This window comes from Prunus avium, chromosome 3 (assembly GCF_965620075.1).
Source record: "Prunus avium chromosome 3, drPruAviu1.hap1.1, whole genome shotgun sequence".
NCBI classification, from domain to species: Eukaryota; Viridiplantae; Streptophyta; class Magnoliopsida; order Rosales; family Rosaceae; genus Prunus; species Prunus avium.
Window position 1 is genome coordinate 32,079,210 of NC_142286.1, and position 142,632 is coordinate 32,221,841.

Here is a 142,632-nt window from a genome sequence, read left to right on the forward strand (position 1 = left end):
TTAAAATGCAAGGACAAGACAAACAACCTTAATTAAAGATTAAAGTGCACAAGAAGAAGATCCGGGGATCCTATCTTACGAACTACCACCACAAAAAGTCAGCTTTTGGGTTTCCTCCAGGCTGGCTTCTCTTTGTAATCTTTTCTTTTCTAATAAATAAAATAAAATAAACTAAAATAGCGGTGATTGGAAACAATGCATGGCATTAATTTGAGATAAGCTCAACAGCTACAGATATGAATCAGACTCAATCATCCTTGCACGCAAGTTCTACCCAATAAAAATTTCCCATAACCTCGAGCAGCCTGAAGAACGTGTACCCAGCGACCAAGATTCACATTGAGTGCGTACCCACCATAATTATGATCACCTCAGACTTACTATTTATATATAGACAAGGCAAATCGACCGACGTCTTTCATCATGTAGGGCCCAAAAAGGAAAAAGAAGATGGGCAAAAACCACCCACTCGTTGAAAGTTAGCTAGCCCACCAGTCCTATAAATAAATAATCTCTCCATTTGTACGAGTGAGCACAAAAAAGATCTAAAACATGACTTCCACGATAGTAGCTCATAATAAGCCTCATGCTGTCTGTGTTCCAATCCCAGTTCAGAGCCATATAAAAGCCATGCTCAAGTTGGCAAAGCTCCTTCACAACAGAGGCTTCCACATAACCTTTGTCAACACAGAGTTCAACCACAGGCGCTTTCTTAAGTCTCAAGGCCCCAACTCTCTTGATGGCTTGCCTGATTTTCGGTTCGAAACCATCCCCGATGGCCTTCCGGACTCAGATGAAGGTGCAACGCAAGATGTCACTTTGCTTGCTGAGGCCATTGTACAAGATGGTTTCTTGGCTCCGTTTCGTAACCTCCTCATAAAACTCAAGGACGCAGAAACTTCCAATAATAATCCTCCGGTGACTTGCATTGTTTCCGATGGTTTCATGTCGCCGTCCGCCATCAAAGCTGCCGAAGAATTTGGACTCCCTATTGCACTCTTCTTCACTATTGCTGCATGCAGCTTCATGGGATTTAAACAATTTCGCGCTTTGGTCGAAAAAGGACTTGCACCACTCAAGGGTGAGATTAATTCATATTTACATTTTCAGTTTGTCATTCTGTTCTCATAATTTATTTATTTTACGATTTCAAAAAACTCACAAAAAGAAGTGCAGAATGACAAAATGAAAATGAGAATAGCATCGTACCTTATATATGATCGATTATGTAACCGCTTTTTTTAAACATACCTCAAATGGATAGTTTCCCCATTTAGCTAATTATTAATTGGTTGTTAATGTAGATGAGAGCTGGTTAACGAATGGATTTTTGGACGAGGTCATAGATTGGATTCCAGGAATGGAAGGTATACGTTTAAGGAATCTCCCATCCTTCTTTCGAACCACAAATCCGGACGATGTCTTTCTTAACTTTAGCATGGTGGCAACAGATGAAGTTAATAAAGCTGCAGCACTTGTTCTTCTTACATTTGATACTTTGGAAAAAGAAGTTCTGAGTGCACTCTCATCTATGCCTAATATTCCACCTGTTTATACCGTTGGCCCTATCGAATTACTTCTCAATCAGATACCAAAAGACCCTTTGAAGAACTCTGTTGGGTACAGTCTATGGAAAGAAGAAACTGAATGCCTCCAATGGCTGAACTCCAAGGCACCAAACTCAGTTGTTTATGTGAACTTTGGGAGCATAACGGTCATGACACCAAATCAACTTGTTGAGTTTGGTTGGGGACTCGCAAATAGCAAGCTTCCTTTCTTCTGGGTAATTAGGCCAGATTTGGTTGTTGGTGAATTAGCAATTTTGCCACCAGAGTTCGTAGCTGAAACAAAAGAAAGAGGTCTAGTAGCAAGTTGGTGCCCACAAGAGCAAGTCCTTAACCACGCATCAGTCGGAGGGTTTTTGACGCACAGCGGCTGGAATTCAACCCTTGAGAGTCTAACTGCGGGTGTGCCTCTGCTTTGCTGGCCCTTTTTTGCTGACCAACAAACTGACTGTTACTATACTTGCAATGAATGGGGCATTGGCATGGAGATTGATAATGATGTCAAGAGAGATGAAGTAGAGAAGCTTATTAAAGAGTTAATGGAGGGAGAGAAGGGTAAGAAAATGAAAAATAAGGCCATGGAGTGGAAGAAACTGGCAGAAGAGGCAACTGGTCCTCATGGTTCTTCATCCACAGGCTTTGACAATCTAGTCAATCAAGTTCTGTCAAGGAAAAGTTAGATGTCATCCATATAAGAGCACCTAATTGGTGAGGCAATAGCTTACCAAGGTGATGGAAAAACATGTACTCTCTTAGACATTATCAAGGCAATAGCACATGTTTATTTTAACTCTCAATAAAAATCACAATAGATGACGTTTAGTGTCTGAACAAATGATAGTTACAAATTAATCGTTTACGTGAGCAGTTGCATCACATCTTTTATAATGAGATGTGCAGTTGTCTGTTCACCCTTTAACTATTTGGTTGTATGGTTGGTAGTGCGGTTGAACATTATGGCCAAAAAATAATGATATGGGTGCCATTGCCAATTAATTCTCTTTTGTCCACTTATATTTCTTTGTATTTTTTTTAATATTTTTCATGAGAACATACAATTAATGATATGGGTGCTATCTGGATTAACCTTTGGTGGGTTACTCTGCTTTCACATTTTTATTAACCTTGTATGGGTATTTGTTTTTGTACTACCCTTTACAACTAATAATCTTTGTGCTTGATTTATAAATGCAATGTATTGCTTCCTCTCAAAAAGAAAAACCTAGATTTTGTTATTATGTGTACACCTTTCCCTTGTTGGTTCTTTAGCAAGATCAAATCTCGTATATATCGCGGTTGGAAGATTTAATACATCTCAGTTTAAATAATACTTGGATCTAATAGACCTGTGCGAAAGTTAGTCAATCAATACAATTATTTCATCAATACGCAAAAACAAAAACAAAAAATCATATAAAAATGCAGGGCACATGTTCATACTTACTTGTTATGTTATCTCCATCAATGCGATTCCACATACTCAAAACAAAAACCATAGAAAAAGAAAAGGCATGCCACCTCAAGCTGTATTATAATTCCAGAAAATGAGGATGAAGATTTCACTTGGACATTTGTTCCAAAAACCAACAATATATAGGCACCAAGTAACATCCGCATATTAACTCACAAGATCAGAGATAGGCATGGTTTCGATAGAGGTAGCTAATCAAAAGCCTCATGCTTTATGTATCCAATTCCCATATTAAGGCCACTGTTTGAGCCTAAATTCCACGCGCCAGTCCATCTGACTATTGGCCCATGTCAACAACAGTGGCTTGGACTTTGTTTTACCAAAATCAGAAGTCAGCCTTGAATGTTTTGGAAGCCCAAACCATTGTGAACCAATTGCAATAAATAATTTTACAGGTTAAAGATTAATTGCCATTAATGGTGATTTAATCTGGAAAAACAAAATCTAATTGGTTTTAATTGAAACCCAGCTTCTAGTTTCTCCAAAGGCTCAAGGAATGATCATAACCGTTGATTTACTAATTCAAGGATCAAATCAACAGACAAAGGGGATGTCATCCTTAAGAACATTGTCATTAGTAACAACTAGATGTTATTGGTGCAATATATAGTAAATTTTTGTTGGTCTAGAAAAAATGTACCCCGTGTTATATATAAACTAGTTTATACTTTTTTATGGAAATCATATATATATATATGTAAAGAGAGCTTATATTGAGGTATCCCTCAAATAAGTTATTTGAGGGGTACTCTTGTAAGGCCCACTTCTGCATTGTATTTCACTAATCCAAACCGTCTATTTTATAGATATTCATTTAAAGATCATCTCTACAAAAATCACTTGAATTCCATATCATTGACTACTCAATTAAATTATTGAAATTTAAGTACTTTTTTTAAGTACCGTGTCCATTGATTTTGTTGGTCTCAATTAGATGCTTTAATGATTTTCAATTTGCATGATTTTTTGAAAGGATGATCTCTGAATGAAGATGTGAAAAATAGATGGTTTGCATTGTTGAATTTTTTTTTCGTATGGGACTCTGAAGGGTGTCCCTCAAATAATTTGAGGAATCCCTCAATGGAAGGGGACTGTATATATATCCTCAAATAATTTTATTTGAGGGACACCCTTTAGGGTCCTTTACAAATATTTTTTCAACGATCGAAACCATGTATTTTTTAAGTCTACATTCATATATCATCCTTGCAAAAAATTAGACAAATCGAAACCGTTTCAATATCCAATTATGTCTACAAAATCAATGAACACCGTGCTTTAAGAAAGTACTAAAATTTCAATAATTCAATTGAGTGATCAAATGATATTGGATTCAATTGATTTTTTTGTAGAGATGATCTTTGAATAAGTTTCTACAAAATAGACGGTTTGGATTAGTGAAATACAATACTGAGTGGGCTCTTATTTGAGGAATCCCTCAACTAAAGCTCTATATATATACATAACACATACATTATTGGATATGCAATCCAAATAAGGCTTAATATTAGAACTAGTTTATACTTTTTATGAAAAAGAAATGTAAACCAATTATGTAGCACATTTAGGGTGCCACTAGCACTCCGTAACATATTTTGTCTTTATTTGCTTGGCGCTTTTTTTTATATATTTTTTTTAAATAAAGAAATTCCGGAATTGTATTCATAATTCAATAAATAAAAGTCATTAGTCACAAAGGGCCATTACAATAACGGAACAATCTAACATAAAAAATAAAACAATCTTATATGCCTCCATTAACGATCACTCAAGATTTAAGAAACTCTGACATAGGCATCTCAACTAAGATTGCAAACTCAGAATAATCAAAAAGAGATAAAGCTTAAAAAAACCAAGCCATAGTAATACAAATAAAACTCTTACAAAGGATAGATGAAAAGTTCTTACAAATGAGAGGTAAAAATCTCTTACAAAAGGAGAGGTGAAAACTACATAGAAAACTCAAAGAGTCTCTGCGACTTATGTGAAACATAAAGAAACTGCAAAAAGGATGGTGGTAGATCCGACACTAAAATGCAGGTGGAGATTCAACACCAAGACGCAGCCACAAAATTAAAATACAAGGACAAGACAAACAACTTTAATTAAAGTGCACAAGAAGAAGATCCTGAGATCCTATCTTACGAATTACCCCCACAATTTTTTTTTTTTTATCGGGTCTCCATCTAGCTATACCTAGCTCTCAAATATTTTAAGTACAATTCACAAGGTGACTGATCACTATGATCCATCCAATAACACCTAGCTTTTGGCTGCCGTCCAGGCTTCTCTGTCATCTTTTCTTTTCTAAAAAAACATAAATAAAAAAAACTGAAATAGGGGTGATTGGAATCAATGCATTAGCATTAATTTGAGATAAGCTCAACAGCTACAGATATGAATCAGACTCTATCAACCTTGCACGCAAGTTCTACTCAATAATAAATTTCCCATAACCTCGAGCACCCTGAAGAACCTGTCCCTACCAAGTTTCACATTGAGTGAGTACCCTCCAACCCCCATCACCATAATTATGATCACCTCAGACTTATCTATTTATATATAGACAAGGTAAATCGACCGACGTCTTTCATCATGTAGGGCCAAAAAAGGAAAAAGAAGATGGGGAACACCAGCCATTCGTTGAAAGTTAGGTAGCCCACCAGTCCTATAAATAAATAATCTCTCCACTTGTACGAGTGAGCACAAAAAATATCTGAAACATGACTTCCACGATAGTAGCTCATAATAAGTCTCATGCTGTTTGTGTTCCAGTCCCAGTTCAGAGCCATATAAAAGCCATGCTCAAGTTGGCAAAGCTCCTTCACAACAGAGGCTTCCACATAACCTTTGTCAACACAGAGTTCAACCACAGGCGCTTTCTTAAGTCTCAAGGCCCCAACTCTCTTGATGGCTTGCCTGATTTTCGGTTCGAAACCATCCCCGATGGCCTTCCGGACTCAGATGAAGGTGCAACGCAAGATGTCACTTTGCTTGCTGAGGCCGTTGTAAAAGATGGTTTCTTGGCTCCGTTTCGTAACCTCCTCATAAAACTTCAAGGACGCAGCAACTTCCAATAATAATCCTCCGGTGACTTGCATTGTTTCCGATGGTTTCATGTCGCCGTTCGCAATCAAAGCTGCCGAAGAATTTGGACTCCCTATTGCACTCTTCTTCACTATTGCTGCATGCAGCTTCATGGGATTTAAACAATTTCGTGCTTTGGTCGAAAAAGGACTTGCACCACTCAAGGGTGAGATTAATTCAAATTTACAGTTTCAGTTTGTCATTCTGTTCTCATAATTTATTTATTTTACGATTTCAAAACACTCACAAAAAGAAGTGCAGAATGAAGAAATGAAAATGAGAATAGCATCGTACCTTATATATGATCGATAGTGTAACTGCTTTTTTTTAAACATACCTCAAATGGATATTTTCCCCATTTAGCTCATTATTAATTGGTTGTATATGTAGATGAGAGCTGGTTAACGAATGGATTTTTGGACGAGGTCATAGATTGGATTCCAGGAATGGAAGGTATACGTTTAAGGAATCTCCCATCCTTCTTTCGAACCACAAATCCGGACGATGTCTTGCTTAACTTGAGCATGGTGGTAACAGATGAAGTTCATAAAGCTGCAGCACTTGTTCTTCTTACATTTGATACTTTGGAAAAAGAAGTTCTGAGTGCACTCTCATCCATGCCTAATATTTGTCAAATTTTCCAGGTTAACGGGCCGAGGGCCCACTCCAACAACACCGATACTGTCCCCACTTTACCACCTGCACAATCCTCAGGTGTGGGGTTTTATCACAAAAGGCCTCGGTATTAGTTGGAGTGGGGTAATTCTATTTAAAGTACTCTTTCTCCTTCCCTCTCTCCGATGTGGGACACAATTGGTTTCAACACTCCCCCGCACGTGAGACCCCATTTTGTGGGTCACATGTGGAGATCCACACATCGGCAACCACGTGGAGCCATGTAGGGACTCACCCATCGCGCGGAGCCAAACGGGGACCCACCCATCACGTGGCACCTTTGGCCTACGTGGAGCCAAATGAGGACTCACCCATCGCGCGGGGCCAAAAGGGGACCCACCCATCACGAGGCACCTTTGGCCTACGTGGAGCCAAATGGGGACTCACCCATCGCACGGGGCCAAACGGGGACCCACCCATCACGTGGCAAGTACGGGCCCGCAACCTGGCTCTGATACCATGTCAAATTTTCCAGGTTAACGGGCCGAGGGCCCACTCCAACAACACCGATACTGTCCCCACTTTACCACCTGCACAATCCTCAAGTGTGGGGTTTTATCACAAAAGGCCTCGGTATTAGTTGGAGTGGGGTAATTCTATTTAAAGTACTCTTTCTCCTTCCCTCTCTCCGATGTGGGACACAATTGATTTCAACAATATTCCACCTGTTTATACCATTGGCCCTATCGAATTACTTCTCAATCAGATACCAAAAGACCCTTTGAAGAACTCTGTTGGGTACAGTCTATGGAAAGAAGAAACTGAATGCCTCCAATGGCTGAACTCCAAGGCACCAAACTCAGTTGTTTATGTGAACTTTGGGAGCATAACGGTCATGACACCAAATCAACTTGTTGAGTTTGGTTGGGGACTCGCAAATAGCAAGCTTCCTTTCTTCTGGGTAATTAGGCCAGATTTGGTTGTTGGTGATCAGCGATTTTTCCACCAGAGTTTGTAGCTGAAACAAAAGAAAGAGGTCTAGTAGCAAGTTGTTGCCCACAAGAGCAAGTCCTTAACCACACATCAGTCGGAGGGTTTTTGACGCACAGCGGCTGGAATTCAACCCTTGAGAGTCTAACTGCAGGTGTGCCTATGCTTTGCTGGCCATTTTTTGCTGACCAACAAACTGACTGTTACTATACTTGCAATGAATGGGGCATTGGCATGGAGATTGATAATGATGTCAAGAGAGATGAAGTAGAGAAGCTTATTAAAGAGTTAATGGAGGGAGAGAAGGGTAAGAAAATGAAAAATAAGGCCATGGAGTGGAAGAAACTGGCAGAAGAGGCAACTGGTCCTCATGGTTCTTCATCCACAGGCTTTGACAATCTAGTGAATCAAGTTCTGTTAAGGAAAAGTTAGATGTCATCCATATAAGAGCACCTAATTGGTGAGGCAATAGCTTACCAAGGTGATAGAAAAACATGTACTCTCTTAGACATTACCAAGGCCCCCCTTTTGAGTTGGGAGGAACCACACTAAGGGCTACAGTGGGCTTTATTTTTATTTTACTTTCATTTATTTTTATTTTACTCAATTTACTTAAGTTTACAATGTAAATAAGGAAGTATCCCCCATTTGAATTCAAATAAAAATACTAGAAAATCAAATTCCCACCAAATAAAAAAATAAAAAATCGGTGATAGAAACATGTACTCTCTTATGACATTACCAAGCCAATAGCACATGTTTATTTTAACTCTCTAATAAAAATCACAATAGATGACGTTTAGTGTCGGAACAAATGATAGTCACAAATTAAATTAAAAGTGATGTTAAAGACAATCGCTTACGTGAGCAGTTGCATCACATCTTTTAAACTAATATATAACTTTTTAACATGTAGTAATTGATACGTACTGATACTAACAAAATCCTCATCAAATCTACCCTTTATTTTTCTACCTTTAGTTGTTTGACTGGTAAGATTTTTCTTTTTAAATTTTAACATTTATGCGTAATCCGCAAGTCTAAAGGGAAAAGTGAAGCAAATAATAAAAATAATTTTAACATGTATTCAATTTGATCTTGGCCACTCCACCACTTTAAGAGAGACTACATAAGCAACAAACACATACACACACATAATCTACATAAGCAGCAAACACAAACACAAATTTGGACCAAAATGCTCAAACAATGGCCACCTAATGCCAAGACATGCTGTCATATTCAAAAAAGATGGTTTTGTTTGGATTTGTTTAGGTTGCAGAAGGGATTCGAAGAGAGATGAAGTTGGGGTTTGGATTTGGGTAGAGAAGAAAACAGAGAGGAAGAGGAAGAATTGGGTTTTGAGGGCAAAGCTGTGGGTTTTGTAGGTTGTTCTTGATCTTCTTCTTTGTGAGAAGAGGCGTAGTTAGCTAGATGGAGAGAGAGAGAGAGAGAGAAAGAGAGAGCTGAAAGAGAAACCAAAAACTGACCAGGTGTTATCTGGGCAATAAATGGGCAATAAGTATGTATTTATAGGTGATATTTGCAAAAAATTTGGGCAGAGGTGGTATTTTCAGTTAAAATTATAAAAAAAAGTGGCATTTAGAGCTATTTCCCTAAAAAGATCACAAAGGAAGAGAAGTGCAAGAGTAAATGCTCTAAATCATCTGAGTTAGAACAACTCCTATTTTTTACTAATTCATTGAAAACACTGAGCATGATATTTGTAAGAGATTTTCTATTTACACCCCACACTTCTCTTAGTTCACCCCAATACTTAAATCATTAAGCTGTAAGTTTTATTATTGTGTAAAAAGATAAAAAAGGTCATCCAACTTAATACTTAACCCTAGTACATCTATACACACACCCCACCACTCTTCATATTAAGAACGATAAGGGCATAAATCTGTTTTATGTGCATATATATGCATGGTTGCAATGCTTTATTAGAAGTCGAGGGCTCTAAATATGGGTCTCTAATATTGGAGATGTTCTTGATACACAGTTCCTATGTATTTCTTAAATAATATTAACTGTTGCAGATTTTATTGTTCAAGAATCACATAGTTTGGCGATTTACTTGTCTATGCGTTTGAATAGTTTTCGTCCGAAATCTTTATTTTGTTTCCTGAATTATTTTTTCTTCGGATCATATACCATAAACATATCTTGTGAATTTCTTTGCAAAATTGATTATATATAATAAGGCCATATGCCAATTCCTCCAAAACTGCTAATAAATTCACGTTTCATCGAAAAAGAAAGTATCCTATTCACAAATGTTGTAATGGGGTTCTATATATATATATATATATATATGTATATCATAAGACCTAGGACTTGAGTTCCAAAAGTTCAACTTGGCAAGTCTTTGAACCCCTTGGGAACTTTGAAAGTTCCTGCCGTAACCTCATCTCTTCTGCTACACCCAAATCATTGGTATAACAAATTGTCACCTTAGTCAAAACCTCGCCATGCTTCAACAAATACTTTGCCACCTCCATCTCGTATAGCCTCCCGTGGAATCCCCGTATGCAAATAGTTTTGAGGCTGGACAACAAGCAAACAGGCACAGATTCTGGTGGACGCCATTCATGTGCTACTAGAGAACCCTCAGCATGTTTCCAACACCACTGTATGTTCTAGAGATTATTCAAAATTAATGAATTATCATTAGAGCTTGCAGAACGTACTTCCTCCTCTAAGGGTAGCCTGTGGGGTTTAAATAGATTTTTTGTTTTCCTTATTTTTTCAGCTTGGTGTGTATTTAAGGATAGTTTGGGAAGATAGTGGAGTTTATTTAGAAATTGTGAAAATTTAAATTAAAAGTTGGGGTGAACTTAGAACATGGGGTAAACTGTGAACTAAGAGAAGTGTGGGGTTTAAATAGAAAATCTCTATTTGTAATTCAACTTAGCCCACTAAATAACGCAAATATAAATTATTATTTTTTTAAGAAAAAAAAAAAAAAGCATTCATCAATTTAGCCCAAAGCCCAATTATTTCTAATCCACTCAACTTTTTTTAAAATATAATCGATAGTCCATAGTACAAGAGAGAAGGAAGTTTCTCACACACATTATCAAGTGACATGGGGTTCGAACTTAAGATCACTGGTGCTGGTCTGCAAATCAAGTGACTTTTTCACTGAGAATGTATTTGTATATGCTCTCATATTAACAAAATCCTCATCCGCCACCACAAATCTACCCTCTATTTTTATACCTCTGATGCATCATTCGCCGATGGACCATCGGTCTACGCACTTCATTTAGTTGTTTGACTGGTAAGATTTTTCTTCTTCCTTTTTTTCGCTTTTTTAATTTTAATATTCGATCGGTCTACGCACTCTATTTAGTTGTCTGGGGGGCAAGACAAGTAATCGATACTTGTTGTCAATACTTTATAATTTGACCACCCATACCCGAATATGCGTACTCCGCAAGTCTAAAGGGAAAAGTGAAGCAAATAATAAAAATAATAATGCAACATGTATTCAATTTGATATTGGCCACTCCACCACTTTAAGAGAGACTACATAAGCAACAAACACATACACACACATAATCTACATAAGCAGCAAACACAAACACAAAATATAATCTAAGCCAGATGGGTTCCAAGGCGGCAGCTAATAAACCTCATGTTGTTTGTGTTCCAGCTCCAGCTCAAAGTCATATAAAGGCAAACCTCAAATTTGCAAAGCTCCTCCACCATAGAGGTGTTCATGTAACCTTTGTCAACACAGAGTTCAACCACAACCGCTTTCTTAAATCTCTTGGACCCAACTCCCTTGACGGGTTGCCCGATTTTCGATTCGAAACTATTCCTGATGGCCTTCCAGCTGGTTCAGATCAAGATGCAACCCAAGATGTCTCTTTGGTCTCTGATTCCATCAACAACAAACTCTTGGCCCCGTTTCGAGACCTCCTTATGAAACTCAATGACAGATCAACTTCCAACAGTGATATCAATCCTCCAGTGACTTGCATTGTTTCAGATGGTTTCATGCCATTCACAACCACAGCTGCAGAAGAAATTGGAGTTCCTATAGTGCTTTTGTTTACTATTGCTGCATGCAGCTTCATGGGCTATAAGCAATACCCTGCTTTGGTGGAAAAAGGTCTTGCGCCCCTCAAAGGTGAAATAAAGGTTTTTTAAGGAATTATTTGTATGATATTATTTATTAACAAATGAAGCTTTTCTCTAATTAAATCTTACTTTGGGTGTTAATTATGTAGATGAGAGCTGTTTGACAAATGGCTTCTTGGACAAGGTAATAGATTGGATTCCAGGAATGAAAGGTATTCGTTTGAGGGATCTACCGGCGAATTTTCGAACTACAGATCCCAATGACTTCGTGTTTAACTTGTCCTTGGAATCAATTGAAAGAGTTCATAAAGCTTCAGCAGTTGTGCTTCATACTTTTGACGCATTGGAGCCAGATGTTTTGAATGCTTTGGCATCTATGCTTCCACTTGTTTATGCCATTGGCCCTGACCAATTACTTCTCAATCAATTACCAGAAGACCCTTTGAAGCATATTGGATACAGTTTATGGAAAGAAGAAACTGAATGCCTCGAATGGCTAAAATCCAAGGCACCAAATTCAGTTGTGTATGTGAATTTTGGCAGCATGGCAGTCCTGACACCACAACAACTTGTTGAGTTTGGATGGGGACTTGCGAATAGTAAGCTTCCTTTCTTTTGGGTAATTAGGCCTGATTTGGTTGTTGGTGAATCAGCAATTTTGCCACCTGAGTTTGTAGCTGAAACAAAGGAAAGAGGTCTAATAGCAAGTTGGTGCCCACAAGAGCAAGTCCTTAACGACCCATCAGTCGGAGGGTTTTTGACACACGGCGGTTGGAATTCAACCATTGAGAGTTTGTGTGCAGGAGTGCCTATGCTTTGTTGGCCATTTTTTGCAGACCAACAAACAAACTGTTACTATGTTTGCAATGAATGGGGAATTGGCTTGGAGATCAACAATGATGTCAAGAGAGACCAAGTAGAGAAGCTTGTTAAAGAGTTAATGGAAGGAGAGAAGGGTAAGAAAATGAAAAATAAGGTCATGGAGTGGAAGAAAATAGCAGAAGAAGCCACCAGTCCACATGGTTCTTCATCCACAAACTTAGACAATTTAGTGAATCAAGTGATCTTAAGAAAAAACTAGATTATTTTCATTAAAGTTTTAACCCTGCGTACCATTAGGCCTCTCTTCTCTCTCTAGTCTGAAGAGAGAAAAAACCTTAGGAACCTACAGCAGCCGCCGCCCCCTTTGGGGGTCGGTGGCTGGTTCCCCCTCCTCCCTCGATCCCTTCTCCTCTCCTATCGTCCCCTCATCCCCTCCCCTACTCCTTTCCCAGCTCTTCCCCTTTCCTCTCCTCTTTTCTTCTCCCCATCTTTCTCCCCTCTCCTCCCTCTCTTATACCCGTCCCCTCTGCATCTCACCCGCCCTTCCTCCTTGTCCCTCCTTTCCTTTTGCTGCTTCCCTTCCTCGCAGTTCTAGGCTGGGATTGTGTGACTGGCTCTTTTGGTTTTTCGGTTTTCTTTTTTGCAGATCCGGAGTTGTCAATTTTCAAGTTGCTTTGGGACTTCTTTGCTGCCTCTGTTGGTTGCTTTGCAGATCTTTTGTCAACTTGGGTTGCTGCTTTTGATTTCGTGTATTTTGTTTGCAGTTTCGGTGTTGATTTTAGTGCTTGTTGCAGTGTCTATTTGTATTTTATTTTACTCGTGAGAGTTAAAAGTTGTAATTGCACTTGTATGTGTGATAACCCAATCCTAAATTAATATTTCATTATTAAAATATTCAAGTAAAAGATAATTTTATAACAGTTGAATTTTTGTTCGGGAAAGAATTTGGGGATTTTAGTAGTACCGTTGCGTAGAGTGCATCGATACGAGTTCGTAGACACCTAGTGGACTCAAATCAGAGTTTTATCGAGAAAGTTGTGATCTATAGAAGTGCAATGGCACAATCGTAATTTGGGAGAAGTCAAAATTTAATATACACCAAGTCAGATCTTCCCACTCCTGTATTTGATGAGTTCCAAGTCTGGTCAGTTCAAGTCCCACAAATATTCTCTTCATTCCCCCACATAGAGTCCCACAAACTCATCATAATTCCCAAACCCGTCAGAACCTCATCAAAACCCTACAGACCTGTTTACAGGTCCAAAACATCCACTTCCTAAGCTCAAACCGAAATCGTCCCTTCTTCAGACTTGTTCATCTGCGAGTCGACTAGAACATATCCAAAAGTGAGCCAAGTCAAATAAATCTAGACACCTACAACTCAGTTTGAGGGGAGGCTGTTCAGTAGAGACTGGTGCTCTGGGTAAGGCACGGGTCTGGCTTTGCATGGCCGTTGCTGTTCCTCGTTTGGTGTTTCTGTCTTCATAAACTTTGTTCCTAAGGTTGAGATCTCTAATATATCCAAATTTGAGAGCCATTCAAGTTTGTTAACCATCTGAAAGTCTGTCCAAGGTTAGACTAGTTACCCTCTTTCTTTCTATCTGCTGGTTACACTCTATTGTCGACTTAATCACTATTGAAAGTAGCTTTCTCATACTCTAATGACATCTCGCCCTTCATGAAAGTTGTTTTTATATATCTCAACTATAAACTATCAAAATTTGAGTTTCATCCCAGAAATATAGTAAGCTAAAACCGTGTTGTAATGTCACTTGCTCATTCTTATCTACTTTGTTGATGAAGGCTCTGATTACCCCATGCATGTCAATGTCTATTGCTTCTTCGACAAATCTTCCTTCATAAGAGTTGTAATTCTGTTAGAGAACTATAGCATTCCCAAAATTCCCAGCTATTGGAGATCTATAACCATCCGAAACCCTGTTCAAGCTTAGCTAGTGATATACTATCCTGATTGTACAACACCTTACTCACTCTTGCATATTGATATTTCTTGCTCCGATTGCAAAGGCTCCTTCATGATTGTTGCTCCGTTTTCTGTTGTCTACCAAATATCCGAACCTTAGCCCAAACGAAGAAGTTTAGATACCTAAAACGCAGTTTGAGTACAAGCTGTTCGTCACAGCCTGATTCTCTGCGTAAGGCTCGGGTTTGGCCTTCAATGTCTATTTTCCACTATTCTTTTGGTGAAATAGTATTCATCAAACTTGTTCCTCTGTTCAACAGCTATGACATATCACAATTGCAAGGCCATTGGAGATGTCTATCTACCTCAAATCGTGTTCAAGGTTAGACTAGTCTTCACTTTCGTTCTGTTTGCTGATTTCACTCTAGTGTGCCCTTATTCACTCTTGCATGTGGCCTTCCTTTGATCTAATGGCTCCATTCCTTTCATTAAAGTTGTTTATCTATGTCTTGGCTATAGTCTGTCAAAATTGGAGTTTAATCTAAGAAGTGTAGTCATCTCAAAGCGTGTTGAAGTGTTGCCTGCTCATTCCTGTCTGCTGTATTGATGTAGGCTCGAATTCTTTCTTGCATGTCAATTTCTATTGATCATTCAAAACAGTTTCTTCATATGAGCTGTTCCTTCATTAGAGAACTATTACGTATCCGAAATTCACAGCAATTGTAGTTCTCTAACCATTTGAAACCTTGTTCAAGGTCAGTAAGTCCTTTGTTCTGCTGTTTTAACTCTACAGCACCTTACTCACTCCTGCGAGTCGATTTCCCTTGCTCAGATGTCCAAGGTTGTTTCTTGAATGTTGCTCAATTTTCTGTTCACTACAACATATCCAAAGTTGGTGGCCATAAAACAAGTTTAGGACCCTCGGACGTAGAATAACTGAAACAAGTTCCTCTCTTGTTGTCAAGTGTTGTAGAAGCAAAATATCTCAGATTATAGGTCAAATAATTAAGCCAATCAATTTGGGAATTATTTGACATAATTGGGAGTTACTCAATTTATTGGGAGTTACCTTATTTAATTGAGATTTATTTGATTCTTGCCTTAATTAAGGATTTGATTTAAATAAAATCCCTAATTACACCAATCTCACCAAATCAGGGAAGAATAATTTCTTTCCATATGTGGAATTATTCTTCTGAAACCCTAGCCTTCGAGGCCCCTATAAATAGATGGCTACGCACAAGGGTTAAGGTACGTCTAAAATCCTATATGAAACTCTGCAGAAATTCCCTCTCACAAACCCTAGCCACCATAATTCTTTCTCTCTCACACACGGCTCCGGCCACCTGGTTCACACTCTACATACATCTCCGTACCCTTTTTAGCTATTGTTTCTCTACGAATCAATTAAACTAACTTGGGCATCGGAGGGCCTTTGCCCAACACCCCCTCGGGTGTGGTCCTCTTATTCCGATTTATTTTGCAGGGAGAAAAAGATGACAAAGAGGAAGGAGGAATCTCGATTGAATATGCTTGTGGGACAAAAATCGCTCCCACAAATTGGTGCTTTCATTGAGAGCGAGAAATAATACTCAAAGCGTGCTCCAAATCCATTTTCCAATCCTCCGAAGCCTTCCACACAAAAATGGTTGGAAGCAAACGCCCTAGGAGCAAAATCACTGCCACGGCGCACTCCGGAACTACCAAAACCTCGCTGCCACAGCGAGGTACAGCTGCTGCCAGCATTTTGCAGCAGATTCCCACGGCTGCCAACGCTTCCCAGCAGGCCCCTAGCGAGTTCCAGCAGCCCCTGGTGGCTGCCCCTGTCATCCAACCACCTTCAGAGGCCTCACAACCTCTCAAAACAACTATTGTAGCAACCGGACAGCCACCAAACCGTGGGGACAGCTTCTTGCAGCTGCAAATCACCCCCGTGAACCACCAAATAGAGGCTGGAATTGCCGCACCACTCTCGGCTGCACCAAACCATGGCCCCGTGGCCTCCTCCACCTTGCCACCGCAAGGGCCAAGCGACATCGCCATCTTGGAGCAAATCCATTCGTTCCCTCCTTTGCAACCACACTTGATGTATGCACCCGTGTATGCATCTAATGGAGCCCTAGCCCATATGTCATTGGGCCCGATCCACACCTCTCTTCTCGACCTACGCAGTCAAGCGGGCCTTAATTCACAGGTTAATCAACTTGTGCAGACGGTCAACGACCAAAACAATCTAATTGGCTAACTACTCAGGCAGATCAACTTGAATCAAGGCCCTGACCTTGGAGACTGTGGCAAGGAGAAAAGGATCAGCGAGCATACTGGCGAGCATCTTGAGAGATCACAGACTAGTCGGACAGGGACAAATGGGCAAGGGAGAGAATGAGGTCGTGCTGAAGAGACACAGACATCTGCAAGTCGTACTTTGAGTCGGTCGACAATCCGTTCAAGGTTAGATCTAAGGACCAATGTGCACGAGAGGTTGGGCCCACAGTCCAATATCCACGTTCGCTTGGGCCCGCAAAGAAGTGTCCATTCAAGGGTGGGCTCACGGGGGGCACGAGTCCATGAACAATTGCATGACGAATGCAATGACCGATGCTCACCAACTGGCTCGAGAACCAACTCGCGATGACAACTCGTGGAGGAATCTTCGCAAGCTCAATCCACCAATCTACCTCACGAGCAGGGCAACCAAGAAAGTCAACCTCTGCAAGTCAACCATCCCCGCCTGAATCACGAAGGTCACCAACGTGATCAGAAAGCCATGCGCGCGAAAGATGTCGAGAAGCTCATAAACGACCGACTTTGAAATTTAAAGATTGGCAGAAATTTCGAAGATGCTCTACACAGGGAGGTGGACCAAGCAAACTCTATGACTCTCACCGCCGAAATCGAGCAGGCTGCTACCCCGAAGCGGTTCTCAACGCCTTCGTTCACGCATTTCAAAGGGGATTTCGATCCCGAGAGCCATCTAAAGCACTTCAAAAGCGTCATGATCCTCTACATGGCCAACGACACGCTGATGTGTAAGGTGTTTGCAATGACCTTGCGAGGAGCAACCCAAGACTAGTCCCACACCCTGCCATTCGTGTTGACCAGCAGCTTGAAAGAGCTAGCTTACGTCTTCACCAAACAATACACTTCTTATCGGATGATAAAGAAGAACCCTGACCACCTGTACAACCTGCGCAAGAAGCCCGATGAATCCCTTCGAGACTACATCAAGAGATTCAAAGCAGAAAAGGCCAGCATTGTAGGATGTGATGATCGAATCGCATCCTTTGCTTTCAAGAAAAGTCTTCCAGCTAAACACGACTGATATCGCGAGCTGACTATCACTCATAGCCAGACTCTGGCAGAGGTCTTCGCGACTACGGAACGCTACGTGCTCTATGATGACGATCGAATCGCTACGAAGAAGTCTACTAAGCAGGAAGATCAGCCAACCAAACGGGCAAGCCAAAGAAGCGACAAGTTTAACAACAGGAACAAAGATAAACGTAGGTCGCACCCACAAGGAAACGCTACGGCAGAAGAGAACTACACCAAGTTCTCCACCCTCATACATCAAATCTTAGCCCAAGTGAAGGACAAACTTTGGGTAAGAAGACCGTCGCCCTTGAAAGGAGATCCAGACAAGAGGGATACCAGGAAATACTGTGCCTTCCATGGGACGCACGGGCACACTATGAATAACTGGTTTGTTTGGAAAGCACACCTCGAAGAACTCGTGAGAGAAGGTCACTGCACAGAATTAATTGCGAAGTAGGCCATTCAGCGAATTGAGGACCGCGATACCGCCAAGGAGCCACCTCCGAAGGTCATAAGGATTAACACAATCCTAGCTGACTCCGAGGAGTCTGGGTTGACCAGCAAAGAAAAGAAGAGGAAGATCAAACAGGCCACTATGATCTCCCAAATCTCGACCCGCCTTCCACCAACAGAAAACGATCCCATGATTGGCTTTCAAAAGAAAGATCTAGTTGGCTTCGATATGCCACACAACAGTGTCCTTGTCATCGGCATTCTAGCCGCTCAGGCTATGGTCGACCGAATTCATGCAGACAAGGGCAGCGCAGCCAATATTCTGCAATTGGCAGTCATCCAGCAAATGAGCTTGGAGACAAAGATCAACAAATCAGTTAGGTCGCTGACTGGCTTAAATGGCACAATGAAGGTTACTGTGGGTACAATAGATCTCGATGTCTACTCCCCACCTGTAATCAGCTCGTAAACATTCATGGTCATTGATGAAGTCTTACCTTACAACGTCATTTGGGGCAGACCATGAATAGGCAAGATCAATGCCATCACCTCCACCACACATCAGAAAATCCGCTACCCAATCCCTAGGGGCGGTGTCGGCCAGATCAACAGCGAGCAGGCAATGGCGAGGAAATGCTCGGCTCAAGGGCTGAAGAAAAGCAAGCAAACACAGTTCCTGCATGTGAATCAGGCATATCTGAAGGGAGTAGAACAACCAGATCTCTGGCTAGAAAGGAAAGGGAATAGGTAACCCCTTCTAGCAATCAAAGCATCAGGACCAAGCCGAGGGAATCCGTCAGGAGGTCTCTCCTGAAGAAGGATGGAAACCCGAAGAGGACGTCGAGCTAATACCCTTAGATCCTGACCAGCCAGACAAAAAAGCACGGATCGGCTCGCGCCTAAGCCCAGACGAAAAAGTGAAGCTGACCACCTTCCTATAGAACAACAAAGACATGTTCGCATGGTCGCCATCTGACATGCTCGACATCGACCCGAGCAACATCTGCTACCGGTTCCATGTCAACCATGCCAACAAGCCGGTCGCGCAGAAGAGACACAACTTCTCTCCTGATGAAGTCACCTTGACAAATCAAAGCCATTCTCAAGATGAAGTCACCTTCCACAATGAAGGAAATACAAAGTCTGACGGGTAGAGCAGCGACCCTCAACCAATTCCTCTCGAGATCTTCAAAGCTTTGAAGAAAGGACAAAAAGACAAGTGGGACGAGGAGTGCGAAGTAGCTTTCCAAAATCTAAAAACTTACCTCACTTTACCTCCCCTGCTCTCAAAGTAAATTCTCGGTGAAGACTTGTTCATGTACCTGGCAGTGTCTAATTCGGCCGTTAGCTCAGCTCTCATATGAGAATAACTGGGCCCTAACATCTGGTATTCTACATGTCAAAAGCTCTCCTCGATGCAGAGACTCATTACTTGAAATTAAAGAAGCTCATTTTGGCCCTTGTAGTTTTCGCGAGAAAGCTGCGACCCTACTACCAGGCTCACCGAGTCATCATCATGACCGACTTCCCTTTGAGATCAATCTTTCACAGCCCTGACGCTTCCCAGCGACTCATGAAGTGGGCTATAGAGCTAAGCCAATACGACCTCCTCTACCTGTCAAAGACTGCAATAAAAGCCCAGGTTTTAGCAAACTTTGTCGTAGAATTCACCTTATCAGCCGAAGAAGAAAAGCTGGTCAACAAAAAGAAGGAAAGTTCGAGAGCAGACAGGACCTCCACTGAACCTGGCCAACCCAAAGACATGAAGCAGTTGGGCGTAGACAGAGCATCAAACCAAAAAGGAGCTGGAGCTGGCGTCGTCATCATCACCCCGAATGGAACCCTGTTAGAGCAAGCTATCACGCATGGCTTCACGGCCTCAAATAACGAGGCAGAATACGAGGCATTACTCGCTGGCTTGCGCTTGGCAAATAAGCTATCAATCAAGAAGCTGGCCATCTACTCAGATTTATAGCTGATCACAAATCAAGCCTCAGGTGAATACATGGCGAATCACCCAAGGAAGATCTTGTACCTTGACAAAGTCCAACAAGTGCCCCGAGCAGAGAACACACATATTGACGCACTGGCAAGCCTAGGATTAGCACTGGAAACCCAATTCAGATGCTCACTACTACAAAAAGTGAAAAAGACGACCAGAAAAAGACGATGGTAGAACAAAAAACCGTCGTTGTTTTAAAAAAGACAACGGTAACAAAAAACTGTCGTGGATAAGTGACTTAAACAACTAAAAAACGGAGGTACTATTGAATTTTTTTTTTATAACGACGCACACAAATAAAAAAGCGTTGTCTTATTAAAAAGGTTTTCTTTAGAGTTAAAATCTGACCAAAAAACAACGACAGCAGGTATGACAAGCGTCATCTTTTAAAAATCAAGTGTCTTTTTTTTGGTAAAGACATGGTTGTTTTGAAAGAACTGTCGTCTATTATATGTAAAGATGACGGTTTTTTTTTATATAAAAAGAGTCGTCTATTATATGTAAAGATGAAGGTTTTTTTATGAAAAGGGTGGTCTATTATGAAGTAAAGACGACAGTTTTTTTATATAAAAATGGTCGTCTATTATGAAGTAAAGACGACGGTTTTTTTTTATAAAAAGGGTCGTCTATTATGAAGTAAAGATGACGGTTTTTTTTTAAAAAGGGTCGTCTATTATATGTAAAGATGACGGTTTTTTTATAAAAAGCATCGTCTTTTAAAACACGCTAAAAAAAGGCCGCTTAAGTGAATTCGCGCTCGACAAATTTTCAAATTTTCCCCCGTCTTTGAAAACCTTATCTCTCATTAACAAGCGTCGTCTTTTAAAACACGCTAAAAAAGGCCACTTAAGTGAATTCGCGCTCGACAAATTTTCAGATTTTCCCCCGTCTCTGAAAACTTTATCTCTCCCTCCTTGAAACCTCCTGAGCTCCTCTCTTCTTGAAACCCTCCTGAGCTATCTGAAACACTCCATCTCTCACCTTTCTACTCCTCATACGTACCTACCAGCCATCGGCGCCATCGACACAGCGACGCCGTCAACGCCATCGACGCAGCGACGCCGTCAACGCCATCGTTCTTCGCATCAGTCATCACCAGCCTCCATCGACGCCATATTCACAGTCAACGACGACGATGTCCTTGAAAACAGATCTAGAGACCTTACGAGATGGGAAAATCCTAGAACATCAGATCTGGTCTTCGATGTCGCCTGGGGTTCGATGACAGATTTCCATCGCGCCTTCTTGGTGAGCTCTCGCCATCCACGTCACAAAAGCAACTCTAAGTTAGTCAAAATGTTCTTCTGTATTGTGTTACAAATGAACTTTTCCTGCATAAGCGTATGCTTGTATAGATGATGCATATTTTTTGTTAGTTAAGATGACCTTGAAAACAGATCTAGAGACCTTGCGAGATGGGAATATCCTAGAACATCTTATTTGGTCTTCGATGTCGCCTAAGGTTCGATGACAGATCTCCATCCCACCTTCTTGGTGAGCTCGCCATCCACGTCACAAAAGCAACTCTAAGTTAGTCAAAATGTTCTTCTGTATTGTGTTACAAATGAACTTTTCCTGCATAAGCTTATGCTTGTATAGATGATGCATATTTTTTGTTAGTTAAGATGACAGCAAGATAATGTAATCTTATTGTGGTTTTTGATTGCTCAGGTAAGATGACATGGCAAATAGGTACTACAGCTTATATCGAGTGCAGCTCAAAGGCCCAGTTGGTAGGCAACTTAGAAGAATATAAGATCCATTTGACCAAGATGACTTAGAACACTACTCCAAGATGATAGCTGAATGTGGAGAACAAGTACAAATTGTGGAAGATACAACAACCATAGGTTAATGCTTTGGATATGGTATTCTGTAATTATAGGTTATAATGTTATAAATATGGTATTTTGTATGGATATAGTAGGAATCAAGATTGGTAAACAATGTAATTACAATTGAATCTTCAAGTTTTATGAAAGAAATAATTTTTTAGGATATCTAAAATGAAATTAGTACATCATTTTTACAGATAATAAACGGCGATTTTTTGGAACAAAACCGTCTTTTTTAGATTTAATAGACGTCTTTGGATATAATAAACGACGGTTTTTTCAGAAAAAGTGTCGTCTTTACATTAAATAGACGGTTTTTTCAAAAAAAGTGTCGTCTTTACATTCAATAGATGACCGTTTTTTCAGAAAAAGTGTCGTCTTTATATGTAATAGACAACGGTTCTTTTAAAAACCTTCGTTTTTACATATAATAGACGACGGTTAATTACCGTCGTAGTTTGACTTTCAAAAAGATGACGATCGATTTAACGACGGTTTGAAAGAAAAAAAAGACGACGGTGTTTCCCCGTCGTCTATTTCAATTTTTGTAGTAGTGGCTCCATCCCAGTCAAACACCTTGACCGACCAAGCATCGAAGAAATATAGTCTATCAAGACAATGCAGATTGATGAGGACCTCAGCTAGCAAGACCCCATCATCGACTACTTGATGAACGAAAATCTGCCAACGGACAAGTCTAAAGCTAGGAAGGTCCGGCAGAAGGCCACAAGATACTACATGCAAGGCGACAAGCTCATCTGCAAATCATACTCCGGCCTTCATCTCACCTGCATAAAATACCCTCAAACACTTGAGCTTCTCTGCAAAATTTAAGATGGTGAGTGTGGCAACCACTTTGGGGGCAGATCACTTGCCCAGAAAGCTCTAAACATAGGCTATTTCTAGCCTACTATGCGCCATGACTCCACCGAATATCTAAAGAAATGTGATCGCTGGCAGCGGTACAAACCGGTTCCTAACCTGCCTACCGAAGTCTACCATCCGCAGAACAGTCCATGGCCATTCATGCAATGGGTCATTGACCTAAGAGGTCCCTTGCCATCGGCGCTCGCCAAGAAAGACTTGATGATCGTTGCCACCGACTACTTTACTAAATGGATTGAGGCCGAAGCTCTAGCCTCTACCAAAGAAGCTGATGTGGAACGATTCATCTGGAGAAATATCATCTACCGGTTTAGCTGCTCGCAATCGGTGGTCACCAATAATAGCTCACAATTCATTGGCAAGCAGATCATCGCCTTCTTTGCAAAATACAAGATCAAGCAACACCTGTCCACCCAAAGGTATCCACAGGCCGAGGCATCTAACAAAATCATATTGGATTGCCTAAAGAAGAGGTTAGAAGGCGCCGAGGGGAAATGGGTGGATGAGCTCCCTGGAGTACTATGGGCTTATCGCACCACCAAACGAAGATCGACTGGAGAAACCCCATTCTCCCTCACCTATGAGTCGGAAGCAATTATCCCTCCTCACATCATTGTCCCCTCCATAAGTCTTGAGGTGGGCAGTGTTGATCAGAACTCCGAGCAAATGAGGCTCAACCTTGACTTACTTGAGAGTGAGCGCAAGAAGACCATTATCTGAGTCACCTCCTATCAGAAACAATTGAAATCCTACTACGACAAAAGAGCTAAGGTCAGACAATTTCAACCAGGCGATCTTGTGCTAAGAAAGACTTTCATCACTGCACCAAGATAAGGGTCAAAGAAGATCAACCCTAACTGGGAGGGTTCTTATTTGATCAGCCAGTTCGGGGGCAGAGGAAGGTACACACTCGACACCATGAATGGAAAGGAAATTCCACGACAATGGACTGTTAACCATCTTCGAAGATATTATCCATGACGTTTCCTCCTATCTGCTCAGTTCCAAGCAAATGACTGAGCACCGCACAATTGTAAAAAAGAAAAACAACTGCTGGAAGTTCTAGAGTGTCTCAAATGCCCACCCAAAAAAAAAATAGTTGCCCATAAGGAGCGTCCTAAGGGAGACGCAGGGCGATGACTAGAAGTGTCATACGGGAGAGGCAACCCGCAAAGAAGTATCCTCAGGGAGATGCAGGGTGCGCTTGGAATTTCCTTAGGGAGGTCTCCATGCTTCTAGGGAAGTATCTAGGTTCCTATCCATTTCCTAAGGGGGGCTGGATAGTCATACAGTTGCCCATAAGGAGCGTCCTAAGAGAGACACATGGCGACGACCAGAAGCATCCTACCACTACTACAATTTTCCCTTGTCCTGGCAACTCTCTATGGTCAGTACAAACCCCTTTACTGGCGGAAATTCGTCAGTAATAGCTTCCTGACGAGTGCAGCGACGAAAATGAGGGTCGTCAGTAAAAGTCCCGTCAGTACTACTAATACTGACGAACTTTTGCAACTTATTCGTCAGTAAAGGTCCATCTTTGACACAAAGTCATAAAGTGACTCTAGATTATTACTGACAAAACAAATGGCCAGTATTAAATTTTTTTTTTCTGTCAGGATTATTGTTTTAGGATTGGATAGTAGTGGCCAAACATTTGTCAGGATTGTTCTTAACCAAAACAAAATAAAAATAAAAATTGATTGTTTGTCAATTTCTTTGTGCGCTGATGCACCATTAAATATCTTTCTTTCAAATGCCTTTTGTTTTGTAATCTGCACATTTTTCATTCTTAAAAAAATTAATTGATACTGACAATGTAATAACAATTATAAAGTACACTAATATAAATACTCAAAGATTTATCGATATACAGCCACCATCCTTAAAAAATATAAAGTACCAATGTTGAATAGAATAGCCAAATATACAAAGGTTTGCCTACATCAGTAGAGTTCAAAAACTTTTGTTGCCCAACCTATTCAAAACTATGCCATGCCAAATGTCCAACCAGTACACTACAAAAGTATGCATACTGTGACTCAAGGTGCCGTAGTTGTGTCCTCGCAATCTCTTGGATGACCCTGCCTTCGTCTGAATCCAAGGCACCTGGTGTGGTTTAACCCCAAGTCCTTCACCAAATGACTCAACAAATGCAATGCCAAAGGGTATGGACTATTCCAAGAAAAGAAGGATCATCCTTGCCTACCTTTTAAGTGCTTTTATTCTCGAACTCAACCAATAACGTTCCTACATGTCACATTGATATGTGGATCACATACCAGAACATAAGAATATGGTCTTATCAAATATTAGCAAAAAAAGAAAAATTGCATCAGCTTGCCTTTTAGAAAATAACATAAGCTTTTGTCTATCTACATTATCATAACACAAATAAAGTGGATTGAAGGAGCAGGGTAGATTCAAATTTTACAAAAACCAAAGCCTGAGTCATGTTTCACATAATTGGAGGTTCTAAAAATTAAATATATTGACAAAAACCATAATTGAAAGAAACAATGACTAACATATAGAAAGTAGATACAGAACATGTGGCTGACCTGCTATTTCTAGAAATTGCCAATGATGCAACCACCTCTGCAGACAGAACATATATAGGACCATAAGCATGCCGAAAGTATTCATTCCCAATTAGATGTCCTGATTTCTCATACCTGAATAATAAATTAATGGATGGATTCATAAATATAAAAAAATAAAAAAAAGAATAAATCAATCACAAAGGTAAAAGCTCTGATAACAATTTTAATACCATTTCATTTTAGGGTCAGTGATTACTAGTCCTTTCTTCATGCATCCAATGTAGGTTTGTGAATGTGTTCTCTCCTTGGCTAGAAGTGTTGCTAGTTGATCTGAGAATGGTAGGAAAAAAGGCAACAAAAAGATCAACAGGGCATTTTCATCAAAGCCAAATATTGTTGATCTTAATCTAGATGAGCTGTAAACATCATAGCTAAGCTAATAAAGATCAACCTCAGCAACTGATCATGGTAAGCAAACCCAGAAGTGATATCAAACAATGCATCGTATAACAATATAAAAATACAATCTGATCAAAACCAACATCAGAAAGAGGACAAAAAGCCCCCAGCAAACCACCAAAACCCCAACAAAAAACGAAAACAGAACCACAACCCAAACAAAATAAAACAAAATAGAAGACAAAACCCCCAAAAATAAACAAACAAGCCCCAAACTACAAGAAAATCTTATTCAAATTAAGATACAGAAAGAACCTCTTAATAATTGTCAGTAAAAGATTTAGAAAGTAAAACTCTTATTCTAGTAACCAAACAGAGCATCATCATTGGCATAGATGAATCTTATTCTAGTGTTGTGCATGACATATAATCAACTTAGAGTGAACTACCACCTGAACTTAAAGTCTGAAATGTGTAGAAACCAGAACACAGAGCACAGGTTCTTATTACTTTAGGAAACCAAAACTAAAGTAGAGAAATGAATTAAAACTAAAGGCTTTATGCATTAGGCACTGATTTCAATAAAAATCACTAATTACAATGGAGCAAGAGATAGGAGCACATATCATCAATAATTGTTCAAGAACCAAAGATTTTAGAGCAAGAGAAACAACAGAAAAGACAATAGCAACAAAATACAAACATAGCCAACACCAATAGTGCAGGCGAAGCAGAACCAAAGGCTAAACCAAGTGTCACAAAGATTATATGAAGAAAGATGACAAGGCTGGACTATTACCTCTGTCACACTCTGTCTTGCCAACAAATATTCAAACAATAAAACCTTAAATTAGACCAGGGCATCACTTCGAACAAAAACCATGGGATTAAATTCTAAAAAAAGATTGCTTCAATTTCATCACATCCAAAATAAAATAATCAAATACTCAAACGTAACCCTAAAATCAAATAGAAGAAGCCAAATTTCTTTACAAGGAAATAAAATCAGCGACAATAATCAAATACCCAAACAAAATCCTAAAATAAAATTGAAAAAATGGGAGTTCTTTATGAAGAAAAATAACCAACAACAGTTACCATAACTCTAATTGTCTTCGCCCATCACAGATTTAGGAATAGATTTAAAGAGGAAGAGGAAGAGGAATAAAAGAGTTTACCTGTCAGACTGTCACAGTGGCGGCGAAGAGATTCCAGAGAAGATCGAGCTTGGCTAGTGACGAGGAAGAGCGACTGTGCCAACGGTGAGAGGAGTCATCGTGCGAGCGCGCTAGAGACAAGAATGGAAGAGTAGGAGAGAAGAGGAAGAAAACAATTTCTTCTTCAATTCCTCTAACTCCAATAGCTCTAAGGAAGAAAACAATTTCTTCTTCAATGAAAAAAAAAAGAGAGAGGAAGGGAGAGTGAGTGACAGAGCAAAACCCAAAAACGAAAGAAAAAGACGAGAGAGAAGATGTGGTCTTTTTTGGTCAATGAGAGAGATAGTCGATTTGAAGGAAGTAAAGAGAAAGTTTAAGTAAAAAAATTATACTTGAGTCTAGTACTGGCAAACCAACTCGTCAGTGACAAAAATATTGGGCGCTTAATATTTTGGCTTCCCGCCCTTGAAGGGGCTGACACTGTGGCTCGTCAGTAAAACTAGTACTGACGAAAAACTTTGCCAGTATTATTTAGTAGTGGCAAACCACTTTACCTGGCCAGTAATGGGTCCTAATACTGGCTAAACTGCTCCTTCGCCACTATTAGGTTGTCGGTATAAGCTAAAATTGTAGTAGTGTACGAAAGACGTAGCCTGGAAAGAAGCGTCCTCAGGGAGACGTAGGGTGGGCCAGGAATTTCCTAAGGGAGGTCTCCATTCTTCTTAAGGGAAGCTTCTAGGTTCCTATCCATTTCCTAAGGAGGGCATGATAGTCATGCAATTGCCCATAATTTAGACAGACCCAATGAATCTGGGCCTCCTCTTTGGCTAAATCCAAAACAAAATTTAAGTACTATGTATTAAAACCCAAAAAAAAAAAAAAAAAAAACTATATGTCTCAAATCCTAATTAGTAAGAATTGTTATGTCTAATACCTAATTTTTCTTTTATTTTATAGATATTCATTCAAAGATCATCTCTACAAAAAATCACTTGAATCCGATATCATTTGATCACTCAATTAAATTATTGAAATTTAAGTACTTTCTTGAATCACCATGTTCATTGATTTTGTTGGTCTCCATTAGATGTCTTGATGATTTTCAATTTGCATGATTTTTTGAAAGGATGATCTCTGAATGAAGATGTGAAAAATAGATGGTTTGGATTGTTGAAATTTTTTTTGTAGGGGATCCTAAATAAAATTATTTGAGGAATCCTAAATAAATAAATATATACATTATTTGATATGCAATCCAAATTAAGGTTTAATATTATAACTTGTTTATACTTTTTATGAAAATGAAATGTAAACCAATTATGTAGCACATTTAGGGTGTCGCCGGCACTCTGTTACATATTTTTTGCCTTTATTTACTTGGTTCTTATTTTTTTTATTTTTTTTAAAAAGAAATTTTAGAATTGCATTCATAATTTAGTCAAAAAAATCACTAGCCACAAAAGGCCATTATAACAACGGAACATTCTAACATCAAAATTAAAATAATCTTGTGCACCTCCACTAATTATCACGCAAGATCGAAGAAACTCTAGTATAGGCATCCCAACTAAGATTGCAAACTCAGAATAACCAAAACGAGAGATAAAGCTTGAAAAAAATCAAGCCATAATACAAATAAAACTTTCACAACAACGGAGAGATGAAAAGTTCTTACAAAGGAGAGGTAAAAAGCTATTACAAAAGGAGATGTGAAAACTACATAGAGAACCCAAAGAGTCTTTACTATTTATTCCAAACATAAAGAAACCACGAAAAAAATGGTGGTGGAGATCTGACGCGGAAATGCAGGTAGAGATCCAACACCGAAAGGCAGCTACAAAATTAAAATGCAAGGACAAGACAAACAACCTTAATTAAAGATTAAAGTGCACAAGAAGAAGATCCGGAGATCCTATCTTACGAACTACCACCACAAAAAGTCAGCTTTTGGGTTTCCTCCAGGCTGGCTTCTCTTTGTAATCTTTTCTTTTCTAATAAATAAAATAAAATAGACTAAAATAGCGGTGATTGGAAACAATGCATGGCATTAATTTGAGATAAGCTCAACAGCTACAGATATGAATCAGACTCAATCAACCTTGCACGCAAGTTCTACTCAATAAAAATTTCCTATAACCTCGAGCAGCCTGAAGAACCTGTACCCAGCTACCAAGATACACATTGAGTGCGTACCCACCATAATTATGATCACCTCAGACTTACTATTTATATATAGACAAGGCAAATCGACCGACGTCTTTCATCATGTAGGGCCCAAAAAGGAAAAAGAAGATGGGCAAAAACCAGCCACTCGTTGAAAGTTAGCTAGCCCACCAGTCCTATAAATAAATAACCTCTCCATTTGTACTAGCGAGCACAAAAAAGATCAAAAACATGACTTCTACGATAGTAGCTCATAATAAGCCTCATGCTGTTTGTGTTCCGGTCCCAGTTCAGAGCCATATAAAAGCCATGCTCAAGTTGGCAAAGCTCCTTCACAACAGAGGCTTCCACATAACCTTTGTCAACACGGAGTTCAACCACAGACGCTTTCTTAAGTCTCAAGGCCCCAACTCTCTTGATGGCTTGCCTGATTTTCGGTTCGAAACCATCCCCGATGGCCTTCCGGACTCAGATGAAGGTGCAACGCAAGATGTCACTTTGCTTGCTGAGGCCATTGTACAACATGGTTTCTTGGCTCCGTTTCGTAACCTCCTCATAAAACTCAAGGACGCAGAAACTTCCAATAATAATCCTCCGGTGACTTGCATTGTTTCCGATGGATTCATGTCGTTCGCCATCAAAGCTGCCGAAGAATTTGGACTCCCTATTGCACTCTTCTTCACTATTGCTGCATGCAGCTTCATGGGATTTAAACAATTTCGCGCTTTGGTCGAAAAAGGACTTGCACCACTCAAGGGTGAGATTAATTCAGTTTGTCATTCTGTTCTCATAATTTATTTATTTTACGATTTCAAAAAACTCACAAAAAGAAGTGCAGAATGACAAAATGAAAATGAGAATAGCATCGTACCTTATATATGATCGATTATGTAACTGCTTTTTTTAAACGTACCTCAAATGGATATTTTCCCCATTCAGCTAATTATTAATTGGTTGTTAATGTAGATGAGAGCTGGTTAACGAATGGATTTTTGGACGAGGTCATAGATTGGATTCCAGGAATGGAAGGTATACATTTAAGGAATCTCCCATCCTTCTTTCGAACCACAAATCCGGACGATGTCTTTCTTAACTTTAGCATGGTGGCAACAGATGAAGTTCATAAAGCTGCAGCACTTGTTCTTCTTACATTTGATACTTTGGAAAAAGAAGTTCTGAGTGCACTCTCATCTATGCCTAATATTCCACCTGTTTATACCATTGGCCCTATCGAATTACTTCTCAATCAGATACCAAAAGACCCTTTGAAGAACTCTGTTGGGTACAGTCTATGGAAAGAAGAAACTGAATGCCTCGAATGGCTGAACTCCAAGGCACCAAACTCAGTTGTTTATGTGAACTTTGGGAGCATAACAGTCATGACACCAAATCAACTTGTTGAGTTTGGTTGGGGACTCGCAAATAGCAAGCTTCCTTTCTTCTGGGTAATTAGGCCAGATTTGGTTGTTGGTGAATCAGCGATTTTGCCACCAGAGTTTGTAGCTGAAACAAAAGAAAGAGGTCTAGTAGCAAGTTGGTGCCCACAAGAGCAAGTCCTTAACCACACATCAGTCGGAGGGTTTCTGACGCACAGCGGCTGGAATTCAACCCTTGAGAGTCTAACTGCAGGTGTGCCTATGCTTTGCTGGCCATTTTTTGCTGACCAACAAACTGACTGTTACTATACTTGCAATGAATGGGGCATTGGCATGGAGATTGATAATGATGTCAAGAGAGATGAAGTAGAGAAGCTTATTAAAGAGTTCATGGAGGGAGAGAAGGGTAAGAAAATGAAAAATAAGGCCATGGAGTGGAAGAAACTGGCAGAAGAGGCAACTGGTCCTCATGGTTCTTCATCCACAGGCTTTGACAATCTAGTCAATCAAGTTCTGTCAAGGAAAAGTTAGATGTCATCCATATAAGAGCACCTAATTGGTGAGGCAATAGCTTACCAAGGTGATGGAAAAACATGTACTCTCTTAGACATTACCAAGGTAATAGCACATGTTTATTTTAACTCTCTAATAAAAGTCAGAATAGATGACGTTTAGTGTCTGAACAAATGATAGTTACAAATTAATCGCTTATGCGAGCAGTTGCATCACATCTTTTATAATTTTTTAACATTTAGTAATTGGTACGTACCGATAAATATTTACCCTTTAAATATTTGGTTGTATGGTTGGCAGTGCGGTTGAACATGATGGCCAAAAAATAATGATATGGGTGCCAATTAATTCTCTTTTGTCCACTTATATTTCTTTGTATTTTTTTAAATATTTTTCATGATAACATACAATTTCTAACAAAGGAGTGTAAGTGGACAAAAAATGAGTGGTAAAATTGTGGTACATCATCTAACATGTTGGTATAAATAGAAGATTCCCTTTTATAAATAATATCTAGATTGTGGCAAATAGAGTCATCATACTTACTCGGGATGAAGATAAGATGCTATTTAAAGAGAAAATAATGTTACAAGGGACCGCTTTTATTTTTTATTTTTTTATTTTTTATTATTATTATTTTTTAAGCACACGATGTGATCTAATAAAAAGATCACAAAGGAAGAGAAGTGCAAGAGTAAATGCTCTAAATCATCTGAGTTAGAACAACTCCTATTTTTTACTAATTCATTGTAAACACTGAGCATGATATTTGTAATTCAACTTAGCCCACTAAATAACGCAAATTAAAAAAATTAAATTTATTTATAAAAATAAAAAATAAAAAATAAAAAGCATTCATCAATTTAGCCCAAAGCCCAATTATTTCTAATCCACTCAACTTTTTTAGAAATATAATCGATAGTCCATACTACAAAAGAGAATGAAGTTTCTCACACATATTATCAAGTGTCAAGGGGTTCGAACTTAAGACCACTGGTGTTAGTCTGCAAATCAAGTGACTTTTTTCACTGAGAATATATTTGTATGCTCTCATATTGACAAAATCCTCATCCGCCACCACAAATCTACCTCTATTTTTCTACCTTTGATGCATCCATCGGTCTACGCACTCCATTTAGTTGTTTGACTCGTAAGATTTTTCTTCTTCCTTTTTTTCGCTTTTTTAATTTTAATATTCTCCTACATTTTCTTATCTTGGCGGCGTGCAAGACAAGTAATCGATACTTGTTGTCAATACTTTGTAATTTGACTACCCATACCCGAATATGCATACTCCGCAAGTCTAAAGGAAAAAGTGAAGCAAATAATAAAAAGACTTTTTATCATAAATGATTCTTCAGGTTTATAAAATTATCATGAATCGTCCTTCAGTTTTTTTTTTTTTTTTTTTTGTGATACTAATAGTCCTTTAGGTTATCATCTACCCATCAAAATGGTCCTTCCAGTTAATTTCTGTCAAAACTAATGTTAAAAAAATCACTGCCCATTCGACCAAACCCAACCCTCAGAACTATTTCCCTCCATTTCCTCCTAGGTCCTTCCATTTTGGCGCCTTGTAGTATATAACCAATCTTGAAAGTAAATTCTAAAGAAATTGAAACAATCCAAGTTCAAGAGAAGGACCAACAATGGAGAACTCCAGAGAAAGACTAAACTGTTGCTCATGGATCAATATGAAATATAGACTGCAAATTCATTATCAATGGCACATCAAATACAGAGTCCTCAATAGTTTTTTGAGTACTGATGTGGTTCAATAGTTTTTCAACGTCCAGTACGGAACAGAGGATGACTAAGACTTCATTTATAGCTGCAAATCTCAATGTGGCTGGCAATTTATTCACACCTAATTATGGTTACCCTTCAGTACCTAGCTAAGCTTTTGCAGAGTGTCTTAATCTTGTGGCTAATTGCTTGTAGTTGTCCTCATTCGTTATGATTACCTAGGGGAAGAAAAACATGTGTAAAAGACACAGTAGAATAAGCTTAAGACATCAAATATACAATTCGTTCATAGCTAGCTCAACTCTGTTTCTTTCTTTTTTTTCTTTTTCTTTGGTCTTCTTTTCCCCTTCTGCTCTCCTATGTAAAGGCAACAATTAGAGCAAGAGCAAGCTCTTTGATTCTTTGGAGTGCCCTCAAATCCTCACACACTCCTTAGTTAAAAGAGCTTCACCCCAGAATGGCAGCCCTTGATGCTTTCCTCTTCGCCTCTGTTTTTGGCATTCTAGGTACCACAGCTACTTAGTTCTATTGTGAATTAGAACCAACTCACTCCCCTTTAGACCTTGCTGTTGATGGACTTTGGACAAGACTCAATGATGGATGAGTCTTACACACACACACACACAGAAATTAACCAAGCACAAATGACACAAGTGTTTATAGAGGTTCAACAATTTGCCCACATCCTCTTTGGTGATCCCCTTGAGAAATTTCACTAATGAAGATAGGTTACAACTTTGGTTCACACAGAAACCCCCTTAGAACACTACCCTCACAATCTGTTTCCCTCTCACCCTTTGCTCAACACCTTGATACAATAGAGATCTCTCTCTTCCCCTTGGTTCTTACTTGACTCACTAGTTTCCAGCTACTTCAACTCTCACTTTGCTGTCTTGCTTCCTCTTCCCTCAAATACACAAAGCTTTGGACTTGAGAAAAGACTCATCTCTTTGTCCCACGTTCTGCCCTTGTTTTCTTGACATAGGCCACACCTTGGGCAGACAAAAGGCTAGACAATGATAGCTTCAAGTTTAGCCACCCTATCAAGAACCATAGGGTAGGTGCTCCTTGAAACAAGCCAACATCCTTCCTTAATTTGCTCTCTTTGCTTCCCAGCAACTTGCCACCTTTTATTTAAGTCTGAAATGACTTAAACTGACCTTGCAAGTGGGTAGAAAGAGATAGCACACGACAAAGAGCTAAAAAAACACCTTGGAAAACTAAACAGCACGTCAGAAGCGACCAGTCGCATATAGCTGGCGATCGGCCGGATTTAGGCAGATTCTCCAGTGATCGGTCGCCAGAAGATTTTGCTCCAGACTTCGATTATGCCTGAAAAACGACCTATCGCTTGCTTCGTGAGACCGGTCGCTTTTAGGCAGAGTCTTCGGCGACCGGTCGCTTGAATCTGGCGACTGGTCGTTTCCTGTTCTGTCTCCGAAGTTTGTATCCTTTATGCGAGCCAAATTTCACAACAAGTTCTTCTACCTCCTCTAACCAACCCCCCCCGGTATTAATAATTAGGTTCCTTTTTCTGTTCAATTTTCACTTGGTTTCAGTTCTAAATTCTCTCTCTCTCTCTCTCTCCCTCTGTTTTTCATTTTCACAGGTAACATCATGGCCTTCATGGTGTACCTAGCGCCACTGTAAAATCTCTCTCTCTCTCTCTCTCTCTCTCTCTCTCTCTCATGCATATATGGGAGTTCATGCATCATCTGTAATTGTTGTCTAACTTTTTGCTTGATCTTGGATTGTTTCAATTTCTTTAGAATTTTACTTTTCAAGATTGGTTATATACTACAGATGCGCCAAAATGGAAAGACCCAAGAGGAAATGGAGGGAAAGAGTTTTGAGGGTTGGGTTTGGTCGAATGGGTGGTGATATTTTTAACATCAGTTTTGACGGAAATTAACTTGAAGGACCATTTTGATGGGTAGATGATAACCTACAGGACTATTAGTGTCACAAACAAACCAGAAAGACGATTCGTGATAATTTTGTAAACTTAAAGGACCATTTGTGATAAAAAGCCTAATAAAAATAATAATGCAACATGTATTCAATTTGATCTTGGCCACTCCACCACTTTAAGAGAGACTACATAAGCAACAAACACATACACACACATACATAAGCAGCAAACACAAACACAAAATATAATCTAAGCCAGATGGGTTCCAAGGCAGCAGCTAATAAACCTCATGTTGTTTGTGTTCCAGCTCCAGCTCAAAGTCATATAAAGGCAAACCTCAAATTTGCAAAGCTCCTCCATAGAGGTGTTCATGTAACCTTTGTCAACACAGAGTTCAACCACAACCGCTTTCTTAAATCTCTTGGACCCAACTCCCTTGACGGGTTGCCCGATTTTCGATTCTAAACTATTCCTGATGGCCTCCAGCTGGTTCAGATCAAGATGCAACCCAAGATGTCTCTTTGGTTGCTGATTCCATTCGCAACAAACTCTTGGCCCCGTTTCGAGACCTCCTTATGAAACTCGATGACAGATCAACTTCCAACAGTGATATCAATCCTCCAGTGACTTGCATTGTTTCAGATGGTTTCATGCCATTCACAACTACAGCTGCAGAAGAAATTGGAGTTCCTATAGTGCTTTTGTTTACTATTGTTGCATGCAGCTTCATGGGCTATAAGCAATACCCTGCTTTGGTGGAAAAAGGTCTTGCGCCACTCAAAGGTGAAATAAATGTTTTTTAAAGAATTATTTGTATGATATTATTGATTAACAAATGAAGCTTTCTCTAAATAAATCTTACTTTGGGTGTTAATTATGTAGATGAGAGCTGTTTGACAAATGGCTTCTTGGACAAGGTAATAGATTGGATTCCAGGAATGAAAGGTATTCGTTTGAGGGATCTACCGACGAATTTTCGAACTACAGATCCCAATGACATCGTGTTTAACTTTGCCTTGGAATCAATCGAAAGAGTTCATAAAGCTTCAGCAATTGTGCTTCATACTTTTGATGCATTGGAGCCAGGTGTTTTGAATGCTTTGTCATCTATGCTTCCACTTGTTTATGCAGTCCTGACACCACAACAACTTGTTGAGTTTGGATGGGGACTTGCAAATGGTAAGCTTCCTTTCTTTTGGGTAATAAGGCCTGATTTGGTTGTTGGTGAATCAGCAATTTTGCCACCTGAGTTTGTAGCTGAAACAAAGGAAAGAGGTCTAATAGCAAGTTGGTGCCCACAAGAGTAAGTCCTTAACGACCCATCAGTCGGAGGGTTTTTGACACACGGCGGTTGGAATTCAACCATTGAGAGTTTGTGTGCAGTAGTGCCTATGCTTTGTTGGCCATTTATTTCAGACCAACAAAGAAAATGTTACTATGTTTGCAATGAATGGGGAATTGGCTTGGAGATCAACAATGATGTCAAGAGAGACCAAGTAGAGAAGCTTGTTAAAGAGTTAATGGAAGGAGAGAAGGGTAAGAAAATGAAAAATAAGGTCATGGAGTGGAAGAAAATAGCAGAAGAAGCCACCAGTCCGCATGGTTCTTCATCCACAAACTTAGACAATTTAGTGAATCAAGTGATCTTAAGAAAAATCCAGATTATTTTCATTACAGTTTTAACTCTGCGTACCATTAGGCCTCTCTTCTCTCTCTAGTTTGAAGAGAGAAAAACCCTATCGTCCCCTCATCGCCTCCCCTACTCCTTTCCCAGCTCTTCCTCTTTCCTCTCCTCTTTTCTTCTCCCCATCTTTCTCCCCTCTCTTACCTCCCTTATACCCGTTCCCTCTGCTTCTCACCCGCCCTTCCTCCTTGTCCCTCCTTTCCTTTTGCTCCTTCCCTTCCTCACAGTTTTAGGCTGGGATTGTGTGACTGGCTCTTTTGGTTTTTCGGTTTTCTTTTTTGCAGATCCGGAGTTGTCAATTTTCGAGCTGCTTTGGGACCACTTTGCTGCCTCTGTTGGTTGCTCTGCAGATCTTTTGTCGACTTTGGTTGCTGCTTTTGATTTCGTGTTTTTTGTTTGCAGTTTCGGTGTTGATTTTAGTGCTTGTTGCAGTGTCTATCTGTATTTTATTTTAGGGGTTGATCGTTTTATTAGTCTTTGAACTTAGATCCGATTTGTATTTGAGTACCTCAATTTTCAAAATGGTACCCATGGTCCTTCAACTTCATTTTCATTAAGACAAATGGTCCTGCCGTCAATTTTGTTAACTTTTCTGTTAAATACAGGGGTAAAATGGTATTTTTATATTTTTTTAAAGTTTAAATTGATTAAAATATGAATAAAATATTTATTTATAAAAAAAAAGGTAATTTTATCTTTTTTTAAGCTTTGGTGATGAAGTGCCCAATTCTTATAGTATCTGGAAATCAAGTGCCATATTATATTACAACCAAATTGTAAGAGAGAGAGAGAGAGAGGGGTGGTGGAAGCGGGGATGATGAGATGGGGGAAATTGGAATGGGGTCGGGGACGATGAGATTTTTTGGGGGAAGGGGTCGGGGACGATGATTTATTTTGATTTTGAATTTTTTTTCTGTGTTGGTTTTTTATTTGATTTTCTTTTATTGTTATTTTAAAGATATAATTTTTTATTTATTTCTTGGGTTTTAATATAAAAATACCATTTTACCCTTGCATTTAACAGAAAAGTTAACAAAATTGACGGTAGGACAATTTGTCTTCATGAAAATGAAGTTGAAGGACCATGGGTACCATTTTGGAAATTGAGGTACTCAAATGCAAATCTGATCTAAGTTCAAGGACTAATAAAATGATTAACCCTTATTTTAGTTGTGGGAGTTAAAAGTTGTAATTGCACTTGTAGTTTGGGCGTCTAGGTCATTTGGCTATAGGGCGGGTTGTGTTCTATGCCTGATTTATCTAGGCTCTCGGTTTCTTTACCGCATTTTCTTTGGCCATGTGTGGCTATGAGGGGAGATACAATGTTGATGCCGGTGTATTTCTCCCTATCTGGATTAACCTTTGGTGGGTTACTCTACTTCCACATTTGTATTAACCTTGTATGGGTATTTGTTTTTGTACTGGCCTTTACAACTAACAACCTTTGTGCTTGATTTATAAATGCAATATATCGCTTCCTCTCAAAAAGAAAAACCTAAATCTTGTTATTATGTGTACACCTTTCCCTTGTTGGTTCTTTAGCAAGATCAAATTTTCGTATATATCGTGGTTGGAAGATTTAATACATCTCAGTTTAAATAATACTTGGATCTAATAGACCTCATGCGAAAGTTAGTCTATCAATACAATTGATTTCATCTATACGGAAAAAAAAATCATATAAAAATGCATGGCGCATGTTCATACTTACTTTTTATGTTATCTCCGTCAATGCGATTCCACATACTCAAAACAAAAACCATAGAAAAAGAAAAGGCAAGCCACCTCAAGCTGTATTATAATTCCAGAAAATGAGGAAGAAGATTTCACTTTGGACATTTGTTCCAAAAACCAACAATATATAGGCACCAAGTAACAAATGCATATTACCAAATCCCCTATGCCCCCTGTTTCCCCCTTAGTTTTGCGACATGTGGCACACAACTTGACAGGAATTTAACTCTAGCTTCTTTTTTTCCTTTAATTAAAATCATTAAAATATATTAGATGTTTTTTTTTTTTTTTTGGTCAATAAGAACTTTCATTAACAAGAGAGCAACCCAACAGATTACAACTCAAAGAGAGGAAAGCAAAGCCATGCGACAGAAACAGAAGTGCATGCACAGCAAAAATTCAATAGACCCATACAAGCTGCTACAAGAAAGAGCCCCACAGTGTGGGAGTGGTTCGACAATCCAGAAATAGAGAGTCTTGGCCATCTTGAACAGCACAAGCTATGTGGAGGCTGAAGGAGGGCAGGGAAGGCCGTCACGGTTTAAGATATGCACAAGAGAGGTGGGGGGCCTGGATACCCAGACTTCCGGACTCGACCTCGATAGTGCCAGCGACGCAAGGTGATCTGCCGCTTCATTGTTTTTTCTACTGGTCCAAACCCAATTACAGTTTGAGAAATTGGAGTTGCATTCACGGATCCTTGATAGAAGTGGATAGAGGTTCCATCTTCCACGCTTTATGTTTCCTTTCACGCTCTCGATCAGTTCTTTGGAGTCAGATTCAAAGCAAACCTCTGATAAGCCCAGCTCATATGCCCATTTGCAACCCTCAAAACCAGCAATTGCCTCAGCCATGATCGCAGAATCCGCATGGAAAGATAGGCATTTCGCTCCCCTGAACTCACCATTGGCATTTCGTGCAATAAGACCAGCTCCTGCTTTGCCAGAGGATGCCGACCAAGCAGCATCAAAGTTAACTTTAATAACATGGGCTTCCGGTGCAGTCCAAGAGGTAGGACTTGGAGGGGGTCCGTCGCAAGACCTCCTCACGATCTTTCTGCTATTCAACACGGCCAGCTCCTCCACTTGTGAAAGAATGGTTTTGATGGCCAAAAGAGGTTGTGGTTTACATAGATCAAACACAAAATGATTCCTTGTTTTCCAAATAATCCAGCATGTAACAGCAATAATGCATGATATGCGCCCTATTTCCTCCTTAGTTTGGAGCCCATCCGTGGTACATTTCAGCAACCATTGGTCAAAGGTGGTAATTCCCTGTTTGTCAATTTTATAATTAAGAGGGCCACCAAACCAAATCAATTCTACCCACGGGCAAAAGAGAAGCAAGTGTTCAATAGATTCCTCATGAGCTTGGCATATGGGACATAATGGGGTTCGAGCAATTTTGCGTTTGTAGAGAGCCATTGCCGTAGGCAGTCTACCATGAGTCGCACGCCATAGAAAGTTTTTTATCTTTGGCGGAACCTCAGCTTTCCAAATATTTTTCCATACCAAGGGGTCTATCCGTGATGATGTGGAGGCGTTTCTGGCAGTGGTCTCAACCTGCAGGGCATGGATGCAATGGTACCCGGACCGAACTGAAAATTTGCCATTCTTTTCCCCAGGCCAAACTAATCTGTCGTCCTCCCTTCCATTCCCTATAGGGATAAGCTGGATAGCAAGCTTCTCCTCGTTAGTAATTGAAGCTTCAATCGGGGTTAGGTTCCAAGTTTTGGAATCCCAATCAATTAAAGTTTCCACCCTAGTGTTAGGATCGACCGAGGCCTGTAAGTTGGGGTGGAGTTTACCGTCATGAAGGGAGGGAATCCAACAGTCCGTCCAAAGCTTTGCTTGTCTACCATTTAGAATTTGCCACCGAGCTCCCTGAAGAATGATCTTTCTTCCTTCAAGCAAGCTTGCCCAAGCCCAAGAAGCTCGTCCACCTTTCTTTGCCTCCAAAAAACTGCATTCCGGGAAATAACGAGCCTTCAAGAGTTGAGCCCATTGGGAGTTTGGTTCCATGATTAATCTCCAACATTGCTTGGCTAGCAAGGCCAAATTGAAATCATTAAAATCTCTGAATCCCATGCCTCCCTGTTTCTTTGGAAGCCCCAAAGTAGCCCAACTGATCCAATGCACTTTTGTCTCATCTTGTTTTTGACCCCACCAGAACTTTGCAATCTCGTGCTCCAGCTTTTGACAGAAAGATTTGGGAAACTTAAAAATTCCCATGGGGTAAGTTGGAACTGCCTGTGCGACTGATTTGATTAGAATGTCCCTTCCGGCTTGTGATAATAAACCTTGCTTCCATCCTCCAATCTTTTGCAGCAACCTTTCCTTCACAAAGTTTAGAGCCTCACTCTTTGACCTGCCCCAAAGAGTAGGCAAGCCCAGGTATTTCCCAGTATCCATAACAGTTGGCATACCTAGGATAGATTCCAGCTCTCTTTTTAAATCGTCAGGAGTGTTGGGGCTAAAGAAAACACAAGATTTTCCCAAATTGATCTATTGTCCTGAGGCTCTGCAGTACCCATTTAGAAGATTCATCATATTGCGACAATTTTGAGCATTTGCCTTGAGAAAGAATAAGGCATCATCCGCGAAGAGAAGATGAGAAAGGATCGGGCCATTCCTGCAAAAAGAGAGACCCTGCAATAGCTGCGTATCACATGCTTTTTTTATTAAGGAAGATAGGGCCTCACTTACAAATAGGAACAAATAAGGGGAAAGGGGGTCGCCTTGACGGATCCCGCGGGTTGGCTTGAAATAGCTTCCTGGCTTGCCATTAATAACCAACGCTAACTCCACAGATTTAACCAAGCTCATGGTCAGCCGCACCCACTTCTCATCGAAGCCCAACTTCCTTATCATGGCCTCCAAAAAATTCCATTCGACTCTGTCATATGCTTTATTCATATCCAGTTTCATGCCCAATTCAAATGACTTGGTGGATTTTCTAAGCTTCAAAAGATGGAAAGCCTCATGAGCAAGAAGGATATTGTCTTGTATTTGTCGGTTTGGGACAAATGCATTTTGAGCAGGGGAAATAATCTCAGGTAGAAACTGTTTCAATCTGTTGGCCATAACCTTAGAGATAATTTTGTAGGAATAGTTACATAGGCTAATTGGGCGATAATGAGTAACAGACTCAGGATTTGGGACTTTGGGGATTAATACAATGTTGGTGCTGTTTAGGATAGTGGGATTACAGCTTTCAGCAAAGAAATCCTTCACAAAGCCTTGAACCTCCCTATGGATTATGTCCCAATAATGATGGTAGAAAATCCCTTGATATCCGTCCGGCCCCGGGGCCTTAAGAGATCCCATTTGCATTGCTGCATCTTTAATTTCTTGAGAGGAAATTTCCTGTAATAGAGCAGTGTTAGTGTCCTCTGTGACAACAGGATCCACACAAGATAGGATATCCAAATCATCCTCCACGCCATCAGTTGAGAATAGGCCTTTAAAGTGTTCCTCAATCACTCTTCTTGTAGCATTTTGCCCGGAGTACCACTGGCCATTATTCCCTTGGATTCGCAAAATTCGGTTCTGTCGCCGTCGAGCAATGGTGAAGTGATGAAAAAAAGCTGTATTCCTGTCACCTTCATTGAGCCATTTCACTCGAGATCGCTGGTGCCAATATGTCTCCTCCCTAGCCCAAGCGTCATTTAAATTGCTAGTGATCCTTTTGATCTCCTCATAATTCTCCTCCCACCTTCCTTGTTGATCTTGAAGCTCAGCTTGTAGAGCTGCCACCCGTTTCCTGTTATTTGTATATTTTTCACGGCTCCACTGGGTGAGCAACTCAGTACACTTTTGAAGCTTAGTTTGCCACTTGTCAATCCATTGTCCGTTGGCATTAGTACTCCAGCCATGATCAATAATTTGATGAGACTCGCGATCCTCCACCCAAAGGGCTTCAAATTTAAAAACTCGTTTCCCCCTGCTGAAATGATGATCTGTTTCCACAATGATAGGATTGTGGTCTGACCCAATTGCAGGATAATGGGTAACCGTTGTGTTTGGCCATTCCTCTTGCCACAAAATGTTAACTAGGCCTCTATCAAGCCTTTCTTGTATAAACTGATTATTTTGCCTTCGTGCACGCCATGTGAAGCATGACCCATTATATCCAAGATCCACCAATTCAACCTTCTCCATAAAATCACGTAGATATCTCGGACGATTTGGTGGGTGAAGTTGCCCCCCACTCTTTTCAAAAGACCACAAAATCTCATTGAAGTCTCCGCCGCAAAACCATGGAAGGTTCATTGGCTGAAGCTCTAGCTCCATTCTGTTCCAAAAGATCTCCTTATCTTCCCTGTATGGCGTCCCATAAACCCAGGTGGCTCTGCCTTGTGTGCCAGTAGTCATATCTGATATTTTTGTATCAATGAAATTTTGAGAATAGCTCAAAATCTCGAGGTTAATATTCGTATCCCACCATAGGCATAGCCCTCCTGCAGTACCGATGGGAGGAATACAAAAGCCATGCTGATAATTGCAACTTCTTCTTACTTTCTCCATTCTATTGTTTTTTGATTTGGTCTCCATCAAAAACACAACAGTGGGCCGGTATTTGCGGATCATCTCCCGCAAAGCACGAACTGTCAAGTCCGACCCAAGGCCTTGACAGTTCCACAAGATGTATATCATGGCTCCCCTGCGGCTGTTGTAGGCCAGCCGCCACCGCCTTGGGTCGAAGCACCCTCCTCATTGCTTGACACTCGTTTGCCTCCCTGTTCCCACTGCTCCGCTTGGATGATATTCACTTCCGTAAGGTTTTCTTCCTCAAAAGTCACTTGAGATCTTCTTGTTGTGCCTTTAGTGGTACTGGAATCGCCATGGTTGGTTTTCCTTGGCTTATACACCCTCCTTTTTGACTTCACATCTGCAGCACTCTCTTTTTGATTCTGTCCTCCTTCCTCCGTATCTCCTTTCCTATGGGTACTCTTCTGCTTTTTTCCAGGAGAGCCAACGTGGGGTCCCCTCCCATATTCATTGTGGCGCTTCAAACCTAGATTATGGAGCATGGTGCTGACTTGTGAGACAACCCTTGTAGGAGGTACAGTAATTGCTGGCCCAAAAGGATTTTTGAAATGTGGTTCCACCTGGATTGATTGCCCAAAGAGCCCAAGGTTCAACGTATCTTCTCCGTGATTGGGCCCGTGCTTGCACCAATATGTGACAGAGGGCTTTTCTTTGGTCATATGGGTATGGGCCCATTCAAGACTTTTTTCTGTTGAGTTTTGACTAAAACAGGTCCCAGAGGTATTGGCAGCCGTGTTTAGATCATTTGGAAACAAAATCACAGCATTCATTGGATTCTTTGCTCCTCCACAGATTTGTCTTGGACTTTGGTTGCCCTGTGTCAGATACAGAGGCTCCTTTTGTCTTGTGCCGAGGAGATCCTCGTACCTTTCTTCAAGATCAGTTTCCCCTGCGTGTGACAGCTCAACATCATGGCTGCTCCCATCAGTCCCCAGCTGTCCTGTGGCAGACGCCGTTTGATCTGATTGGGCATTGTGATTTTCGAGAGTCACCTCACCTTGCCCAATTTGGTCGTTGCTTTCACGCGCCGCTCCATCACCACCAGGCCTCCTCCTGACTGTAGCAGCCCTTCTTCTCTCCCAAGGTGTCTTAGTTGGTGGCTTTGGGTCGACGAATTCTCTGATTATCCTCGCTCTTGTCCATTCTCCATACTTCGCATCTATTTCTGGTGAAACTTCAAAGTTGCAGGCATCCATACAATGTCCAATTCTTCCACATCTGTAGCAAAAGTCCGCAAGTCTTTCATATTGGTACTCCACCCATGTTTCGGAGCCGTCGGGCCTTGGTAACCAGAAACCAGCAACAAGTGGTTGATTTGTGTCCACTTCGACTCGCACTCGCAGGAAACCCCTGAGTTTCGCTGGGTTCTCATACTCCATAACAGCCCCAGCCTTCTCTCCTAACTTGATCATATTTTCTTCATGGCTCAAGTTCAGTGGAATACCTCGAATCTGAACCCAGTGGGGCACCAGGTCCATGTCCACCTCTTCAATAGCTTTGGCTGGAGGCCACCTCTTGACTGCAAAACAACACTTCATCACCGACCAGGGGCCGTTTTCAAGGATTTTGTTTGCCATTCCTTCGTCTGTCACTGTTATGGCAAAAAGATTATCCCTGACCCATGCAATTTTGGTCTCCCCATAATTCTTCCATGCAGCTTTTAGGATGTTCTTGATAGCCCCTTTGTTGGGTAGTTTCTGGGCAATCACTGCACCCACCAATTTTGGCCCTTCTTCCAAGTTTGAGATCCCCAAGGATTCCTCAAGGTGTTCAACCAGTTCCTCCGTGGTGGGTCTCCCTCTTTCCAGCCTTCCAGGACCAGCTCTCCTCCATTCACTCATTTTTGGTTGGGGCAAATGTGTGTATTGGGTTTCTGCCTTGAAAGAAATTTTGTGTTTGGGATGCTTGTGGTGTGGTCTGGTTTGTTTCTGTTTGATATTGTGGAGGTTGTTGACACCATAACTGACCAAGCAACTAGAAGAAACTCTAAGCAAAGCAAGAGGAGTCCCACATCGGAAATCTACAAGAAGTGAAGACTCCCTCTCACCTATAAAATCATACCACTCTCCACTTAAGAGGGGATTGGAAACTGAGCTGGGCTCCCTCTTCAGGACTCTCCTGTTAGTCTGGCCTTCGAGTCCTGGGTCTCCAGACCCGGGGACTTGACCCCTGGGCTCCAGACTCCAAACTTTGTACCTTAGACCCTAGGCCTTCTTCCATTTATCTTTGGGTCTAATCCCCTTGTACAAATGTAAACAATATCATAATGAGAACATCTTCTCTGTGGACGTAGCCCATTCATTAAGGGTGAACCACATATATCTTGTCTTTTGTATATTCATAAACTGGCTAAGTCCTCACATACACGCAGAAGGTCCAAACCTTCACTCATCATCCATCACACCTCATCACTAAGTTGGACTCAATCTTGGCCCAACCATTTTGAGCATCAACAGTTTGGCGCCGTCTGTGGGAATTGACACAAAAGGCTTCTGTCGTTCTCCCCTTCTCCAGTGCTCTTCGGCACCCATACAATCAACATCACCTAGGCTGCCGTTAGGCAATGCCTTACTGGAGCCACCTTGAATGCCAGGTCAACAAATTGCAGAAGATGATATTTTAAGAAAAAGCCAATCAGTGTGGCTATACTTTGCATGGCTTGCAGGGCCAACCCAACATCTCAGTTCAAAGTACCGACCGACACTTCTTTGAAGAGTAAAAATATGGGGACTTGAGCTTGTCCCACAAGCTCCATCATTCGGCGTGCGCTGCCTTCGGCACCCCACCATACCCTTGCCATGGTCACGACACCCTTGCTTGGCTGACCCAGGTTCCTTACAATAGTACAAGAGACCCCAGCCTTAGCTCCGAAGGTCTATCAGTCGGAGCTTGCCGAACGAACTTGAGTCTTCTCCTTGCAAAAACCCTTGCAGCCATCTATCTATCTTTCAAAAGCTCTTGCCAAAGACACCCCAGCTCTGGCAAAAGCAGTTGAAACCTCACGGCACCAATTGAAGCCAAGAGAAATCGCGAACGCCTTGAAGGACCAGCTAAAAACTTTGCCCACACTTCAGAAGGATCGAAAGGCTCCAATCACTTCCTTGCCGTCAGTCAAGGACCCAGACCCTAGACGGTCCTAGATTGGATGAACCCCCCTCCACGAACAAATGATGAACGACACCACGGACCCAGCTCCAACTCGATGCAAAAACTAGGCACTTAGACCCACTCTTCGCCGAAGACAGATCAGCCCCTCACCAAAATACCTTCGAATATCTCTTGCCGGTCGGCACCTCCTCCGAGCTGAACTACGGACCCAGCTCCGAATATATTTTGGAGCCTAGCTTCCCTGCCGAACGGCAGGGAGCATGCAGAAGGTGAAGGAGTGACTTATCAATTTTTGGCTGACCCAGCCCCTCAAGCTAAAAGGTGACGACATGTCTTAAGCTAATAGGGGACTTGCACCTCCTCTCCCCAAACCCTGGCCCTTATCTCCAATCTTTGGACTCCCTTACCGAAGGTAACAAAACCCTAGCTATAAAAGCACAAGGGCCCAGCTACAAAAAGGCCCCAGCTACATTTCAAAAACGGAAGGACCCAGCCTCTAAAAATCCGAATCTACCCTCAAAACCCTAGCCACCACCTGGGTCAAGGAGGCTTGCCGAAGCCCAGCTTTGGAACCCGGCCCCAAGGCCATTGCTCAAGCCCAACATCGCATAAAACTCCATTGCTGAAGTTTCAAACACACCTTCGCGCCACCTTAGCCTTTCTACTAAACGAACACTCGGACCCCCATGGACCCAGCTCGTAAAGTGCCCCCCAAGACACCCTTTCCAAATCTGGAAGCCCCCAGCCCCCGCTGAAGCCCAGCTCCACATAGCACAAACCCCAGGCCTTTGCCAAAGCCCAGCTCATGAGGCCCACCTACCAAGAACTTGGAAACTCGCGGGATCAAGCCCCTCATTCTTCCTGCCGAAGGACAAGCCCTTGCCGAAGCTCTGAAGGCCCAGCTCCAAGGACATGCCACAAGCTCAAATATCCACAAGGTACCCAAATTTCTTAAAATAATAATAAAATTTGCACATATGCATTCTTTCTCTTCGGCACCCTCGTGCCCAGGCACATTGCCTTGCCCCATGCAAGCTTTGTGTCACCTTTGGCATCTCATTTGCCTTCGGCACCCCCGTGCCTAGCTTCACCTTCGGCACCCCCGTGCCTAGCTTCACCTTTGGCACCCCCGTGCCTAAGCCCACCTTTGGCACCCCCGTGCCTAAGCTCACATTTGGTATCCCAGTGCCTAAGCTCCCCTTCGGCACCCCGTGCCTAAGCTCACCTCCGTCACCCCGTGCCTAAGCCCACCTTCGGCACCCTAGTGCCCAAGCTCACCTTCGGTACCCCCGTACCTGAGCTCACCTTCGGCGCCCCCGTGCCTAAGCCTACCTTTGGCACCTCCATGCCTTGCCACATGCAAGCTTGTTTCGCCTTAGGCATCTTCTTACCTAAGCCCACCTTCGGCACCCCGTGCCCTTCGGCATTTTATATTGCGACAAGCAAGTCTTATGCCTTCGGCACCCCCGTGACCAGCTACTTCCTCTTGCGACATGCAAGCTTGGCACCTTCGGCACCCCATGCCCTCCGGCATTATTGCGACATGCAAGCTTGGCACCTTCGGCACCCCATGCCCTCCGGCATTTTATATTGCGACACGCAAGTCTTATGCCTTCGGCATCCTCATGCCTAGCCCCTTCCTCTTGCGACATGCAAGCTTGGCACCTTCGGCACCCCGTGCCCTTCGGCATTTTATATTGCGACAAGCAAGTCTTATGCCTTCGGCACCCCCGTGCCTAGCTACTTCCTCTTGCGACATGCAAGCTTGGCACCTTCGGCACCCCATGCCCTCTGGCATTATTGCGACATGCAAGTCTTATGCCTTCGGCATCCTCATGCCCAGCTACTTCCTCTTGCGACATGCAAGCTTGGCACCTTTGGCACCCCATGCCCTCTGGCATTATTGCGACATGCAAGTCTTATGCCTTCGGCATCCTCATGCCCAGCCACTTCCTCTTGCGACATGCAAGCTTGGCACCTTCGGCACCCCATGCCCTCTGGCATTATTGCGACATGCAAGTCTTATGCCTTCGGCATCCTCATGCCCAGCTACTTCCTCTTGCGACATGCAAGCTTAGCACCTTCGGCACCCCATGCCCTCCGGCATTATTGCGACAAGCAAGTCTTATGCCTTCGGCACCCTCGTGCCTAGCCACTTCCTCTTGCGACATGCAAGCTTGGCACCTTCGGCACCCTATGCCCTTCGGCATTTTATATTGCGACATGCAAGTCTTGTGCCTTCGGCATCCTCGTGCCTAGCTCTTCCCCTTGCCACATGCAAGCTTGTTTCGCCTTCGGCACCCCCGTGCCTAGGCCCACCTTTGGCACCTCCATGCTTTGCAACATCCAAGCTTTGGCATCCCTTTGCCTAAGCTCACCTTCGGCACCCCTTTGCCTAAGCCCACCTTTGGCACCCCTGTGCCTAAGCTCACCCTCGGCGCCCCCATGCCTAAGCTCACCTTCGGCACCCCTTTGCCTAAGCCCACCTTTGGCACCCCTGTGCCTAAGCTCACCCTCGGCGCCCCCTTGCCTAAGCTCACCTTCGGCACCCCCATGCCTAAGCTCACCTTCGGCACCCCCGTGCCTAGGCACATTGCCTTGCCACATGCAAGCTTTGTGTCACCTTTGGCATCTCATTTGCCTTCGGCACCCTCGTGCCTAGCTTCACCTTCGGCACCCCTTTGCCTAAGCCCACCTTTGGCACCCCCGTGCCTAAGCCCACCTTTGGCACCCCCGTGCCTAAGCCCACCTTTGGCACCCCCGTGCCTAAGCTCACCTTCGGCGCCCCCATGCCTAAGCTCACCTTCGGCACCCCCGTGCCTAGGCACAATGCCTTGTGACATGCGAGCTTGTGCGTTTGGCAAACCACTCTGCCTTCGGCACCCTTGTGCCTTTAGCATCCCCTTTGCCTTCGGCACCCCCGTGCCTAAACCCATCTCTTGCAACATGCCTTCAGCACCCCCCATGCCTAAGCCCACATTCGGCACCCCGAGCCTAGGAACATTACCTTGCAACATGCAAAGCTTTGTATCGCCTTCGCCATCCCAACTCCAAAATTATGTCAGTATCCAAGGGACCTAGCCCCCTTCCGAAGGCTCAGCTCCAAAACAAACTCCTAAGGCCAAGCTGAGTACTTAAGCCTAGCCCTTGCCTAGCCCTATCTTGAGCAAAACAGGCTCAATAAAAGCCATAGATGGCCCTTACTGATCGGCACCTTGGTCCCCCGCCTAGCCCAACACTCAGGCCTAGCCAAATATGCAGCTTAGCTCCTTGCGAAGCCTAGCCTCCTTCCAAATTCCAAAACTCCCAGCCTCTGGACACTCATGCCAGCCCAAACTATAACTAGACTCCTTGCCAAAACCATTGCGGCCCAGCCCTTGCTAAATGCCCAGGCTAAACCCACATGACCCGGCTCTTCCTAAAGTGCCCGGCTCTCCTGTTGAAACATTAAGAGGCCAGCTCTTGATGTTGGGCCCAATTTCATGCTGAAGCCTCAAAAGCCAAGCCCGTGTGGGACTCTATTTTTCTCTCCACGCTCCCTACCGTTCGGCAAGGAAGCTAAACCCTCAAGCTTTGCTCCTTTACCGAAGCAAATGGCTGACCCAGCCACCAAAAAAAAAAAAAAAAATAAAATAAAAAATAAAATTTGCACCTGCCGAACGGTAGGCAACATGCAGAAGGAATTTGGGAAGTGAAAATGCCCACTTGGCTAGCTACTTGGCTGACCTAGCCACAAAAAAAAAAAAAAAAAAAAAAAAAAAAAAATTTTTTGCACCTGCCGAACGGTAGGCAACATGCAGAAGGAATTTGGGAAGTGAAATTGCCCACTTGGCTAGCTATTTGGCTGACCTAGCCACCAAAAAAAAAAAAAAAAAAAAAAAAAAATTGCACCTGCCGAACGGTAGGCAACATGCAGAAGGAATTTGGGAAGTGAAAATGCCCACTTGGCTAGCTACTTGGCTGACCTAGCCCTCCGAAAAAAAAAAAAAAAAAAAAAAAAAAAATTTTGAACCTGCCGAAGGTGTCATGCAGAATCAACTTGAGGAGGACTTGGCTCCTTGGCTCCAGCCAACCCACAAAAAAAAAAAAATTTTGCACCTGCCGAACGGTAGGCAACATGCAGAAGGAATTTGGGAAGTGAAATTGCCCACTTGGCTAGCTATTTGGCTGACCTAGCCACCAAAAAAAAAAAAAAAAAAAATTGCACCTGCCGAACGGTAGGCAACATGCAGAAGGAATTTGGGAAGTGAAAATGCCTACTTGGCTAGCTACTTGGCTGACCTAGCCCTCCAAAAAAAAAAAAAAAAAAAAAAAAAAAAAACTGCCGAACGGCAGGAAGCATGCAGAAGGTAAAATGGGGACTTGCCAATTTTTGGCTGACCTAGCCCACAAAAAAAAAAAAAAAAAAAAAAAAAAAAAAAAACCTTCTCTCCCTCCAAACCACTTTGGTTTTTTGTTGCAACTTCTCTCCCTCCAAAGTTCTTCTTACCCGGGGACTTGGGGGACTGGGGATAGTGCACTATACGACTTGGAAGACAAACTACGGTGTTGCTCGGCCAGTGCACTTAAGATTACAAATCCCCAAGCAAGAAGTACCTTCTCACTCGCGAACTTGGGGGACTACTGTTGACACCATAACTGACCAAGCAACTAGAAGAAACTCTAAGCAAAGCAAGAGGAGTCCCACATCGGAAATCTACAAGAAGTGAAGACTCCCTCTCACCTATAAAAGCATACCACTCTCCACTTAAGAGGGGATTGGAAACTGAGCTGGGCTCCCTCTTCAGGACTCTCCTGTTAGTCTGGCCTTCGAGTCCTGGGTCTCCAGACCCGGGGACTTGACCCCTGGGCTCCAGACTCCAAACTTTGTACCTTAGACCCTAGGCCTTCTTCCATTTATCTTTGGGTCTAATCCCCTTGTACAAATGTAAACAATATCATAATGAGAACATCTTCTCTGTGGACGTAGCCCATTCATTAAGGGTGAACCACATATATCTTGTCTTTTGTATATTCATAAACTGGCTAAGTCCTCACATACACGCAGAAGGTCCAAACCTTCACTCATCATCCATCACACCTCATCACTAAGTTGGACTCAATCTTGGCCCAACCATTTTGAGCATCAACAGAGGTGTTTATGATTTTTGAAAATCTGGTATATGAGGGCAAAAATGATAAGAGGGTACAGTTCCTTGTGGGGAGGACTGGTGAGAAGGTTGGGGATGTAAGCAGGTTTGTTTATAGTTCCATGGGATGAGTCTGCGGGTACGAGGTAGTTGCAAGCCATTAAAGCTGTTGTTAATGGCGCTGCAGATCAGAGGATGGGTGAGGAAGTATAACAGCTTTTAATGTTCCTGATTTGCTTCTCGAGGAGCAAGAAATTAAAGAGCAGCAGGTCTGAAGCGGCGATTTGTAATAGATTTGTATCCTGGAGGTAATGAAAGTGACGATTTGTTAGAGATTTGTATTAGGGATGCAATGAATGTGATGTTCAGAGGGAGGTGGGAGCATCAATTGAGTGGTTGGGGTTGGAAATTAATCACCAGCCAGCAAGCGGTGAAAGGAACTCTCACAAAGGAGAGAGAGGCTCTCACAAAGGAGGAGAGAGATATATTAGATGTTTATACCGTCAGATTTCAACCCCCTTCATCTCCTCTGCATTGCAAAACTCAGCTGCTTCATCTTCTTCGCTCTGCATAACTCAGTGGAGATACTTGTATCTGTACTATTTTCATGTATGCAAAACTCAACTCCTGCATCTATTTTGTTCGTTGGCCGCTGGTTTGTCAGGTAAGCCAAAATCTGCTTCATAATTTTTTTCCCTTTTTGGCTGCTGGTGTTGGAGCCAACGATTGATTTGCCATATTCATATACCCATTATGCAATTCATTTGGTTTCAATAGTTTTTTTCCAGAAAAAGAGAAGGAAAAAGGTTGATTCGCTAGTTTAATTTTATGACGGAGACGACGATGATTTGCAAGCCACTTCATCCTCTCCACTCTTTCAGCGAAGGCCACCAGGTGCAATTCAGTTTCGAAATTGGTCAACAAGGACGATGCCGGCTCTGTGGTAAGTGAGGAAGGTTTTGCTTGGACTCCAATGTCTGGTTCTCTGGTGTGCCATATTTCTGTAGAGACCAAGCAAAGTGGTCTTGCTTCATCTAGCCATTCTCCCACGATCCCTAGTCAATCTGGGGTACAAGTTTCTGGTTGTAGCCTTGCACTCCAACTGTTCGATGCAATGCTGAGGTCATGTGGGTTATTCCAGGGTGGCTGTTTTAATAGTTTTGCTAGGTTTCTCTTTTCAGTTAAATTATAGTTTTATGAATTTCAGAAGAAAATAAATAATTAAAACAATCCCAGACTAGTGGAGTTTGAGAAATTGAGAGTGGTTGTGAAGTAAAGCTGTATGGAATGAATATTGAAATGAAGCTTGTAATGCAATTGTAATATTGAGTGTGTTCGTACTTTGTATGGATGGTTTTTTTTTGGTCGAAATCGAATGGATGGTTAGTATCTAATTTGTAATTCTACTTCTTGTGTCTTTGTGTCTTCTTTCGGAAACTTGGCAAAAATCTTGAGAGAGAGTATTGAGAAAGAATATGGGCATCCAAAGAACTGCACAAGGTTTTGGCAATCCTTCTCTCCAACTCCATCATTTAAATGATTGAAGTAGGTCTTTCCCTCGTAAATAAAACAGAGTTGCTGCCACAGAAGTATGCTCAACCCAATCTCTAATGAAACACTTGAAACAAACAGATACACCAGAACAAGCCCTCTGATACATTAGTGCAATATTACACTTGGTACATTAGTGCAAGATTACATAGGACTTGATGTCCTTTACAAGTATTACCAAAAATCACATTCAATTAGAGATACTTCCATCATCTTTATTTGCCAAAATATACTGCAGTACCAATTTCATTTACAAAAGATTTGATTTTCAGTTACAGATACAAGTACTATTTTCATTGAATGTAATACTTGAACACCTTAAGAAGGCAGAGATGCCAAATTTCAGAATAAGGTGAAGTAAGTTAACATGCCAAGACAGGAAAAACATAAAAAACGTTCTAAATCAAAACAGAGTTCTTAAAAACTATGGAACTCTTGTCAATTGAGAGCTAAACAACCCAAATTCAATATTATGACGCTTGGTGACTCTTGTCAATTGAAAAAGGTGGATCCACTTCAACATTATAACTCTTGGCCCCAACACTTGTGAATTGAGAGCTAAACAACGCAAATTCTTCTTCAAAGGGTGATTGTGCCTACACTCATACAGTACATGTCAATAGAATGAAATAGACTCAATCAAGTAAATAATTATGATGAAGAAAAGTTTAAACTAAATACAATGAAGCACCTGCAACAAGTTGACCATGCTAACTGGAAATTCCATGCTTAAATTATTGACAGCAACAAGTTCCTACAATTTTTTGGGTTCAACAAATACAATAAGAAAAATACGATGAAGTTATAGGGTAATAAACAAACAAAGAGGAAATTAATAATGAATGAAATTATATAAATTGGAAAATGGACGTAGATGAAAACCAAAACAACGAGCTCCAATCCCTTATATTTAATATCAGAAAAAATAACCAAAACAAGCAAAGTATTGGAAAATTTGTAAAAGAAAAATCAATATATTTTATATAAATTGTTACTGTAGATGAAAACAAAAAGGGAAAAAAGATTGAAACCAAATGAATTTGATTCAAATAATTGGATATTGGGTATATGATTGTCGCAAGTTATATGTTTATACCTTTCTCATACGATGGCTAAAAAACCAGCCATCAAAAAGCAGAAGAAAAAGAATTATGAATAGCAGAGCATGGCTTACTTGATGAACCAGCAGCCAACGAGCGAAGTAGAAAAACAAACCATATGCAGGGGCTGAGTTTCGAAGAGGGGAGAAGATGAAGCAGCTGAAGTTTTGCAATGCATAGAAGATGTAGGGGTTGAAGTCTGATTGTACGTAGCGTAGAAGATGAAGCGGCGTGCAAACGTGTTTTTGTCAAACGTGTATTCTAATCTAATATATTTAATTGATTTTAATTAAAGAAACAAAAGGCTAAAAGAGAGTTAACAAAGTTAAACTCCTGTTAAGTTGTGTGCCACATGTCGCAAAACTAAGGGGGAAACAGGGGGGCACAGGGGATTTGGTAACAGGAAAATTGGACTCGATCAGAAGCCTCATGCTTTATGTATCCCATTCCCATATCAAGGCCATTGTTTGGGCCTAAATTCCACACACCAGCTCATCTGACTATTGCCCTATGTCAACAATAGTGGCTTGGGCTTTGTTTTACCAAAGTCAGAAGTTAGCCTTGAATGTTTTGGAAGCCCAGACCATTGCGAACCAATTGCAATAAATAATTTTACAGGTTAAAGATTAATTGCCATTAATGGTGATTTCATCTGGAAAAACCAGATTTAATTGGTTTTAATTGAAACCGAGCTTCAAGTTTCTCCAAAGGCTCAAGGAATGATCATAACCGTTGATTTACTAATTCAAGGATCAAATCAACAAACAAAGGGGAGAATTTTCTCTCCACAAATGCCCACGCGACTCCAAAGACAAGACGTCAAATAGGGCAGAGGACGTACTGGGGAGTTGCTAGAAAGGTTAAATTGGAAAACCACTCCCCATAACCATTTAATACCAGAAAAGAGGGCGAAGTTTCCTCCCCATTCTCGTGAAGATTTTTGGTTAGTGCAAGTTGGGTCTACAAGAGATAAACGAGAAATAAGAGAGTTGGTTGTTAAAAGGTCAAAACTGATCATCATGAGAATTGACTCTTGATGGAGGCTTTTCTTGTCAGATTAACCACTACGCTTTTTACACTGGAACATATAATTCTCTCAACAAATATGTCCTCCAGATATTATGGAATAATCACTCATGCAGATCTCCAATAAATATAGGAGGATGTGAACAGGATAGAGGACATCAAAAAATTAAATCAAAACAAAAACTCTCAGTCATACTGACAAAAGCAAGCAAGATCACACGATCTCAAAAGCTTTCGAACTTTGAAACAACCAAGTTCTTTGGTCTGCAAAAGCCATCCAGCCTCTAACAAAACAGGCAGAACTAAGACTTTTGACTTCAACTCAATCCAAAGAAGCAGTTCACAAAGGAGACGAGATTTCTCTCGTTACAAATTTGGCTCAGCACAAGCGAATCAAGCAGAATTCAGGTTTTTCATAATATGAAAACCTCAAAAAATATACAAAGATGTCTTGATGTCCCAGAATCACCAGAATATCTCTCATGTGATCCACAATTAAGCCGAACGGGTACTGAAGTGTAGTTCCAAGTTAGCAATTGTCAATCCAGCCACTTCCAGTCCAGTCCATACTGAAGAAATCTCAGTTCAGCCTATTTGGCAAGCCTCTCCATGGTTCAAATTGATTAAAGCTCCGCCAATCTCAACATTGGAATCGATGCTGAACCCTATTAGATGAAGGTGCTGATGTGTAATTCCAGCACATATACATCTAATCCAGCTCAATGTTCTGATGTCCTTCCAGACATGGCAGTTCTCTTTTGCTTATGTTGTGTAATAGACAGTTCTCTTTGAAACAGTTTGATTTATTTTCAATATTCATTTTGGCTAGAATTACTAGTTTTTATTGTGGGAAATTGTGAAGTCCTCACCCGTCTGAGGCAAGAAAAGAACTTGTTTGGGAGATATTCCTTACCCAAATTCACAATCACTTTTTTAAAGTCAGTAACTTGGGGCGCAAGTTATTTATTTTTCATAAATTTTTTAGGGTTTTAACAGCTAACAGTGGCACGCTTGCACACCAAAGAAAGTTGACTTGTTGACCACAAATGGTTTTTCAAGCCAATGAGAAAATTTACCCTACCACCACAGGAACTAAATCAAAACGGGTGAACAATTTGGCACGCCTAGTGGGACCTCTCAGTATACATACTCCTAAAAATATCTTTTAGTGTATAAATATTGGAAGTTCTAGCCAAAATCCATGTTTTGCCATGGAAAGAGGTCAACCTGCTGTCTAGGAAGAAGGATTTGAATCAGAAGAAAGCGATGCCAGACAGTCAGCTCACGGCAGTACCAGAAGTATACGTTCCCGATCTAGTGGCAAGTCAACAAGCAGTTCAGGAAGGATCGTGAGGCTGCTGTTGCAAGAAATCCAAATCCAGACGTTGTAATCCAACAGTTGGAACTCCCTTTCGGACCTCTACTAGGATTGGCATGGACATACCATGAAAATCCTCTCATTTGCACAAATGACTGGAGTACCTGAATCGGCAGAGACTCAAGCTGGACAAAGAAGAGGAGTGTCACATCCCGGGATCGGCTTCGCCATAGCACGATATTGTCCGCTTTGGGCCCCCCCTCTCTGCCCTCACGGTTTTGTTTTTAGGAGCTCACAAGCAACTTCCCAGTGGGTCACCCATCCTGGGATTACTCTAGCCCAACTCGCTTAACTTCGGAGTTCCCATGACTCTGAGCTCCCAAAAGGCCTCGTGCTAGATGGAGGTGGGCATGTACATATAAGGCACATCACCATCTTTCCGTTGGTCAATGTGGGATCTTACAAGGAGCCCTTGTTGTCCAAGAGCATGCGGTTCCGACCCTTCCAGCAGGCACATCAGTAGTTCAGGCTCCCAGAAATCAGCCAAAACTCCTACCTGTTCCACAGCCGGAGGTTCAACAAGGTCCACCAGTGGCACATCTGCCTAAATAGCTGTTGCATTCCTAAAAGGACACAAATTAATGTGCAAACAACCAATTAAAAATACCCGCAAGTGCACGAATCTAATGAAGTATAGATTATGTAAGTACGGGGTCGATCCCACGAAGAACTTGTCGGCTTCCTATAAGTTCTAATTTGAGTACGTAAAGAACACTTATTTAACACACTACAAATGCACAAATGCAAATTGGAAACTAAAAAAGAGTAAAGAAATGTAAAAGAAATGAAACAACACAAGAAACCAAAGAAAAACAGAAACAGCACTTTCTATCACCCTTTTATCACCTATTTATCACATGTGAACAGTGAAAATGAACAGTGCGACCAGTCGTGAACAGTGACGACCGGTCGTTTTTGGACAGATTCATTTGCGACCGGTCGCCTGAACAGTAACGACCGGTCGTGTTTGGGCAGATTCGTTTCTCTGTTTTTCCAGTTTCAATCTCTGTCCAGTGTTTTGCCTATAACTTTCCAACCGTTTATCCAAATTTCACGTTCTTTATACGGTTGGATTCAGCACAGAAAAACAAAGAACACAACGCGGACCAAAAGTCCAAAACAGTTACGAAAATAAACAGAATTCAATAAAGAAAACACACAACGTTTCAAACACACACACAACACAATTTGGGGGGGGGGGGGGGGTGTTTGGTTTGGTTCAAGTGACCTAATTCTAATGCATGAAAGTAAATGGACTTTGAATTTAAATGAGAATGGCAGAGATGAATTATCAAAATGTGAAAGTACCAAGTAACAAACACTAGGGTTTCAGAATCCACCCTAAACAATTCTACCCAAGTTCATGAATACTCAAGTGATGAACTCTACACGTATTGAAGAAGATGTTCGCAATCAAGACCATGGGTCGTGGCTCAAGACGCACTGATTCTCTCTAATATACGTAAAGTGCATGGTTCGTGCTACAATACTTGTGCCCTCCCCATAACCGAACCTAGGTATGGTTCGTACTTCGATTCAATTACAAGGAAAACCCATTAAGTTCAAAGAGAATATGAACATCACAAGAATCCTAATAGCATGGTATTTACATTAGGTATTCAAGAAACCAATTCACATGGATGGTTCTTACTCCATCCATTTATTGCTTAGGAAAACATGAAGATACACATAATCCCAACAACCTCAAGAAGCATGCTTTCAAAGGTAATCAATCAAGGAAAACACACATCAAGGATAGATTAATTTGGTGACTTGGAATTCATCAATTGTTGTCAAGAAACCAATTCACATGATGCTCACTTAAACAAGTTCAATCATTTGTTGCTAATTAGAAATTATGTTCTTGGTTATCTTACACAACTTCTCAACTTTAGCTACATGCATACAACCTAAGGTGATTAAGCAAAGGAAGCAAACACATATCATAAGATTTAATTAGTGAAAGGGGTTCATCAACAACATCTAGAAATTCATACACTCAAAGCATCAAAACAATAAGGTATTCATGTTTAGGGCTTCAACCTAAGCCCTAGCTATGGAGTTTAGTTCCTCATACTTATTTCAAATACAAACTCAAAACAAAACTAGAAAGAAGTTACAGATTTTGTGAACATGGGAGCTCAAGGTCTTCAATGGTGGAAATCTCTTCCACTTCTTGCTTTGTTGCCCTTGTCTTCCTCCTTGAGCTCCCTAGCTCCAAGCTTCATCTCCAGCTCCAAAATCTCTGCAAATTGTGGAATGATTCTGATTGCAATGGATGATGCTCTTTGCACTCCTCTCTCCTCCTTTCCAGCTTTTCCAAAATATCTTTTAATATAAAACAATTACTTTTGTTAAAGCCTTAAGCCTTGTCTCCTTGCCATGATGGGCTCTTTTGTTATTGTCTTCACCAAGATGCTCTTTGTTTCAGATAATATCTCTCAACCAAAGTAATTTCTTGTTACCAAGTGTTATGGTAACAAGAAGAATCAAGATAACATCATGGAGGTAAAAAAACTGGCCTACTTCGGATTTCCAGAGCTGCTGTAACATATAGGATCAGTTGGATAGGCTAAACTTGTCCAATGGAGCTCCAATTTGGATATGTTGTAGTTAACATCCATTGGAACAAGTTTCATGAAGATCTTCACCTCATCCGAGCATTGGAACATGCTGATCCAAGGCCAAGAAGTTGACCTACGAAAATGAACAAAATCAGAATTTATAACCAATAATGCACTTTTAGCTCATTTTCATTCTAACCAAGGTAAAATCTAAGAAAACACAAAAAGGAAGTAAAAATCTATAAAATGTCAAGAACTAACTCAAAATAATAGGTGAATAACATGAAAAATCATGTGTAAAAATGAACCGAATAATAGCCGATAGTGGTGCCTTACAAACCTAGAATGATGGATCCCAATTCATTTCCCCCACTAGCAAGGGGCAGAAGAGGCAGGGGAGTAATTAGCCATTTTGCCAACTTTGAAAGAAACAGGCCAGGAGGAAACGGGAGAAACCCTTTAGATTTCGAGGAAGAAGAAGAACATAAGGAGGTGGTCGTACCTAGACATATAGAATTGAACAGAGAGCTGAACAGAACCAACCAGAACAGGGTCGGCACTTACCCCCTGTTAATGCTTTAAACGACATGGGGCCACTGCAAAGAACGATTAGAGAAATGATGGATCCTGAAGCCAAAAGAGGAGAGAGACCAACCTACAGGAAGCCATATCCGGCCTATATTGATCAGATGCCATTACCACCCCATTTTAAAGTACCAAATTTCACTATGTTCAATGGAGAAGACACACACGCATCTTCAGGTGAACATATAGGCAGATTCTCAATCCAATGCAAAGCCATAGAGAATAATCCCCTATTGAAGCTTAGGCTTTTTGGGAATTTCTTGTCTAGGCAGGCTTTTACCTGGTATCCCAATTTACCAGCCAATTCCATCCAAACATGAAAAAATATGGAGAATGCTTTCCACGATTACTATTTCAGAATTCAGCCAGAAGTCACCATCAGTGATCTTGCTGCTCTTAAATAGAGCGAGGATGAACCTGCTCAGGATTTCATCACCAAGTTCAGAAAGCTCAAAATGAAGTGCAAGATCCTCCAAGTATGAAGAACTGTTAAAGGAAGAATAGCAGAAGAGAAATTCTTCCAAAGGTACATACTACAAGACACCATGTCCCTCAGTCCATTTGGTTGAGGTGGCATCATAAGAGGGTCAAGAAAGTTCAGAAGATATGGAGGTAGCGGTGGCAAAAATGGCAAAGTTAAAGCATCCTATCAGTTGCAAGGCTCTAACAAAGCCACCAAAGGATAAAAAACCACCACCATTCATAGGCGGTTTAGTACCAAACAAGCCGGCACAGAACAAAGTCTACTCTTTTGATTTGACCAAAGTTGACGCTCTGTTCGATGAGATGCTCCTGCAAAAGGCAATATAGACGCCTCATAGACTTCCTAAACCGGAAGAGCTCAAAGGAAGACAGCATTGTAAATGGCATAACTCTTGGAGTCATTCCACCAACAGTTGTGTTGTTTTCAGGGATGTTATTCAATAAGGAATAATGGCAGGAAATCTCAAGCTAGCCGAGAAACCTCTCACAGTAACAACAGACCCTTTTCCTCAACCTCAAGTGAACATGGTCAACCTAAACTTGCCAGAACAGGAGAAAGGCAAACTGATAGTGGAAGTCAGCCATAACATGGGTAGAAGAGTCACAAAAAAGGTAAACCGAAGGCCAAAGGCTACTATCTCAGCTGGAGTAGTTCTGTGCAGCAGGTGCAAATGCAAATGCGAGCTAGAAATAGCTTTGAATGAGCATAACTGACCCACATCGAGCGTCTTTGATAGAATCGAAGCACCACTCCAGCAGACCATAGCTCTAGCTCTATCCAGGGGCACAGCCAGACAGAGAACCTATCAGAAACCTGCCCAACACATCAGAAAAGTAACTGAGTAGCCAAGGAAGGAAAATCTGCAGACCCGATTCTAAGTTTTTGAAATCATTTTATATCTACTGTTGAGCATTCAAAAACTATTTTATTGTTTCAGCCATTTTTAATTACTTGAGAGTATGAGTATGATTGCATACACATAAAGTTCCTCCAAGTATATTCACATTGATTTCGGCTGAGTCTTTTGTTTTATTATTTTTATGTTGATTTAAACTATATGCTTCAAGTTCATTACTTCTAGTTTAATCATCACAACACTTGGTTTCATTTGTCTAGCTTAATCATTCTTTGTGATTAAGAAAGATGAAATCTGAAACCACAACTCACTTCATATCATTATACTTTCTGCAACTTGGAGCTTGGTGCTATTGGAAACCATGAAGATTTGTCTGTTGCAATTGGAGCTGAATTATCATGCAAAGACTGGAAGAGAACTTGTTGCTGAGAAGTAAAGATTGTGCTTTTTTGGAAGGTTAGATAGTTAGTTGCCTATTGTGTGTAGATGAGCTAATATTGTGCTTTGCTAGAAGGTTAGATAGTTAGCTGCCTACTGAGTGTAGATGGAGCTCAACTCCCTTTTTATCTTGTACTTCTCGTTGATAGTGGATTCTCTTACTGACTTGGTCCCTTAGTTTTCCCCCTTGTTGGGTTTCTGGGTTAACAAATCTTTGTGTATGTTTATATTCATGTTGTCATCAGTTGTACTTGCTGCATCGTGTTCAAATGACATCAGTACACTAACATGGATCAATATTGCGTTGCACTGTACTGATCCAAAATCTCAAAGGGTTTCTGTTTGTATTAATACGTGGTGTCGTTTGTATCAATCCAGTTTCATGCAGTCAATTCCATTTACTCACTGCAAATACTAAGTAATTAAACACCATGGTTGTGCGATGTGTTTATGTTTCCGCTTATTAATTCTTAGCTGGGCTAAAATTTTAAAAAGATAGGTTATTACCATATAGCCTACTTCACCCCCCCCCCCCCCCCCTCTCTGTAGGCTTTTAGAGCCTAGGGCCTGTTTTACATACCCTCAACAAACTCTTAGCAGGAAAAGAAGCTGTGGCAAGAGCTTACAATAAGAGAGTTAAAAACAAGAGCTTTGAAGAAGGAGAAATCGTCTGGAGAGTAGTTATGCCCTCGAATCCCATGTTGCTGGTTATGGAAAGTGGTCACCCACATGGGAAGGTCCTTTTCTGATCAAGCAAGTCCTTGGAATGGGGGCACACAGGTTGCAGGATCAAGATAGAGAGGTCCATGCTGCACCAATTAATGGGAAATGGTTGAAAAAGTTCTATCCAACTATTTGGGATTCACAGGTAGTACAAATAGATCCCAGAATTGAAGAAGGGATAGACAGAACTATTGTCTAGCTTTGAATAGCTAAATATATACATATGGTTCATTTTTGTTTTATTTTCTGTCCATCTAATATGTATGAATATGGAATAGATGCAAGTTGGTTGTAAGACCCGTGTCTTGGGGAAACAAGAACGGTGAGCAATCCCACATCGCTCGAGGAGGGGAAGGTGAAGTGCTTTATATGTGTGGGCACTTCTATTTCTAGCAAGAGGCATTTTGAGCAAGATAGCATTAGCTTGAGCCCAAGAACAAAATTGTGAGGGGGAGGCCCAAAGCGGACAATACATTGCTAGGGGAGTCGGGTCATAACAAATGGTATCAGAGTTGGACCCCGACTGGAAGTGTGCCAGTGAGAACTCTAGGCCCTAAGGGGGGTGGATTGTAAGACCCATGTCTTGAGAAAACAAGAACGGTGAGCAATCCCACATCGGGGAGGGAAAGGTGAAGTGCTTTATATGTGTTGGCACTTCTTTTCCTAGCAAGAGGCCTTTTGGGCAAGATAACATTAGCTTGAGCCCAAGAACAAAACCACGAGGGGGGAGGCCCAAAGCAGACAATATCTTGCAAAGGGAGTCGAGTCATGACATTGGCAGAAATAAATATAACCTTTTTCATTCATTTTTTGTCATTAATAAATGACTAAGTTTTATTACAAAATAGATACTCTCTAAAGGCCTAGTTTTTTTTAGAGTATCCTGCAATCCAGCCTTCTTGATGAAGATTTCCTTTTGCAGAAGCACACCTTGATGAATGGAGGCCTCTGCAATATCCAGTGTAGGTTTTGAAGCTGAGACCAGGCTCTGCACAAGATAGGTGGCCTTGGTTTTTGCACCCAGTCCAGCTCCGAGATCCTTCTGCCTCTCCCTCAGCACAACTAGTTGCTTCTAAAGATCTTCAATATGCTTCTCCAGCTTGTCGGTAGCAGACTTGATCTCTTTGTAATCTGTAACCATTGAATCCAGCTCTAACGTTTGCTTCTGATAGTCCACCAAGTTGGCTTCATGCGTAGCCTTGCAGAATTCAGAAATATTGAATGAGGGTTTGAGATCTTCATATCAATTATGAAGATTGACTACATCTCTAGCCAAGCCTAGACTGACCTCAAGGATAGGTCGAGGAGCCATGTTCTCCCTGTGCATCAGGTACAGATCTTTCATCAGCTGATCGATGACTTCTTTGTTCTCGTCCAAATCCAGCTTAGTCGACTGCTAGATTTTTATTCTGCCCATCGCCTCATCCACTGCTTTGGACTTGGCCTTGGTTGAGGTTTCTCCTAGTTTCTCAATTTTTAGCAGCTGAGCTTCCAAGTCCATAGCTTCAAATTTTGCCAATTTTGGATCAGCGTGGGAGGCAGTTTCTGATGAGCTCGGGACAGAACGAAGGGGCATTTGCAGAGAATAATACAATTAGTTCTGTTTCAAATTGAGACCAAGACCATAGGCTTGAGAGGGCTGGTCACTACCGCCAGCTCTTCGGCAGTTCTATCTTTCTCAACCTGGAAAGGCAGAAACAATGGTTAATGACTGTACAAAGGCCAGATAGAATTGAGAAAAGAAGAGAGAAATTACCTAAGGTGGCGGAACAACATCGAAGTTTTCTGCCTCCGCATCATCGAATAGGGCCAATTCTGAGCGCGTGAGTTCTCCTCCTTGAGCTGCTTGTTACTTCTTGGCCAGTTCGATGCTCTCTGCTATCACTTCAGCAGGAATCTCCTCCTACAAAAGAACAAAATTCAGATCAAGAGGGTTTCAACACAAATATAGGCCAGTTCTGTTTTTAGTGGCTTCTTTGTCTTTATCAACAGCATCAAAAGCTTCTTGGAGTTCTTCATCCGTCTCCGTGGTGATTGTGGGAGCAATTGCAGGTTCTTCCACTAACTTGGTCTCCCCAACAACCCCTATTCTAAGCCTCTTCATCTTGGTAGGAGAAAGAGAAGGGCTTTCAACTACAAAAATACAACGACAGAGTCAATTTTCAACTCAGAACTGACCAGAAAGAATGACGGAATGGGTTATTTCACAAGATTTACTTGGAGGTTTAGGCTGGACAACACTGTCTTGGGCCTGAGTAGTATCTTTTCTCTTATTCTTTCTAGTGGAGGGGGTTGCTTAAGAGGTTTTCTCCTCTGCCAGAACTTCGTATTCAGCATCTTCCTCCCCAAGATCTACTTCTAGATCCCCAACATTCACTACACAAAGGACAGAAGTTAGAGAACTTAACCCTACTGGAATTGACAAGAGAATAGGGTTCAAAATTTACCAATCACTTGTCCAGCTTGGACAGCCTGCCCACTTAGGTTGCTTTCCACAGAAGGATCTGAAACAATACAGACAAAACAGAGTGATATCATCTCCCAAAGTACCAAAACTCAAAATGAAAAAGAGGAACTGGCAGTTTACCTTCAATCACTTGGGGATTTATACCCTAAAGCATCTGCATGATGAATTTCTTGGCATCCGGTTCTGCATGGACAATTCCAGCATCCCAATTAGCAAAGAGCACCTTCACAGCAGTGCTTGCATTAGACAGACTAGCAAATCTGGCCTTCGACCAAGCGTCAAAGTCGCCAGAACTGCAGGAATTCGGCTCCCAGGATGGATAGAGAGCATCCACACTGTTGTTTATCTTGTTTATTGCACATCTGCAATTCTTGTGCACCTCTAGATCATCTGCATCTCTCCAGGAGGTACACCTATTGCAACCTTTGTAAAATTTCAGTGGGATCAGCTGGGGGAAACAAATTGTGTAGCATAGAAGTTTGGTTGATAGACTTCTCCACCCAGATGAGAGTTGGGAAGCTTACCCCCACCAAAGGGCAGGTCCCGGGTCAGCATGACACTGATGAACTTCTTCCTGAAGTCAATTATGGCAACTTCATCTTCAGGCTCCATCTCAAAAAGTCTGTATCCAGACTTGAACCAGGGGTAGCTTCTTCGGAGCACCACTTGCCACTACGCAGCAGACCTCTTCGTGTAGCGCCTGAAGAACATTACATATTCTTCAATTGACCTCTTGGGCACCTCTGTTAACATAAGGGGAAGCGCTATGACCTGGTTTTCAGGCAGAACTGTGTCAAGGAACCTCAGTTCTGGGAAGTACACCTGCAGCCATATCTGTATCATCCAGAATGCAGCCGGAGTTGAGATATTCAGGGTGCTATCCAGAGTAGCGCTGTGGAGGTTCTTGTACAAGTGTGCCAGAACTGTGGGACCAAGCCCCACATCCGTGTGATGGTGCAGAGCCTCTGCCAGATGTCTATATTCGAGCAGAATTGCAAAGGAACGGTTTAGAAATACAAACCTGTTCAGCCAATATAGAAGGAACAACATGTGCTGTTGATCCTATCCTTCTCAGAACTGAACTTTTTCAGAAAATTGGAGAATGAGCAGTTTTGGTTGATTACCGCAAAGGAGATGGTGAACGTTTTGGCCATCTTCCCACCATTCTTTCTTCTGTGATAATCTCCGACAGCATCAACATGTCTTCCATGAGGCATGAACCCAACGATTTGGGCCATGTCCAGCAAAGTTGGGGACATTGGACCTAAGCGAAAGTCGAAGGTGTTGCTAGCAGAATTCCAGAAACATAGAGCAGCAGCTAACAGGTTCTTGTCCCTATTCACAGACTGCTTGGACAGAAGAAAGGGGAGGATGAAATCTGATTTTTGCAAGGCTTTTCAACAAAAAAGGGTAAAATTGTATTTTACTTTTCTAATTTAGACAGACCCAATGAATCGGGGCCTCCTCTTTGGCCAAATCCAAAACAAAATTTGAAAACTATGTATCAAAACCCAAAAAAAAAAAACTCTATGTCTCAAATCCTAATTAGTAAGAATTGTTATGTCTAATACCTAATTTTTCTTTTATTTTATAAATATTCATTCAAAGATTATCTCTACAAAAAATTACTTGAATCCAATATCATTTGACCACTCAATTAAATTATTGAAATTTAAGTACTTTCTTGAAGCACCGTATTCATTGATTCTGATGGTTTCAATTAGATGCCTTGATGATTTTCAATTTGCATGATTTTTTGAAAGGATGATCTCTGAATGAAGATGTGAAAAATAGATGGTTTAATATTATAACTAGTTTATACTTTTTATGAACATGAAATGTAAACCAATTATGTAGCACATTTAGGGTGCGGCCGGCACTCTGTAACACACTTTCTGCCTTTATTTGCTTGGCTCTAGCATAGGCATCCCAACTAAGATTGCAAACTCAGAATAATTAAAAAGAGAGATAAAGCTTGAAAAAATCAAGCTATAACAAAATAAATAAAACTTTCACAACAAAGGAGAGATGAAGAGTTCTTATTAAACCAAACCAAACCAGATGAATAGTATCGGATTGGTTCTAATTTGAGGCAAAAACCGGTCCAAACCGAACCGTGCCCACCCCTAGTTCTTACAAAAGAGAGGTAAAAAGCTCTCACAAAAGGATATGTGAAAACTACATAAAAAACCCAAAGAGTCTCTGCGATTTATTCCAAACATAAAGAAACCGCAATAAATATGGTGGTGGAAATCTGACGCTGAAATGCAGGTAGAGATCCAACACCGAAAGGAAGCTACAAAATTAAAATGCAAGGGCAGGACAAACAACCTTAATTAAAGATTAAAGTGCCCAAGAAGAAGATCCTGAGATCCTATCTCACGAACTACCACCACAAAAAGTCAGCTTCTGGGGGCCCTCCAGGCTGGCTTCTCTTTGTAATCTTTTCTTTTCTAAAGAAAAAAAAAACACTAAACTAAGATAGCGGTGATTGGAATCAATACATGGCATTAATTTAAGATAAGCTCAACAGCTACAGGTATGAATCAGACTCAATCAACCTTGCACGCAAGTTCTACTCAATAACAAATTTCCCATAACCTCGAGCAGCCTGAAGAACCTGCCCCAGCTACCAAGTTTCACATTGAGTGAGTACCCACCATAATTATGATCACCTCAGACTTACTATTTATATATAGACAAGGCAAATCGACCGACGTCTTTCATCATGTAGGGCCCAAAAAGGAAAAAGAAGATGGGCAAAAACTAGAGCTGGCAAACGGGTCGTTTTAGCGGGTTCCGGGTCGTTAACGGGTCAACCCGTTTTCTTAACGGGTTGACACGAACACGACCCGTTAAGTTAACGGGTGACAAATACTAGACCCAAACACGACTCGTTACAATTCGCGAATATCCGACACGACCCGTTAACCCGTTAAGAATAAACGAGAAAAAAAAATAAAAAAATCAAAGCACAGCTTCTCTATCTCTACCCCGCTAGCCAACACCTTCTCTGTCCTTTTTCCCCCAAACCCCAACCCTAACCTTTCTTCCCTCTTTCCCTTTACATTTCAATCTTCTCACCCCAAAATAGTATATATCTCTCTCATAAATATATTAAAACCCAACAACAACAAAAAACTGAGGAAAAAAGAAAATTCAATCTGTGGAACTCGACCCAGATACCTCCTCCTTATTCCCTGGCTGACTCTGGTGGCTGGGCTCGTTGGTGGACTCTAGTGGCTGGGCTGACGGAGTCTGTTGAGTGGCGAGAAGCAGAGAAGAAGAGAAGAAGAAAAAAAGGAGAGGAAGAAGAAAAGGAAAAAAAGGAAAGAAGAAAAGGACACGGAAAGAGAAAGCTAAAGCGGAAAAGGTGAATTCACCCAAAAAAAAGAGGAAAAGGTGAAGAAGAAAAGAAAAGAAATTTTGCAAAATTACAAAATTAACCTCCCTAACGGGTGTAACGGGTTCACCCGTTTTCGACCCAACACGACCCGTTAGCTTAACGGGTGGCTAACGGGTTCACCCGTTTTCAACCCGACCCATTAAGCTCAACCCAAATACTGATAATTTCGTGCGAATTCGTGTCGTGTTAACGGGTCGTGTGCAATATTGCCAGGTCTAGCAAAAACCAGCCACTCGTTGAAAGTTAGCTAGCCCACCAGTCCTATAAATAAATAATCTCTCCATTTGTACGAGTGAGCACAAAAAAGATCAAAAACATGACTTCCACGATAGTAGCTCATAATAAGCCTCATGCTGTCTGTGTTCCAATCCCAGTTCAGAGCCATATAAAAGCCATGCTCAAGTTAGCAAAGCTCCTTCACAACAGAGGCTTCCACATAACCTTTATCAACACAGAGTTCAACCACAGGCGCTTTCTTAAGTCTCAAGGCCCCAACTCTCTTGATGGCTTGCCTGATTTTCGGTTCGAAACCATCCCCGATGGCCTTCCGGACTCAGATGAAGGTGCAACGCAAGATGTCACTTTGCTTGCTGAGGCCATTGTACAAGATGTTTTCTTGGCTCCGTTTCGTAACCTCCTCATAAAACTCAAGGACGCAGAAACTTCCAATAATAATCCTCCGGTGACTTGCATTGTTTCCGATGGTTTCATGTCGCCGTTCGCCATCAAAGCTGCCGAAGAATTTGGACTCCCTATTGCACTCTTCTTCACTATTGCTGCATGCAGCTTCATGGGATTTAAACAATTTCGCGCTTTGGTCGAAAAAGGACTTGCACCACTCAAGGGTGAGATTAATTCAGTTTGTCATTCTGTTCTCATAATTTATTTATTTTACGATTTCAAAAAACTCACAAAAAGAAGTGCAGAATGACAAAATGAAAATGAGAATAGCATCGTACCTTATATATGATCGATTATGTAACCGCTTTTTTTAAACATACCTCAAATGGATAGTTTCCCCATTTAGCTAATTATTAATTGGTTGTTAATGTAGATGAGAGCTGCTTAACGAATGGATTCTTGGACGAGGTCATAGATTGGATTCCAGGAATGGAAGGTATACGTTTAAGGAATCTCCCATCCTTCTTTCGAACCACAAATCCGGACGATGTCTTTCTTAACTTTAGCATGGTGGCAACAGATGAAGTTCATAAAGCTGCAGCACTTGTTCTTCTTACATTTGATACTTTGGAAAAAGAAGTTCTGAGTGCACTCTCATCTATGCCTAATATTCCACCTGTTTATACCATTGGCCCTATCGAATTACTTCTCAATCAGATACCAAAAGACCCTTTGAAGAACTCTGTTGGGTACAGTCTATGGAAAGAAGAAACTGAATGCCTCGAATGGCTGAACTCCAAGGCACCAAACTCAGTTGTTTATGTGAACTTTGGGAGCATAACGGTCATGACACCAAATCAACTTGTTGAGTTTGGTTGGGGACTCGCAAATAGCAGGCTTCCTTTCTTCTGGGTAATTAGGCCAGATTTGGTTGTTGGTGAATCAGCGATTTTGCCACCAGAGTTTGTAGCTGAAACAAAAGAAAGAGGTCTAGTAGCAAGTTGGTGCCCACAAGAGCAAGTCCTTAACCACACATCAGTCGGAGGGTTTCTGACGCACAGCGGCTGGAATTCAACCCTTGAGAGTCTAACTGCAGGTGTGCCTATGCTTTGCTGGCCATTTTTTGCTGACCAACAAACTGACTGTTACTATACTTGCAATGAATGGGGCATTGGCATGGAGATTGATAATGATGTCAAGAGAGATGAAGTAGAGAAGCTTATTAAAGAGTTCATGGAGGGAGAGAAGGGTAAGAAAATGAAAAATAAGGCCATGGAGTGGAAGAAACTGGCAGAAGAGGCAACTGGTCCTCATGGTTCTTCATCCACAGGCTTTGACAACCTAGTGAATCAAGTTCTGCTAAGGAAAAGTTAGATGTCATCCATATAAGAGCACCTAATTGGTGAGGCAATAGCTTACCAAGGTGATAGAAAAACATGTACTCTCTTAGACATTACCAAGGCCCCCCTTTTGAATTGGGCAGAACCACACTAAGGGCTACAGTGGGCTTTATTTTTATTTTACTTAAATTTACAATGTAAAAATGGAAGTACCCCATTTGAATTCAAATAAAAATACTAGAAAATTAAATTCCCACCAAATAAAAAAATAAAAAATTAGTGATAGAAACATGTAGTCTCTTATGACATTACCAAGGCAATAGCACATGTTTATTTTAACTCTCTAATAAAAATCACAATAGATGACGTTTAGTGTCAGAACAAATGATAGTCACAAATTAAATTAAAAGTGATGTTAAAGACAATCACTTACGTGAGCAGTTGCATCACATCTTTTAAACTAATATATAACTTTTTAACATTTAGTAATTGATACGTACTGATATTAACAAAATCCTCATCAAATCTACCCTTTATTTTTCTTCCTTTAGTTGTTTGACTGGTAAGATTTTTCTTTTTTAATTTCCCACCAAATAAAAAAATAAAAAATTGGTGATAGCACATGTTTATTTTAACTCTCTAATAAAAATCACAATAGTGTCGGAACAAATTAATCGCTTACGTGAGCAGTTGCATCACATCTTTTAAACTAATATGTAATTTTTTAACATTTAGTAATTGGTACATACCGATAGATGTGCGGTTAAACACTATGGCCAAAAAATAATGATATGGGTGCCGATTAATTCTCTTTTGTCCACTTATACTCCTTTATTTTTTTTAATATTTTTCATAACAACATATAATTTCCAACAAGGAAGTGTAAACACTGAGCATGATATTTGTAATTCAACTTAGCCCACTACATAACGCAAATAAAAAAAAATAAAAAATAAAAAAGCATTCATCAATTTAGCCCAAAGCCCAATTATTTCTAATCCATTCAACTTTTTTTTAAATATAATCAAGAGTCCATACTACAAGAGAGAAGGAAGTTTCTCACACATGTTATCAAATGTCATAGGGTTCGAACTTAAAACCACTGGTGTTGGTCTGCAAATCAAGTGACTTTTTCACTGAGAATATATTTGTATGCTCTCATATTAACAAAATCCTCATCCGCCACCACAAATCTACCCTCTATTTTTCTACCTCTGATGCACCATCGGACTACGCACTCCATTTAGTTGTTTGACTGGTAAGATTTTTCTTCTTCCTTTTTTTCGCTTTTTTAATTTTGACGTTCTCCTACATTTTCTTATCTTGGCGGCGTTCAAGACAAGTAATCGATACTTGTTGTCAATACTTTATAATTTGACTACCCATACCCGAATATGCGTACCCGAAGCAAATAATAAAAATAATAATGCAACATGTATTCAATTTGATCTTGGCCACTCCACCACTTTAAGAGAGATTACATAAGCAACAAACACATACACATAATCTACATAAGCAGTAAACACAAACACAAAATATAATCTTAAGCCAGATGGGTTCCAAGGCAGCAGCTAAAAAACCTCATGTTGTTTGTGTTCCAGCTCCAACTCAAAGTCATATAAAGGCAAACCTCAAATTTGCAAAGCTCCTCCACAATAGAGGTGTTCATGTAGAATAAACTAAAAACTCACGGCAGCTAACTCAAGACAAGCAAACCAAATAACACAGCAAGCAAGTAAAAACTCACAGACACGGAAGAGAATAGAAGGAAGAAGACTCTAGCTTACTGCTAGCCGAGTTCACATTCAATAATAATAGATTTTACTACAACTCTCTCATTACAAAACAAGAGACCAACGTCTCTTTGAGAGACAAACTTTTAGTCAAAAGAGAAAAGTTGCCTAGAGGACATCAACCGACATCATGCCTATTGGGTAAAACAAAATACCCTATTGAGTTAATAAACAAAGCCAAGTCTAGCCGACAGCATGCTCACATGCTTTTACAAAATAATAGATAAAGTAGCTTTGGATTCCTGCTTGGTTTAACTTTCAACAGCCTCCCTTAAACCAAGCTCATCATAACTCTCCATTCCCATCATCTTCTTCAGCTTCATGAACGCATCCATCCTGAGACCCTTTGTAAATATATCTGCAATCTGTTCTCCAGTTGGACAATATTGGACTTCAACCACCTTGTCATTTACCAAATCCCGAATGTAGTGGAACTTCACAGGTATATGTTTAGTCCTCCCATGAAAAACAGGATTCCTTGCCAATGCAATCGCTGAATTATTGTCACAATAAATTGTTGTGGGGCTCTTCTGTTCATGATGAAGGTCACCAAGTAATTGGCGCAACCATACTGCTTGTGTAGCAGAATTTGTGGCTACAATACACTCTGCTTCAGTAGATGAAAGGGCCACAACTTGCTGCTTCTTTGATGACCAAGAAATCATTCCAGAACCTATATGAAATGCATAGCCTGAAGTACTTTTTGCTGTTTCAACATCACCAGCCCAATCACTGTCCGTGTATCCTTCAAGCTTCACAGGACAATTAGCTGAATAGAAAATACCATCACTTTGAGTTCCTTTGACATATCTCAGAATTCTTTTTGCTGCCTGCATATGTAACTGTCTTGGAGTTTCCATAAATCTACTAATTAACCCAACACCAAATGTGATATCTGGCCTAGTAGCAGTCAAATAACGCAAGCTACCAACCAACTGTTTGAAAAATGTTGGATTAACCAAATTTCCAGCTCCATCTCTCTGCAGCTTCAATCTTTCTTGAATTGGAGTTGAAATTGGCTTGCATGACTCCATTCTAAAACGTTTGAGGATGTCACCAGCATACTTTCTTTGAGAAATAAAAGTCCCTTGCTCAGTTTGTTTCACCTCAATACCAAGAAAATAACACATCAATCCCATATCAGTCATCTCAAATTGAGATGCTAAAGCCTCCCTGAATTTTGCAATCAATCTCATATTATTTCCTGTAATTATCAAATCATCCACATACAGATAGACAATAACAACATCCCCTTGCTGATTATTTTTTACATACAAAGTATGTTCATATGGACACCTTTGAAATTTATGTTCCATGAAGTAAGAATCAATTCTGGTGTACCATGCCCTTGGAGCTTGTTTAAGGCCATACAAAGCCTTTTTCAGCTTATACACCATATCAGCTTGCCCTTGTTTCACATAACCTGCTGGTTGCTCAAGATAAACCTCTTCTTCCAAGGTTCCATTCAAAAATGCAGATTTTACATCCATTTGGAATATCTTCCAAGCATTATGGGCAGTAAGAGAAATAACCATTCTAACAGTATCAAGCCTAGCAACAGGAGCAAAAACCTCAAAATAATCAATACCTGGTTTTTGCTTGAAGCCTTTAGCTACTAACCTTGCCTTGAAACGATCCACATCTCCATTCGGCTTGTACTTTGTCTTGTATACCCATTTAACTCCAATAGGTGTCTTTCCTTCAGGAAGAGAAGTAAGCTCCCAAGTGTCATTCTTTTCAATTGCATGAATCTCTTCACCCATTGCTTTAATCCAGTGTTCATGTTCACATGCCTCCTCAAATGATAGAGGATCACAATCTGCATACAGGGCAAAATTCACAATTTCTTCATCTGAGGCAACATTTCCTGTCATTTGATAATCTTGGAAGCGAGATGGCAATCGATGCTCACGTGTTGACCTTCTTGGCTCAACTTCCTGTTGAATTTCTGGTTCATTTACTTGTTGATCATCTCCAAAATGATAATTATCAGCTGCTGGAAAAAATGTTGCAGGTCTGCTTTCATTGAAGGACCAATCCCAAGTTCCTTGCTCATCAAAAGTAACATCCCTGCTGATTATAACCTTCTCTGTCTTTGGATTATAAAGCTTGTAGCTTTTTGTGACTGTGCTGTAGCCAATAAAAATGCATTTTTCTGCCTTCTCATCAAGTTTCTTTCTAATATGATCTGGGACATGAGAATAAGCAATACATCCAAACACACGAAGATGCTGAATATTTGGCTTCCTGCCACTCCAAACTTCATAAGGAGTTCTTCCATTCACACTTCTGCTAGGAGCCCTATTCAAAATATACACAGCACAAGCAACAGCTTTTGCCCAAAAATACTTAGGCAGATTCTTCAATTTCAGCATACACCTCACCATATCCATAATTGTTCTGTTTTTTCTCTCAGCCACACCATTTTGCTGAGGTGTATACCTGGCTGTCAGTTGATGTTTTATCCCATTCTTCTCTAAAAACTCATCACAGACTATGTATTCTTGGCCTCTGTCAGTTCTCAGTACTTTTATCATTTCACCACTTTGTTTCTCAACATAGGCCTTGAATTTCTTGAAAGTGTCACAAGCATCAGATTTGTTCTTTAAGATATACACCCAAGTCTTCCTGCTGAAATCATCAATAAATGTAATGAAATATTTTCCACCACCGTGTGAGGTTGTCTCAACACTACAGAGATCAGAGTGTATCACTTCAAGAGGCCTTTGAGCTCTAAAGGCTTGTCCTTTAGGAAAACTGTCTCTATGCTTTTTACCAAGAACGCAGGTCTCACATAAATCATTAGGCACAGAAATATGAGGCAAACCAAATACCAAATTTTTCTGAGCAAGGAGATTTAAACTGTTAAAATTTAAATGTCCATATCGCATGTGCCATAGCCAGTTATCATCAACCATCATTGAGCTGAAACAAGGTAATTCACAGTAACTGAGATACAATGGAAACAGCCGGTTTGGTGTCATTTTTACCTTTGCTATTAGTCTATGATTGGCAGCATGGATGGTGCAAACTCCATTGACAATTTGGATGTCATATCCTTTCTCTGACAACTGTCCCAAACTCAACAAATTGTGCCGCAAACCAAGAACGTAATAAACATCTGATATGGAATTGGACGAGCCATCCTTTAGCCTGATATTGATTCTCCCTTTTCCTTTGGCTGGAATCTTTGTTTGATCACCAAATGTGATCACAGACTGCACAGACTCATTCAAATCACTGAAAAAATCCTTGTGCCCACACATATGATTACTGCATCCAGTATCCAACAACCACTTGTTTTTCTCATCATCACTTACAGCATTAAAAGCCAGCAACAAAGTTTCTTCATTGCCTTTATCATTTTCTGCAAACTTAGCATGATGCCCCTTATTTTCAAACCTCTGAGAATTGCAAAGCTCCTCCACCATAGAGGTGTTCATGTAACCTTTGTCAACACAGAATTCAACCACAACCGCTTTCTTAAATCTCTTGGACCCAACTCCCTTGACGGGTTGCCCGATTTTCGATTCGAAACTATTCCTGATGGCCTTCCAGCTGGTTCAGATCAAGATGCAACCCAAGATGTCTCTTTGGTTTCTGATTCCATCAACAACAAACCCTTGGCCCTGTTTCGAGACCTCCTTATGAAACTCAAAGACAGAACAACTTCCAACAGTGACATCAATCCTCCAGTGACTTGCATTGTTTCAGATGGTTTCATGCCATTCACAACCACAGCTGCAGAAGAAATTGGAGTTCCTGTAGTGCTTTTGTTTACTATTGCTGCATGCAGCTTCATGGGCTATAAGCAATACCCTGCTTTGGTGGAAAAAGGTCTTGCGCCCCTCAAAGGTGAAATAAATGTTTTTTAAGGAATTATTTGTATGATATTATTTATTAACAAATGAAGCTTTTCTCTAATTAAATCTTACTTTGGGTGTTAATTATGTAGATGAGAGCTGTTTGACAAATGGCTTCTTGGACAAGGAAATAGATTGGATTCCAGGAATGAAAGGTATTCATTTGAGGGATCTACCGACGAATTTTCGAACTACAGATCCCAATGACTTCCTGTTTAACTTGTCCTTGGAATCAATTGAAAGAGTTCGTAAAGCTTCAGCAGTTGTGCTTCATACTTTTGATGCATTGGAGCCAGATGTTTTGAATGCTTTGTCATCTATGTTTCCACTTGTTTATGCCATTGGCCCTGACCAATTACTTCTCAATCAATTACCAGAAGACCCTTTGAAGCATATTGGATACAGTTTATTGAAAGAAGAAACTGAATGCCTTGAATGGCTAAAATCCAAGGCACCAAATTCAGTTGTGTATGTAAATTTTGGCAGCCTAGCAGTCCTGACACCACAACAACTTGTTGAGTTTGGATGGGGACTTGCAAATAGTAAGCTTCCTTTCTTTTGGGTAATTAGGCCTGATTTGGTTGTTAGTGAATCCGCAATTTTGCCACCTGAGTTTGTAGCTGAAACAAAGGAAAGAGGTCTAATAGCAAGTTGGTGCCCACAAGAGCAAGTCCTTAATGACCCATCAGTCGGAGTGTTTTTGACACACGGCGGTTGGAATTCAACCATTGAGAGTTTGTGTGCAGGAGTGCCTATGCTTTGTTGGCCATTTTTTGCAGACCAACAAACAAACTGTTACTATGTTTGCAATGAATGGGGAATTGGCTTGGAGATCAACAATGATGTCAAGAGAGACCAAGTAGAGAAGCTTGTTAAAGAGTTAATGGAAGGAGAGAAGGGTAAGAAAATGAAAAATAAGGTCATGGAGTGGAAGAAAATAGCAGAAGAAGCCACCAGTCAACATGGTTCTTCATCCACAAACTTAGACAATTTAGTGAATCAAGTGATCTTAGGAAAAATCTAGATTATTTTCATTAAAGTTTTAACCCTGCGTACCATTAGGCCTCTCTTCTCTCTCTAGTCTGAAGAGAGAAAAACCCTGTCGTCCCCTCATCCCCTCCCCTACTCCTTTCCCCCTTTCCTCTCCTCTTTTCTTCTCCCCATCTTTCTCCACTCTCCTCCCTCCCTTATACCCGTCCCCTCTGCTTCTCACCCGCCCTTCCTCCTTGTCCCTCCTTTCCTTTTGCTCCTTCCCTCTCTCGCAGTTTTAGGCTGGGATTGTGTGACTGGCTCTTTTGGTTTTTCGGTTTTCTTTTTTGCAGATCCGGAGTTGTCAATTTTCGAGTTGCTTTGGGACCACTTTGCTGCCTCTGTTGGTTGCTTTGCATATCTTTTGTCGACTTTGGTTGCTGCTTTTGATTTCGGGTTTTTTGTTTGCAGTTTGGGTGTTGATTTTAGTGCTTGTTGCAGTGTCTATTTGTATTTTATTTTACTTGTGAGAGTTAAAAGTTGTAATTGCACTTGTAGTTTGGGTGTCTAGGTCGTTTGGCTGTAGGGCGGGTTGTGTTCTATTCTTGATTTATCTAGGCTCTTGGTTTCTTTACCGCATTTTCTTTGGCCATGTGTTGCTATGAGGGAAGATACAATGTTGATGCCGGTGTATTCCCCCTTATCTGGATTAACCTTTGGTGGGCTACTCTGCTTCCACATTTGTATTAACCTTATATGGGTATATGTTTTTGTACTGGCCTTTACAACTAACAACCTTTGTGCTTGATTTATAAATGCAATGAATCGCTTCCTCTTAAAATGAAAAACCCAGATTTTGTTATTCTGTATACACCTTTCCCTTGTTGGTTCTTTAGCAAGATCAAATCTCGTATATGTATAGTGGTCGGAAGATTTAATACATCTCAGTTTAAATAATACTTGGATCTAATAGAGATAGACCTTGTGCGAAAGTTAGCCTATCAATACGCACAAAAAACCAAAAAAAAAAAAAAAAAACCCATATAAAAATGCATGGCACATGTTCATACTTACTTTTTATGTTATCTCCATCACTGCGATTCCACGTACTCAAAACAAAAATCATAGAAAAAGAAAAGGCATGCCACCTCAAGCTGTATTATAATCCCCGAAAATGAGAAGGACGATTTCACTTGGACATTTGTTCCAAAAACCAACAATATATAGGCACCAAGTAACATCTGCATATTAACAGACAAGATCAGAGATAGGCATGGTTTCTATAGAGGTAGCTGATCACTGATCAGAAGCCTCGTGCTTTATGCATCCCATTCCCATATCAAGGCCACATAAGGCCACTCCTCAAGTTTGCAAAGCTCCTACACCATAGAGGTTTCCGAATCACCTTTGTCAATACCAAATACAACCACAGACGCTTTCTTTAAATCTTTAGGCCACGACACCCATGACCGCTTGACAGACTCATTTTGAAACCATCCCAGATGGTCTCCCTCCTTCAGATTCAGATTCAACTCTCCATTAATCATAATTTCTTGGTTCCATTTCGTGCCCTCCTCGCAAAGCTTAATGATACTGCAACTTCCAACAATACCCCTCCTGTGACCAGCATTGTCTCAGATGGTTTCATGAGCTTCTCAATCACAGCTGCGGAAGAACTTGGACTTCCTATTGTGTTGTTCTTTCCTACTGCTTCTTGTGGCTTCATGGGCTTCAAGCATTACCGCGCTCTTGTGGAAAAAGGATTTACACCACTAAAGGGTAAAGGGAGGAGCCAGAAATTAATTAGTAATGTTCTGTTTTTTATTAACTAGTAACATTCTGTTTTTTTAGCTTAACTATAGTAACATTAATCTGTTTTCAATGTTGCAGAGAGTTGATGGAGGGGGAGAAGGGTGAGAAAATGAAGAATAAGGCTAAAGAGTAGAAGAAATTGTTTGGGCTCAAATTTGGCGCACCCAGGCCTAAAGAAGAAAGCCCACGACATTCCCAAGCCGACTGTTCCAAAGCTCTGAGCCCATCAACGCGATCCGACCCTTTAAATTAAACGGATCGAAACAAATAAACACGGCCCAAAACATTAAGAGGCTTGGGAACAATAGGAATCAGAAAAAACTTGGGCCTCGAAGAAATCCAAAATTAGGCTCAAAAGCAAACTAGACTCAAGCTGGCCTTCAAAACGGAACAGTCCCACGTGATCCCTGACTTGGAGGAGTCAATAATTTCGGCTGAAAACTGAAAATAGAACAGGAGCAGGTATAAAAGAAGAAAAAATCTAAAGTAGCTTGTTGCTAGAAGATTAGAACCCGCTTAGTTTATCTAAAGATATTCTGATATTTTGGAGGAATGCCATTTTCGAGGGTAAGCAGACTCTGTTTTTATAAAAAGAGATAAGCGGGAAACAGGAAGCTGTCCAAAAGCTGAGAGCCAGCCATCTCCAAAACTCCAGACTTTTGCAGAAGCAGGTGGAATGGAAGAACAGGCATGGCACTCCATCAAAAATATAGAAGTAGTCACCTCAGGAACTAATCGTTGAGTGTTTACTCGCCAGAAAATGGATAGAACCCCTGTTTATTTCATTTTAAAATTAAAAGATCTTTTGATTATTTGCCGCCCATTCTCAGAGGAACACTTCCTATATATACAAAAGAGGGTAAACAGAGCAACAATCAATCAATCAACCAACCAACCAAAACTCAGTCAAAAGACAAACACTCAAATGATCACTTGATCACAAAAATCCTAAACAAGTTCCAACAGACTTCGAGCCTGAAATATTCAAAAGCTTGCCAACAAGCTTGCAGAATCATCCTGTCTTCTCCCAGCAAAGACAAGTTTAAATCGCTACCTCTGGTTTGAATCCCAGTTCACTAGTCAACAATAACGAGATTTCTCTCGTTACAAATTTGGTTCAGTAAAAGCCAAGCTAAGCAGAGTTTCGAGTTTTCTCAAATATGAAAAACTCAACAAATTTGTGAAGAGCCCTGACTAAGCAGCACAGGTATTACAGCCCATTTCCAGCTCGAGTCCAGCCACTTCTGCCCCTTTCAGACTGGAGAAGTCCCAGTTCTGCCCATCCAAAAGCCTTCTAGGGTTCGAAATAGATTAAAGCTCTGCCAAACTCAAGCTTTGGTATCGATTTGCAGCTGAAGCCTAGCAGTTGAAGTTGTTAAAAGTCCAGTCCAGCACAGGCGTACCCAGTCCAGCCCAGAACAGAGGCAACTATCCAGACAGAAATGGAAACACAGCCCTCTTCTTGTCCTTGTATAGTCAGTTTTTCCCTTTTTGAGTCTTGTAAAAGGGAGTTCTGCCTGAAATTGGTTCAATCTGTCATCTTTCATTCTGGTCAGAACTACCGGTTTTCGTACTGAGAAAAATTGTAAAAGTCCTTACCAGTCTAAGGCATAGAAAAGAACTTACTTGGGAGATATTCCTCATCCAAATTCACAATCGTTTGATCAAAGTTAGTAGCTTGGGGCGCAAGTTATTTTTACCATAAGTCTGTTAGGGTTGAAAAATTGCTAACAGTGGCACGCTCAACACATAAAGAAAGTTAATTCACTGACCAAAACATGGTCTTTGAATTAATGGGGAACTTTGCCCTGTCATCTCAGGAAGTAAATCAAAACGGGTGAACAATTTGGCACGCCCGGTGGGATTTCTCAGTATATACACCCTGCAGTATTTTGAAAGTATATGTATATTGGAAGTTCTAGCCAGAACCCATATCACACGATGGAACGAGACCAAGCAGCTTTCCAAGAAGGACCAGACTCAGAAGAAAGCGACGCTAGACAATCAGCTCATGGCAGTACAGGAAGCAGACGTTCCAGAACTGGTTCCAGGAGGCTGAACCAAATACAGGAAGCCGTGTTCCGACAAGAGGCTACAACACAAAGGAGTCATGAGTCTTTGAACAATATAACAGCCATGATGCAGTGGCAAGTTAACAGGCAGTTCAGAAAAGATCGCGAGGCCGCTATGGCCAGAATTCCAAATCCTGACGCCATAGTGCAACAGTTGGACCTTCCCTACGGTCCTCCACCAGGACTAGCATGGCCATATCAAGAGAATCCTCTTATTGCACAGATAGCTGGAGTACCGGGACCCGAAGAAATCCAAGCTGGACAGAGGGGCGGAGCCCTTCTCGCCCAAGAACACGAGGCCCCAGCCAGGGCAGAAGGTCTTGCACCAGTTCAGGTTCCCCAGAATCGGCCAGAACCGCCTGCACCACAACCTGTGGCCCCACGAGATCAACCACTGCCACTTCTGCCTGAGGCGCCAGCCGTGCCGCCCTACAGACCAAGAAGAATGGACCCCAATCCATTTCCTCCACTAGCAAGGGGCAGGAGAGGCAGAGGGGGAATTAACCCTTTTGCCAACAATGACAGGAACAGACCGGGGGCAAATTGGAGAAACCATCTGGAGATTGAAGAAGAGGAAGAACACAGGGAGGAAGCTCTGCCCCGACCATACAGAATAGAGCACAGGTTTGATAATGATCAGCCAGAACAGGGACGAAATCCACGTCCTGTCAATGCTTTGAATGACATAGGGGCACTACAGAGAATGATCAGAGAAATGATGGAGCCAGAGGCCAGGAGAGGAGAAAGGCCTACCTACAGAAAGCCGTACCCGGCTTACATAGATCAGATTCCTTTACCTGCAGGTTTCAAAGTACCAAACTTCACCTTATTTAACGGAGAAGATCCTCATGCTTCGTCGGTTGAACACATAGGCAGGTTTTCTGTCCAGTGTATAGCCATAGAGAATAATCCTCTGTTAAAGCTAAGGCTTTTTGGGAATTCTCTCTCCGGACAGGCTTTCACCTGGTATACTAGTTTGCCAGCCAATTCTGTTCAGACCTGGGAGCAAATGGAAAACATTTTTCATGACTATTATTTCAGGATCCAGCCAGAAGTCACCATCAGTGATCTTGCCGCTCTTAAGCAAAGCGAAGACGAACCTGCCCAGGATTTCATAACCAGATTCAGGAAGCTCAAGATGAAGTGCCGAATCCCTATGGAAGAAAGACATTTCATTCAGATGGCTCAGACCTCCCTCAAAATTTCGTTAAGAAAAAGATTTGACGGGATGCTGTTCGGAGATCTGGCAGAACTGGCAGACAAAGCATCCAAATATGAGGAACTGCTGAGGGAGGAACAGCAGAAGAGGAACTCTTCCAAAGGCACATACAACAAGTCCCCTTCTTCTTCAATTCATTTGATTGAAGTAAAATCAGAAGAAGACACAAATGGCTCGGAGGAAAGAGAGGTTGCAGTGGCAGAAATGGCAAAGTTAAAGCATCCTATCAGCTGCAAAGCTCTTACAAAGCCACCAAATGACCAGAAGCCGCCACCATTTACAGGAGGATTTGTTCCAAACAAACCAACACAGAACAAGGTTTACTCTTTCGATCTAACCAAGGTCGATGCTCTGTTCGATGAAATGTTGGCGCAAAAGGCAATAGAGATGCCTCACAAGCTGCCCAAACCAGAGGAGCTTAAGGGCAGGCAGTATTGCAGATGGCACAACTCTTGGAATCACTCTACTAACAGTTGTGTCGTGTTCAGAGATGTCATACAGGAAGAAATAACTGCAGGAAGATTGAAACTAGCAGAAAAACCACCTTCAGTCACGACAGATCCGTTTCCCCAACCTCAAGTTAACATGGTCAATTTAAATTGGCCAGAACGGAGGGAAGATGCCAGTTCCAGCAGAAGCAGGAGAACTACAAAGGAGAATTTTCAAAGGCCAAAGGCGACCATCTCGACCGGGATAGTACTATGCAGTAAATGCAAGTGTGAAAGTGAGTTAGAAGTTACTCTGGACAGGCAGAAATAGCCCACGCACAGCGTGTTTGACCGGATTGGAACGTCGCACCAGCAAGGCCTAGCTCCGATTCCTCCCAGAAACAGAGTCAGACAAAGGGATTATCTCAGGCCAGTTCAGCAAAACAGAAGAATGCCAGAACAGCCTAAGGAGGAGATACCAATTAGGATGCCAGGAAATGACAAGCCTTTGGCAACTATCATAGAGGGAAGATGGTATTCCGTCGGAAAAAGCGGCAGACCAACCTTGGAATTAATCAGAACTCAGAAAAGAAGGGTTCAGAGGCAATATTCCACTTTCCTTAGAAACAGGAAGGAGACACAGGTTTTGGCAGAGCCAAAATCTGCCAGAAGAAGAGAAAATCCAGAAGCACTTCCCCAGGCAGAACAGACGGGACATAAATCCCAAAAGCTGATAAAGACAGAATCGTCAGACGAGCCCTCCCTCTGTTCAGCCTCATCCCCAGTCGATCAATCTGAACTTCCACAGGTACAAACTGGAGCCGAGACTGTTCCTGAAGTAGACCAACAAGGCCGAACTGAAGAAAACGAGGAGGAATAGTTGGATTATGAGCCATCTGCGGAGGATGAAACTAGTTTCCTCGAGACAGGAGAACAAGGAGACTGGACAGAGGAGATGGAATACGATGGGGGATTAGATGAAGAAACCGAAGCTTTTGGGGCAGAATTGGAGAACTTGTTGCAAGGTGATCTTGGCATTGACTTGGTATTTATCCTATCAGAGAGATTCAGGGCAGCAGAAGGACAAGGAAGCACTCTAGAGGGAGACGTACTCTCGCAAGAAAGCTTCGAGTGCAGACTGACGGAAGTAGAAGGAGCGCCAGAACAGCAAGTGCCTACTGCCAGAACAGGCGGAACCACCATGAAACCAGTTGCAGAACAGCTTTGTTTCTCCAAACCAACCGGGGAAATGGCCAATCACCTCAGGCCTCTATTCATAACTGCAAACTTTGGAGGCATTCCTGTTTCCAAGGTAATGGTAGATGGAGGCGCAGCCATTAACCTTTTACCACACAGACTGTTAAGTAAAATGGGCAGAACAGAAAAGGATCTAATTCCAACACGTCTGACCGTCACCAACTTTGCCGGGGGCATCACTAAGACTCATGGAATTTTGGACGTGGATGTCATTGTTGGAACCAAAAAGCTGAAAATTGCATTCTTTGTGGTGGACACTACTTCTACTACCTACAATGCATTGCTCGGAAGAGACTGGATTCACCAAAGCCTCTGCGTTCCTTCTACTCTGCATCAGCAGCTAGCTCTTTGGCATGAAGAAGGTTACATGGAGATAGTAGAGGCCGATCCACGGCCATTTCTGCCTTCTGCCATGTGTTTTGAGGCAAGATACTATCACGATGACCTTGGTCCTTTCACTTTCTTTGGAGTCAACCAGAACGGCCGCCCTCATGGTGTCACGGCCCAAAGGCTCATTGAAGACGGTCTGGCCAGTTCTCTAGAAGACTGGAATAGGCCTTTTGTTCTGAACCTCCAGAACTCCGATGTTTAGTCCCAATCAACAGGAAAAGGATCGAGCTGCAACAATCCGATCCATTACAAAAAGATTGTTGATATACTGGGAAGAAAAGAAACTCATTTTGCAGAATCCAGCCATTAATATGGCGGAATTCAGCACGAGAGTATCGAAGAACAGGAAGAGAGTTTACGGGAAGAAATATTGGACTTTGCACCAGCAGCACTAGATGATTCCTTGCCAGAAGTAGAGGATCCATTATAGGAGATTAATCTAGGGACAGAAGAGGATCCAAGACCTACTTTCATCAGCGCACTACTAGAAGAACCACTCAGAAGTGAAATCATCGCACTTTTGCATGAATTCAGAGATTGTTTTGCGTGGCATTATCACGAAATGCCTGGATTGGACAGAAGATTGGTAGAACACAAGCTGCCTATCAAAGAAGGCTACCTTCCAGTCAAACAGGCCAGGAGAAGAATGTCCATGGAGACAGAGCTCAAAGTCAAAGAAGAAATAGAAAGATTGCTCAAGGCAGGATTCATCAGGCCGGCCATTTACACTGACTGGCTAGCCAATATTGTCCCGGTTCTGAAAAGAAAAACAGGGGCAGTAAGAATCTGTGTGGATTACAGGAACCTCAATGAAGCATCCCCCAAGGATGAATATCCTATCCCAATGGCAGACATGCTGGTAGACGGAGCTGCTCACCACCAAATGTTATCTTTCATGGATGGCAACGCAGGATATAATCAGATTATGGTGGCGGAAGAAGACATCCACAAGACAGCCTTCATGTGTCCAGGGCATTTGGGTTCTTTTGAATACACTGTAATGCCGTTTGGCTTAAGAAATGCAGGAGCCACTTACCAAAGAGCAATGAATTCCGTTTTCCATGATACGATAGGACACTCTTTAGAAGTCTATATAGATGATGTGGTGATCAAATCCCCGGAAGCAGAAAAACATGTATCAAATCTGAGAAAGGCATTTTTAAGGATGAGACAGCACAAATTGAAAATGAATCCTAAAAAATGTGTTTTTGGAGTACAGGCAGGGAACTTCTTGGGATTTTTGGTACATCAGAGAGGCATAGAAATTGATAAAAATAAAGCAAAGTCCATCATAGAAGCTCAACCCCCGAAAAACAAGAAAGAGCTGCAAAGTCTTCTAGGAAAAATTAACTTCCTAAGAAGATTCATATCCAATTCCGCAGGAAAAATTCAGCCTTTTTCCTCCTTGTTAAGGTTAAAACAGGAACAGACTTTCAAGTGGGAAGAGCAACACCAGCGAGCTTTTGAAGAAATCAAACATTACCTCTCAAATCCGCCAGTTCTGTCCCCACCAAAGAGGGGCAGACCACTTAAGCTCTATATGTCTGCATCAGAAATATCCGTTGGAAGCTTGTTAGCTCAAGATAACAAGGAAGGAAAGGAACAGGCAGTCTACTATCTGAGCAGAACTCTGACAGAAGTAGAAAGGAATTACTCCGCAATTGAAAGACTTTGTCTGGCTTTGTACTTCACTGCTATAAAACTCAGACACTACATGCTGCCATTTACCACTTATATCATTGCCAAGACAGACCTAATCAAATATATGCTAACAAGGCCAATGTTGAGGGGCAGAATTGGGAAATGGACTCTGGCTTTGACAGAATTTGCTTTCAGGTATGTCCCACAGAAAGCTGTCAAGGGACAAGCTGTAGCAGATTTCCTAGCCGATCATCCAGGAGAAGAAATTGAAAATATGGATTCTTTGGATATAGCAAATGCAGATTTACTGACAAGAGCTCATGTTTGCCTTAACAATCCCATTTATTCGATTCATCTCACACCATGGAAGCTGTATTTTGATGGATCAAAAACTGACTTAACTTCCGGAGCAGGAATTGTTCTAGAAGAACCTTTGGGAGTCAGACATTGTTATTCTTTCCAGTTGGATTTCCAATGCACCAACAACAGAGTTGAATATGAAGCTTTAATCATTGGCCTTGAAATGTTGGTGGAACTGGGAGTCCAGTCTGTGGAAATTTTGGGAGATTCTATGCTTGTTTTGAAACAGATTGCTGGAGAATACAAATGTTTGAACCCTGCTCTAGCTGTCTATTTAGTAGCAGCTAGGAATCTGTTGACAGAATTCAGGGAAGCCACTTGGGAACACATCCCAAGAGAAGAGAACTTCGCAGCCAATGAACTGGCTCAAATAGCTACAGGAATACAAATCCCTGAAGATTGTGTGCAAAGAATTATCAAAGTAGGGAAAAAGAGCCTGCCATCTGTTCTAGCTAGAGGAATGGAAATAGATGTCAATTCTGTCATAATCGCTGAGGATGACTGGAGAACTCCCATCCTAAGGTATTTACAATACCCACTCTTGCCTTCTGAAAAGAGAGTCAGAATCATGGCCCTAAATTATCTTATGTGGAATGAAGATTTGGTCCGAAAAAGCAAGGATGAAGTATTGTTTAGATGCTTGGGGAAGAAAGAATACATGAAGGTCATGGGAGAAACTCATGAAGGGATATGTGGAGCACATCAAGGTGGAAGGAAAATGTGTTGGCTAATCAGAAGGTATGGTTATTTTTGGCCAACCATGATGAAATATTGCATTAACTACTCCAAGGGATGTGAAGCTTGTCAAAGACATGGACCGATCCAGCAGGTTCCTTCGGTTCCCATGAACCCAGTAGTCAAGCCATGGCCATTCAGAGGATGGGCAATGGACCTCATTGGAAAAATTTATCCAGCCAGCAGCCAACAGCATTGTTTCATCATTGTAGCCACGGACTATTTTACCAAGTGGGTGGAAGCCAAGCCTGTTAAGTCTACCACATCTCAAGAAATCATCACTTTCATAAAAGAACAGATCATACAAAGATTCGGCATTCCAGAATCAATCACTACCGACAGGGGATCTTCTTTCATATTCGGAGATATGCTGAACATGGCAGAAGCGTTCAAATTTAAGCTACTCCAATCCACGCCTTACTATGCTCAAGCCAACGGACAGGCAGAATCAAGTAACAAAGTGATAATCAATATTATCAGAAAAATGCTTGAGAAGAATCCAAAGCAATGGCATGAGCAGCTGTCAGAAACCTTATGGGCATATAGAACTTCGAAAAGGGAGGCGACTGGTATGACTCCATATGCTTTGACTTATGGTCACGATGCAATTCTGCCTATGGAGATAGCAGTCCAATCCCTCAGAATTGCCCATCAAAACGAATTGGTTGGAGAAGACTACAACCAAGCCATGTTATTAGAACTGGAAGGGTTGGACGCGAGTAGGATTGATACCCTCAACAAACTCTTAGCAGGAAAACAGGCTGTGTCAAGAGCATACAACAAGAGAGTTAAAAACAAGAGTTTTGAAGAAGGAGAAATAGTCTGGAAAGCAGTTCTGCCCCTCGGAACACATATAGCTGGTTATGGAAAATGGTCACCAACTTGGGAAGGACCTTTCATAATTAACCAAGTCCTAGGATTAGGGGCGTACAGGCTGCAGGATCGAAATGGAGAAGTCCATGCTGCGCCAATCAATGGCAAATGGTTAAAAAAATTCTATCCAACCATGTGGGATTCACAGGCTGTACAGACGGATCCTGGGATAGAAAGGGAACAGCTTGAGACTGTTGTTTGACTTTGTTTTAGCTTTAATTTTGTACAAATATCTTTTTCTAAGTTTTCTTTCAGTTTATCCAGAAAAATCAAAATTGCAAAAATAAATAAACTTCTATTTTTCGAATAGTCACTTTGGTGACTAACCAGCTCATTACAAATCCAATAAAATCCTAAAATCCTAATTTTTTAAGGGTCTCCTGCAGACTAGTCTTCTTAATGGAGAGCTCCTTCTGAAGCAGTACCCCTTGGTGGATTGAAGCCTCTGCAACTTCCAAAGCTGGCCTGGAAGCTGAAACCATGCTCTGCACGAGGAAGGTGGCCTTGGTCTTAGAACTCAGTCTAGCACCCAGTTCGCGCTGTACCTCCCTGCGTTCTGCCAGTTGTTTTTGAAGCTCCTCAATCTGCTCCTCCAGCCTATCTGCAGTAGCCTTGGCCTCTTTGTACCCCGCGACCATCTGATCCAGTTCTGCCTTCTGTTTTGCATAATCAGCCAAGTTGGCATCATAAGTTGTCTTGCAGAGCTCAGAAGTCTCGAAGGTAGGCTTGAGATCCTCATAACGATCGTGAAGGTTGAGCACATCTCTGGCCAGGTTCAGACTTATCTCAAGAATTGGCTTAGGAGCCATGTTCTGCCTATGCAGCAGGTCCAGATCCTTCATCAGTTGTTCAACAGCTTCCCTGTTCCCCTCCAGTTCCAGCTCATTAGACTGCCAGATCTTCACCCTCTCCATCGCCTCATCTGCAGCCTTGAACTTGGCCTTGCTGGGAGTAGAACTGAGTTTCTCCAACCTGTCCAGTTGGGCGTCCAAGTCCATAGCCTCGAACTCAGCCAATTCTGGGTCAGCAAGGGAGGCTGTGATGACTGAAACAGCACGGGATTGGACAGGCATCTGCAAAATCAAAGTGTTGGATTAGAAAAGGGCAGGGATAAAAGAAAAATTCATGACATGATGAATGCTTACGGCTGCGAGAACAGGCTTCAAAGGGCTAATAACCACTGCCACGGCTCCTGCAGTTCCGGGCACTTCCACCTGAAAAGAATAAGATGTAAAAGAAAACAAGGACAGGATAAAGCACGAAGGATGGACAGAGATAAAAGGACAAAGACTTACCATGGCTTCAGAAACAGTAGCAGTTAATTCTGCTTCAGATTCTGGGGTTGCAGCAGGAAGCCCCACCTGCTCCACAGGCCCCGAGGCAGATGGTTCTGCCAGGCTCGCAACCGGAAGTTCTACCCGTCCCACAGGTCCCGATTCTGCCAAAGCCTCCATATGCTCCCCAGACCCTAGCATTGCCTGTTCTGCTTGAGCTGTAACAGAGAGTTCTGCTTGTTCTATAGGCTCGAATGCAGGTTGACTGGTTGAAGCTGCTACAGGAACTTCTACCTGTTCCACTGGCTCTGAAACAGAAGGCACTGGCTGTTCCTCAAATACTGGAGCTGCAGTAGAATGTTCAGCCTCCGTGTATTCAAAGGCGGCCAGTTCTGAGCTAGTCAGCTCTGTCCGGGGAATGGCACGCTGTTGTTGAGCCAAGGCAATGCTCTCTGCGATCACCTCAGCCGGGATCTCCTCCTAAACAGACAAACAGAAATCAGGAGTTAGAAAAGAAAAAGCAGAAAGAGCATGTCTACGAATGACCAGAATTCAGCCCCACCTCTTCGTCGAGATCTTTTCCTTTCTTTTTTGGAGTTTCCACTGCCGTTTCTTGTTGCTCCTCTTTTTCAACAGCCTCAAAAGCTTCTCTCAGCTCATCATCAGTCCCAGAGGCTTCATTCGGATTGGCAGCAAACTCTTCTGTCTCATCAGAATCAATCTCACGCCTCTTCCTAAGTCTTTTAGACCTGGTGCGAGGAGGAGGAGGAGGGCTTTCAGCTGCATAAAAGAAGCAAGGATTAGAAGAAGGAACAAGGCAGAACAGGTCAAAAGGAAGTGGGATCTAAACACAAGGACCCTACCAGAAGTTTCAGGCTGGGCAACGCTGCCCTGAGCAGAAGTGCTCTCTTTCCTTTTCTTTCCAGCAATTGGAGTGGCCACGGCAGACTGTTCTGCCAGATCTTCATCCTCCTCACCAGAAGGAGGCTCTAGGTCCCCAGCAGCAATGACAGAACTGACTATATGAGGAAGAAATTTGAAGTCAGAACTAAACACAGTATAAGGAAATAAAAGGAACAGGGTAGATCGAAGCTTACCAAACATTGCCCCAGCTTGAGCCGTCTGTTCACCAATGATTTTCTTCATGGAGGGGTCTGATACAGGCAGAATTGATTTGTCAAGACAAGTATAAATGACAAAACAAGAATTTGCAGACAGAACGAAGAATTTACCTTCTATGATCTGATCATTGACATCTTGAATAGTCTTAACTGTGAATTTTCTGGCCTCAGCCTCGCCAAACACATTTCCACAGGTCCAGCCCTCAAAAAGCACCCTAACCGCAGCAGCCGAAGCGGGCATCCCTCGAAATCTGGCTTTCCACCAAGCTTCAAAGTCGGCAGAACTGGATGAGTTGAGCTCCCAGGATGGATAAAGACCATCCAGACTGTTATTGATTTTATTAACTGAACAACGAGCATCCTTGTGCACCTCCAGATTATCTGAATCCCTCCAGGACGAGGCTCGATTGCAACTTCGGTAGTATTTGAAAGGGATAACCTGGGGACAGCCAAGCTGTCTTGCACAAAAGTTAGGATGGTATACTTCCGCCCCTAGATGATAACTTGGAGGCCTTCCGCCTCCATGAGGCAGATCCCTCAGCAAGGCTACGCTCAGAAATATCCTCCTGTATTCTGTCCTGGCAGCCTCCTCTTCTGGCTCCTTTTCAAAAAGCCGGTGCCCAGGCTGGAACCAAGGATAGGTTCTTCTGATCACCACTTGCCATTGAGCCGCGGAGCGCTTAAGACAGTGTCTGAACCATATCAGGTATTCATCAATGGAACGCTTGGGCACTTCTGCCGACATCAGAGGGAGAGCCAGAACCTGCTTTTCAGGCAGAACTAGATCAGGAAATCGGAACTCTGGAAAATACTCCTGCAACCAGACCTGGATCATCCAAAATGAGCCAGGAGCAGATAAATTCAGGGGATTCTCCATTGTGGCAGTATGCAGGTTCTTGAAAAGGTGAGCCAGAACTGACGGCCCAAGTCCAACGTCGGTATGGTTGTGTAAGGCTTCTGCCAAATGCCTGTACTCAAGCAGAACAGCAGAAGAACGATTGGGGAACACAAATCTGTTCAGCCAATACATAAGGAATAGCATATGCTGCTGATCCTTGTCCTTCTCCACACTGAATTTCCTCAGAAAAATGGAAAAGGAGCAGTTCTGATTGATAGTAGCAGGAGAGACAGTGAAAGGCTTGGCTAGTTTCTCATGGTTCCTCCTACGATGATAGTCTCCAACAGCATCCACAGGTCGTCCATGGGGCCTGAACCCAAAGATCTGAGCCATGTCCAGCAGAGTTGGCGCCATTGGACCCACCCGGAAATCAAACGTGTTGCTGGCAGAATTCCAGAAACATAGGGCAGCGGCAAGCAGGTTCTCATCCCGGTTGATGGATTGCTTAGACAGAAGAATCGCATCATAAATTCCTGCCCGCCTCCAGTGAGCTCCAAACTTGGGAAGAAGTTTGTCAATCCAGTCCGCCCACTTCACAGGACTATTCCTTACTTCACTGGACGGAAATGAACGGCTTAAATTCTTACTGACCCAAGAGTAGGAAGACAAGGCAGAAGTCCCTTGGTAACATAAGGGTGCTTCGGCATCCTTCTTAATTAACTCTGCTATCTCAGCTGGAACAGAACCAAACCAGCGAGGTCCCAAGGTCAGAGTACTGTCGAACAAATGAAGCACGTTTTCATCCAATTTTTTCTGAACAAAAGGGTGAAGTCTGCTTCGAACTTCCATGGCGTGAGCATCGATTCCAGTTCCGGTAATGTAGTCTGGAGGAACCGAGGAGGAAGCACTCTGGGCACGAGTCCTTGGAGAAGACATTTCCTAGGCTTACAGACTAGGAACGGAAAAGGGTTTAAGGATTGAACAGAGCAAAGGGAAAGGATTCCGACAAAAACCGAGAAAATTGAACTCTGAGAAAGCTAGGTCTTGAGATGAACAGGAACTGAAGATTTCAAATTTCTTTTAAAGGACTCAAAATCATGGGAAAAGGAAGACAAGACGCCACCTGAAAGCTGATAAGTGATGAGCTAGTGACCAGCTAGTAACTGACCATTTCCCCACAAGGTCTAGGTAGGTGGACGTGGCAGACAGGGGACGTTTTAAACTGGCACGCACAAATTAAAATCGCCGAAAACATTAAATCTGAAAACCATTTGACAAACGGTTCAGATTTAATGGGGGCATTGTTTGGGCTCAAATTTGGCGCACCCAGGCCTAAAGAAGAAAGCCCACGACATTCCCAAGCCGACTGTTCCAAAGCTCTGAGCCCATCAACGCGATCCGACCCTTTAAATTAAACGGATCGAAACAAATAAACACGGCCCAAAACATTAAGAGGCTTGGGAACAATAGGAATCAGAAAAAACTTGGGCCTCGAAGAAATCCAAAATTAGGCTCAAAAGCAAACTAGACTCAAGCTGGCCTTCAAAACGGAACAGTCCCACGTGATCCCTGACTTGGAGGAGTCAATAATTTCGGCTGAAAACTGAAAATAGAACAGGAGCAGGTATAAAAGAAGAAAAAATCTAAAGTAGCTTGTTGCTAGAAGATTAGAACCCGCTTAGTTTATCTAAAGATATTCTGATATTTTGGAGGAATGCCATTTTCGAGGGTAAGCAGACTCTGTTTTTATAAAAAGAGATAAGCGGGAAACAGGAAGCTGTCCAAAAGCTGAGAGCCAGCCATCTCCAAAACTCCAGACTTTTGCAGAAGCAGGTGGAATGGAAGAACAGGCATGGCACTCCATCAAAAATATAGAAGTAGTCACCTTAGGAACTAATCGTTGAGTGTTTACTCGCCAGAAAATGGATAGAACCCTTGCTTATTTCATTTTAAAATTAAAAAGATCTTTTGATTATTTGCCGCCCATTCTCAGAGGAACACTTCCTATATATACAAAAGAGGGTAAACAGAGCAACAATCAATCAATCAACCAACCAACCAAAACTCAGTCAAAAGACAAACACTCAAATGATCACTTGATCACAAAAATCCTAAACAAGTTCCAACAGACTTCGAGCCTGAAATATTCAAAAGCTTGCCAACAAGCTTGCAGAATCATCCTGTCTTCTCCCAGCAAAGACAAGTTTAAATCGCTACCTCTGGTTTGAATCCCAGTTCACTAGTCAACAATAACGAGATTTCTCTCGTTACAAATTTGGTTCAGTAAAAGCCAAGCTAAGCAGAGTTTCGAGTTTTCTCAAATATGAAAAACTCAACAAATTTGTGAAGAGCCCTGACTAAGCAGCACAGGTATTACAGCCCATTTCCAGCTCGAGTCCAGCCACTTCTGCCCCTTTCAGACTGGAGAAGTCCCAGTTCTACCCATCCAAAAGCCTTCCAGGGTTCGAAATAGATTAAAGCTCTGCCAAACTCAAGCTTTGGTATCGATTTGCAGCTGAAGCCTAGCAGTTGAAGTTGTTAAAAGTCCAGTCCAGCACAGGCGTACCCAGTCCAGCCCAGAACAGAGGCAACTATCCAGACAGAAATGGAAACACGGCCCTCTTCTTGTCCTTGTATAGTCAGTTTTTCCCTTTTTGAGTCTTGTAAAAGGGAGTTCTGTCTGAAATTGGTTCAATATGTCATCTTTCATTCTGGTCAGAATTACCGGTTTTCGTACTGAGAAAAATTGTAAAAGTCCTTACCAGTCTAAGGCATAGAAAAGAACTTACTTGGGAGATATTCCTCACCCAAATTCACAATCGTTTGATCAAAGTTAGTAGCTTGGGGCGCAAGTTATTTTTACCATAAGTCTGTTAGGGTTGAAAAATTGCTAACAGTGGCACGCTCAACACATAAAGAAAGTTAATTCACTGACCAAAACATGGTCTTTGAATTAATGGGGAACTTTGCCCTGTCATCTCAGGAAGTAAATCAAAACGGGTGAACAGAAATTGGCAGGGGAGGCCACTGGTTCACAAGGTTCTTCATTCAAAAACTTGGACAATGTGGGGAACCATGTGCTTCTAAGGAAAAGCTAAGCTCAGCTAAGCTAGATGTGTTCTCTTTTTCTTTCATTCAAATGTGAGTCTTAAATACGCTATGACATCAGAAACATGAAAAATAAATAAATAAATGAAGAGTGCATTATGTTATTAAAAATTGTGTTTTTCCTTTTCTGTAATAACAAAACAAAATCAAAACGTTCAATTTTAAAACCTTTCAAATAATAACACATTACATCAATCACAGTTCTGCATTATATATATGACCTTATTAAAAGGGGATTATCAATACACAAAAACCATATAAAAATGCATAGCACATTTAATAAAATATATATAATTTCAATGCGCATACTCAAAAACCATAGAAAAAGAAAAGGCATGGCACCTCAAGCTGTATTATAATTCCAGAAAACCAGGAGGATGTTGACTTTGGTGGAACAAATTGGTGTGGCTTTAATGAAGGCCACGTGTGACGTGTCCCTTTTGTGTTTTTCAGCCACACATTGAAGCTTATTGAATACGCTTCTTATCCCCTGGGCTGCCGATCATAGAGAAATTCTCTATTTATTTGCTTCTATGTTGCTGCATGCAGCAGCTTTGGTGAGGAGCCAAAGGTCCATTTTGTCTTGTCTTTCTTGGTCATTGGGTGTGAGCCTCATTTGTGAATCTCTCTTCTGTATTTGGTGTGCTAGCGACTTAATGATCAACGAGGAGAGTCTGCAAGTTTCTCTTCTTCTGTTTTCGGTTGCTCTTCAGTTTATGAGTTGCTTTATACATCTGTATCTGTTCTCCTTTTGGTATTTGTGGTTTGGGTTGACAGAGTCGAACTCTGTAATCTCCTGTTGTGGTGAGAGTGTTAATTCCTCTGTAATCTCCTTCTGTTAATAGTAGAATTTCCTCGCCGTCTTCGAACGGCTTTAAGCGCTGAGCAACAGTTCTGCGTGTTATTTTGTTTTATCTACATCTGTCATATCTTGTCTTGTTATTTTATCATTCTCACATCTGTCATATTTTGTCTTGAAGATTTCATTGTTGACGTCAGAGATGTCCGTTCCAAAAAGACAAACGCCCCAGTGCTAACTACCAACAAGTTCAGAGACCAAAGATCCTCAATTAGCCTATTTTAATATGCCTGAGTGAGCCTAAAACATAACAGATAATTAGGCAGTTTCCATGGCAGCAGCTTGTAAGCCTCATGCTGTATGCATCCCATTCCCATATCAAAGCCACATAAAGGCACTGCTCAAATTTGCAAAGCTCTTGCATCATAGAGGTTTTCATGTAACCTTTGTCAATACACTGTACAACCATAGACTCTTTCTCAAATCTTTAGGCCCCAACTCCCTTGATGGCTTGCTAGACTTTCAGTTTGAAGCCATCCCAGATGGCCTTCCAACTTCAGATTCAGATTCCACCCAAGACCTCGCTGCTCTTTCTGATTCCATAATCAATACAAACCACTTCTTGGATTCATTTCGCGATCTCCTCACGAAACTCAATCTCGATGTAGCAACTTCCAACACTTGTCCTCTGGCTTGTATAGTAGCAGATGGTGTGTCATGCCATTCTCCATCACAGTCGCCAAAGAGCTTGGAATTCCCAGTGTGTCGTTCTTCAGTATTGCTGCATGTGGCTTCATGGCCATCAAACACTTTCATGCCCTGGTGGAAAGAGGATTTACACCCCTAAAAGGTGGAGGGCAGAGAGAGGATATCTCAATGAAACAAGATCTATGAACTTGGGAAATGTTCTTTTGTTAGATGCTTATGTTGCCGGACTCTGAATTTGTACCATACCTTCGAGGAAGAATCGACTTGATCAGTTGTACACAGATTCACAGTCAAGCAAGAGATCATTTCTCCCTGTTTATGATTCAATTGATTCATATTACTTAACTAACTCATTATAACATTTCTTTCCTTATTGTTAATTTGCAGATGAGACATATCTAACTAATGGCTACCTAGACAGTCATAGATTGGATACCTGGACTAAAAAGCATCCGGCTAAGGGATCTTCCAAGCTTTGTTCGAACTACAGATACCAAAAGCATTGTGTTTAACTTAGGCATAGAAGCAACTGAAAAGGCAAACAAGGCTTCTGCAGTTGTTTTACATACTTTTGATGCGTTGGAGCGAGATGTTTTGGATGCTCTCTCATCTATGCTTCCCCTTGTTTACGCCATCGGCCCTCTCCAATTACTTGTCAACCAGCTGCCAGAAGACACTCTGAAATCTCTAGGATACAGTCTATGGAAAGAAGAAACTGGCTGCCTCCAGTGGCTGAACAACAAGGCCCCAAACTCGGTTGTTTATGTGAATTTTGGCAGTGTAGTCGTCATGACACCAGAACAACTTGTTGAGTTTGGTTGGGGACTTGCAAACAGCAAGCATTTTTTCTTGTGGGTAATTAGGCCTGATTTGGTTATTGGTGACTCAGCTATTTTGCCAGCTGAGTTTGTGGATGAAACAAAAGAAAGAGGTCTAATAGCAAGCTGGTGCCCACAAGAGCAAGTCCTTAACCACCCATCAGTTGGAGGGTTTTTGACACACAGCGGTTGGAACTCAACGGTCGAGAGCCTGAGTGCAGGGGTGCCTATGATCTGCTGGCCGTTCGTTTCGGAGCAGCTAACAAATTGTTGGTATACTTGCAATGAGCTGGGCAGTGGGATGGAGATTGATAGCAATGTGAAAAGAGATGAAGTTGAGAAGCTTGTTAGAGAGTTGATGGAGGGAGAGAAGGGTGAGAAAATGAGAAATAAGGCTAATGGGTGGAAGAAACTAGCAGAAGTGGCCACTGGTGCACAAGGTTCTTCATTCATAAACTTGGACAATTTAGTGAACCATGTGCTTCTAAGGAAAAGCCACGTGTAACATGTACTAATTTTTCCGTCTCATAAAATTTACTTTGCAACTCCTTTTTTAAGATAAGTAGGCTGGCTCTTTTTTTTGCTTCATTTTTTGGGAAAGATAAAATGGGCTAAATTTATTTTTTTTCTTCTTTTTAATCAAACAAAAATGCTGATTGAACATATTCGAATGATCAAATGTCAATTTTACCATTTTACATCCTTAATTTGCCCAAACTGGTGAAGGATGATGGATAGGTTGAATTAGTATCAGAATAAGTCAAGAGTTCGATCCTTTTAATATAACTAGAAAAGAAAATTGCATGACCACCCCTCCCTCATTAACCCCTCTTCTCTCTCCTTTGAAAACTCCTCAATTGGACTAACGGCCTATATGTGAGTATGACTGTGGAGTTTGCAGAGACATAAAGAAGAAGGGGATGGGGTTGTGCCAGATTGCATGGAGGGGCCGACATTAGGTACAGGTTAGTACTTGTCAATGGGTCAGCCCGGGCTAGCCTAGCCCAAATTTATTGGGCTTGGGTCGGGTTGGACAGGGCTTTAAAGAGGAGAGAGAAAATAACGAGGCCGGGTTTTTAAAAAAAATTCAAAGTCCAAGGCCGGCCCATGGGTTAGGCTTGAAAAAGCTCATCGGGTTGAGCCGAGTTAAGCCCAACAAGGCGGGTCGAAATGGGCCTACTTTATTTTGTATTTTTTTTAATATTGATTTTTTTTGTCAATTCTTTTTTTTCTTCTATGTTTTGGTGTGTTTCTACGTTTTTTTTTTTTTTTTTCATAATTCTCTATTTACATTTATCTATATGTTTATGTCTTCATTTTTTTCTTTGTTCATTTCATAAATTCACAATACATAAATTAAGATTTAGAAAACTAAAACAAAAATTCATATGAACTCTTGTGACATTCTCTTCACCGTAAAGCTCTAAAAGATGACATGGAAGAAGTGCATTCTAAGTTGACATAGTTTGATGTAGCTCCAATATTATTGATATGGCTTATATTCAGTTGTGGCAAGGTGTTTGATGAAGCATATATAAATATCAGATGGTGTAACATATAATTATTAAATTGTCTATGGCATGGTGGATAAGTTGTTGATTCGAATGAAAGTAGTAGGGGTTCGAAACCCCTTGTGTGTGTCTCCATTTCCTTTCACTTTTAAGCTAAATTTATATTTATATAAAATATATGGGCCTTTGTGTTGGACTTTAATGGGCTTTGTGAGCTGGACCGGGCTTTTTCTTGATGGGCCGGTCGGGCCCCAATTGGCCCACAAACCTGTAGGCCAAATGATGACCCCTAGTACAGGTTGTTGATTTTCCGGGGTTTTTTTTTCAATTTCGTTGAATGGTAAAATGGGAAATTTCGAGGGGAAAATTTTGGGGTTGGGTCGAAATAGAATTTACCTATTTTGAAATGGTTAAATTTGCTAATAGCACTAACTTGGTCAAAAGGGGAAAAAAAAAAGCCGGGAAAGTGAGAGAGGGGGAAAATGAGGGCCAAAATAAAACAATTTAACGAAAACCAAATAGAAAATCGAAATGCCTCCTCATATTTTCTCACTGGTGTGAGCCGAGTGATTCAGAGAGACTGAGACTGAGACTGAGAGAGAGATGAAGACTGCAGCAAAGAGTTTGGTCATCGAGATCGAAGACGACGACTTCCTTTCTCAGGTGGCGGCAGCTGAGGCCCAGGCGCTCGCCAGCAAGCGTCGGCGTATCAGTATCGCACCCTCTCCAAACGCCGCCGTTTCTTTCCATTCCCGCGCGAATCACAAAGGAGGCTCGGACGACGAAGATGGCGGTATTTACACCGCGGCTCTCAAAGGAAGCCAAAGAGCAGCCCCCGAGCCTCCACGCGGCGGATTTTCGACGGGGAGAGTCAATGTCGGCCAGACCGGAAACGACGGCATTTCTGCTGGCGGTGGTTCGTGCTTCAAGTGCGGAAAACCGGGACACTGGGCCCGCGATTGTGATGTCACCGGTGGAGGAGGAGGAGGAGTCGGCGGTGGAGGGTATTATGGTAATTCCGGCGGCGGAGACTCTTCGTCTTCGATTTCGGTTCCGGAGAAGAGCTGCCCCTGTGGATTTGGCGCCTGCATGGTGCTCACTGCAAATACTGAGAAAAATCGAGGTCGAAAGTTTTACAAATGCCCTCTTAGACAGGTTCACGAATCACAAAACCCATTTCTAATTTTTTGTCTTTTTTAGGTTTAAGAGAGAAATGGATGTCATGGTTATTGGTTTTGTTTGCTTGAATTTTGACAGGAAAATGGGGGATGCGGTTTCTTTGAGTGGTGTGACAATGCTTCTTCTGGGCCTAATGTAATGGCTAGTACTGGTATGGGTAGTGGTAGCGCTACTAGGAGCCATAGTTATGCTGCATCTGATTCTTCATTTCCTGCTCTTGAATGTCCCTGTGGCGGTGGTCTGTGCTTAATCTTAACAGCCAAAACTGGCAAAAACATCGGCAGCCAATTCTATCGTTGTCCTGCAAACGAGGTACCCTTTAACTTGTTGAGCCTAATTCATTGATTTTGGCCCAATTAGATAGGAATGCATTGCAAATTTGGAATCTTTATTGTATATTTATTATGTGTTTGAATTAATGTCCAAGAGAAACTGCGTGTTTGGACTCTGAATCGTAATAGAAATGGATAGTGGCTTATTGTTTTTTGTTTTTTGGCTCGTTTAGGGATGCGGTTTCTTCAAGTGGTGCAATGAGCATACCGGGCCAGCTGCTGGTGTTCTGGGTGGCGGCGCTGCCAAGGTGGAAAGGAAGGTTTCGAGTGAGGCAAGTAACAATGGCTTTGGTGTGAGAACTGGTTCTTCCTGCTTTAAGTGTGGAAAGGAAGGGCATTGGGCAAGAGATTGCCCAGCAGTTCCTTCCTATAATGCTCCGGTTGAGTTGGGAGCACGGTCTGCTGCTTCACCGGGCTCTTGCTATAAGTGTGGCAAGCCAGGGCACTGGGCGAGGGACTGCCCTTCTGGTTGATGTGCAATGTACTACTGAAAGACAACCATTTCTTGAGTTTAATGTTTGTGTGTTGAAGTTTTTCAAGACTAGCTGTTTCTTGATATGATATGAGAGATTGAAAACAGGATTAACACAACCATATTAGGCCTGTTAATAGTTTTCTGAGAAACTTGGGGAACAAGTAAATAGAACTTCAGGATCTTTGTTGATTGCCCATCATTTTCATTTCTCAATAGAAATTGCTCATACAGATTATACAGGTACATATTTTAATAAATGAATGCTAACACATGCGTCAATGAGCTGTAAATTCTTGGTGAGACTGATGGGTTGATATGTTCAAAGATGAGTAATGTTACCCATGTCTTTTGTTAGAGATGTAGTTTTTCGGCATTTTTTTGGGTACTAATTTTCGTTACTCTTTCAGCATTTTTTTCACAAAAGCCGCCTTCATTATGAATTTTTTTTCACCATATGCGTATAACCTCTAAGCTCAGTATGGACCTTTTAATAACAGTACAATAAAAAGAGCAAACCCCACCGTCCTTTATTTATTGAACTCATTGTGAATTTGTGATAGAACAATCCCACACAAAATTGTTGATTGCCTATAAAACTCTACTGCTTGCATTTGTGTGAATTGCAAACACAACTCATACACTGACCAACAAAAACTAAGATGAGTTCAATTTCAGTTGATAATAAGCCTCATGCTGTATGCATTCCCCTTCCATTTCAATCCCACATAAAGGCAATGCTCAAATTAGCAAAACTCCTCCACCACAAAGGTTTTCATATCACCTTCGTTAACACAGAGTTTAATCACAAGCGCTTTCTTAAATCTCTAGGACCATACTCCCTTGATGGCTTGCCTGATTTTCGGTTTGAAACTATTCCCGATGGCCTTCCTGATTCAGATGCAGATTCCACCCAAGACCCCTATCTTCTTTGTGATTCTGTCAGAAAAAATTGCTTGCCCCCGTTTCGTAACCTCATCATGAAACTCAACGATACAACTTCCAGCAGTGTTAATCCTCCAGTGACTTGCATTGTTTCTGATGGGTTCATGACGTTCACCATCACAGCTGCTGAAGAACTTAGACTCCCTGTCACGCTGTTATTTACCATTGCTGCATGTGCCTTCATGGGCTCTAAACAATATCCCATTTTGGTAGAAAAAGGACTTGCGCCACTAAAAGGTGAATATATTGAGCCAGTTGTTTAATTTTATGATTCATTATGCTTGTTTTCTAAACAAATGAATTTTTTCTATAATTGCTCGGTTGTTGCAGATGAGAGCTGCTTAACAAATGGATTTCTAGACAAGGTAATAGATTGGATTCCAGCAATGAGGGGTATCCGTTTAAGGGATCTCCCAAGCTTTTTCGAAACTACAAATGATCCTAATGACATCTTCCTCAACTTCACCATTGAAGCAATGGACAGAGCTCATAAAGCCTCAGCAGTTGTGCTTCATACTTTTGATGTATTGGAGAGAGATGTTTTGGATGCTCTCTCATCCATGCTTCCACTTGTTTACGCTATTGGCCCTCTCCAATTACTTCTCAATAAGATACCACAAGAGTACCCTTTGAAGCCTATGGGATACAGTTTATGGAAAGAAGAAACCGAGTGCTTCAAATGGTTAAACGACAAGGCGCCAAATTCTGTTGTTTATGTGAACTTCGGCAGTATAGCAGTCATGACACCGGAATGTCTTGTGGAGTTTGGTTGGGGACTTGCAAATAGCAAGAGTCCCTTCTTGTGGATAATTAGGCCTGATCTGGTGGTGGGTGACTCTGCAATTTTGCCACCTGAGTTTGTGGCTGAGACCAAGGAAAGAGCTCTCATAGCAAGTTGGTGCCCACAAGAACAAGTGCTTAACCACCCATCCATTGGAGGGTTTCTAACACATAGCGGTTGGAATTCAACCATTGAAAGTTTGTCTGCAGGAGTTCCTATGGTTTGTTGGCCACTCTTTGCTGACCAGCCAATCAACTGTTGGTATACTTGCAATGAATGGGGCTGTGGCATGGAGATTGATAAGAATGTCAAGAGAGAGGAAGTGGAGAAGCTTGTTCGAGAGTTAATGGAGGGTGAGAAGGGCAAGAAAATGAAAAATAAGGCCATGGAGTGGAAGAAACTAGCAGAAGAAGCCACTGGTCCACATGGTTCTTCATCCACAAACTTAGACAATTTGGTGAATCAAGTGCTATTAAAAAATAACTAGCAGGATGTACTGCGCATAGGCTATTGTCTTATAAATAAACTAGCAAGATCGATCAAGATGCGCCATGGCAAGGTCGTTGTCTCTGTTAGCAGCAACAGCATATGCTTATGAAGAATTCCAAACATTACGTTCTCAATGAGCTGTTATCTATATACTGTTAAACACTTAAATCTATGAGCTGAACAATCTTGGTGGATTACATGCTGATTAAGTTCTATATAGAAGGGTCCTTAGTAATTATTTCTGAACATGTCTTGAGTATTTGATGAATGAGTAGAGAGGACAAAGAGAAACTGTAATCAATTGTGCCAAAGAGCTTTAAATCCTTGGTAAGACTGAGTGGTTTTGCTAGAGATGTAGTTTTTGTTTCCTTTCACAGCTGCCGCCTTTATTATGAGAATATTTTCAATATGTGGCCTTTACTGAAACTACAATACAAAGAGCAAAGCCGACCGTCGATTGTTTATTGGACTCATCGGCAGATAACAGACACACACTAAAAAACGTTGGCCTGTAAAATTATATGTATATATTGTATTTGTGCTACAACTGATACACACAATCTAAGATGAGTTCAGTTTCAGTAGTCAATAACAATAAGCCTCATGTCGTATGTACTCCGCTTCCATTTCAAAGCCATATAAAGGCAATGCTTAAATTTGCAAAGCTCCTCCACCACAAAGGTTTCCATATAACCTTTGTCAACACAGAGTTCAACCACAAGCGGTTTCTTCGATCTCTTGGACCCAACTCCCTCAATGGCTTGCCTGATTTTCGATATGAATCAATCTCAGATGGCCTTCCAATAAGTTCAGATACCGATGATGATGGAAATACTGTCCAAGACATCCCTTTGCTTCTTGATTCCATCAGAAAAAATTTATTGGCTCCGTTTCGAAACCTCCTCAGAAAACTCAATGACACTGCATCTTCCAGTGCCAATAATAATATTATTAATAATCCTCCAGTGACATGTATGGTTTCAGATGGTTTTGTGACATCCACCATCACAGCAGCCGGAGAGCTTGGAATCCCTGTCGTACTCTTCTTTACCATTGCTGCAGCTGGCTTCATGGGCTCTAAACAATATTCTGTTTTGGTGGAGAAAGGACTTGCACCACTCAAAGGTGTGAAAGAGAAATGGGGAAGCAATTGTTGTTTAATGTATGATTATAAATTGCTTGTTTTTAAACAAATTAATGATGCAACTTTTCTTTACTTGGGTCTTGTGTTGTAGATGAGAGCTGTTTGACAAACGGCTTTTTGGACAAGGTAATAGATTGGGTTCCAGGAATGGAGGGTATCCGTTTAAGGGATCTCCCAAGCTGCTTTCGAACGACAGATCCGGATGACATTGTGCTTAACTTTGCCAGGGAAGCAATGGATAGTGTTGATAAAGCTTCAGCAGTTGTTGTTCACACTTTTGATAAGTTGGAGCCACATGTTTTGGATGCTATTTCATCTATGCCTCCACCTGTTTATGCAATAGGCCCTCTACAATTACTTCTCAATCATTTGCCAAAAGACCCTTTGAATTTGAAGCCTATGGGATACAGTCTATGGAAAGAAGAAACTGAGTGCCTCCAATGGCTAAACTCCAAGGCACCAAACTCAGTTGTTTATGTCAATTTTGGGAGTTTAGTGGTCATGGCACCACAACAACTTGTTGAGTTTGGATGGGGACTTGCAAATAGCAAGCTTCCCTTCTTATGGGTAATTAGGCCGGATTTGATTGTTGGTGAATCAGCAATTCTGCCACCTGAGTTTGAGTTTGAAACTAAAGAAAGAGGTCTTATAGCAAGTTGGTGCCCACAAGAGCAAGTCCTGAACCACCCATCCGTCGGAGGGTTTTTGACACACAGCGGTTGGAATTCAACCATTGAGAGTCTAACTGCGGGTGTGCCTATGCTCTGTTGGCCAGTCTTTGCCGAGCAGCACACCAATTGTTACTATACTTGCAATGAATGGGGCAGTGGCTTGGAGATTGATAACAATGTGAAGAGAGATGAAGTGGAGAAGCTTGTTAGAGAGTTAATGGAGGGGGAGAAGGGTAAGAAAATGAAAATTAAGGCCATGGAGTGGAAGAAACTAGCAGAAGAAGCCACTGGTCCGCATGGTTCTTCATCCATAAACATGGACAATTTGGTGAATCAAATGCTATTAAGAAAAAAATAGAGATTATTCATAAGAATAATATTAATTTTTTTTGTTAATGTTGTAGCAAGATGTATTCAACTTCCATTTCCAAGCCATATAAAGGCAATGCTGAAATTAGCAAAACTCCAAAGATATCACTTTGCTTTTTCATTCCATCAGAAAATATATATTGCCTCCTCAAAAAACTCAAAGAAATTGCAACTTCCTTTAACATTGATCCCCAGTGACTTGTATGCATTGTTTCAGATGAATACATGCCATTCACAAACCCCACCCCCCCCCCCCCCCCCCGCTGAAGAACTTGGCATTCCTATTCTCAACTTCCTTCATGGTATCAGAGCAAGGCTTCACGTGTTGGGCCCAACGGCCACACGTGCTCCCACGTCACCCAATATGTGTTGTCCACGTGTTAGGCTTGAAAGTTCGCCACACATGCGGGGGCGTGTTGAGAGTATTTGTCCCACATTGAAATGTTAAGGGACCTAGCCTGGGTTTATAAGGAGTTGGGCTACTCCCCCCATTGCCAATTGGTTTTGGGACTTCCTTCATGGTATCAGAGCAAGGCTTCACGTGTTGGGCCCAACGGTCACACGTGCTCCCACGTCACCCAATATGTGTTGTCCACTAGGCTTGAAAGTTAACCATACGTGCGGGGGCGTGTTGAGAGTATTTGTCCCACATTGAAATGTGCTTATAAGGAGTTGGGCTACTCCCCCCATTGCCAATTGGTTTTGGGGTGGAATCTCAACTTCCTTCACCTACCATACTCTTCTTTACTTTTGCAGCAAGCAACATTATGGGCTTTACGGGTGTCTGAAAGTCTGACTGCAGGGTAAGAAAATGAAAGATAAGGTCATGGAGTGGAAGAAAGTGGCAGAAGAAGCCACCGGTCCATATGGTTCTTCATCTACAAACTTGGACAATTTAGTAAACCGAATGCTATTAAGAAAAAGCTAGATCATATTCCACCGGTCCACATATTCTTTAGGACCTTTTATGTTTGGCCCTCTTTGCATTTCTCAATAAAAACTAGTCATGTGGATTTCCTGCTTTTGGAATGCCTGGAGATGACTGAAGTTTGTACAGATTATCGAAGCACGTTTTCTTTTTCCATTGACAACAAAACCAGACACTAGAAAGTCTATACTCTATAATTGACTGGCTGCCAAACAGTTTTAGGTTTGAAAATTTACAATTATTAACATAGCATAGCTCAGAGAATTCACCTAACTTAATTACTTTGACCACAGGGATGCTTCATTCATAGTATAGAGTCCATTGTTATTGTGTGTGCCATGGACTTTTTCATAGGACTCATCAACCGAAGATCACCTAACATCAAGATAATCTTAACTAGTAGAAAACAGAGAATCAGAGACACGTTTTTGGGTTAGTTGGATGGCCTTGCTTTAACAAAAAGATCAAACCGCACTATCATGTCCAGCCTTGATATTGTTGTCATATGACAGAGCCACACAAAACAAAAGCAAGAGTTATAAATTATAGCGCATGCATACACTTCATCTAATTCTAAGATGAGTTCCATGGCAATAGGAGATAGGCCTCATGTTGTATGTCTTCCAGTTCCACTTCAAAGCCATATCAAGGCAATGCTTAAGTTAGCAAAACTCTTCCACCACAGAGGTTTTCATGTGACCTTTGTCAACACAGAGTTCAACCACAAGCGCTTTCTTCAATCTCTTGGACCCAACTCCCTTGATGGCTTGCCTGATTTTCGATTCGAAACCTTTCCAGACGGTCTTCCAGTCAGTTCAGATGAGGATACTTCCCAGGACATCTTTTTGCTTTTTAATTCAATGCGCGATAACTTCTTGCCTCTGTTTCTTAACCTCCTAAAAGAACTCAATGACAGAGCAGCTTCCAGCAATACCAACCCTCCAGTGTCTTGTATTGTTTCGGATGGTTTGATGCCATTCCCCATCACAGCTGCCGAAGAACTTGGAATTCCTATTGCTATGTTCTTTACTATTTCTGCAGGCGGCTTCATGGGCTCTAAACAATATCCTGCTTTGGTGGAGAAAGGACTTACACCACTCAAAGGTGAAAGAAACTAATATTGAAGCACTTGTTTACATTTATGATTCTATATATTGCTTGTTTCTAAAGAATAGATTTGTATGCCTGATCAAAGCTTAATTTTTAGATGAGAGCTATTTCACAAATGGCTTTTTGGACAAGGTGATTGATTGGATTCCAGGAATGAAAGGTATCCATTTACGGGAACTTCCGACAGTGTTTCACATTACAAATCCAGACAACATCTTTTTTAAGCTCACAGTGGAAACAATGGATAGAGTAGATAAAGCTTCAGCTGTTGTTCTTCTTACATTTGATGCATTGGAACAAGAGATTCTGGATGCTCTCTCAACCATGCTTATCCCACCTATTTATACAATCGGTCCTATTGATTTACTACTTGTCAATCAGATACCAGAAGACCCTTTGAAGTCTGTTGGCTATAGTCTATGGAAAGAAGAAACTGAGTGCCTCCAATGGCTAAATTCTAAAGAGCCAAACTCGGTTGTTTATGTGAGTTTTGGCAGTTTAGCGGTCATGACACCTGAACTTGTTGTTGAGTTTGGTTGGGGACTTGCAAATACAAATTATCCCTTCTTGTGGGTAATTAGGCCTGATTTCGTTGTTGGCGAATTGGCGATTTTTCCACCTGAGTTTGTGGCTGAAACCAAGGGAAGAGGTGTAATAGTAAATTGGTGCCCACAAGAGCAAGTCCTTAACCACCCATCAGTTGGAGGGTTTTTGACACCCAGCGGCTGGAATTCAACCATTGAGAGTTTGTCTGCCGGAGTGCCTATGATCTGTTGGCCACTTTTCGCGGACCAGCCAACAAACAGCTGGTGTACTTGCAATCAATGGGGCAGTGGCATGGAGATGGACAAGAATGTCAAGAGAGAGGAAGTGGAGAAGATTGTTAGAGAGTTAATGGAGGGAGAGAAGGGTAAGACAATGAAAAGTAAGGCCATGGAGTGGAAGAAGCTAGCAGAAGAAGCAACTGGTCCACAAGGTTCTTCATCCACAAACTTGAACAATTTAGTGAATCAAATGCTATTAAGAAAAAGCTAGATCTTATATCCATAAGAATGTGTTAATTAATGAAGTGTATGTTATTGCTGGTCTTAATTTAGAACTATAAAGATCTGCATATGCACTCCCTCCCTCTTGACCATCTATCTATAATTTCGTTTTGCTCATGAACCAATGCTTAGCTTGGTTCTACTTTCGTTCTTAATTTAATATATTGATATACCAGAGAAAACTAAGATTCTGACAAAAATAGTTTAGCAGCTATTGAAAAAAAATTGATGGTGACAACAAAATTACAGATTTGGCCACTTTCTTTTAAAAATCCTAATAGTCTTAATGGAATGACACAAGACTTGTTTAAATCATTTAAAAGTCTTAATTGAATACCACAAGACTTATTTATCCCAAAATAGTCTTTTAAAATCCCAATTAAATACACCCCTTTAGAAGCTCGGAATCCAATAGCTAGTAAGGGAGAAAAGATTGGTGCTCAAGTGGTTTTTTCTTGATTGATTGAGTTTTGGATTGCCTTTGCAAGATTAGTTGTTTTCTTGAATATGATATGAGATAGGACCTGAACTTGCCCTCCTTTCATTTTTCAATATATTCATGTGGCTTTCTTTGTAGCTTTCGATTGATTACGTTTGTATAGTTACAAACAACTACATGTTTACATAATTCAAACAAATAATGGTGATCGTCATATATATTTAATGAGCTAATGTTTCATTTTGAAAAAAAAAAAAAAAAAAAAAAAAGGTTGTCTGCCATGTGCTGTTTTTTTATATATTTTTGTTAGTTGGTGGTTCTTGACTTTGTCTTAACACCAAACATAAAAAATCAAATAAAAAAATAAAAAATTTGTCCCAATGAGCCGAAGATTCTGACAAAAATATTTTAGCCGCTATTTAAAAAAAATGGATGGTGACAATAAAATTACTATAAAATGGTGGTGGGGGTCCTCTATCTCTCCTCCTCTATCTTTGCATGGCTAGTATAAGGGAAAAGAGTCGTGCTCAAGTGGTTTGTTGCCTTGTTTTTTCTCGGTTGAGTTTCGGATTTGCAAGATTTGTTGTTTTTCTTGAATTGAATATTATATGAGATAGGACCTAAACTGGTGTTTGATAAGGACTGAAATGTTGTTTGCATGTATGGCCCTCGTTTCATTTTTCAATTCATGTGGCTTTCTGTCTTGCTTTTGAGTGCCTTATTAGTGATTGATTACGTTTGTATAGTTAGTTATATAAAAGTTACGTAATTCTAATAAATAATGGTGATTGCATATATGGATTTAATCAAGTTGGCTAGAATAGATGTGCTCTCTATTCTGCATCCAAGTTCGAATTCTCTTCCTCTTAGTTTAAATTAGATTAAAGTAAAATATCATTTCTATAAAATAAAAATAAAAATAATGGTGATAATATATATCAATGCTATCTCTGGTGGTTCTTGATTTTGTCTTTCTTGCAGCAGTAGAAAAAGGAACAAATCCAGCCGTCCATTACTGTCGTATACCCTGACTGACTCTTTCTAGGCTGCCGGGTCTCCTTGTCATAAGTCAGACATGGCACAAAAATGTTGTTAGAACTATAGAGTTCTACTGCATTTGTGTTGTGAGTGCAAATATTGTTCATACGTGCATACACTGACTGTACACACAATCTAAGATGAGCTCCATAGAAGTACAAGGCAATAAGCCTCATGCTGTATGCATTCCCTTTCCAATTCAAAGCCATATAAAGGCAATGCTGAAATTAGCAAAGCTCCTACACCATAGAGGTTTTCATATAACCTTTGTTAACACAGAGTTCAACCACCGCCGCTTTCTTAAATCTCTTGGACCTAACTGTTGAAATTGGTAAAAATTTCATGTGGAACCCATGTAGTAAATGGGGAGTGCAGCCACTCACGTGGGTTAAAGGGAGGAAACAAGGCATGTGAAGCAGCTGGAAAAGAGAAATATGTGGGCTGCTGATGGAGCATGGCTCGAGGCTTCTTTATGAGCTTGGTGCGCATGTGGGCATGTGGCTGGTCCCTTTTTTTGGCATGTGGGTGTGGCTGATTTTGGAGAGAAAAATCAGCCTTCATTTATTAACTATTAAATGGGCACCAAAGGAGAATAGGTGCGGCTGCTTTCTTGGTGCTTGTCTGCATTCATTGGTGATTGAATAATGCCTGGCATTATTTGTCTTTGCTTTTCCTATTTAACAAGGAGGCTTGGCAGAGAGAAGAGTGTGTTTGTGTCACACCAAGGAGCCAGAGAGAGAGACAGAGAGCACGGCAGAGAGGAGAAATGGGAGGGAGTGGACTGCTTGTGAGATGCAAGCAAGCAGTCCCACGAACTTCTGGAAAATGTTTCAGCTGGAAATTAGCTGGGTTCATCAAGGTTCAAGAGAGGATATATCTCTTGGGGAGAGAGTGTTTTTCATATTTATGAGAGAGGGTGTACAAGGGGTGTATCCTATTGGATACGGGACTCGGGTTGGGTGTAGAACTCTTGAGTGGTTAATTCTTGTACTTGTATCTTTCTCATGTTATAGTGAAGGTGGTGACTCTCCGGGGATGTAGGCAGTTCTTTGCCGAACCCCGTAAATTCTTGGTGTGTTCTCTCATGTATTTACTCATTGTCATCTTCAGCTTGTTGGTTTGTTTGTTTATTTCTTCCGTCGGGTTATGCCGTGATGGGGGGAAACTGGTGGTTCCCCAACACTAACTCCCTTGATGGCTTGCCTGATTTTCAATTCGAAACCATTCCAGATGGTCTTCCAGCTTCAGATGAGGATGCCGGCCAAAACTCCTATTTGCTTTGCGATTCCATCAGAAAAAAATTCTTGGCAGTATTTCGTAACCTCCTTTTAAAACTCAATGACACGGCAACTTCTAACAATATTAGTAATCCTCCAGTGACTTGCATTGTTTCAGATGGTTTCATGACTTTCAGCATCACAGCTGCTGAAGAACTTGAAATCCCTGTTGCACTGTTCTTTACTTTGCTGCAATTGGATTCATGGGCTGTAAGCGATATCCCACTTTGGTAGAGAAAGGACTTGCACCACTCAAAGGTGACAGAAGTATTCATAATATTGAAGCAGTTGAGCAATTTTTTGCTAAATTTCTTCTTGTTTTTTTTTTAAAATGATGATGAAATTTTTCTTGACTTGGGTGTTGCAGAGGAGAGCTATTTAACAAATGGCTTTTTGGACCAGGTCATAGATTGGGTTCCCAAAACGAAAGCTATTCGTTTAAAGGATCTTCCAAAGTCCTTTCAAACTACAAACCCCAATGACATCTTGTTTAAATTAGCCTTGGAAGCAATGGACAGAGTTGATAAAGCTTCAGCAGTTGTTCTTCGTACTTTTGATGAGTTGGAGGCAGATGTTTTGCATGCTCTCTCATCAATGCCTCCACCTGCTTATACCATTGGCCCTCTCCAGTTACTTCTCAATCAGATACCACAACACCCTTTGAAGTCCATGGGATATAGTCTATGGAAAGAAGAAACCGAATGCCTTCAATGGTTCAATGCTAAGGCGCCAAACTCAGTTGTTTATGTCAACTTTGGCAGCATAGTGGTCATAAAATCAGAAGATCTTATTGAGTTTTGTTGGGGACTTGCAAATAGCAAGCTTCCCTTCTTCTGGGTACCTCCTTGTCTTTTTGGTTAAACATGTTTAACTTCCCACTCAAAATTAATTTTACTCTAGCATTTTAGTTGATGTTAAAAAGCGTAAGAAGTTAAAATTTTATGGAATCTACATTATATATGTATATCTACCAAGGAAATGCTATAATGAGGGGTTGTGAGTGAGGGGTTCAATACCACTATCCAATAATATAGAGGAAATTTTGAACTTAAACTTTTTTAATGATTGGATGGTTGGATGGTTGGATTGAACCCCTCACTCAAACCCCCCACTCACACCCCCTCATTGTAGCAGCTCCATCTCTACCATATCATGCTTGGACTTTAAATTCCAAAATTTATAATCTTGATTTTGTTATATGATTTTGAATTGTTAATGAGGATTTTGTGTCCTTGTTTCCAATAGAGATGGCGCCGAATCTGCACAAAATCAGCAACTCCAATCTCTGTGATTTAGTTTTCCTTTATTGTGATATTGTAATCCCACGTAATTATAGGTAATTGTAACCAAATAGGAATGTATTTGGAGACCAACCCACCACTTGTATAAATATTCTAGTTCTATGTGAATACAAATCATCCAGTTTCAAACCTAAGTGAATCTCTGACATGGTATCAAAGCTCTAAACCCTAGCCTAGCTTCCCTACATTTTCTCTCGGTGTTTTCTCTGCCCACATATGACTTCTTCTACTGAACCATCTCCATCAAATACTCCTCCCTCATCCCCTCCTCCTTCTCTGATGGCTTCTTCGTCGTCTATGACGTCGCTTGATTCTCCTATATGGCCTCTCTTCCTAATATCTCCTATGTTGTTTCTATCAAACTGGATCGTACAAACTACATCATTTGGAAAGCTCAGTTCTTACCCCTATTGAAGAGTACTAGTTTAGTCGGATTTGTTGATCAAACAAATCTGTGTCCCTCTCAGTTCACCTCTGATGGTGTCACTCCCAACCCTGCCTATGCGGGCTGGCATAAGCTTGATCAAGAGTTGCTCAGTTGGATCAATTCTACCCTCACTCCTAGCGTGCTCTCTCAAGTTTCTCGTTGTCTTATAGCTCGTGATGCCTAGATCTCTTTGGAGAAACGTTTCAATTCTCAGTCTGGTTCTCATATTCTTCAGTTGAAGCACTAGTCACAAACCACCAAACGAGGTATCTCCTTCATCATCGATTTTTTCAATTAGATGGCTACTCTTGTTGATAATATGGCTCTTGCTGGCAAACCTGTGGATGACGATGATCTTATTGACCTTATTCTCAATGGTGTCGGACCGGCGTGCTAGAGCATCGTCAACTCTATTCAATCATGTGACCTTCTTATGGCCTTCGATGATGCTATTGACTACTGAGACTCATACTGATTACACCTCTTCCATGACATCAGATTCTGCCACAGTGTTTTATGCTAATCATGGCCATGACTTTCTCCAACCGTGGGTCCTCCTTTTCCTGTGGTGGTCGCCGTGGCAGATTCTCTGGCTCTCGTGGTGGCTTTTCTGGCCTCGGTTTTTCTCCTGGTCGGGGCATCCTTCCGCTCTCTTCCCAAGCTATTCCTTCCGTGCATGTTGCTGCTAGCCGTGGTGGTTTCTCTTTTCTGTCTTATGGCTCTTCTCATGGGTTTCACGATCATTGTTATAACTGTGGTGAATATGGTCATATGGCTCGTCATTGTCCCCGCCCTTCTGTTGCTCCCCAAGCGATGGTTGCCTCTCATACTCCCGCTTAGTCATCCACCAGGTTCACTGATAGTGGTGCCTCCGCTCACATAACAAATGATCTTGCTCATCTCCAGCTCCCTCAGAATTATGGTGGTTCAGATCAAGTTTCAGTGGGTAATAGTCAAAGGTTTGCACATATCTAATATTGGTTATGGTTCCATCTCTCAATTCCATTTAAATAAAGTTCTTCATTGTCCTTTAGTGTCTCATAATTTGCTTAGTGTACATCAATTTGCTCTTGATAATTATGTCTATTTTATTTTCACCCCCTTTGATTTCTATGTGAAGGATTTCGTCTCTGGGAAGACACTTTTCCATTGCAAGAGTGAAAATGGTATCTATCTGTTACAGTCTCCTTCATCCTCCTCCTCCTTTCCTACCACCAACGTGGCCCTCCTTGGTATCCGTACTTCCTCTCCTGTGTGGCATCAACGCTTAGGGCATCCCTTTCCTGCTGTCTTTCAGAAGATTTCCGCTCACCTTCCCCTTCGTAATTCTCCTAGCAGTTTCTTTTGTTCTCATTGTCCTCTAGGCAAAATTAGTCATTTACTTTTTTAGTTATCTTCTTCTGTCTCTACAGTTCTGTTACAACTTGTTCATTGTGATATTTGGACATCTCTCGTTTTATCTAATAAAGGTTCTAAGTATTTTATCTTATTTGTTGATGATTACTCTCATTATACATGGGCTTTCCCTATGCGTTTTAAGTATGAAGCTTTTGATTAATTTCAGTAATTTAGGACTTTGGTGGATAATTTATTTTTTGTTGACCGTGTGTGTACAATCAAATCTCTTCAAATAGATGGAGGGGCTGAATTCCTTAGTCACCAATTCCAGCATTACTTAAGTACTCATGGAATTTTTCACCATGTTTCTAATCCTCACACCCCTGAACAAAATGGAGCCGCCGAATGTAAACAACGTCACCTCATAGACATGGCTCTTACTTTCCTCGCCACCTCCCACATGCCTATTTATTGTTGGGTTGAAGCTTGTAATACTTTTACTTATTTAATCAACCATTTGCCTGCCGTCAATTAAATTATTTTTCTCCATATGAATCTTTGTTTGGTTGTCGTCCTGACTATTTTATTTTTTGTGCTTTTGGATTTGCCTGTTATCCTTACCTCTGTCTTTACAATAAACATAAACTTCGATTTCGTTCTAAATAGTGTGTTTTCATAGGTTATTCTCTTAGTCACCAAGGTTATCGTTGTGATGATCCTTCTAATGGTCTTGTATATCTCTCTCGTCATGTTGTTTTTTATGAATCTACTTTTCCCTTTCAGGTTCTCTCTCGCACTTCAACAGCTCCTCCATCCTCAATGCCTCCCCCTCCAACTTTAGTCGTGTCTTCCTCCCTCGTTGTGTCACCCCCTCCCATTCCTCTTCCTTCACCCACAGTCACTCATGTTGATGTCCCCGCTTCTCCAGTTGAGTCATCCCCGCCCCCCTCCCCTCCCCATACTTCTACCATGGTCACTCATTTGAGAGATGGAATTCAGAAACCAAATCCCAAATATGCAAATCTTGTTTTTTCGCAGGTATCTGAGATCGAACCTACCTCGTTCCGAGAAGCAAACAAATCGAATCAATGGCGCCAAGCTATGCTCACAGAGGTCCAAGCGAGGAACCACACTCATACTTGGGATTTTGTTCCTCCCTCCCCTCAATGCCATACCTTGCCTTGCAAGTGGGTGTACTGTATCAAACGCCGCTCAGATGGTTCCATTGAACAGTATAAGGCCCATCTTGTGGCCAATGGTTTTCATCAAAAATATGGCATTGACTACTTGGAAACTTTCAGTCTTGTTGTTAAGCATGTTACTGTTCGCATTATTCTTTCTCTTTGCTTTTTCTCAGTAATGACCCATTCGCCAGCTTGATGTCACTAATGCTTTTCTTCATATTTGTCTGAAGAGGTTTACATGCGCCATCCTTGTGGCTTTGAAGACCCTAAATTTCCCCATCATGTTTGTCACCTTCAAAAGTCTATCTATGGTCTGAAGCAGCCATGCTTGGTTCTCCCCCTTCTATGCGTTTCTTAGGCATATCTCTCCTTATTCATTTTTCATAAATATGGCAGCTTTCTCCTCCTTTTGATTTACGTAGATGATTGTTATCGGTAATTCTTTGTCACATGTTCAAGCTTTTCTTAAGTCTCTTAACTGTTAGTTTGCTATGAAAGATTTGGGGGATCTCCATTATTTTTTGGGCATTGAGGTAAAGCGTATTTTGGATATGTTGTGTTTGACTCAAGCCAAATGTGGAGCCGATCTTCTCAAAAAGGTCACCTTACATGAGGCTAATCCTTGTCTCACTCTAGTTGCCATTGGCTCCCAACTTAGCTCTCTTCATGGCTCCTCTCTCTCTGATCCCACAGAGTATCGTAGTCTTGTTGGCGCTTCATATCTCACCCTCACTCGTTCAGACATCTATTTTTGTCGTCAACCAAGTTTGTCAATTCATGCATCAACCTACTGATATTCATTAGAAAGCCGTCAAGCGCATTCTCCGTTTTGTTCTTGGCACTTCTCATGATGGCCTTGTTTTTCGCCATGGTGACTCTTCCATGATTGCTTTCTCTGACGCCGACTATTCTGGTAATCCCGATGATTGTCATTCTACAGGGGGATATTGTATTTTCTTTGGCTCAAACCTTGTCTCACGAAGCTCCAAGAAGCAGCCCACCATCTCTCGTTCCAAGGGTGGAGCCACACTGGGACCAGTGTGGTCACGGGCCCCCACTCAATTGTTTTATATTTTAAAAGTAATATAGTATTTCTATATGTATATTATTTCAAATACTTTATGTTTTGATATGTACCCACATGTGTTGTGGCAGACCTATTAAGGTACAAGGAGTTGCTTCAAATTGCCCCTTTGCTCAGCTGCCAGTGGTGCACTCCAGGTGTACAGATTACCTTATTTCCATTTTCAACATTTAAGTAAATGTAGTCTTTGTCCTTTTACTTTCATTTATTTTTATATTACTCCATTTACTTAAGTTTACAATGTAAATAACCCCCTATTTGGATTCAAATAAAAATACTAGAAAATCAAATTCCCGCCAAATCAAAATATGAAAAATCCGTTTTAGTGCAAAATACGATTTAGGCTAAAAATGATGGCTCATTAAGTCAATATATACTTCATACTAAAATCCCATAAAATCAAGTTTTCTTATTTGATGTGTAAGGAATAAAAGCCGCCAAAAATTATCTTGAAAAAATGATTATTCCGAAAAACCATTTTTCATACTTAGTCAATATTTTTACATAAAACATTTTTTCATGTATGATAAGAATGCATGAAGCGACCTAAGGTTTTTTTTAAAGTTTGTGAAATTTTGATTTTGTTTCTTTCTTTTGGGTTTAATGGGGGGAAAAGCTTTAAAGATATTTGCTAAATCGCTACTCTTTGTCTATCTCTTGCAATTTTTCTTGCTCAGAATGTATTTGTCTATCCCTTTGTTGAGGACAATTATGATTGCAACCAATAAGCAATATAATTCTTGACATATGTGATATATATATATATATATATATATATATATATATATATATATATATATATACTATTTTCATATGTATTGTGAGTTCGAATTTTTGATTCTTTATAATTTGTAAGAGGCCTCCACACACATGAAATCCTGGCTTCGCCACTGTCTCGTTCTAGTACTGAATCAAAATATCGTCAATTGGCTCTCACCATTATGGAACTCTCGTGGATTCAACAACTCTTACAAGAATTACATCTCTGTTTGCCTTCACCTCCTTGCTTTGGTGTGACAACACAAGCTCTATTGCTCTTGCTTCTAATCCGATCTTTCATGCACACACCAAACACATTGCCGTTGATTATCATTATGTTCGTGAACTTGTCCTCCCTGACTCATTGAATGTTCGTTATGTCTTCACCCATACTCAGCTGACTGACATTTTTACCGAGGGTCTCTTGCTTCCTCAGTTCACCTTTCTCAAATCCAAGCTGTTGAGCTCTTCGCACATCAGCTTGCAGGGGGATAATAGAGATGGCACCGAATCTGCACAAAATCAGCAACTCCAAACTCGTGTTTTAGTTTCCCTTTATTGTGACCCCATCCCTATTAAAAAATGAGTTATAAATACAACAAAACTACACTGCCACCTAACACAGGGATTACAGCTTCACTTCGTTTCCAATTATTTGGAGCAATTCCTTTGCTGGCATCACATGGAATTGTAGAAAGTCAGTAATATTTGTAACAATATCAATACTATGTTTGACGATGCACAGAATTGAAACGATAAGGAAATAGTCAGATTTGATTGAGAAACTTAAAGAATATGGACCAAATTGAAATTCAGTCCAATTTCTGGAAACAAAGACGTAGCCTGGCTGAAAAGGAGCAACCTTACCTGTAGAACACGAGCAGCAGCTAAAATCTGCTGCCCGTGGCTTGGATATTGAAATTCTTCAGTAGTCTACTTTCTGGAAAATTAAAGTAAAGGAGTCTTTTAAAATTCATAAAGGATGTACTTGTCTATGTGTCAGGTTTAGAATCCATAATTCAAACGACAACTTGAAAAATGGCCAGTATGCATGATTGGATTTACTTTCACAAGTTCACAACTCACACAAATGACCTGACAAACAAGTATTCCAATGGGCAACGGACCAATGAAGCATACCATCAAAACATTGAAAATACACATAGGAATGAATGATGGAACCCTATCACACCAGAATTGTGGCAAATCTGGTAAAGCCTATTCAGGTTATTTTCACTATCTTTCAGAAGTATCTGTAACAGGGAAAATTTCCATCAATCCTCATCTTTTCAGTTTATCTTTATGCCCATTCATGCATGTATATATTATAAGAAGAAGCTTTTGACATATGGCATGTATTGTGTATCAAATGTATACCGCTTCATGAAGACAGGTTCAAGAGCACATACACCATTTTCACCTTATTCATTCATTTTTGTTTATTCTGGGTTACTGCAATTTGAATCATAATATTAAAGATTTTAACTTCAGCGGAATATTTTGTCGTGGACAATGCACATTAAAAAACAAATACTGGACAGGAAAATAAAACTTACCCCACAGAGAAACAGGATCCCCCTATCTGAACCAGTTATGTTACCTCCTAGTGCCTTCACAAAAAGCCTAATGAACTCAGGATGGCCTTCATATGTAGCCCCAGTAATGAACTCAGGAAGGCCGTTATATTTTAAAGGTATAGCCGCACGGCTATAATCCAAAATAGAAGATCTAAAATGCATAGCCGCGCGGCTATAATCCAAAATAGAAGATGGGGAATGTATAGCCGAGCGGCTATACTCCATAATTGGGAATGTATAGCCGCCCGGCTATACTCAAAAATTGAATTTTTTTAAAGTACATACACGATGAATAGAATATTTTAAAAGTATAGCCACGCGGCCATACGCGAAAATAGAACAATTTAAAAGTCGGCTATACTCTATTAGAAGATCTTTAAAAAAAAATACAGATCACGATTCAGAAAGTATAGCTGCCCGGCAAACCTAGGTAGCCATTAATGCCATTTTGTTTATTGAATATGGTGTACGAAGTGACGTTGGAGCTGATGCAAAAAACTAAACTTGAACGCAATCTTTGAGACAAATTTCTTGTTTTGGGTTTGAAAATTCTAAATTAAGATACGGCAACCTATAAACACTTTTTTTTTTTCTTTTTTAAACGATAATCCAATAAGAAAAATTTGGCAGTTAAAGAAAAATAAACAAAAGTCTCATGGCCAAGAAAAAAAATTAAATATTCCATGTGTCGACCAAACATACCATATTGCTAGTCACATTGTTGTTAACTGTTGTCTGGTTTGGTTTAGGTACGAGAGCGCTGAGTTCTTTGACCAGACTACCATTCCTGGTAATGTAGGGCTTTGTTGCAATAAAACTGCATCACAAGCTACTGCATTTAGTGCAGCTCCTAGAAAATTGCTAGTGGATCTCCAACTTGCAACACCCAAGATCAACGGTTTCTTTGCCGCAACTAAATGATGTGTCATCGCAACATGTAAATATGTAACTTGTTAGAAATATATTAGCTAGCTAGCTAGGCTTTACGTGGATCCGAATTTGAATACATGAAATATTGTTACCGACTACATCATTTGGTGAACAGATTTGATGTTCCGAACAATCCTATGCGTACTAGTAAAGTAATTTGTCTTTAATCTGGAAGTACCTGAAAGCACAATTTAATGTTTTTCATATATTATCTTGCAGGAGGCAATTCAAGAAAGAAAGCCGTCATTATTGGAGTCGTAGTTGGTGGTGTAGGTCTTCTTTTTCTCATTGTTGGATTTTTTCCCTATTTTAAACTTTCAAGAAAGCCCGAGGCTGCTCGTAGAGGTATTCTTCTGCCACAACCACAGAATTCGAAGTTGCATTTCCTCTTGCATATATTCTATTATTCAATTAGCTCCTGCTCTAACCATGTTTACACATATATAAACATAAAAAAATTGCTCGTACGTGTCTTCAATTGTTTAAATTTACTCATTTTTAGGTGATATATTGGGTGCAGCCGAGTTGCAAGGACCATCGAATTACAAATATAAAGATTTGAAGTCGGCAACAAAAAACTTCAGTGAAGAAAACAAACTTGGAGAAGGAGGATTCGGGGACGTCTACAGGGTAAATTATATGCTAAAGAGCTCTAAAATAACGTTCATCACCGGAATCTCATTCGTCTTCTTGGATGTTGTAGCAAAGGACCGGAATTGCTTCTCATATATGAATACATGGCAAACGACAGCCTCGACAGATTCATATTTGATAATAATTTTAGGCTTTTCAGCTCAGCTACCTCTAAATGCATGCTTACATATACATTTTATTGTTTTATTTGTCCATTTAAAGATCTGTTTTTTTTTTCCTTCTTCCATGGGAAATAGGTCCAAAACGAGGCTCTCTCTCAACTGGAAACAACTAAATGACATAATCCTGGGTACAGCTAAGGGTCTTGCCTATTTACATGAGGAGTTTCATGCATGCATCATACATAGAGATATAAAAACCAGCAATATTCTTTTGGATGATAGTTTCCAGCCAAAAATTGCAGATGTTGGGCTGGCAAGGCTTCTACCAGATGATCAAACTCATCTTAGTACCAGATTTGCTGGAACATTGTAAGTCAAAGTACTTCAATTCCCACAGGCATCAACCCCTGCTGGAGATCTATATGATCATTACTCTTGTACGATATTTATACCGGTCTTTTGTTTTGACCTACATACGGTTCTATCCACACACAAAAAGTGATATGAATCTACTATATTCATGGCCGGTACACTAGGGCGACTCCACTTATTTGATCTTGTGTGGCACTGACAGGGGATACACAGCACCTGAATATGCAATTCATGGCCAATTGTCAGAAAAGGTGGATACATATGGCCAAAAGAGCAGTGAAATCAAATCTGATGCTATGGGTGAATTTCTACTTGAAAAGGTAACTTCCAAACTGTATATATAATTCTTCCCTGAGATTTCTATTCTGCTTAATTACTTTAGAATTGTAACATGTTTTATTTTATTTTATTTCTTTTTCACATTAATGATTAGGCATGGAAACTGTATGAGAATGGCAAGCACATGGAGCTGGTGGATCCAAATGAATACAAACCAGAAGATGTAAAGAAGATGATAGAAATTGCTCTGATGTGCACTCAACCATCTGCTGCTCAAAGGCCTACAATGTCTGAAGTTGTAGTTCTACTTACAAGCACTAGCTCCTTGGAGAATTGGGCGCGCTCACTAGGCCTGTTTTTGTTGATTCTGATAAGAGAGTGAAGGGAGACACATCAACCTCTACTGCTTCCTCCACATCCAACGCCACTGTATCAGTTTCTCAAGTTTCAGGTCGCTAAGTGCTAGTTAAAGCAGTATATTTCAACTCTTGTACATAAAATTTGGGAGTTTTCCTTTGGATGTTTAGTTTCAAAGCAAAGATGTTTTTTTTCTGTCTACTAGGATTGTTAACAATAGTGATTTCACAATCCTTTTTCTTCGTTTGAATTCCTCTTGGTTTTTCATGTAAAGCACAAATGCTAGTTGTATGCCCGGAGCCAAACATTTGATGTACTTTAAATCTTTAGTATTCAATAATACTGCATAACTGTTGATATTTACATGAATGGTTCATAAAATTGAAGTGGAGAAGAAACTATCTTAAGAGTTGAGAATGAGTTTGGGTGGCTTGAGTGAAAACACTTTATCCATAAACACAAAGAGATGGTGAAGGCATCTTATTATGGCGGGATCATTTGCATCCTCCAGAGCCTTTCTTTTTTGAAATACGGGTGGATTTTAATCATTAAACTAGGAATGTAAACCCTAGATCTGAAAGCAGATTCAAGGATTTCCATAAAAAATCATTATCAACATTACGTAGTTACAAACATACAAGATCCATCCACAATTGGTACACTAAGAAGCACGGATACGGATACGGATACGGCGATACGATACGACACGATACGGGGATACGGCAAATCTCCAAAAACTAGGATACGATACGTCATGGATACGGCAATTAAAAATTTATATTAAAATATAATAATAAAAATATATAAACTTTAAAACATATTTTAATTAACATAAAAATTCAAATTCATCAACCAGATTCAAATTTAAACTCTAGAAAAATAAAAAAAACTGAACTCTCAATCAACTACAATATTTGTAATTATCCGGATGACTCATGTTCCTGAATATAAAATATAATATTATTAAATTACATAACCATAAACTTTTTAAAACAATCAAATTGTCACGTGGAAGGGAAAGGGGTTTGTTTGATTATCTAATAGATTATAGATGACATACATCATGTATGTGATACCTGCAGTTTGCATGTGATAGCTACAGACATGAAATATAATATATAATAATGTATGTGTAAAAGTGGTGGTAACATAAGGACAAAAAAAAAGTATCAGAGAGAGGTGAACATACCACCACGTCAGAGAGAGAAGCGTGAGAAACTGAGAGGGAAGCGTGAGAGACAGAGAGAGAAACATGAGAAACTGACAGAATAGAACCAAAATTCGTGAAATAATCTAACCACCACGCCAGACGAATTCAAGAACCAGGCTTCTTTTATATGGGTGAGTGAAGAAGATGAAGAAAAATTGCTGAAGAAGAAGAAGAAGAAGAAGAAGAATTGATGGGTGGTGGTGTGGCAGTCGGCTTTGCGTTCTTTATATAAAGAAGATGAAGATTTGCAGGAAAGATCTTCAAGATTTCAATTCAAAACAGGTAAGGCAAACATCCGTGTTGTTCACGACTTCGAATTTCTGTCGAATTCCAATTCTTCCCGAAATTGTTTCCTAAAACGTATCCTAAATTTGGGATACCCGTATCTATCTGGTCAGATACGCGTGTCCTTTTCTGATTGACCGTATCCGTTGACTCGGATACGTATCCCGTGCGTATCTTTGCGTATCCCAGCGTATCGTATCCCCCAGCGTATCGGATACCAATGGTACATATACAGCAGAATCAGAGCATCATTGTTCCCTCACAGATACACACATTGTTAAGAATTCATAGTTTTTCAATGTTTTGGATGTTTGGGGGAAGAGAAGAAAACTCAGAAATCAGATGAAAATAAGAGAGAGAACGTTGCTCTGTAAAACCTGAAGAAATCTGTTTTTTTCATTACTGTTCATGTATATTCGTATGAGACGAGAGAAGTAAGAAGCTTCTCTAATCTGCTTTACACAGAAACTAAATCCTAGCCTTTGATCCTATCACCCTATGAGATGATTACACTTGTCACAATCTGACAAATTATATCCTAGGCTAGATAAGAAAACACTTGGACTGTGATCCAAGGGTGTACAATAAAGCTGAGAAATAAAACAACTTAAAAAGAAAGGTAAATGTAATTCCTGTAGCTTCAAAAACTTTGGCTGAAGGATTACACACCAACATTCCCTTCTAATCCTTTAGCCGACTTAACACCAAGCAATTCCTTTAAGTATGCAAACCTGTCCTTAGGCAAAGCTTTAGTCAGAATATCTGCAATTTGCTCCTCAGTTCTACAGTAGACAAGTTCTATCTCCTTGGATTGCATTGCTTCTCGAATGAAATGAAACTTTCTGTTAATGTGCCTTGACTTCTGGTGGAAAACAGGGTTCTTTGCCATAGCAATTGCTGATGTGTTATCACACATTATCTGTGTTCCTTCAATCTGTTCTTCTCCAAAATCTTCAAGTACAAATCTCAGCCACTTTGCTTGAGAAGTAGCCTCTGCAGCACTTATATATTCTGCCTCTGCTGTAGACAAAGCAACTGTATTTTGCTTAATTGAAGCCCACAAAAACACTCCAAATCCCATAGTAAAAGCATACCCTGAGGTACTCCTCATGTCATCTTCACTTCCTGCCCAGTCACTATCACAATAGCCAATAAGAGTAGTTTCTTTTCCTTTCTCAAATACAATTCCAAAGTCTATTGTTCCTTGAATGTATCTCAATACCCTTTTAGCAATTCCCATGTGTTTCTTGGTGGGATTGTGCACGAATCTTGCCAAGAGGCTAGCTGCAAACATTATGTCAGGCCTAGTTGCAGTCAAGTAGAGCAAACTGCCCACAATCTGTCTATATTCTCCTTCATCTGCAGCCTCACTTCCATCATTCTTACTTAACCTCTCATTCATTGCAAGTGGTGTAGCCACTATTTTGCAATCTTTCAAACCAAATTTTTCAACCAGCTTCTGTCCATACTTCTTCTGATGCAAGAAAATGTTTTTGTTTAGACTGTATCACCCCCATTCCAAGAAAGTGGTGTAATACTCCCAAATCTGTCATCTCATAATGGTCCATCATATCTCTCCTAAACTCCTCAATCATTTGGGAGCTACTGCCTGTGTACACTATATCATCGACATATAGAGAAACAATAAGAACATCTGAACCTTCTGCCTTAACATATAAAGTTGCCTCACTTGGACTTTTCTTGAAACCAGCCTTGTTGAAATAGGCATCAATCTCGTCATACCAAGCTCTTGGTGCTTGCTTCAAACCATACAAAGCTTTGTGTAACTTGTATACCTTTGTTTCCTCATCCTTCTTTACAAATCCTTATGGCTGATCCACATATACTTCCTCCTTTAAAACTCCATTAAGAAATGCAGATTTCACATCTAGTTGATACAAGCTCCATTCCTTCTGTGCAGCAAGAGCAATCAAGGTCCTAATGGTGTCTAGCCTTGCCACAGGGGCAAAAGTCTCATTGTAATCAATACCGGGCTTTTGTGAGTAGCCTTTAGCCACTAAACGAGCCTTGTTTTTCTACACAGTACCATCTAGATTCAGTTTAGTCTTGTAGACCCACTTAACACCAATCACAGGTTTAGCAAATGGTCTCTCGACAAGTTTCCAAGTGTCATTTTTTTCTATCATTTCCAGTTCAGCTTCCATTGCCTTTCTCCATGACTCATCTTGAGCTGCATCTTCATAATTTTCAGGTTCGACAATACACACATTACACTTAGCCATGATTTCATTTACACTTCTCCATTTCTTTGGTGTGTGATCAAAGACTTGAGAACTTTCACCTATGCCTTCATCTTGCAGAGTAGTATCTTCATCTATTTGAGTTTGTGTATCCAAGCTTTGACTTGGTTCAGCTTGTAATGTGACTGCTTCATCCATTTGCAGTGGTGTATCCAAGCTTTGACTTGGTTCACAGCTTTGATTCTCAGTAGGCAAAGGGACTGCCATCTCTTCTTCATTTGTATTTTCCCACTTCCATAAGCCATTTTCATCAAATTGCACATCTCTGGACAGAATAACCTTCCTAGTACTTGGATCAAACAGCCTATATCCCTTTTCACAGAGACCATAGCCTACAAAAATACACTTGTGACTGTTTTCTTCAAGCTTATGCCTCAAAGCTGAAGGAATAAGCACATGACAAGGAGATCCAAAAATCTTTAAGTGTGCAAGTCCTGGTTTTCTGCCCGTATAGGATTCAAATGGTGTTATCTTATTAAGAGCCTTGTTGGGACATCTATTTAGTAGATAGGCTGCAGTATTTACTGCTTCTGCCCAAAATTCATAAGGAATACCCTTCTCATGCAGCATGGACTTGGCCATTTCCACTACTGTCCTGCTCTTCCTCTCGGCCACTCCATTTTGCTGTGGAGAGTATGCCATAGTTAGCTGCCTTTGAATACCAGATTCCTCACAAAACTTGTTGAATTCTCCAGATAGAAACTCTCCACCCCTGTCACTTCTCAAGCCTTTTATCTTATACCCACTTTGCAGCTCATTCATAGCCTTGAACTTTTTAAAACATTCAAAGGCGCTTGACTTGTTTCGGATGAAGTACACCCATGACATTCTCGTGCAATCATCGGTAAATAACAGAAAATACTTGTTTCCAGAAATAGATTCTGTCTTCATTGGTCCACAGATATCTGTGTGAACCAATTCCAAAGGACTTGTTGCTCTCCAACTGGATTCCAAAGGAAAAGAGTCTCTGTGCTGCTTTCCTTGCATACAACCATCACAAACCACTGAAATCTGCTCCAAATGAGGTAAGCCATGAACCATGCCTTGATTTTCAAGCATTTTTATGCTCCTTTCATTTAAGTGTCCCAACCTCTTGTGCCATGTCTGCAAGCAGTGTGAAACACTTGTTCTCAAAGCCATATCCCTTGCAGGCATCATTGTAAGTGGAAAACATCTGTTGTTTGTCATTTGCACCCTCACAATCAGATTTTCCAGTGACTGATCATCATAGACATTCACCATATTTCCTCCAAACACAAGATGGTATCCATGCTCCATCATTTTCCCAACACTAAGCAAGTTTTCTTCAAGACCAGGTACAAGCATTACTTCATGAATGTGCTTCTTACCCAACTTGGTTTTGATCACCAGAGTTCCTTTTCCAGCAACTGGAACTACTTCTCCAGTTCCCATCTTCACCTTAGAGGTCAAATCCCTTTGAATATTCACTAAGAGTCCCTCATCTCCTGTCATGTGGTTACTACAACCACTGTCAATATACCAAGAGTGATTTACCTTCACATCAGTTGCAGCATTACACACATAAAACAAAGTGCCAAAATCTTCCACCTGATTTGCATAATTCACTCTCTGCACATTCTTGTGTCCATTGCAATCTCTGATCATGTGTCCAAGCTTCCCACAACCATGGCATTTAGGCTTCCCTCCATACCAACATTTGCCATAATGAAATTTGTCACAATGTTTGCAGGCCGTTTTGTTTCCATCATTGGATTTCCAATTTTTCTGAGATATTTGATCTGCAGAAGCAATTCCAATTTCAAGGTTTTTCCTACCAACATTCAGACTAGTGAAGGCCCTTTCTGTAGAATTCTCAGTGTGTCTATCCAATCTGAGCTCAAAGCTCTTCAGAGAAGCAACAACCTCTTGAACCTCAAGAGTTTCAAGGTCCTTAGAGTGTTCAATTACAGAGCAGATAGAATCATAAGATTTAGGCAAACTAAACAATAGTTTCTGGACAATTCTCTCTCTAGATAGTTCCTCACCATAACTCTTCATATGATTTATTATATACAGATAGAGATTCACTATCTTTCATGCGGGTATATTCAAATTCTCTACGCAATCCTTGCAATTTTACATTTTGTACCTGTTTATCTCCTCTGAATTCCAGCTTCAGAATATCCCAAGCACCCTTTGAGGTCTCCTCGTTCACTATTCTGGGAAAGAGCTGATCAGAGACAGCACTTTGGATTAACCCAAGTGCACGAGCATCCTTCATCAATATTCCAGCCATCGTAGACTTCTCAGTAGCCTTCGTACCTTCTATCTCCTTCTCCTCCTTCTTCTCTTCAATCTCCTTCTCCTTCTTTAGATCTGAAACATTGAGACAATTTTCAACTAGATCCCATAAACCATGAGATTTCAGAATAGTTTTCATTCTGATACTCCAGAACTCATAATATTCTCCATTGAAAATTGGAGTTCGCAGCTCAGAGGTACTCGATCCTGCCATATTAGACATTGGATTTGAAGAAATCGCGATCTTCAGACGAGCTCGATTTCAGCTCAACTGAAACCCAATTTCTCCGATTCACTCACAGATTCACGCCCAGCTCAAGCAATCGAACCTGGCTCTCGATACCATGTTAAGAATTCATAGTTTTCAATGTTTTGGATGTTTGGGGGAAGAGAAGAAAACTCATAAATCAGATGAAAATAAGAGAGAGAACGTTGCTCTGTAAAACCTGAAGAAATCTTTTTTTTTCATTACTGTTCATGTATATTCGTATGAGAAGAGAGAAGTAAGAAGCTTCTCTAATCTGCTTTACACAGAAACTAAATCCTAGCCTTTGATCCTATCACCCTATGAGATGATTACACTTGTCACAATCTGACAGATTATATCCTAGGCTAGATAAGAAAACACTTGGCCTGTGATCCAAGGGTGTACAATAAAGCTGAGAAATAAAACAACTTAAAAAGAAAGGTAAATGTAATTCCTGTAGCTTCAAAAACTTCGGCTGAAGGATTACACACCAACACACATCACCTTAACATATGCTCTAATTCTTTTATTGAATTACATGGAGTTTCTGACTATGTTTCTTTTTCTTTTATTCTCTTATTCGTTTAAGGAATTACATATATTACTTGAAAGCAGCTGACCTGGTAAAGGGTGCCTAGAATGATACTCGAATATCGAGCAATGCCATCAACTGAGAAATAAGCTCTGGTTGGCCATGCCACGCTGCTGCAGTAACCAGATTTCCATCAGTGACACAACAATCTATTGGATCCGCTTCCACAAACGTCCCCCCTGACGAAACCACACGAGCCTTAATCCCTGGGTATCTGTTGTTAATATTATGTTAACTCGCAATTGTACGGGGCAATTAGTAGTATAGCAAGACAAGTACGAGGTCGTACCCACGAAGACTGAGAAGTTAAAACTAGTTATGTACTTAGATTCCCAAATTCAAGAAAGTAGGAGGTTATGTCTAAAACAGAATTTAAAACAAGAGTGGTTGTGATTGTTGAACAAAAGAAGCAAAATGAAATTTCAAACAAAAACAAGTAAACAAATGTAACAAAGAGTGGTTTTAAGAGTTGGAAAACAGATTTTGAGACTAGGGCATTCGAATCACCATAACAATTCAATTCTGGGTTATAAAGATTCAAGTAACAAGTCTAATTCAGATTCAAAGATTGATTCTAGCTAAAGTATGATTAGGCCATGGTGTTTGGTCCTAACCTTGTGTTCCTAATTCCCTAATTTGATCATTTGTTGTCTAACCTAAAATTAAGCATTAGGAACCCATTAAGCATAGAAGAACATTTTAAACAACCAAGTATGTATCTAATCCCTGTTGTCGAATGTCCATACATACTCTTCATATTCATAGTTCAATTCGAATTAAAGCATGGTGTATACTCTTAATTCAAACCAAGATAGTTAACAAACAAGTTCTAATGGTGATCAATCATTCAAACAAGCATGTTAACTTATAAGCATAATGAATAAGAACATGAATCATGAATCAAACTTGAAACTCCAAACTTATAAACCCAGAATATTCATGTTAGGTTACATCGAAGCCCTAGTTATGGATTTAGCTACTCATAATGGAAAAGAGACTTGAACAGAAATGAGAAAACATAATGAATGCAATAAGAGTAGAAAAACCCTTTTTCTGAAGTTCTTGTGGTGTCCAAGGCTTCTCCAAGTGCTTCTCCACTTCTAATGCTTCTCCAAGAGCTTCCCCACTTCTAGAAAGATGTATGAAGGATATGGAGGTGATTTGGGATGAGTTTGAGTGAGTGGTGATGGCTAAGGAAGATGAAATTCGTAGGGAAATGGAAGAGAGGTTTGCTGGAGTTGTTTTGGTGATTGTTGGAGTGTTTGGGATTTTGAGAGTGTTTGAGGATGGTTGGAGTGAATTGTGGGGTTGTGAATCCCAGGATTTGTTGTGTCTTGAATGTGGAATGGATGTGGTATTTATAGGGAGAGGGGAGTGATAAATCTGAATTCAATATGGCTAATGCATACAACACTTGCATTATAAAAGATGAATTGGTTGATGCACTTCACTAATGCATACAACACTTGCATTATAAAATCTGAATTGGTTGATGCATTTCACCAATAAATCCCACCAGCAGCCCTAGCTCATCTTCATGTCACCATGACCAAGCTTCCAACCAGCTCAATAGCTCATGCCTAGCTCACCATGACCAAGCTTCCAACCAGAAACAATAGCTCATCCTGAGGTCAGCATGACCAGCAACTTCAAGGGCTTACGAATTGGGCTTCCCTTAAGCAAATTAAGACTTTAAGCACTCAAACTTGAAGTTCAGAATGTCTTCTTTCCAGCCATATATCATTTGGGCCAATCCAAGGTCGGAGGAGGAAGTTAAGGCCAAAACAAATTGCTAACTCATTTTGCGCGCTGATAAAATCCATCCTGAGCATGGCTCTGTGTTTGCTAGGTAACAGACTCCATATTTATCCAATGGGGCTGAATTTTGGATATGTAATAGTACACACCCATTGGAACAACTTTCATGAAGAATGCTGCCTCATCCGAGCTGTGTAGATTGCTGAAACAAAGTTTGCAATATGACCTACGGAACTGGACTGGCAGGGGGCTGTAGCCAAAATGAGTTTGTCTTTTAAGCTCTTCATCCCTTTATCCAAATCAGGCTTTAACACACATGGATTACATCATTTCATATCCAAAGCCATCATTGTTACCTAAAGCTGAAAGATAAACACAAAAAGGATTAAAAGCACAAGTTTAACTCAAAAACATAACCAAATCATAAGCTAGAAGGGTACAAAATGATATACAATTATGAACCGATCAGTATCCGGTACATTTCTTCCCCTGAAATATAGCCAATTAAACCAATTATGACATGCTAAAAAGTGCCTAATCAGAAAATAAGTACATTAACCACTAATCAAAAGAAACAGAAAAAATATCATCTCGTTTGCGATTTAAAGAGTACTCACCTCCCTCTTCCCAATATTTATTTACAATTGAGAGGTTAATAGGTCAAAACAGATCAGCTCAACAGAACCAAAATACAAAGCACTAGATGTAACCTTTTCTTCTTCTTTTTTATTTATCCCTTTTTAAGTACAATCGATAAAGTATTTCAACTGTTTTACTTTTTCTGTAATAAGTAGCATTATATTAATGTTTTAGTGACAAACGTTTAATCACTAAATGCAGGTAGGAAATATGTTTTTTCTTTAAGAACCATAACTGCAGAACACCAGCAGCAACTAAAATTTCCAGGCCATGGCAGATGGATGCAACTGGTTTCCTGGCTTCCATAAATTGTTTCATTAGTACAATAACATCCTCATTTAGTGCCAAAAACTCTGGAGCTTTACCTCCAGGGAGTACACATATGTATATCCTCTTCCACAAAAATCCCCCCTGACGAAACCACACGAGCCTTAATCCCTGGGTATCCAGTACATTTCTTCCCCTGAAATATAGCCAATTAATCCAATTATGACATGCTCAAATTTGCAACTAAATTTTTTCAATTTCAGGTTTCAGACTTTCAGTCAATCGTAAAGTTCCAAAAATGGGCCTAGGCGGGTGGCTAGGCGGCTAGGCGGGCGCTAGGCGGCTAGGCGAGAGCTAGGCGGCTGGGCGGGCCTCCTAGGCGGGTTGGGTCTTTTTTGGGTGCTGAACCCGGAGGACGAAGCAGCCGAAACCGAAGAAATCGAAGCTTGAGTTGACGGAGAAGCGAAATGGCTGTGACTGAGATCTTTCCTCTGCAAGCGAGGTGCAAGCTTCGTGTTCGTTTCGAATATATTTAAAGGGTATAGCCGAACGGCTACACTCTTAAAATATTCGAATATATTAGTATTCAAAGGGTATAGCCGAACGGCTATACTGTTAAAATATTTGAATGTATTTAGAAAGTACAGCCGGCCGGCTATACTCTTTAAATATACAATTTTATTATATCATTTTAGGGTTTAGGGCTAAAATACCATTGTAGCTCATTGGTCTACAGTTATTTCTTCAATTATTTTTTTTTTATACAAGTGATATTGGGAAATGAGAATTTAAATTCTTTTCGATACCTTCCATTCAAATATGTAAAATGTTGCTACTGGGGTGTGGATGAGGAGGGTGAGGGTGAGCTAGCCATCAGAAGGGAATCTGCATGGTTCAATTCCCCAAGTCTTCTCCACGTAGTCTTTGATTGTTCTGTCACTGCTAAATCTCCCCGACCCGGCTGTGCTAAGGATGCTCATCTGAGTCAACTTATTTGGATCTGCTAATGCTTTATCAGCAGCAGCCTGTAGTCATATAGATTCAAATCCCATGCACCATAGTAAGTTATACAACACCAAAGATCTTTTGGATCCGCTTCCACGAACATCTATTGGGTGTGAAATCAGGGAAACCCCTAGAAAACAACTAAACCCCGCACATGAGTCGAGGCCTAGCAAGACCAAGTAAATCATCCATCAATAGAGAGCTAACCCAGACAAGGGCCTCATCAAAGAAGCAAATTCCCAAGTCCATATTATAACTCCAGTTTGCCAAACAATCCGCAACACAATTCTTTTCCCTGTAAATGTGGACAAGGTGACAATTTCCAATTTGTCTCATGAGATCACAACAACTATGCACCAAAGCAGCAAGAGGATGGCATTGCAATGAATTGATTTGTTGAACAAGTGAGACAGCAACAGCAGCATCCATTTCAATAGCAAGGTTAGTGATACCTTTCTCAACAGCAAGCTTTAGACCAAAACATAGGCCCCAAACCTCAGCCTCCAGGATATGACCTTGGCCCAAATTCACAGCAAACCTGGCAATCCAGTCACCTGAGGAGTCACGGATAACACCTCCTGCTCCAATAATATTAGTGGCAGCCCTTCTAGAACCATCCACATTTACCCTAAACCACACGAGCCTTAATCCCTGGGTATCCAGTGCATTTCTTCCCTTGAAATATAGCCAATTAATCCAATTATGACATGCTCAAATTTGCAGCTAAATTTTTTCCCTATTTTAAACTTACAAGAAAGCCCGAGGCTGCTCGTAGAGGTATTCTTCTGCCACAACCACAGAATTCGAAGTTGCATTTCCTCTTGCATATATTCTATTATTCAATTAGCTCCTGCTCTAACCATGTTTACATATATATAAACAACAACAAAATTGCTCGTACGTGTCTTCAATTGTTTAAATTTACTCATTTTTAGGTGATATATTGGGTGCAGCCGAGTTGCAAGGACCATTGAATTACAAATATAATGATTTGGGGACATCTACAGGGTAAATTATATGCTAAAGAGCTCTAAAATAACTTTCATCACCGGAATCTCATTCGTCTTCTTGGATGTTGTAGCAAAGGACCGGAATTGCTTCTCATATATGAATACATGGCAAACGACAGCCTCAACAAATTCATATTTGGTAATAATTTTAGGCTTTTCAGCTCAGCTACCTCTAAATGCATGCTTACATATACATTTTATTGTTTTATTTCTTCATTTAAAGATTTTTTTTTTTCCTTCTTCCATGGGAAATAGGTCCAAAAAGAGGCTCTCTCTCAACTGGAAACAACTAAATGACATAATCCTGGGTACAGCTAGGGGTCTTGCCTATTTACATGAGGAGTTTCATGTATGCATCATACATAGAGATATAAAAACCAGCAATATTCTTTTGGATGATAGTTTCCAGCCAAAAATTGCAGATTTTGGTCTGGCAAGGCTTCTACCAGATGATCAGACTCATCTTAGTTTCGAGCCAATCACCATATCCAAGTTTGATACGTTTTTTGTTGTCTAAATTATTGGAGGAAGATTCAAACTTGAGTTTCTTCTCTTCACGGACCAAGTGAGTCTGAATTATTGGACCATGATTGAAACTTGACTAAAAGTCATTATGTAATGCCGAAAATCATTCACATTCTATTTGAAGAATTAAAACTATTACAAGAGTTTTTTTCCCAAAAGAAGAAAAACACAACCAGTCAAATACTTAATGTCTGAAAATTGATCTTCTTGAATTTTTAGAAGAGAAATCATCAATCAAATGTTCATAATCAAGTTTTTCTAGAAGTTCACTTCCAATTAAAATGTTCATAATTATTTAAAATTTGTTGTTATAATACAAAAATAATAATAATAACGGGTCAATGAGGCTCGAAGCCCTTCTATTAGGAAATATGCACTACAAAGCCAACTACACCACACACAGTTTTGTGATAATATGCAATACGCTAAAATATATATACCATCTCTATAATATTAATATATAATGTTAGGGAGTTACACCAGTAACCCCCCAATCAATGACACCCATTCAATATAATCTGTCACAGCTTTCAGTTATAGAATTAACTCTGTAATTTACTCTGTAATTAGTATAGGACTGTTACCCGAGCAATACCTGTATAAATATTGTATTCCTGTATAGTTCAATATTATTGGAATATAAGCCTTTTCTACATGGTATCAGAGCAATAGCCTTCATCCAATTCTTATTTCTTCTTTTCCAGTTTCTGCCTTCTATTCTTCATCAGTTTCCCTCTCTTTTCCATGGCATCTTCATCTTCCTCTCACTCTTCGACCCCTAATATTGCTACTCTTGTCTCCATCAAGCTCAATGAAACCAATTATCTTCTATGGGAAAGCCAAGTTAAACCTTTTCTAATTGGCCAAAATCTTTGGCGTTTTGTTGATGGCTCTCATCTTTGTCCTGCAGCCACCATTCCTGATCCTGCGTCTAAAACTACTGATGCGACGCCTGCCACTCACCCCAATCCTGCCTACATCTCGTGGTATCAAACCGATCAATCTCTCATCAGTCAGCTTCGTGCCACTCTTTCGGAATCTGTTCTTTCTCAAGTTGTTGGTCTTGACACCTCCCAGGCTATTTGGGACTCTTTGGCCCGAAATTTCTCTCAATACTCTGTTGCCAACTCTGCTTAGTTGAAGATGCGCCTCATGTCCATCACCAAAGGCTCCCAGACTATCTCTGAATATCTCAATCTTGCCAAAGCACTTGCTGATCAACTTGCTGCCATTCAAGACCCCGTCTCTCCTACTGACTTGGTTACGTATGTTCTTCGCGGCTTGGGCCCTGACTATAGCACTCTAGTCACTGCTACTCTCTTCTTCCCACCTCTTCCTTCCTTCCCGGATCTTCGCACTCGTCTGCTCTCTTTCGAAGCTCAACAAGCCATGACCGCTCAATTGTTCTCGCCTCCTCAACCCTCTGCTTTTGTTGCATCTCAGCGGCTTCCTAGTTCTCCTCGTGGCTCCACTCCTCGTCGCTCCACCAATTTTCGGTCTTCTCATCCGCGTGGGTCCCAATTTGCTGCCCCTCACCGGCCTCCTACCTATCGCTCTTCATCCACCAATGCCAATGGTATTTTGGGTCCTGCCCCATTCTCTCGTGCGCCTCGTCAATGTTGGACTTGCCAACAGTTTGGTCATCTTGCTGCTCAATGTCCACAAAATACGGATTTGTCGGCACCTTTGCTGGCCTCCATGTCAATCACCCCACCGATTCCGCTTGGTACATGGATTCCGGCGCCACCAATCATATGACTCATGCCACTCCCTCTATTTCCTCCAATGCTTCTTCTGACCACGTTGTTGTTGGTAATGGTGCCTCTCTTCCTGTTACTCAATCCGGTAACATATCCTTTTCTTCTGGTAATTTTGTTTTCCGTCTCTCTGACGTTCTTCATGTTCCTTCCCTCTCTAAAAATCTTATGTCTGTTGCTCAACTCACTCGAGATCTTCTTGTATGTATTACTTTTTATCCTTGGGGTTATCGTATTTGTGACTTACACTCAGGAAAAATTCTTTTTCAGGGCCAATGTAAAGATGGTCTATATCCTGTCCTTCCATATCCTGTTTCATCTCTTGGGTCTCCGCATGCTCTCGTCTCCGCTGTCAATTCATCTTCCATCTGGCATCGTTGTCTCGGACATCCTTCTGATCGTGTTCTTGGCACTCTTGTCACTCAATCATTATTAGGTTCTAGTTTTTCTTTGAAATCAAATAAATGTACTCATTGTGCACTTGCTAAATCTACTCGTCTTTCTTTTCTGTCACACGATCATTGGTCCCATGCTCCATTTGAGTTAATACACTCTGATGTTTGGATGTCTCCTGTTGTTTCTGTCTCTGGATTTCGGTATTATGTTCTGTTTACGGATGATTACACTCGTTACACGTGACTTTTTCCTATGCGTCAGAAATCAGAAGTTTTCTCCCATTTCTCTACCTTTGTGACTTATGTGCACACCCAATTTTCATCTCCTGTAAAACAATTTCAAAGTGATGGTGGCAAAGAATTTGATAATTTGCAATTCAAAATTTTTTGTTCTCAACAGGGCATTATCCACCGGTTCTCTTGTCCTCATACCCCACAACAAAATGGCCTTGCCGAAAGAAAACATCGTCATATCGCTGACATGGGTCGCACTCTCCTTCAGACATCCCAAGTCCCTCTTAACCTATGGGTTGAAGCTTTTTGTACCGCTGTCCATTTAATCAATCGCCTTCCAACTCCAACCCTTAAATGGGTCTCTCCATTTTTTAAACTATATGGCAAACACCCTGATTACTCCCTCCTTCGTACATTCGGTTGTGCTTGTTTTCCCTACCTTGGGGATTATGTTTCTAACAAATTACAACCTCGTTCTTTGACTTGTATTTTTGTAGGTTATCATGATCACTATCGTGGCTACAGGTGTCTTCATCTTCCCACAGGCCGCCTATACACGCCTCGTCATGTCGTGTTTCATGAAGAATCATTTCCTTGTGCTGTTTCCTCATCTTCCCAGCCAACAACTCCAGACATTGCCTTTGTTCCTGTTGGGCCTCCATCACTCCCTCTTATTTCTGACGGGCCTTCATCACACCCTGCCCAGCCTGGCCCAAACTTGCCCCCACTGCCTACACCAATTAATCCAGTTCAGCAAGTCGCTATGTCTCCAGCGCCTTCTCTCTTTGAAGCCGCATCACCTGCGACATCTCCAGCGCCCTCGTCTCTAGCACCTTCTCTCTCTGCAGACCCGTCTTCAGCCACGTCGCCTCCTCCGTCGCCCAGCCCAATCCCCCCTTCTCCTGCCCCCATGGGTCGCACCACCACCCCAGCTGTGGCTCCACTACCTTCATTGACGCTCTCCGACATGCCTATCTCATCTTCCGTACCAGAGCCACCTCCTCCTCTTGGTCGCTCCAGTCCAATTCAAACTCGTTCTCGCTCTGGCATCTTCAAACCAAATCCGAAATTTCAGTCCAACTTTTCCGCTCGCTACCCCATTCCACATGCCCTCATGGCCTCTGTTGACTCAGAAATTGAACCCACTTGCTACACAAAGGCGTCCAAGTCTTCACACTGGCGGCACGCCATGCTTGATGAGTTCAATGCCCTTCTTCGCCAAGGCACATGGTCTCTTGTACCATCTTCTCCTCATCACAACACGGTTGGCTGCAAATGGGTATTCAAAATCAAACGTCGCTCCGATGGATCGCTCGAACGGTATAAAGCACGTCTTGTTGCCAAAGGATTCCATCAGCCATCCGGGATCGATTATTTTGACACATTCAGCCCGGTGGTCAAGCCGACCACTATTCGCACCGTTCTGAGCATTGCGGTTTCATGTGGTTGGGGGATTCGTCAACTTGATATTAAAAATGCTTTCTTGCACGGTTATCTCTCTGAGGCAGTTTTTATGCAACAACCACCTGGCTTCATTGATCCTCAACGACCCACTCATGTCTGCAAACTCCATAAGGCCATTTATGGTCTTAAGCAAGCTCCCCGCGCTTGGTTTCAGAGGTTTGGTAACTTTCTCCTTCAAGCTGGTTTTATTCAAAGTCGTTCTGATTCCTCCCTGTTTGTGTATCGGGATGGCCTGTCTATAATGATTTTACTTCTCTACATTGATGATATTGTGCTCACTGGCAATACACCCTCTCACTTCTCTGCTTTTATCCATGCTCTTGGTATTGAATTTGAGGTTACTGATCTTGGCACACTCAATTACTTCCTTGGCATTGAAGTCTCCCATTTGAAGGATTCTGTTCACCTAACACAAAATAAATATACTCTTGATCTTCTCCGGAACAGCAACCTTCTCGAGTGTAAACCTGTCTCCACTCCCATGGCCTCCCGCACATCTGCTTCTCGCACTGATGGGTCTCCCCTTGCTGATCCAACTCCTTATCCCCAACTCGTGGGTGCTCTTCAGTATCTCAACATCACTCGCCCAGATATCACCTATGCTGTCCAACATGTTTCTCAATTCATGAGTTCTCCCAGTGATACACATTTGGAAGCTGTAAAACGCATCCTTCGCTACCTCAAAGGAACTCTTGGTCATGGCCTCTCTCTTTGCCGCTCCCCTGATCCTTCCCTTCTAATTGCCTACTCGGATGCTGATTGGGCAGGGTGTCCCGACACCCGTCGATCAACAACAGGGTATTGTATTTTTTTGGGACCCAATCTTATTTCTTGGAGTGCTAAGAAACAACGCACAGTTTCTCGCTCCAGTGCCGAAGCGGAGTACCATGCGCTGGCCTATGCATGTGCTGATACTATTTGGATCCAAGGCCTTTTACGTGAGCTTTGGTACCCTCTCCCTCAACCAGTAATTCTTAATTGTGACAACCTTTCTGCTACTTACATGGCTGCTAATCCGGTCTTTCATTCTCGCACTAAACATATTGGCCTCGACTATCACTTTGTTCGTGAGCGCATTGCCAGTGGCAGTCACCAAGTTAAATTTATTCCCTCTACACATCAACAGGCTGACGTCTTTACCAAAGGCTTACCAACAGACCGGTTCAATCGTCTTGTTTCCAACCTTGTCACCTCCCCGGCGTCAAGGTTGCGGGGGAATGTTAGGGAGTTACACCAGTAACCCCCCAATCAATGACACCCATTCAATATAATCTGTCACAGCTTTCAGTTATAGAATTAACTCTGTAATTTACTCTGTAATTAGTATAGGACTGTTACCCGAGCAATACCTGTATAAATATTGTATTCCTGTATAGTTCAATATTATTGGAATATAAGCCTTTTCTACATATAATATAAAGAATTTTTAATTCAGGGGCCCTGTGTGGTGGCGCCACTTGCACTACCCCAGGCCACCCCTGGTGATGGTCTAAATTATTAAAGAAATATTCAAACTTGATTGCAAAGAACACAAATTTAAGTGCAAATGAGTAGACTGTCTTATTACGAGTGCAAATAATAGTCTAAATTATAAGAGAAATATTCAAATTTTAGTGCAAAGAAGTGTACTCACTGTGTTATTGTGAATATTCGAGCTCAATGCTTCCTTTTCGATTAAAAAAAAAAGAAGCTCAATGCTTCCAAGCTATTGTCCCTATACTATAGAAAAGCTCTTTAGAGTCCTCATCTTCCTCTTGCCTTCATTGTAGCACGTGTGTGGCCCTATAGAAAAGCTAATGTCCCTATACTATAAGGACCATGCGGGCAAATAAATGTAGTGTTTGTCTCTAACAGGTATGGATGATAAATGTAATGTTTATCTCTAACAGGTCAAGCTGCTTGTTTTGTGTTACGAGGTCTGGTTTTCTCAACAAACTATACTGCTTGACCCAAAAGAAAATGCAATATCATGTGGATCCTCATTTCCCAGTTACAGGATGGTTGTGAAAATAGAAGCTAACTCTGGACAACATAATATTCAAAAGAAAATGCAATATCATGTGGATCCTCATTTTGCAGTTGCAGGAGGATGGTTGTGAAAATATAAGAGCTAACTCTGGACAACATGATATTTTCAGGTAAAACTTTGAGGTGTACGGTGAGAGAGATTGAGACCAAGGGGACTCACGACTAATAAATCATAGTGTCCTTCTAAAGCACAAGTAGTATAATACAAGCTTCATCCACAACCAACTTGCATGGAACATGGCATATACATATCAAAACCAGAGTGACACTTGTTCCCTCATATATACAAACGTCACCTTAACATATAAACACTACATACATGCCTTATTCTTTCATGAATTGCATATAGTACATGCAACCAGCTGACCCGGTAAACAGCAACTAGAATGATACTCGAATATCACGCAATGTCATCAACTGAGAAATGAATTCTGGGTGGACCGGCCACGCTGCTTCAATAACCAAATTTCCAACCGTGAAGCAACGATCTATTAGATGAGGTTCCAGCCATGTTGCTCCTGAAAAAACCACATTAAGCTTCACCGCGGGTACATTTCTTTCCCTAAAATGTAGCTAGTTAACAACAATTAGGGCATGATTAAAAAATAAGGCCATAATGTGAAAATAAGTAAATTAACCCTCAATCAGAAGAATCAGCAAAAGGCAAACAGATTACAACTTCAAGGTGGTTTCTTTTTTACCTTGTCATTAAATACTCACTATGATACAACTTTATATAAACAGAAAATAGGTAGTAGTGTCCCTCTTACAAAATTGATGATACTCCCAACTCTTCCTAACACCTTCTGAAAAACTGAAATTGCCTAGCTTAGCCAAGCCTTTTGGTAGAATTATGCATTACAGTACACACCTTCTGACTCTTATATTACCGCACAAATGTTCATGCACCATTTGGCAAGCTTGCTCATCAACACCCACAACAGAACATACATTTAAATTTACAATCAACTACATAGATATTGAGTGGTTATTTTCACTATCTTTCAGAATTATCTGTAACAGGGAAAATCTCCATCAATCCTCTTCTTTTCAGTTTATCTTTATGCCCATTCATGCATGTATATATTATAAGAAGAAGCTTTTGACATATGCCATGTATTGTGTGTCAAATGTATACCGCTTCATGAAGACAGGTTCAAGAGCACATACACCATTTTCACCTTATTCATTCATTTTTGTTTATTCAGGGTTACTGCAATGTAAATCATAATATTAAAGATTTTAACTTCAGCAGAATATTTTGTCTTGGACAATGCACATTAAAAAACAAATACTGGACAGGAAAATAAAACTTACCCCACAGAGAAACAGGATCCCCCTATCTGAACCAGTTATGTTGCCTCCTAGTGCCTTCACAAAAAGCCTAATGAACTCAGGATGGCCTTTATGTAGCCCCAGTAATTAACTCAGGGAAGGCCATTATATTTTAAAGTTTTAAAGGTATAGCCGCTCGGCTATATTCCAAAATAGAAGATCTAAAATGTATAGCCGTGCGGCTATACGCTATAAATATAACTTTTTAAAAGTACAGGTCTGCGCGGCTATACTCCATAATTAGAAATGTATAGCCGACCGGCTATACTCGAAAATAGAATTTTTTTTAAAAGTACATACGCGATGAAACGTATAGCCAAGCGGCCATACGCGAAAATAGAACAATTTAAAACTATAGCCGATCGGCTATACTCTATTAGAAGATCTTTAAAAAAAATACAGATCACAATTCAAAAAGTATAGCCACTCGGCAAACCTAGGTAGACACTAATGCAATTTTGTTTATTGAATATGGTGTACGCAGTGACGTTGGAGCTGACGCAAAAAACTAAACTTGAACGCAATCTTTGAGAGAAATTTCTTGTTTTGGGTTTGAAAATTCTAAATTAAGATACAGCAACCTATCGACACTTTTTTTTTTCTCTTTTAAATGATAATCCAATAAGAAGAATTTGGCAGTTAAAGAAAAATAAACAAAAGTCTCATGGCCAAGAAAAAAAATTTAGGGCTTTGTGGCAATAAAACTGCATCACAAGCTACTGCATTTAGTGCAGCTGCTAGAAAATTGCTAGTGGATCTCCAACTTGCAACACCCAAGATCAACGGTTTCTTTGCCGCAACTAAATGATGTGTCATCATCACAACATGTAAATATGTAACTTGTTAGAAATATATTAGCTAGCTAGGCTTTACATGGATCCGAATTTGAATACGTGAAATATTGTTACCGACTACATCATTTGGTGAACAGATTTGATGTTCCGAACAATCCTATGCGTACTAGTAAAGTACTTTGTCTTTAATCTGGAAGTACCCGAAAGCACAATTTAATGTTTTTCATATATTATCTCGCAGGAGGCAATTCAAGAAAGAAAGCCGTCATTATTGGAGTCGTAGTTGGTGGTGTAGGTCTTCTTTTTCTCATTGTTGGATTTTTTCCCTATTTTAAACTTTCAAGAAAGCCCGAGGCTGCTCATAGAGGTATTCTTCTGCCACAACCACAGAATTCAAAGTTGCATTTCCTCTTACATATATTCTATTATTCAATTAGCTCCTGCTCTAACCATGTTTACATATATATAAACATAAAAAAATTGCTCATAAGTGTCTTCAATTGTTTAAATTTATTCATTTTTAGGTGATATATTGGGTGCAGCCGAGTTGCAAGGACCATTGAATTACAAATATAAAGATTTGAAGTCGGCAACAAAAAACTTCAGTGAAGAAAACAAACTTGGAGAAGGAGGATTCGGCGATGTCTACAGGGTAAATTATATGCTAAAGAGCTCTAAAATAACTTTCATCACCGGAATCTCATTCGTCTTTGTGGATGTTGTAGTAAAGAACCGGAATTGCTTCTCATATATGAATACATGGCAAACGACAGCCTCGACAGATTCATATTTGGTAATAATTTTAGGCTTTTCAGCTCAACTACCTCTAAATGCATGCTTACATATACATTTTATTGTTTTATTTGTTCATTTAAAGATCTGTTTTTTTTTTCCTTCTTCCATGGGAAATAGGTCCAAAAAGAGGCTCTCTCCCAACTGGAAACAACTAAATGACATAATCCTGGGTACAGCTAGGGGTCTTGCCTATTTACATGAGGAGTTTCATGTATGCATCATACATAGAGATATAAAAACCAGCAATATTCTTTTGGATGATAGTTTCCAGCCAAAAATTGCAGATTTTGGGCTGGCAAGGCTTCTACCAGATGATCAAACTCATCTTAGTACCACATTTGCTGGAACATTGTAAGTTAAAGTACTTCAATTCCCACAGGCATCAACCCCTGCTGGAGATCTATATGATCATTACTCTTGTACGATATTTATACCGGTCTTTTGTTTTGACCTACATACGGTTCTATCCACACACAAAAAGTGATATGAATCTACTATATTCATGGCCGGTACACTAGGGCGACTCCACTAATTTGATCTTGTGTGACACTGACAGGGGATACACAGCACCTGAATATGCAATTCATGGCCAATTGTCAGAAAAGGTGGATACATATAGTTATGGTGTGGTTGTCCTTGAAATCATAAATGGCCAAAAGAGCAGTGAAATCAAATCTGATGCTATGGGTGAATTTCTACTTGAAAAGGTAACTTCCAAACTCTACATATAATTCTTCCCTGAGATTTCTATTCTGCTTAATTACTTTAGAATTGTAACATGTTTTCTTTTATTCTCTTATTCGTTTATGGAATTACAAATATTACTTGGAAGCAGCAGACCTGGTAAAGGGTGCCTAGAATGATACTCGAATATCAAGCAATGTCATCAACTGAGAAATAAGCTCTGCTTGGCCATGCCACACTGCTGCGATAACCATATTTCCATCAGTGACACAAAGATCTATTGGATCCGCTTCCACAAACGTTCCCGCTGACGAAAGCACACGAGCCTTAATCCCTGGGTATCCAGTACATTTCTTCCCCTGAAATATAGCCAATTAATCCAATTATGACATGCTCAAATTTGCAGCAAAATTTTTTCAATTTCGGGTTTCAGACTTTCGGTCAATCGCAGCGTTCCAAAAATGGGCCTAGGCGGGCACTAGGCGGGCACTAGGCGGGTGGCTAGGCGGCTAGGCGGGCGCTAGGTGGCTGGGCGAGAGCTAGGCGGCTGGGCGGGCCTCCTAGGCGGGTTGGGTCTTTTTTGGGTGCTGAACTCGGAGGACGAAGCAGCTGAAACCGAAGAAATCGAAGCTTGAGTTGACGGAGAAGCAAAATGGCTGTGACTGCAATCTTTCTTCTGTGAGCGAGGTGCAAGCTTCGTGTTCGTTTCGAATATATATATATATATATATATATATATATTTAAAGGGTATAGCCGCGCGGCTATACGCTTAAAGTATTCGAATATATTAATATTTAAAGAGTATAACCGAACGGCTATACTGTTAAAATATTCGAATGTAATTAGAAAGTACAGCCGCCCGGCTATACGCTTTAAATATACAATTTTGTCATATCATTTTAGGTCACTTTAGCTCATTGGTCTGCAGTTATTTCTTCAATTATTTTTTTTATACATGCGATATTGGGAAATGAGAATTTAAATTCTTTTCAATACCTTCCATTCAAATCTGTAAAATGTTGCTACTGGGGTGTGGATGAGGGTGAGGGTGAGCTAGCCATCAGAAGGGAATTTGCATGGTTCAATTCCCCAAGTCTTCTCCGCGTAGTCTCGGATTGTTCTGTCGCTGCTAAATCTCCCCGACCCGGCTGTGCTAAGGATGCTCATCTGAGTCACTTATTTGGATCCGCAAATGCTTTATCAGCAGCAACATGTAGTCATATAGATTCAAATCCCATGCACCATAGTAAGTTATACAACACCAAAGATCTATTGGATCCGCTTCCACAAAGATCTATTGGGT

At 40.9% G+C, this 142,632-nt stretch overlaps 10 protein-coding genes, 3 long non-coding RNA genes and 4 pseudogenes across 16 annotated transcripts; 15 read left to right on the forward strand and 2 right to left on the reverse strand.

Annotated features, from left to right (window-relative positions):
• Nucleotides 1-544: 544 nt before the first annotated feature.
• LOC148295960 (7-deoxyloganetin glucosyltransferase-like) lies at nt 545-2,610 on the forward strand. Its single transcript, XM_088249966.1, has 2 exons — nt 545-1,081; nt 1,305-2,610. The coding sequence occupies exons 1-2, from the start codon at nt 553-555 to the stop codon at nt 2,243-2,245; spliced, it is 1,470 nt and encodes a 489-aa protein (XP_088106092.1). The 5' UTR covers nt 545-552; the 3' UTR covers nt 2,246-2,610.
• Nucleotides 2,611-5,759: 3,149 nt separating this feature from the next.
• LOC148295961 (7-deoxyloganetin glucosyltransferase-like) lies at nt 5,760-8,391 on the forward strand (annotated as a pseudogene).
• A 2,915-nt stretch (nt 8,392-11,306) lies between these two features.
• LOC110773440 (7-deoxyloganetin glucosyltransferase-like) lies at nt 11,307-13,541 on the forward strand. Its single transcript, XM_021977965.2, has 2 exons — nt 11,307-11,872; nt 11,973-13,541. The coding sequence occupies exons 1-2, from the start codon at nt 11,344-11,346 to the stop codon at nt 12,902-12,904; spliced, it is 1,461 nt and encodes a 486-aa protein (XP_021833657.2). The 5' UTR covers nt 11,307-11,343; the 3' UTR covers nt 12,905-13,541.
• A 6,192-nt stretch (nt 13,542-19,733) lies between these two features.
• LOC148295962 (uncharacterized) lies at nt 19,734-20,312 on the forward strand. Its single transcript, XM_088250658.1, has one exon. It carries the CDS (start codon nt 19,734-19,736, stop codon nt 20,310-20,312), a length of 579 nt encoding a protein of 192 aa, XP_088106784.1.
• A 4,564-nt stretch (nt 20,313-24,876) lies between these two features.
• Nucleotides 24,877-27,515, reverse strand: LOC148295963 (uncharacterized). The gene is made up of 4 exons (XR_015834346.1): nt 27,177-27,515; nt 25,830-25,929; nt 25,618-25,731; nt 24,877-25,306 (listed from the first exon to the last, which is right to left on the reverse strand). It is a non-coding gene; the product is annotated as an uncharacterized LOC148295963 (long non-coding RNA).
• Nucleotides 27,516-29,514: 1,999 nt separating this feature from the next.
• On the forward strand, nt 29,515-31,360 carry LOC110773439 (7-deoxyloganetin glucosyltransferase-like). The gene is made up of 2 exons (XM_088249788.1): nt 29,515-30,075; nt 30,285-31,360. The coding sequence occupies exons 1-2, from the start codon at nt 29,550-29,552 to the stop codon at nt 31,223-31,225; spliced, it is 1,467 nt and encodes a 488-aa protein (XP_088105914.1). The 5' UTR covers nt 29,515-29,549; the 3' UTR covers nt 31,226-31,360.
• A 3,763-nt stretch (nt 31,361-35,123) lies between these two features.
• LOC110773445 (7-deoxyloganetin glucosyltransferase pseudogene) lies at nt 35,124-36,433 on the forward strand (annotated as a pseudogene).
• A 14,137-nt stretch (nt 36,434-50,570) lies between these two features.
• Nucleotides 50,571-52,476, forward strand: LOC110773443 (uncharacterized). The gene is made up of 2 exons (XR_002529305.2): nt 50,571-51,734; nt 51,848-52,476. It is a non-coding gene; the product is annotated as an uncharacterized LOC110773443 (long non-coding RNA).
• A 352-nt stretch (nt 52,477-52,828) lies between these two features.
• On the reverse strand, nt 52,829-53,880 carry LOC110773447 (uncharacterized). The gene is made up of 3 exons (XR_002529307.2): nt 53,796-53,880; nt 53,313-53,375; nt 52,829-53,217 (listed from the first exon to the last, which is right to left on the reverse strand). It is a non-coding gene; the product is annotated as an uncharacterized LOC110773447 (long non-coding RNA).
• Nucleotides 53,881-67,956: 14,076 nt separating this feature from the next.
• On the forward strand, nt 67,957-69,859 carry LOC110773442 (7-deoxyloganetin glucosyltransferase-like). Its single transcript, XM_021977966.2, has 2 exons — nt 67,957-68,493; nt 68,703-69,859. Exons 1-2 carry the CDS (start codon nt 67,965-67,967, stop codon nt 69,641-69,643), a joined length of 1,470 nt encoding a protein of 489 aa, XP_021833658.2. The 5' UTR covers nt 67,957-67,964; the 3' UTR covers nt 69,644-69,859.
• A 1,302-nt stretch (nt 69,860-71,161) lies between these two features.
• On the forward strand, nt 71,162-76,289 carry LOC110773438 (7-deoxyloganetin glucosyltransferase-like). Its single transcript, XM_021977964.2, has 3 exons — nt 71,162-71,270; nt 74,838-75,257; nt 75,358-76,289. Exons 1-3 carry the CDS (start codon nt 71,162-71,164, stop codon nt 76,287-76,289), a joined length of 1,461 nt encoding a protein of 486 aa, XP_021833656.1.
• Nucleotides 76,290-93,895: 17,606 nt separating this feature from the next.
• LOC110773100 (7-deoxyloganetin glucosyltransferase-like) lies at nt 93,896-96,249 on the forward strand (annotated as a pseudogene). Its single transcript, XR_015834322.1, has 2 exons — nt 93,896-95,011; nt 95,257-96,249. The product of XR_015834322.1 is annotated as a 7-deoxyloganetin glucosyltransferase-like (transcript).
• A 1,409-nt stretch (nt 96,250-97,658) lies between these two features.
• Nucleotides 97,659-99,383, forward strand: LOC110773101 (uncharacterized). The gene is made up of 3 exons (XM_021977607.2): nt 97,659-98,353; nt 98,456-98,689; nt 98,883-99,383. Exons 1-3 carry the CDS (start codon nt 97,802-97,804, stop codon nt 99,180-99,182), a joined length of 1,086 nt encoding a protein of 361 aa, XP_021833299.2. The 5' UTR covers nt 97,659-97,801; the 3' UTR covers nt 99,183-99,383.
• A 437-nt stretch (nt 99,384-99,820) lies between these two features.
• Nucleotides 99,821-101,779, forward strand: LOC110773104 (7-deoxyloganetin glucosyltransferase-like). The gene is made up of 2 exons (XM_021977609.2): nt 99,821-100,363; nt 100,457-101,779. The coding sequence occupies exons 1-2, from the start codon at nt 99,844-99,846 to the stop codon at nt 101,392-101,394; spliced, it is 1,458 nt and encodes a 485-aa protein (XP_021833301.1). The 5' UTR covers nt 99,821-99,843; the 3' UTR covers nt 101,395-101,779.
• A 183-nt stretch (nt 101,780-101,962) lies between these two features.
• LOC110773105 (7-deoxyloganetin glucosyltransferase-like) lies at nt 101,963-103,667 on the forward strand. Its single transcript, XM_021977611.2, has 2 exons — nt 101,963-102,521; nt 102,632-103,667. Exons 1-2 carry the CDS (start codon nt 101,963-101,965, stop codon nt 103,567-103,569), a joined length of 1,497 nt encoding a protein of 498 aa, XP_021833303.2. The 3' UTR covers nt 103,570-103,667.
• A 1,279-nt stretch (nt 103,668-104,946) lies between these two features.
• Nucleotides 104,947-110,556, forward strand: LOC110773106 (7-deoxyloganetin glucosyltransferase-like). 3 transcript variants are annotated; one of them, XM_088251191.1, is made up of 4 exons: nt 104,947-105,612; nt 105,716-106,594; nt 108,085-109,676; nt 109,821-110,556. In XM_088251191.1, exons 1-3 carry the CDS (start codon nt 105,087-105,089, stop codon nt 108,132-108,134), a joined length of 1,455 nt encoding a protein of 484 aa, XP_088107317.1. In that variant the 5' UTR covers nt 104,947-105,086; the 3' UTR covers nt 108,135-109,676; nt 109,821-110,556. The 3 variants fall into 3 exon arrangements, with proteins under 3 accessions (XP_088107317.1, XP_088107316.1, XP_021833304.1); XM_088251190.1 differs by having other exon boundaries at nt 109,786-110,553; XM_021977612.2 differs by lacking the exons at nt 108,085-109,676; nt 109,821-110,556 and having other exon boundaries at nt 104,948-105,612; nt 105,716-106,919.
• Nucleotides 110,557-139,719: 29,163 nt separating this feature from the next.
• Nucleotides 139,720-142,632, forward strand: part of LOC110745299 (cysteine-rich receptor-like protein kinase 2) — a 5,190-nt pseudogene continuing 2,277 nt past the window's right edge.

Coding starts and splice junctions, on each gene's coding strand:
- LOC110773442 (XM_021977966.2), top strand. CDS start 67,965: ATGACTTCCACGATAGTAGCTCATAATAAGCCTCATGCTGTCTGTGTT. Junction 68,494..68,702: donor AGGACTTGCACCACTCAAGG/GTGAGATTAATT, acceptor TTGTTAATGTAG/ATGAGAGCTGCTTAACGAAT.
- LOC148295962 (XM_088250658.1), top strand. CDS start 19,734: ATGTCAAAAGCTCTCCTCGATGCAGAGACTCATTACTTGAAATTAAAG.
- LOC110773438 (XM_021977964.2), top strand. CDS start 71,162: ATGGGTTCCAAGGCAGCAGCTAAAAAACCTCATGTTGTTTGTGTTCCA. Junction 71,271..74,837: donor AAAGCTCCTCCACAATAGAG/GTGTTCATGTAG, acceptor TCCACCATAGAG/GTGTTCATGTAACCTTTGTC. Junction 75,258..75,357: donor AGGTCTTGCGCCCCTCAAAG/GTGAAATAAATG, acceptor TTAATTATGTAG/ATGAGAGCTGTTTGACAAAT.
- LOC110773105 (XM_021977611.2), top strand. CDS start 101,963: ATGAGTTCAGTTTCAGTAGTCAATAACAATAAGCCTCATGTCGTATGT. Junction 102,522..102,631: donor AGGACTTGCACCACTCAAAG/GTGTGAAAGAGA, acceptor CTTGTGTTGTAG/ATGAGAGCTGTTTGACAAAC.
- LOC110773101 (XM_021977607.2), top strand. CDS start 97,802: ATGAAGACTGCAGCAAAGAGTTTGGTCATCGAGATCGAAGACGACGAC. Junction 98,354..98,455: donor ACAAATGCCCTCTTAGACAG/GTTCACGAATCA, acceptor GAATTTTGACAG/GAAAATGGGGGATGCGGTTT. Junction 98,690..98,882: donor ATCGTTGTCCTGCAAACGAG/GTACCCTTTAAC, acceptor TGGCTCGTTTAG/GGATGCGGTTTCTTCAAGTG.
- LOC110773104 (XM_021977609.2), top strand. CDS start 99,844: ATGAGTTCAATTTCAGTTGATAATAAGCCTCATGCTGTATGCATTCCC. Junction 100,364..100,456: donor AGGACTTGCGCCACTAAAAG/GTGAATATATTG, acceptor CGGTTGTTGCAG/ATGAGAGCTGCTTAACAAAT.
- LOC110773439 (XM_088249788.1), top strand. CDS start 29,550: ATGACTTCTACGATAGTAGCTCATAATAAGCCTCATGCTGTTTGTGTT. Junction 30,076..30,284: donor AGGACTTGCACCACTCAAGG/GTGAGATTAATT, acceptor TTGTTAATGTAG/ATGAGAGCTGGTTAACGAAT.
- LOC148295960 (XM_088249966.1), top strand. CDS start 553: ATGACTTCCACGATAGTAGCTCATAATAAGCCTCATGCTGTCTGTGTT. Junction 1,082..1,304: donor AGGACTTGCACCACTCAAGG/GTGAGATTAATT, acceptor TTGTTAATGTAG/ATGAGAGCTGGTTAACGAAT.
- LOC110773440 (XM_021977965.2), top strand. CDS start 11,344: ATGGGTTCCAAGGCGGCAGCTAATAAACCTCATGTTGTTTGTGTTCCA. Junction 11,873..11,972: donor AGGTCTTGCGCCCCTCAAAG/GTGAAATAAAGG, acceptor TTAATTATGTAG/ATGAGAGCTGTTTGACAAAT.
- LOC110773106 (XM_021977612.2), top strand. CDS start 105,087: ATGAGTTCCATGGCAATAGGAGATAGGCCTCATGTTGTATGTCTTCCA. Junction 105,613..105,715: donor AGGACTTACACCACTCAAAG/GTGAAAGAAACT, acceptor CTTAATTTTTAG/ATGAGAGCTATTTCACAAAT.